The 118,094-nt window shown below is 43.3% G+C and overlaps 4 protein-coding genes across 17 annotated transcripts in view; 2 read left to right on the top strand and 2 right to left on the bottom strand.

The window, feature by feature from the left end:
• Positions 1-8,888: 8,888 nt before the first annotated feature.
• On the bottom strand, positions 8,889-36,817 carry LOC140650582 (phospholipid phosphatase 1-like). Of its 4 annotated transcripts, none has more exons than XM_072859102.1 (4): positions 36,742-36,817; positions 26,734-26,791; positions 12,381-12,557; positions 8,889-9,093 (listed from the first exon to the last, which is right to left on the bottom strand). In XM_072859102.1, the coding sequence occupies exons 1-4, from the start codon at positions 36,783-36,785 to the stop codon at positions 9,064-9,066; spliced, it is 309 nt and encodes a 102-aa protein (XP_072715203.1). In that variant the 5' UTR covers positions 36,786-36,817; the 3' UTR covers positions 8,889-9,063. The 4 variants fall into 4 exon arrangements, with proteins under 4 accessions (XP_072715203.1, XP_072715200.1, XP_072715202.1 ...); XM_072859099.1 differs by lacking the exon at positions 36,742-36,817 and adding an exon at positions 33,524-34,466; XM_072859101.1 differs by lacking the exons at positions 12,381-12,557; positions 36,742-36,817 and adding an exon at positions 33,524-34,466.
• Positions 36,818-38,028: 1,211 nt separating this feature from the next.
• LOC140650768 (exosome RNA helicase MTR4-like) lies at positions 38,029-55,811 on the bottom strand. The gene is made up of 9 exons (XM_072859504.1): positions 55,672-55,811; positions 55,133-55,261; positions 54,688-54,821; positions 42,256-42,329; positions 40,983-41,073; positions 40,517-40,641; positions 39,207-39,302; positions 38,312-38,414; positions 38,029-38,174 (listed from the first exon to the last, which is right to left on the bottom strand). The coding sequence occupies exons 5-9, from the start codon at positions 41,059-41,061 to the stop codon at positions 38,029-38,031; spliced, it is 549 nt and encodes a 182-aa protein (XP_072715605.1). The 5' UTR covers positions 41,062-41,073; positions 42,256-42,329; positions 54,688-54,821; positions 55,133-55,261; positions 55,672-55,811.
• Positions 55,812-55,857: 46 nt separating this feature from the next.
• On the top strand, positions 55,858-98,043 carry LOC140650583 (ATP-dependent RNA helicase DHX29-like). 11 transcript variants are annotated; one of them, XM_072859104.1, is made up of 13 exons: positions 56,223-56,451; positions 60,032-60,105; positions 60,355-60,468; positions 61,000-61,138; positions 62,369-62,526; positions 64,357-64,535; positions 66,246-66,378; positions 67,126-67,278; positions 67,917-68,061; positions 68,276-68,401; positions 88,050-88,107; positions 94,385-94,527; positions 95,730-98,043. In XM_072859104.1, the coding sequence occupies exons 10-13, from the start codon at positions 68,359-68,361 to the stop codon at positions 95,798-95,800; spliced, it is 315 nt and encodes a 104-aa protein (XP_072715205.1). In that variant the 5' UTR covers positions 56,223-56,451; positions 60,032-60,105; positions 60,355-60,468; positions 61,000-61,138; positions 62,369-62,526; positions 64,357-64,535; positions 66,246-66,378; positions 67,126-67,278; positions 67,917-68,061; positions 68,276-68,358; the 3' UTR covers positions 95,801-98,043. The 11 variants fall into 11 exon arrangements, 3 of the variants coding, with proteins under 3 accessions (XP_072715205.1, XP_072715207.1, XP_072715204.1); XM_072859103.1 differs by lacking the exons at positions 56,223-56,451; positions 94,385-94,527; positions 95,730-98,043 and adding exons at positions 57,562-57,698; positions 88,699-93,184 and having other exon boundaries at positions 88,050-88,142; XR_012042075.1 differs by lacking the exons at positions 94,385-94,527; positions 95,730-98,043 and having other exon boundaries at positions 62,369-62,488; positions 88,050-93,184.
• Positions 98,044-117,265: 19,222 nt separating this feature from the next.
• The window catches only part of LOC140650767 (purpurin-like), a 5,472-nt gene continuing 4,643 nt past the window's right edge, over positions 117,266-118,094 (top strand). Inside the window, exon 1 of the mRNA XM_072859503.1 lies at positions 117,266-117,382. Coding sequence (XP_072715604.1) covers positions 117,266-117,382 — 117 coding nt within the window. The remainder of the gene's footprint in view (positions 117,383-118,094) is intronic.

The raw sequence follows: 118,094 nt of genomic DNA, 5'->3' as shown, positions 1-118,094 counted from the left end.
AGGTAATCTTTTTTTATTTCTTTTTCTTTTTCAGACCCCTTCAGCTTTGCAAAGCTATTTCATTCTAAAATTAAATTGAAATTTTAGTGAAAGCATTTGCATTATTTAAAATTTTCAATTTTGAACCCTGTATCAAGACAAACCATTATACTTTTCAGATCAGATACAGTTGTTTAATTTGTCCAGATGGTTTTCCCACAAAGTCCATTTAAAGCTTGAGATACAGTACTGATTCTTCATGGTTTCTTCATGGTTTTGATGCTAATGAATATGTATTTGCTGATTTGATGTTCTCTATTGTTAATATTCCTAGTTATGTGTATGACAATAATTTGTCTGTTTTGGATCATAAGAGGTATTCCACTAGAAAAGAGGCAAGGCAATAGAAAACCTGAAATGTTTATTTGCACTTGTAGCCTCTCTCCAGATTTAACTTAATACAGTATTTTTCCATTTAGACAAACTGACTTTTCCTCTATGTTAATACTTTATCTCATTACCCACATTTTCCTGCTTCCTGATATTCCTTTATCCACTGCTTTATTCTTGTTTACTCAGTTTTGCTTTTCCTTTGTAAAGTTTTGCTATAGAACATTAATAAAAAATATATTTTTTTACTGATTTATCAGTTACTGCACTCTCTTTGATAGGTTGTTCCTGTTTTGGTACATCTTCTCTCAGCTATCAGCAGTGTCTGACTTTACATACCAAAAGACTATTGACAACAGGCAAAGTGTGTTAAAATCTATACAAGTAAGTTCCACTAGGCTGTATAAGCTGTCTGCTCTGATTAGTGAGATATGCTTGAACACAAGACAACTAGTTCTAAAGAAATTTGTCTAAAGCTTGTGTTACATCTTCAGTCTTCTTAAAAGGGACTGGAAACCTTGGATATATGTATGTCAATTGTTTCTCCTTGTAAACAGTCACTTTAAACTGATTTTGAAAACTGCTGAAACATCACATAACAAACTTACACTGCTGCCTTCTTGTCCCTATAATTGTGCCAGCTGATTTGTAAAAGTGTATTTTATTTTACTGTTACTAATCTCACAAAAAAAAATTCTTTTTTGTTTTCTTTTTTCCTTTTAGGAAGTACAGAAGTGATTTCCCAATGGAGTTCCATTACGAGACCCTATTGATGACATGGGCATCAAAGATCAAGGACTGAAAAAAGTCATCCAAAAAGTAGAGGCATTTGAGCATAGGATGTATTCACATTCTCTTCACAATGATCCCAATTTGGAAACCATATACAAACTTTGTGAAAGAAAAACACAGGTAAAAACACAAACCAAAACACTATATCTATATTTAGCTGAAGACAGAGACAGTAATAGTTCCCTTCTAACTTGCTATTCTTTTTATTTGCAAAGCCCAAATAATCCTTTTTAAATACAGTAAAATTACTGAATCTCACTAACAAACTGGCTAAGTCAGTGGTATGCCCTTGATTGATAAAGATGGGAAGTACATCTGAAAAGAAAACTCTGCAGAAAAATTCATCAAGGATTAGAAGGTTACAGAGGTTCCACTAGAGTCCATTTCACTGAATAGGCATGGCACAGTATGGTGCAGATAAAATGCTCACAGATAATTGAAACTGATAATTTTTAATATGCTTGTGCAGAGCTAAGTTGAATTGATGGAGCTTATTAGCTTGGGAAGTGTACCATATAAATCATTGTGCTGCTGCTTCCTGAGCTGACTCCCAGCCTGGAAGCAACACGCTTATTTATTTTGTATAGAGTTGTACCCTGCTAGACTGGAACTAGTGTCCTGGTTTCGGCTGGGATAGAGTTAATTTTCTTCCTAGTAGCTGGTATAGTGCTGTGCTTTGGATTTTAGTATGAGAATAATATTGATAACACACTGATGTTTTGGCTGTTGCTAAGCAGTGTTTACACTGGTCAAGGACTTTTTTTTTCAGCTCCCCAAGCTCTGCCAGGTGCCCAAGAAATGGGAGGGGGCACAGCCAGGATAGTTGATCCAAACTGACCAAAGGGCTATTCCATACCATATGATGTCATGCCCAGTATATAAACTGGGGGAGTTGGCCGGGAGGTAGCGATCGCTGCTTGGGGACTGCCTGGGCGTCGGTCAGTGGGTGGTGAGCGGTTGTATCTTTTCCACCCCCCCCCCTTTTTTCCCTCCTCCTAGGTTTTGTTCCTCTATCTCTCTCGTTGTTTTCCTTCTCATTACAATTTATTATTATTATTACTATTATTTTGTTCCAATTATTAAACTGTTCTTATCTCAATCCACGAGTTTTCTTACTTTTGCTCTTCCGATTCTCTCCCCCATCCCACCAGGGGGGAGTGAGCGAACGGCTGCGTGGTGCTTAGCTGCCGGCTGGGGCTAAACCACGACAGTCCTTTTTGGCGCACCAATGTGGGGCACAAAGGGTTGGAGATAATAACATTAACCAGAGCGTATTAAGGAATTCAGATCTGTTAGTAGTTGTGGGACGTGATATTGATCCATCTGTTCCTAGCATTGGTTTACCTGATCTGCACCATGCTCATTTTTTTGCTGTACGTGTTAAAGATTGGTGTTGGTTTTTGCAGTTTGCTGTGCTCTGCTTTAATTGGTGATGTTTTGCCTGTGAGATTTGTTATGAAAACAGTGACCTTGGGTTTATTTTGGTATCTAAGTGCTGTACTGGAACCGTTATTGTATGTCGGGTATCACCTTATGGAGACAATTCACAATTATACCTCTTCCTCTAAGAGGTTTTTTATGGAGGAAATGCAGAATGGCACATTCGCTACCATCTTCTACAATGTTTCCTCCTTCGTTACAATAACTTTTCAGTATTTTGAACATCCTTGGGTAGTTAAGATACTTCTATTGGTATTGCTTGGGAATACTGTTTTGATCTTGTCCAAGATTAGTAAGCAATTTAAGAATATCATCCAGAGATCTGCCCCAAGGCTGCATAGTTATGAGTGGCAGGGTGTGTGGGATAGCATGGGCAAATGCCTAAGTTATTGGGCACCTCCAGTGTTTTGGAACTTCACCCCTGAACAAGTGCAGAATCCTGAGAAATTAGCAGAATATTTGGAAAAAGTATGCTGTCACCCTGCCAATTGTAGGGAGACACAAATCACTGCAATGTGCTGGGGCCTGGCCCATGCCTACCGAGCCCTGTTCAACACTATTCAGAACCCTCAAGGATCTGGTGACAAAATGACAGGCACTGCGGCTACTCCGGCTCCTCCTGCGACAGGCACTGCGGCTGCTCCAGCCTCCCCTGCAACAGGCACAGCGGCTGCTCTGGTTCCCCCTGCGACAGGCACTGCAGCTGCTCCAGCCCCGCCTGCAACAGGCACTGTGGCTGCTCCAGCCCCTGCTGCAACAGGCACTGCGGCTATTCCAGCCCCACCTGTGACAGGCACTGCAGTCATCCCAGCCGCCCCTGCGACAGATGATGCGGTTCAACCAGGGAACCAACCCGTGTCAGTATCAGTTGCCCCTATACACAAGAAGAAATCTTGGAAGTGAAAGTCAGCTCGTTTAGAAAGGGAAGATGAAAAACCAGGGCCATCACAAGGAGAGGAAGAGGAAGAACTTGTGGATGAGATGGAAACCACCTGATCCCTATCCCTGAGTGAGCTGCGAGATATGCAAAAAATTTCAGCCATTGTCCAGGCGAGCACATTGTCACCTGGCTGCTCCTATGCTGGGATAACAGGGCCAGTAGCCAGGAATTAGAGGGTAAGGAAACCAAACAGCTGGGATCCCTTTCTAGGGAAGGGGGCATTGACAAAGCAATTGGAAAAGGGGCACAACCCCGCATCCTCTGGAGGCAACTCCTGTCAGCTATGAAGGAAAGATATTCCTTCAAGGAAGACGTTGTATATTGCCCCGGGAAATGGACCACCATGGAGAGAGGTATCCAGTACCTGAGGGAATTAGCTGTGCTGGAAGTGATTTATGGTGACCTGGACGATGAGCGGTCACCGAAAGATCCAGATGAGGTCCAACGCACACGACCTATGTGGTGGAAGTTGTTACAGAACGCACCATCGTCGTGTGCCAACTCATTGGCAATACTGACCTGGAAAGACGGAGACGGTCCAACAGTGAATGAAGCTGCTAGTAACCTCCGGGAATATGAAGAAAGTATCTCTTCCTCCCTTGTCTCAGCTGTGGAGAAACTATCCTGGGAGTTCCAACAATTCAAAGAGGATATGTCCTAGTCCCCACCTGTATGGACCAGTGTCTCAGCTATTAGGAGTCGGAGTTCCTCTGCTCAAGAGACAGGATATAGAGGGTACACACCACGGGGCACCCTGTGGTTTTACTTGCATGACCATGGAGAGGACATGAGGAAATGGGATGGAAAACCTACCTCAACCCTAGAGGCACGGGTACGTGAGTTGCAAGGAAAAACAATCACCAAAGGGGGTTCTTCCAGGAAAATTGCTGCTCTGGTTTCCAGTGGGCAGTTCCCCAGACAGAGTAAAAGGGCTGATCTTACTCCTGATTTTAATGAAGGAACTCCTGACTCGTATATACAAGAAATGGGTAATGAATATTGTGACCAGGATTAGGGGGGCCCTGCCTCCAGCCAGGTGGAGGAAAGGGACAATCAGGTTCACTGGACTGTGTGGATTCGATGGCCTGGCACATCAGACCCACAGGAGTATAAAGCTCTTGTAGACACAGGTGCACAGTGTACCCTAATGCCATCAAGCTATACAGGGGCAGAACCCATCTGTATTTGTGGAGTGACAGGGGGATCCCAACAGCTGACTGTATTGGAGGCCGAAGTGAGCCTAACTGGGAATGAGTGGCAAAAGCACCCCATTGTGACTGGCCCAGAGGCTCCGTGCATCCTTGGCCTAGACTACCTCAGGAGAGGGTATTTCAAGGACCCAAAAGGGTACCGGTGGGCTTTTGGTATAGATGCCTTGGAGACAGAGGAAATTAAACATCTGTCTACCTTGCCCGGTCTCTCGGAGGACCCTTCTGTTGTGGGGTTGCTGAGGGTTGAAGAACAACAGGTGCCAATTGCTATGACAACAGTGCACTGGAGGCAATATCGCACCAACCGAGACTCCCTGATTCCCATCTGTAAGCTGATTTGTTGACTGAAGAGCCAAGGAGTGATCAGTAAGACTCGTTCACCTTTTAACAGTCCTATATGGCCAGTGCAAAAGTCTAATGGAGAGTGGAGACTAACAGTAGACTATCGTGGCCTGAATGAAGTCACGCTGCCCCTGAGTGCTGCCGTGCCGGACATGCTGGAACTTCAATACGAACTGGAGTCAAAAGCAGCCAAGTGGTATGCTACAATTGATATTGCTAATGCGTTTTTCTCAATCCCTTTGGCAGCAGAGTGCAGGCCACAGTTTGCTTTCACTTGGAGGGGCATCCAGTACACCTGGAATCGACTGCCCCAGGGGTGGAAACACAGCCCTACCATTTGCCATGGACCGATCCAGGCTGCACTGGAACACGGTGAAGTTCCAGAACATCTGCAATACATTGATGACATTATCGTATGGGGCAATACAGCAGAAGAAGTTTTTGAGAAAGGGAAGAAAATAGTCCAAATCCTGCTGAAAGCCGGTTTTGCCATAAAACAAAGTAAGGTCAAGGGACCTGCACAGGAGATCCAGTTTTTAGGAATAAAATGGCAAGATGGATGTCGTCAGATCCCAATGGATGTGATCAACACAATAACAGCCATGTCTCCACCAACTAGCAAAAAAAACCCACAAGCTTTCTTAGGCGTTGTGGGTTTTTGGAGAAGGCATATTCCAAATTACAGTCTGATCGTAAGCCCTCTCTACCAAGGGACCCAGAAGAAGAACGATTTCAAATGGGGCCCTGAGCAACGACAAGCCTTTGAGCAAATTACATGGGAAATAGTTCATGCAGTAGCCCTTGGGCCAGTCCGGGCAGGGCAAGATGTAAAGAATGTGCTCTACACTGCAGCCAGGGAGAATGGCCCTACCTGGAGCCTCTGGCAGAAAGCACCAGGGGAGACTCGAGGTCGACCCCTAGGGTTTTGGAGTCGGGGATTCAGAGGATCTGAGGCCCGCTATACTCCAACTGAAAAAGAGATATTGGCAGCATATGAAGGGGTTCAAGCTGCTTCAGAAGTGGTTGGTACTGAAGCACAGCTCCTCCTGGCACCCCGACTGCTGGTGCTGGGCTGGATGTTCAAAGGGAGGGTCCCCTGTACACATCATGCAACTGATTCTACGTGGAGTAAGTGGGTTGCACTGATCACACAACGGGCTCAGATAGGAAACCCCAATCGCCCAGGAATCTTGGAAGTCATTACGGACTGGCCAGAAGGCAAAGATTTCAGAATATCGCCAGAGGAGGAGGTGATGTGTGCTGAGGAGGCCCCACTGTACAATAAACTACCAGAAAATGAAAAGCAATATGCCCTGTTCACTGATGGGTCCTGTTGTATTATAGGAAAGCATTGGAGATGGAAGGCTGCTGTATGGAGTCCTATACGACAAGTGGTAGAAACTGCTGAAGGAGAAGGTGAATCGAGCCAATTTGCAGAAGTAAAGGCCATTCAGCTGGCTTTAGACATTGCTGAATGAGAAAAGTGGCCAGTGCTCTATCTCTGTACTGACTCATGGATGGTGGCAAATGCCCTGTGGGGGTGGTTGCAGCAATGGAAGCAGAGCAACTGGCAGCACAGAGGTAAACCCATCTGGGCTGCAGCATTGTGGCAAGATATTGCTGCCCGGGTAGAGAACCTGGTTGCAGAAGTACATCACGTAGATGCTCATGTACCCAAGAGTCAGGCCACTGAGGAACATCAAAACAACTAGCAGGTGGATCAGGCTGCTAAGATTGAAGTGGCTCAGGTGGATCTGGACTGGCAACATAAGGGTGAATTATTCATAGCTTGGTGGACCCATGACACCTCAGGCCATCAAGGAAGAGATGCAACATATAGATGGGCTCGTGATCGAGGGGTGGACTTGACCATGGACACTATTGCACAGGGTAGCCATGAATGTGAAACATGCGCTGTACTTAAACAAGCCAAGCAGTTAAAGCCTCTGCAGTATGGAGGACGATGGCTGAAACATCAATATGGGGAGGCCTGGCAGATCGATTATATCACACTCCCACAAACCCACCAAGGCAAGCGCTCTGTGCTTACAATGGTGGAAGCAACCACCGGATGCCTGGAAACATATCCCGGTGGCCCCATGCCACCGCCCGGAACACTCTCGTGGGCCTTGAAAAGCAAGTCCTATGGTGACATGGCACCCCAGAAAGAATTGAGTCAGACAACAGGACTCATTTTCGAAACAACCTCATAGACACCTGGGCCAAAGAGCATGGCATTGAGTGGGTATATCACATCCCCTATCATGCACCAGCCTCTGGGAAAATTGAGCGATACAATGGACTGTTAAAGACTACACTGAGAGCAATGGGTGGTGGGACATTCAAACATTGGGATACACATTTAGCAAAGGCCACCTGGTTAGTCAACACTAGGGGATCTGCCAATCGAGCTGGCCCTGCCCAATCAAAACTATTATGTACTGTAGAAGGGGATAAGGTCCCTGTACTGCACATAAAGAACATGCTGGGGAAGAGTTTGGGTTACTCCTGCCTCGGGCAAAGGCAAGCCCATTCATGCTTTTGCTCAAGGACCTGGGTGCCCTTGCTGGGTAATGCAAAAGGATGGGGAAGTGTGATGTGTACCTCAAAGGGATTTGATTTTGGGTGAGAATAGCCAATGAACTAAATGGTATGATGTTAATTGCTATATAATATTGTATGTCATCACTTTTATGCTTACTATACACCATATCAAGTGTATTTCAGTAAGGATCACCTAGATTAATGAAGAATGAGCTTTGATGAAACCGAGCAAAGTGCAGTGGTGATGGAACCAGAACTGGCTTCAGCATGCAACAATCCAACACCACACACCACCTCTCCTGCCCTGAAAGACTGTTATGACAGATGGAATCCAAAGTCATGGACTAAATGAACTTAACGAACATCTTAGAGGGATGGCCCATAGACCAAGGGAATGATATCTGTGTGTATATGTCAAAAGACAGGGAAAGTGGTGTTGATTAATTGGAATGTATTGGAAAGGGTAGAACCTGGGCATGACGTAGATGGTATATAGAATGAGAGGTGGATACTGTCCTGGTTTCAGCTGGGACAGAGTTAATTTTCTTCCTAGTAGCTGGTATAGTGCTGTGTTTTGGATTTAGTATGAGAATAATGTTGATAACACACTGATGTTTTGGTTGTTGCTAAGTAATGCTTACACTGGTCAAGGTCTTTTCAGCTGCCCATGCTCTGCCAGGTGCACAAAAAGATGGGAGGGGGCACAGCTGGGACAGCTGACCCAAACTAACCAAAGGGCTATTCCATACCATATGACATCATGCCCAGTATATAAAATGGGGTGAATCAGCCAGGGGGTAGTGGTCGCTGCTCGGGGACTGCCTGGGTGTTGGTTGGCAGGTGGTGAGCAGTTGTATCACTGTTTTGGTTTTTTTTTTTCCCCTCGCTTGGATTTTGTTCCTCCCTCTCTCTTTTTGCTTTCCTTCTCATTCCAAGTTATTATTATTATTATTTCGATTATTAAACTGTTCTTATCTCAACCCACAAGTTTTCTTACTTTTGCTCTACTGATTCTCTCCCCCATCCCACCATGGCGGGAGGGGGAGGGTGAGCGAGCAGCTGTGTCATACTTAATTGCTGACTGGGGCTAAACCACAACAGTTTTCACTAAATTTACAATTTGAATAGCTTTTTGTTTTTAAAGCAAGAGCTTGAACCAACAGAGAGTTGAAGTTTAGATATACTAACTGTGTTAGATGTTACTATACACAGGTAAAGTGAGCATCCGTGAACAGCAGCAGTCCCTTTAAGGCTTTTACTTATATTACATAGTTAGAGTTGTGAATTTTTTTCCTTTTGCAGAGCAAGACACATGAGGTGGGTCATTCTTCATGGTTGATGATTACTGTCAAAATGGTTTCCGTTTGTTGGAGTCTCACATAGGGTTGGTATAGGAATCTTCTTTTGGTTGAAATGTATATCCTCTCACTTTGAAGAATCAGACACATACACAGCCTAAGTGAACAAATTAGCGTTAAGGTCCTGCACTTGTAAATCTTTGAAACAACGGATAAATGCTTTTGCAGAAGGTAAATTCCTTAAACAGATTAGAACATTAGAAAATTGCTAGAAAGTTTCATATCAAATTCTGCCATCTGTTCTTTCAATAGCTTTTTCTCCAGCTATTAACTCCCCCATTGACCACTTAGCCACTGATGGTTTAAACCAAATTCAAGGCTTGCGTGCTAACTGCTCTATATGCCTTATCAGGCACTGCTTCATTACAATAGCCATAGTTTGAACAACTAAATGAAGGAACAAGAAATGCTTGCTGAGGACCCAATTGGTATGTATGGTTAAATTTATTCTGTAATTTATGTAGAACAGGACATGAGAGCTTGTGCTTTAGCTGAGCAAGAAGTTTCAGTGGTTAGTCACTAGTATTCTCTTGAGTGTCACTCTCACTTGCATTTCTTTAAAAGCTGGTTAAACCAAACTTGGACTCCTCACCACGGCAAGGCTCACAGCAGCTCCCTCCCTGATACACGTGTCTCAATCACAGCCCCTAGAGCTGCAAGACCAACTCTACTGTAGAGTATCCTTTCCTGCATTCTTTTAAACATACCACCTCGCTTCTTTCACAGCTACTGACTGTAAGACAGGTCCATTGATCCAATTCTGCAGCTTGCTCTCTCCCCCCCCCCACGCTTCACCAAGTCATACTAGTAGAGGTGCTAGGTACAGTGCTGCATGAAGTACAATAAATGAGAAGCCTTCTCTCATGAGCCTTCCCTTCCTACATCACCTCTTTCCCTCCTACTGCAAATCTGAAAACTGCAGAACACAGTTTAGGGAGACTGAAGAAACCATGTTCCACACTGAGGGCTGATTACCCAGCATGTGGCTTCAGCTACACACTAGGTGAGTTTCAATTTCCAGTTAAATGCTGAATTATTTAATATCTTTATCAATGATTTGGATGAGGGGATCGAGTGCACCCTCAGTAAGTTTGCAGATGACACCAAGTTGTGCGGGAGTGTTGATCTGCTTGAGGGGAGGAAGGCTCTACAGAGGGACCTGGACAGGCTGGATCGATGGGCTGGGGCCAATTGTATGAGGTTCAACAAGGCTAAGTGCCAGGTCCTGCACTTGGGCCACAACAACCCCATGCAATGCTACAGGCTTGGGGAAGAGTGGCTGGAAAGCTGCCCAGCAGAGAAGGACCTGGGCGTGTTGGTTGACAGCCGCCTGAATATGAGTCAGCAGTGTGCTCAGGTGGCCAAGAAAGCCAATGGCATCCTGGCTTGTATCAGAAATAGCGTGGCCAGCAGGACTAGGGAAGTGATCGTGCCCCTGTACTCAGCACTGGTGAGGCCACACCTTGAATACTGTGTTGAGTTTTGGGCCCCTCACTACAAGAGAGACATTGAGGTGCTGGAGCATGTCCAGAGAAGGGCAACGAAGCTGGTGAAGGGTCTAGAGCAGAAGTCTTATGAGGAGCGGCTGAGGGAACTGGGGTTGTTCAGCCTGGAGAAAAGGAGGCTGAGGGGAGACCTTATCGCTCTCTACAACTACCTGAAAGGAGGTTGTAGAGAGGTGGGGGTCGGTCTCTTCTCCCAGGTAACAAGTGATAGGAGGAGAGGAAATGGCCTCAAGTTGCGCCAGGGGAGATTTAGACTGGATATTAGGAAATTTTACTTCACTGAAAGGGTTATCAAGCATTGGAACAGGCTGCCCAGGGAAGTGGTTGAGTCACCATCCCTGGAGGTATTTAAAAGACATTTGGATGAGGTGCTTAGGGACATGGTGGTCCTGGTAGTGTTAGGTTTACGGTTGGACTCGATGATCTTAAAGGTCTTTTCCAACCTATATGATTCTGTGATTCTGTGAATTCTCTCAATTCAGTTTAGTGCTCCATTTCCTATTGCTTTTCCAGCATGCTCTTACCTCACCTTTCTGTTTCTGGAGGTGAACACTTCAGTTCTTTCAGCTAAGGGTTTGTTTTTGTTTTCTTGTTTTGGGGTTGTTTTTTTTCTTGGGGTGTTGGGGGGGGCGTGGGGGGGTGTTTGTTTTTTTATTATTTATTTCCTCAACTTTCAACTCTTTCTTCACTGTAATACCACTTTCTAGTCATTCTTGGATTACCAAGCCTCAGTAAGACATCCTCTTAATCACCAACCCCTTTCACTAAACTTATTTTCCTAATAAAAAGTACCCTTGTCTCTTCTATCCCTGATACTTCTCATTCCCTGCACTCCTTTTCTTAGAAATTGAGATTGTACCAAAACAAGGGGTAGGATTATGTTTTAGTCAACACAGACATTTAATAACAGCTAATGCAGTTTGTATGGTTTCCCAAACCTGCTCCGAGATTTGTTTTTCTAAATTAATTCTAACAACATTCTTAAAAAAAAAAAAAAGCATGCTTTATCTTGAAAAAAAACCAACAAACCATACCCTTCTGACTTTCAGCTGAGAAAGCATTATTTTGGAGGTGATTCTTCCAGGTGAGCCTCAGTTCTTGGTAACCAAATTCTTCAGCATGACCTCAATTAGTTTATGTCTCTGAACCAGAAGTGTCTCTTCCTTGATCTGTCCCTTCCCATGAAGATTTATCCATGGCACACTCTGGTGGCAGCCAGCACAACTGCTTGGCTGCCACTAAGTTAACCAGGCCTGCAGCTTCAAGTTTAGCTGATTTCCTGTTCCTTAGGATAGCCTTTCACTCATCAGTACAGCTAAGCATCCCATGCTGGTTATTGTGAACACCCTTTTAGCACTCAAAATGCACACAAGAAGCGGTAAAGGGCTTTAATTTCCCATCAGACTGAAAAAACTTAACAAGAGGCTGTAGAAGCTGCCAGCAGGAAACTCTTTCATGCTCTGTCCTTATTCTTAGAGGCCTTTTTTTGCCCTGCTTACCTTGTACACAGTTCTCTGCCATTATACTTGGGATTTAGAATTTGGCTAGAAACAAAAGGTATGGTTATATATAGAGGCCCACATGTTTTTGTAGTTGGCCATTTCCATCTCAGTTATTTGAAAAGCTCTCGGGCAGGGACAATTTCATGTTGTCTAACAGCTAAAACAGCCTCTTATCTCATCATTGGCCCAGAGTCTGCCTCACTAGCCATAGTACTATTGCTACACCCAGTTCAAGGAGTTTTGCCCCTCTCCAGCAATTTTCAGAGCATCAGGAAGACAGGTCTGCTTTCCTCTGGACACAGCCTGCAATTCTAAGGTGCTGTTTATAAAAGCAGCATTTAAAAACCAACACACACACCACCTCAGGAATTACTTACAATGAGCACAGCTACCACTGCTCCCTGAATGAGTCCTGTTAAAACATCACTCCAATGATGTTTGTAATCAGAAACACTCAAGAGACCCACATAGATGGATGCAGCAATAAGACCAAATTGTAGAGTAGGACGTACAAGTCTTGCCCAGTCTCCTTTCATTCTGGTCTGAAGGTAAAGCTAAGAGGAAAAGAAAAATTGTTATAAAATGCAGTAAATACAGAAGCAGTTATCAGTTAAAATTGTCTTGGGTCTGTTCAAACAGTTGAGCTGGAACATTTGTGGACATTATTATGTCTCAGCACTGATTTCAAGTGCTATGCTCTCAAGTATGCTAAGGCAGAGTTTGATAGTCAATGTTGATCTTTGTTTTATATAAAACTACACAACACTATCATATTGTTATGATACAGAAAAACTTGCTGTATTTGTGACAATGTGACATATTACTATTTTGAAGATAAAGATACTGGTAATAACAGAGCCATTTAAGGCTTAGAAAGAATCCAATGGAAATCAACGCAGCATTTTACTCCTACATTGACTACAGGTAAATCTGTCTTATACAAAGAATAGCTGGCAACTGTCCAAATGTACAGTCCTCTAAATATAGGGAGCCCCATCTTGCTCTGAGCAGGAAGACTTGAGTATAATAAAGTTGAGTATATATATATACACATCTTGAGTATAATAAATATACATCTTGAGTATAATAAAGTTGACATATAGCATACATAGAGCTGACAAGTTTTTAGCTTTATTCTCAATTCCAGTTACCTTTAGTATTATCAACTTTTAGCATAATATTCCAGCTGTAATTGTCACAGCTAACTTGAGTATAATAATTGATATTATCTAGGATCACATTCTTCAGTTGTCACTGGTGTGTTTCACTGAACTCTATTCCTAGTCCTTTCTAGCTGCATATTAATTACGTTACCACTCTGGTAAGCAAGTGGATGCATGCAATTCCCATCCTTTTTCCTCTCCCCTCAGCTGTATTTATGTTGTGTATATCTATGCTCTTGATGCGTCATCTCAAATTCATTCTATAAAACCATAAAATTTAACTCCATTACTTTCCCATCTAATCTAAGACCTTCCTTTTGTCTCCTCTGTTCTGTCTAGGACAGAGACCTCTTATTTCAGCAATAAGAGGAGCTTCTCCAAGTGCACCCTGTAAACATAATTGAATTTGTTCTGGAACTTGATCCTGTCACCAAAAAAGGCACCATAGTTACCGTATTTACAGAGAAGAACCATACGGTTGGAAATTATTAAACATTTCAAGTATATCTTTTCAGTACCATCTAGGAACTTCAGGTCTAGTACAAAACCTTAATTGACAGTCTTGCAAAATCATAGAAACTAACTAAAACACAGGCTTCAGGCACTAAGACAGCATACTAAACTGTAAATCCCTCCAACTTCAAAAGCCATGGCTCCCTTTTAGAAGCATTAACATTTACAATGTAAATACAGGCATAGAGCATACACTGTGCAAAGGTGCTACTTTCCAAAGTTAAACATTTTGGGAATGTTTGGTTGGTTTCTCCAAGTAACTTGCATCATAATTTTGGCATGCTTTTTCAGCTATAAATGGAGCGTCAAAAAGATTAACCCTATCCATAACTGGTTCTCTGTAATAGCAAGGTCAGGGTGAAATCAGGCTCTGGAGAAGCTACAGCTAAGCCTGAACTGAAAAATAATTTTTTCCCCTTGAGTAGTAGGCACTCTGCATATTTCTGGGGACCTTAGTTTCACCACTAGGGAAAAAGGGAAAAATAGTGTTTAGCCACTTCAAAAATTAGCTGTCACACAGTTCTTTTAACAAAAGGTGTTTTAATGGTCTTATATTAATACTACTTCTGGATTTACGAACAGTAGACCAGAACACTACCTGAGTACCAGATAGAGCGGAGGTGGGTCCAAGGAGCTGGTAGCCTACAAAGAGCTGGCTGATTATTCAATACTGGCTGTTCTTTCCCCTTTCCCTATTCCCACTAAATTCTGCTGAAGACAGCTAAAAATACCTTGCTGTAATAAAGTTTTTTCCATGTAAGCATTTCTGGTAGTTGGCAAAGATGTACAGTCATATTAGAAAGAAAAAGTGTTATGCAACTGCAGATAGGTGGGAAACCAGGTTTACTTCTGAACAGAGAAAGAAGATGAGGCAAACCTCACAAAAAGCAAGCTTGGAAAAATGCCAGCCCCCAACACCAAATGACCAATAAAATAGTCTTTGAATCTCCCTTAAGCAGCATGTATGCAGGACAAATTTCTCATCTTTCTGCCTGACAAAGCAGCAAACAAGAAACTTGGATTTAACATCTACATGAAGATTTAATTTCTGTACTAAAAGAGTAATCTCTAGTCACAGAGAAGATCTGGAGCTGCTTTATCACCTGCAGAACACATGCAGTTGGCTACAGGCTTTATCAATTCTAGGTGCTTCTTGCAGATTTGCACACCATCAACTCCAGTAGCTATACAGGAAATCCCCAAAGCCCTTCTTGCACCTTCTACCAACAGATGGATTTATATTGTTCTAAAACTAGGTCTGAGAAGGGTGAGAAATCACACCACAGATAAGTTGTCAGTGACTGATCACTGCTGTGTTTAACCAGAAGAACAGCTGCTACCTCTGAAATTTTTTCTGATATTGCTTGTTCAATTGAGAGTAATTTCTTATTAACCAGCTGCTGCAATGGCAAATTCCATGTTATTTTTAAACAAGTAACTTGAAACTGACATTGCTTTTAATAGGCTCAGGCAGTCATGCTCCCCTGGAAAGATTCTTCCTACTACCACGACTCACTCTTAGAAAAACAGCAGCAACATAGCTGAGCTGAAACAAGCCAGTAGTACCACACAGGAAAATAAAGCAGCCAAAGAAAGGAAGGAGCTTTTGCCTTATAATTCCATTAAATATAAACCAAGGTTGATACCAGAAATATGCCCAAAGAGTCCTTGTTATATAACATTATATGCACAATATAGAGATGTCCTGGTGTTATGCTGCATTAACACTTATTATTATTTTGACCCTGTTGACTAACAGAGGGCAATGACTTCAGACTGTTTACAGAACCCCTCCCTATACATGCAGCATGCCTCTGTTTTTTGAGCCCGATTTTGCTCCTCTTTGAAGTAATTTACAACACAGGCATTAAAAAGGGAAAGTGAACCAAATCCCTGCCTGTCTCCCCACCCAAGTCTCTTTACTAGAAAGGAATAAACTTTACAACTAAAACTTTTCATCTACAGAAGCAGCAGGAACTTTAGGAAACATCATCTGGTTAATAGCACCATAATACCCCTTACCAGCATTTCACTTGTTGCTGAGAAATATATTTGTGAGCCTATGAACACAGTATGAGCATCCAAAGCTGTTCTGGTAGCAATATGCAGGAGCACATTGACAATCAATGACAGTTATTTGACCATGCTATCTTCCCTGCTATCCTGTTTCTGAGCACCTGTCTGATCTTTCAGTAATATCATTCAGCTATGATCTATTTCTCTTCACTCCTCCATCCTCATGTTTTTTCTTTCTTTTTAAAGTGCAAAAATAGATTTCATAGCAACTTTCTTGTAATAGGATTAAATAATCTACAATTCCCCCCCCCCACCCCCCCAGCTAATGCTTACTCTATAATACCTCAAGTTGCGCCAGGGGAGGTTTAGACTGGATATTAGGAAAAATTTCTTCACCAAAAGGGTTGTCAAGCATTGGAACAGGCTGCCCAGGGAAGTGGTTGAGTCACCATCCCTGGAGGTATTTAAAAGACGTTTGGATGAGGTGCTTATGGACATGGTGTAGTGGTGGTCTTGGTAGTGTTTGGTTAATGGTAGGAATTGATGATCTTAAAGGTCTTTTCCAACCTATATGATTCTGTGATTCTATAATTAAAGTGTTCTCTATACCACACACATCCTGAACACAAATTTCTTCTTAATCTGTGGTCTAGTACTTCATTTCTAAAAATACACACAGGAATGAAGAGAAACTTACAGCTACTTTGTGGCTTCTTGCAAGAAGCCACAAACATGAATGGAAGGGTCTCTGCAACTGGAGAATTATTTGCTACTCTTAACATTTCTAGCATAGCTTTCAAATATTTGCTCTTCCACCAAAGCAGTATTAATATACATATACACACACCTGCCCACCTAATTTTAAAGTACAGGGACTTCTATTTCCTAGACGGACTTCTGGAGTTGTAACCATGCAGCTTCAAGAGAATTTCCTTGAAAAAGAGTGTGTTGGGGGGTTTTCCCCCACCCAGGAAGAGTTTTACTTATACCTATTGATTTTTTTTCTGTCACTGTCAAAAATTGTTTTCTTTAATAGGATTTTATGTTTCCTGATATCAAAAGGCCTTGATAATCCCATTTCCTACAGGTGTCCTATTCTGTCCTAAGGAACAGAAGAACAGTTTCTCTTTGGAAGTGTACCTATTTTCCCCCGAGAAAGAATATTGTTTTCCTAGAGAGAACTCCCCCATGACATGGGGAGATCAGAACACTTCTGAATTTGAGTACAAGAGGTCAGAGTCTGGAGGAGAAAGAAAGGTGCAGAAGGTCAGTTCTCTTATGAAATAAGCCTTTCTTTGAGAGACCATAGTAGTCAATACAAACTTTGGGAGAGAGCAAGTAAATAGGCTTAGCATTTACCTTTAGCCATGTCTAACTTTGGTTTCATGATCTCTACCCTGAGCATTAAGAAAAAGCCCTATGGGATTACTGGTTTGCTCTTTTAACAGGCACAAGATTCTACTGCAGTTATAATTAGTATCTGGATCCATTATTGGCTACAGTTAGAAAAGCTTATACTTTGAAGCAAGTCAGCTGACCCAAAAAGTCCCAAGAGCCGCAAACAGTAGTCAGTGCTGCAGAAATCCACCATAAGGATTTTTCCCAAACCAAGCAGCTCTGAAACAGTAATGCATAAGCCACCTCAAGTGTGTACACATGTATGTGGTTGGCTTTGGGATTTCTGGAGTGGAGGGAGGGGATATGGAGGTAATGTGTTTTGGGTTTGTTTTGTTAATAAGGAAGGGGTGGAAGGAAGAAGGGAAAGTGCAGGAGGCACCAGTGTTTGAAAGTCTTCAGACTTTCAAAAAATAAAAAGAACCAGCCTCAAAGTAATTAATATGGTAAGAGATGGGTCAAAAAAATCTCCAGGAGACCTGGAGATAAGAATAATGGCTGAGAATCCAGGCACATTTGTAGGATAAGAAAGTTCTATTTCTATGGATATCTATGGATAAGAATGGAAGAGCTGAGACAACACATTCACCCTGAATTCTTGCATAATGCTATGAAGCAACAGAAAGCGAATGTTTAGACAGATGGATGATCTGCCATCTCCCTGTTCCATTCCTGCTCAACAACGCAGTAGTACAAAGACACCTCGCCCTGTTCACACTAGGCAACAGGGAAGAAGAGAGGCCCCTTCACAGATCTTCCAAGCTTTCTACTTCTTCTGTGAAGGTTTGCAAAATAGCTCTTCCCTTTCTGCATGTTACAGGAAACTTTAGAGATTCCTTTGTATAAAAGCTAATTTGTATAAAAGCTATTATTCAAATAGCTTTGTATAAAAGCTATTAAATCATATTTCAGCTAGCACAAACCCTGGAATTCACAGAAGTTTAAGAAATCCAGGAAACTGAATAAAAATTGCAATTCTCAGTACAAAACAATGGCCAACAGCCACAAGGTGTGCTGAGAAATAGCATAACTATCACACACGAGCTTGTGTTTATGCAAATATTACATACAAATGCAACAGCTCATTTTATACCTGTAGCACCGTATATATTAATAAACACAGAGCTCTAGGCATCAACCAGCAAGACGCTGCCTGCAAACCAGAAATCAACGTGCAGTCTGTTTGATGTGAAGCTTGATGTTAATATGAATAATGCCTATCTCCCATGTAATTTTAAACACAATAGGCTCACATCCAAACAGAAAACTCTATTAACAGCACCAGAGATGTAGCAGAATTCATAAGTCACTCATGAGTTGGGGTTCTTAAAACCACAATACAGACTTAGAGATTTATTTCACCTTTTTAATGGTATCTCCTCCTTTTCTTAAAAAATTACATATTTATGATCCCTGATATATCTGCAATATTATCTGCTCTTTAGTTTTACTTTGAGTGGGCAGAAAACAAATGAGAAAGAGGCAACATTTCAGAAATCATTTTTCCCCTTCCAGTGAAGGAAAAGGATATAGGTCTGCAGTTACTCTAAGGTGGAGGCTTATCTGGGCTGCTGTTCAAAGGGATAGTCTATCCCTTTTACACTCTCACCATGTACTCCTGCTGACTCCCCTGTGCCAGCTCTGATGTTTGAATAGCCCTATGGTGAGCTGGTACAGGGAACTGATCCGTTGGACAGATGAATTAAGGGGAAAAAATAGCCAGACTAGGGAGAAAAGGCAGAATATGTACTAGCCTGGTCTCCAAGATAGCTGCAGTCAAAACGCAATTGATGTGCGAGAGCTGCCTCCTATGCAATGGGAAAAAAAAATCCTGTCTTTTACTAGGTTAATAGCAAAACTCTCAATTCACTATCAAAATACAATCAATCTATTCTGTACAGACATTTCCTACTGGACAAGCAATAGTTTTCAGGGCTTTTAATCCTCCAGCCTCAACTTGGCTGTACATTGCAGAAATAATTGTTTATTGACATCATTTTACCATAAAGCAGGATAAACAATAATAATATTTTATTCCACTATGAATGCTTACACTTGGCCATTTTCTGATAAGGAAAAAACTAAATGTGTTCCTTCTACTTGAAGGAACACATTTTTCTGTTGTATCTACCAAGTTATAGAAACCTTCACTAGAAGAACATAAGCACTGCAAGGTATTGCTTTCAGCTCAGTCCTACAGGAGCCAATTCACAATAATCTCATCAGTACTGACAGCCATAATTCCCAAGCACACTACAGAGAAGTCATTTTTCTTTTTTTGCTTACTATTAAAACGTCTAAATACCAATATTAAAAGAATACTAAGAGCACATACAAGTAGGAGAAGCACAAGCGTCTCCATATTTCAGCCTCACAGCATGACCAGTTATCCTTTATTTTTTTCCATCTCTGCTTCAAGTAAGATGCTTGGTACTGCCCAAAGCTACAGCCAAACAAAACATTTTCAGTAAGAAATGTCTTTTCATTAGATTTTGAAGACTAGGTAGTCCTCAACTTTCATGTGGGCAGGAACACATTAGGGACTGTTCTGTAGCTCTAGTAAGTAGCACTTGGGAAAGTAAAGAAATATTGCCATGCAAACAGACATACCTAGAATACTGTGTTAAAGGCTCCTAGGCTCTTATTTGGGTACTGTTTCACTCAACCTCCAATTGCAACATAAACAATTAAAGTAAGAGGTTTCAAGAGCAAAGCTTGATTGGCACATTTAGGAGCACGAGTACAAAAAAGCAGACTAAACCCCACTTTCACTTGTGTTTAGCCTATGTCCTCTCTGCAAAAGGAGCAGGCTGTCAGCCCAGGTCACTGAAATACCAGTCACCTTCACATTCTCTTCTGTAATTCCTCATTTCCTTGGGCACACAAAATGTTCTTTCCCAATGAACTTTGGGAGAGCTTGAGAGCAACTCAAGTTACATGGTGCAGAGACTCATCATCCCCTTTCATCCCAAGTCGAAGCAACACAAACACATTGTCATCCCCAGAATAGCAGGGCAGCTTGGCCAGGTTTCTGCAGTCCAGTTCCTCATTCCAGGTTAGGTGCAGGCAAGGAAGTGCCCAGGCCAGCTACAGCCAAGACTGTCTCCATTACAGCAACCTGATCCTCAGAGCTGCACTCATTTCTGCCAGCTGCAACAGTTGCAGTGGGGTCATTCTAGCTACTGAAGACAGAGCACGCGCATTTAACATTAATTTATAATAGCTTTCAGAGAGAATTTAAAAAAAAAAGTCGAAGCAAAAAATTATGATTATCTCCCACTCTTGGGGAAGGGTGCTAGTTTGGTTGCATGGACATTGCTAGAACAGGTGTTCAATTACACTCATCCTCCCATTCTCTAAGCCAAGATAAAATGGTTTTGTTGGTATAGGAGAGATCATGCCAACTGTTTAACTATGAAAGAAAAGGAGAAGCAGGGGGAAGGGACGACAGAGACTTTTTGGGATCCAGCATCTGTTATTAATTCACTGGGTTCCCACACGCTGTTGCTGCTCAAACTCCCTCTAGTTTCCACATGAAGCTGTTATTCAGCTTCCCAGAGATAACAGCTCAGTCTGGACCCAAACTGACCCATCTAGCTCTGCCAAATCAATCTCAAAATACGTTCTCCACCACAACTTCCTGGCTTGACAGTCTGCAAGCAGATTTTTCCATGGTTTCACTCATTCCATATACCGATAAGTTAGTAACTAGAAGAAACCAGAAGTCTAGCCTAGAAGTAGGCTGAAAACCCAGGCCTTAACCTGGTCCAGCTAGACACAACAGCTTTTTGACAAGTACATGGCAACATAACATCCAGTTAAAAATACAGCAGTGATCTCTATGCTATAAGAATTATAAGTGATATACACTACTGCTTATTTAAGTAGGCAGATTAGATAAGCTATTTAACATTTCCTGAAATTACTCAAAACCCATACATTTCCTCTGTATTATCATTCTCTTAGAACTTGTTAGGTAAATGTTTTATGAAACAGAATTAATGCATTCTTCTCCTTACTCTGCAAATGAGCAAACTTCCTTTCTCAATGGCAGGTGCCACAGTCCAAGTCGCAGTAGGCACTGTCCTTACTTCTGTTTTAATGCCAGATAGTCACATACAGCAAGCTACACAAGACCAGTTTGAATAGAGATTTTGCACACGAACACATTGACAATACAAACATGATAACAAAAATGTAGATTCATTATAGTTTTCCTTAAAAGGCTTTAAGCAGGGACTAGCTTAATGAAGCTATCAATTATGGAAGTACGTAAGTTGATATGGTATCAAAGACTCATTCCTTTTATTTAGATAACCTTTAAGCTTGACTGCTACATGCATAGAAGATGAACACTGTTCATGCAAGGAACTTAAAGGTAATATTAAGTAACTGTAAATGCTGGGGAGCAAAAGTTATTTATGTCCTCCCAGAAAGACATGAGCCCAAATTACATACCAAGTATTTCTATTCCTAAAGTTAAGTTCTGCTCTCCAATCCTGTCCCACAAACCAAAAGACAAACTAAGGAGAAATGTTCCAAATTCCCATATATGTGCTTGCTTAGACTATTCCTTTTGAACAGTTCATGTAGCATGATATTCTTACATAATTTACATTTAGGAAGAACTAAAGAAATATGACTTTTCAATTTGGAATTTTAAACTTTTCAGCTTCTATCCTTCCCTTCCTTCTGAACTAAATCACACATTTTCTTCTATATGTTCCTGAAGCAAGGAAATGAGAGACCATCTAGTTAAAAACCCTGCTTCCCAGGTAATGAAGCCCCCAGAATATGAAGACATTGAAGTCACAACATTCCTAAGAGAATTTAAAAAAAAAAAAAAAAACACCACACCAAAACAAAACAAACAAAACAACCCCCCCCAACCAAACAAAAACCAAACAAACCTAAAAAAACAAAACCAAAAAACCCAACCAAACCACAAAAAAACCCACACAAAACACAAACCACCACATCACACCCACGCAGCAGCACCTACAGCTTACAATTTTTGCCAACTATTTCCTTCACATTAAGTATAAAGCCTGAGCTGCTGGGTGTTTCCATGTACCCTGCCCTCACTATGAGATGGGACATGCAGCACAGGAGTATGTTCAAAACTGCAGTTTTTTTCTCCCAATACCAGAGAAGCCATACAGTCAGAACTCTGATACCACAGTTCCCACTGAGACTCATGGAATTTCTCATGTTACTGAAGGTTTAAACAGTGCTTCCTGCAAAGTACTGCGCACCTGTAACCAGCAGAAGTCACCACTGTCGATACATAGCACATTGCATGCCTGTTCCTGTACTTGCTTCCAGTTGGATCCCCTGCTAACCTCTCGCACGAAACCATTCCTTGGTAGGGATCACACAGATGACTGCAGAGATGTTTCTAAAGCCCACTCATGTATTGCCAAAAACAAGCACTTATAAGAGATTTTGTAAAAGAAACTACCTATTAAGTAAGAAAAAAAACATTTTAAACTACAAGACTTCAACTCAGGCTGCAGCATTTTGAGTTCTCTCAATATTGAAGAATCTTTTTTTCCAAAGATTTTTATATCAGTCTAACATAGCTACAAGAAGAGCTTCCTCCTTAAATCAATCCTCATTCAAAGCATAAAGAATCAGTGACACCCCATGTCCTGGTTTCAGCTGAGATAGAGTTAATTTTCTTTATAGTGGCTGGTATGGGGCTATGTTTTGGATTTGTGCTGGAAACAGTGTTGATAATACAGAGATGTTTTAGTTGTTGCTGCACCAGTCAAGGACTTTTCAGCTTCCCATGCTCTGCCAGGTGCACAAGAAGCTGGGAGGGGACACAGCCAGGATAGTTGATCCAAACTGACCAAAGGGCTATTCCATACCACATGACGTCATGCTCAGTATATAAAGCTGGGGAAGAAGAAGGAAGGGGGGGACATTAGGAGTGATGGTGTTTGTCTTCCCAAGTAACCACTACGCATGATGGAGCCCTGCTTTCCTGGAGATGGCTGAACACCTGCCTGCCCATGGGAAGTAGCGAATGAATTCCTTGTTTTGCTTTGCTTGCGTGCGCGGCTTTTGCTTTCCCTATTAAACTGTCTTTATCTCAACCCTCGAGTTTTCTTACTTTTACTCTTCCGATTCTCTCCCCCATCCCACCAGGGGGGAGTGAGCGAGTGGCTGCGTGGTGCTTAGGTGCCAGCTGGGGCTAAACCACGACACCCCACTAAGTAGGAAATCAGACCCTGAAGGATTATTACTCTATAGATATTGCTGTAGCTGTTCACAAGTCAAAGCATCCAAAACATTTGAAAATACTGATGAACCACGTCACGTTCATTTTTAATCCATCATGTGCAAGTGCACAGAACAGAAAATAAAGCTACAGTTTAACTGGTTTGTAATTCAGCAATTCTGCTTTAAGTAACTGAAGCTGCATAAGTATTTCACTACTTTGCCTAGTATTTTGCAAGGTGGCTTGATTTAAACCACATACTTCAAGCATCTCCCATTTCACAGTTGCAGTGTTTGTGCTGTCTGTGGCAAAGATCATTTCCCCTTTGATTCCCCCAAAATGTTCCCTCATTTTTGAAATGCATACCCTGACACAGTACACGTGTTCAGCAAGTAACATTTAAGAGTATGCTTTCTGCAGTATGCACGTGTGGCAGAGTCCTTCAGTCTCTCCAGAAACCAGCATGTCTGGTTATGATTAATACTGCCTATGAGTAATGACACATGTTAACGATTCTGTCCTGCTCATGACTCAGTCTGCAGCTGGAGTAAGTGTGCAAAGAGCAGACTGTCCTGGTTTCGGCTGGGATAGAGTTAATTTTCTTCCTAGTAGCTGGTATAGTGCGGTGCTTTGGATTTTAGTATGAGAATGATATTGAGAACACGCTGATGTTTTGGCTGTCGCTAAGCGGTATTTACATTGGTCAAGGACCTTTTTTTTTTTCTTTCTCCCCAGCTTCCCATGCTCTGCCAGGTGCCCAAGAAATGGGAGGGGGCACAGCCAGGATAGTTGATCCAAACTGACCAAAGGGCTATTCCATACCATATGATGTCATGCCCAGTATATAAACTGGGGGAGTTGGCCGGGGGGTTGCGATCGCTGCTCGGGGACTGGCTGGGCGTCGGTCGGCGGGTGGTGAGCGGTTGTATAATTTTATTTTATTTTATTAATTTTTTTTCCTTTCCCCTTTTTTTCCCCTCCCTTGGGTTTTGTTCCTCTTTCTCTCTCTCATTGTATTCCTTCTCATTATAATTCATTATTATTATTATTTTGTTCCAATTATTAAACTGTTCTTAACCCACGAGTTTTCTTACTTTTGCTCTTCCGATTCTCTCCCCCATCCCACCGGGGGGGGGAGTGAGAGAGCGGCTGTGTGGTGCTTAGTTGCCAGCTGGGGCTAAACCACGACACAGATGAAGCCAGCATCAGAGTTCAGTTAACAAACAGGTCATCAAGTGCCACTGGTTTGGTTTAGAGCCAGTGGCAGTACTCTGCCTTGCCATGTGGGAGGGTTAGAAAGCAGTTTTCCCTAACCTTCCCCTGCAGTAGCTGTCTGCTTGAAGACATCTGGGTTTTTTTGTTTGGTTGGTTTGGTTTTGTTTGGTTGTTTTTTTTTAAAAGACCACATTCAATGCAAAGGTTGGTATGCAGTAATGCTGTGTTAATCAGCAAGGAAAAAACATCCTGCACAGGAGTTAACCTTCTTCACATGTCCTTCTGAAGGCCTTCCAACAGTTTCAGAACAGAAGTACAAGTCTAATCTCCACAAAGCCTCTTATTATTTGTACTGGGCAATAGCTCAGCCAGAATCACAGAATCGTATAGGTTGGAAAAGACCTTTAAGATCATCGAGTCCAACCGTATACCTAACACTACTAAGACCACCCCTACACCATGTCCATAAGCACCTCATCCAAACGTCTTTTAAATACCTCCAGGGATGGTGACTCAACCACTTCCCTGGGCAGCCTGTTCCAATGCTTGATAACCCTTTCAGTGAAGTAAAATTTCCTAATATCCAGTCTAAACCTCCCCGGCACAACTTGAGGCCACTTCCTCTCATCCTATCACTTGTTACCTGGGAGAAGAGACTGACCCCCACCTCTCTACAACCTCCTTTCAGGTTGGAAAGACTCCTTTCAGGTCTCCCCTAAGCCTCCTTTTCTCCAGGCTAAACAACCCCAGTTCCCCCAGCCACTCCTCATAAGACTTATGCTCTAGACCCTTCACCAGCTTCATTGCCCTTCTCTGGACACACTCCAGCACCTCAATATCTCTCTTGTAGTGAGGGGCCCAAAACTCAACACAGTATTCGAGGTGCGGCCTCACCAGTGCTGAGTACAGGGGCACAATCACTTCCCTAGTCCTGCTGGCCACACTATTTTTGATACAAGCCAGGATGCCATTGGCTTTCTTGGCCACTTGGGCACACTGCTGGCTCATATTCAGGCGGCTGTCAACAACACCCCCAGGTCCTTCTCTGCCTGGCAGCTTTCCAGCCACTCTTCCCCAAGCCTGTAGCATTGCATGGGGTTGTTGTGGCCCAAGTGCAGGTCCTGGCACTTAGCCTTGTTGAACCTCATACAATTGGCCCCAGCCCATCGATCCAGCCTGTCCAGGTCCCTCTGTAGAGCCTTCCTACCCTCAAGCAGATCAACACTCCCGCACAACTTGGTGTCATCTGCAAACTTACTGAGGGTGCACTCGATCCCCTCATCCAAATCATTGATAAAGATATTAAACAGGACTGGCCCCAATACTGAGCCCTGGGGAACACCACTTGTGACCGGCTGCCAACTGGAGTAAACTCCATTCACCACCACTCTTTGGGCCCGGCCATCCAGCCAGTTCTTTACCCAGCGAAGAGTACACCCGTCCAAGCCATGAGCAGCCAGTTTCTCCAGGAGAATGCCGTGGGAAACTGTGTCAAAGGCTTTACTGAAGTCTAGACAGACAACATCCACAGCCTTCCCCTCATCCATTAGGTGGGTTCACCTTGTCGTAGACAAGACAAGAAACTGGGGTGCAGGAATAGATGAAGAACACCTCCTCCTCCAACCAAGGTTCTGGCTACTCATTAAAAAGTTTACTGAATAACAAACTAATCTCCAATAAATCACTTACTGTTTAACTCTCTTAACATGATATTTGTTAAAGACATTTGTACCCTTCTAGTTAAAGGAGCTAAGTTAAGCCATGCTGTCTTGGGGGGGGGGGCGGGCGTGAGGTGTCAGGTCTTTTTTAGTTGTTGGGGTTTTTGTGTGTTTGGGTTTTTTTAAGTAAGTTTTTTATGTTTCATTAAGTGAGACATATCTTTTTATTATTATTATTTATGGCTTGCAATACTTTTAATATAACCAAATTTAAGTAGCAGCGTATTTTCCAAACCTACTGTCAACACGTTTGTTTGGGACAAGACACAAGCCAACTACCATATAAATATTTTTAGGCATCTTGAATATAATTCTGCTACTTCTTGTTGCAGTATTTGTGGCCTTATCTTACAAATCCACTTATCTCAGACAAACATCCTACAAAAGAAGTGTCCCTTGCACAAAGCAGCCAAGTAAATGTTTTAATTTTGTACTAGATAACTAACAGACTTTGTTGCTATGTAGATGGAAAGAGCATACTTACTGCTAGGAAGAGCATGCAGTACATGGAGAACGAAGAATGGCCAGAGTAAAACAATAGTCTGGAAGAGAAGAGAGTAGATGTTTCATTGTTTTTCATTTGCAACACTCAGTCTACAGTGATATTAAGTTATCTTACACAAGTGAACTAGTAAAGTGCAAACATCCCCATGCTTTTTCTTCAAGGAAGCTACCTAGGCAAAACAGCAATTGCTCATGTCTGACAACAGCTTTTGACAAACAGCACAGACTTCACTACTCAGCAGCTATCCTATTTCGGCATTAAGTTGATCTCAACATCAGGTAGTAACTGCTAGTCCTTTAACTGAAGCTTGAACAGCAAGTGAACACATCCTCAAAGCCAGAAATAAAGTGTCCTTTAAAGCAGCATATTTGTTTCATCATCTTGATAAATACCAGAACAAAACACTGTAAAATATTATCAATTTTAAAAATTACTTGTCTGAAAGTCACAATATGCATATGAGAATAAATGACACATTAATCACTCAAACTGATGAGTTGCATTTGGTCACCATCAAGAGGCAGTAGTTAAATACTCATATCTAGATGTTTATACCATGTATACATGTTTGTTAAATGTACCAATTCATACAGACCACTACCGTCTATCATTGAAGGGTAGGGGGAAAGGCAGGAAGGCAGTTCATTAGCCAGCCAACCTCAAAAGATGACACCACATCTGATATTTGTAGGAATAGCTTCATACTTGGATATCTGTGGTGGGTTGACCCTGACTGGACACCAGGTGCCCACCAAGCCACTCTATCACTCCCCTCTTCAGCTGGACAGAGGGAGAGAAAAATTATAATGAAAGGATCATGCATCGAGATAAGGACAGAGAGAGATCACTCACCAATTACCATCACGGGCAAAACAGACTGGACGTGGGGAAATTAATTTAATTTATTGCCAATCAAAAGTCAGAGTAGCATAATGAGAAATAAAACCAAATCTTAAAACACCTTCCTCCCACCACTCCCTTCTTCTCAGGCTCAACTTCACTCCCGATTTCTCTACCTCCTCCCCCCAAGCAGCGCAGGGGGATGGGGAAGGGGAGGTTGCGGTCAGTTCATCACACATTGTCTCTGCCGATCCTTCCTCCTCACACTGTTTCCCTGCTCCAGCATGGGGTCCCTCCCATGGGAGACAGCCCTCCACGAACTTCTCCAACATGAGTCCTTCCCATGGGCTGCAGTTCTTCACAAACTGCTCCAGTGTGGGTCCTTTCCATGGGGTGCAGTTCTTTAGGAACAGACTGCTCCAGTGTGGGTCCCCCACAGGGTCACAAGTCCTGCCAGCAAACCTGCTCCAGCATGGGCTCCTCTCTCCACAGGGTCACAGGTCCTCCAGGAGCCTGCTCCAGCACAGGCTTTCCATGGGGTCACAGCCTCCTTCAGGGCACATCTACCTGCTCTGGCGTGGGGTCCTCCACAGGCTGCAGGTGGATATCTCCTCCACTGTGGACCTCCATGGGCTGCAGGGGACAGCCTGCCTCACCATGGTCTTCACCACAGGCTGCAGGGGAATCTCTGCTCTGGTGCCTGGAGCACCTCCTCCCTTCCTTCTTCACTGACCTTGGTGTCTGCATAGTTGCGTCTCTCACATATTCTCACTCCTCTCCTCCGGCTGCCGTTGCGCAACAGTTTTTCCCCCTTCTTAAATATGTTATCCCAGAGGCACTACCACTGCCCCCGATTGGCTCAGCCTTGGCCAGCAGCAGGTCTGTCTTGGAGCCGACTGGCACTGGCTCTATCGGACATGGGGGAAGCTTCTAGCAGCTTCTCACAGAAGCCACCCCTGCCGCCCCCCCCGCTACCAAAATCTTGCCACACAAACACAATACAATATCTCATTTAAAGAGTGGCACCGTTGCCTTCAACTTTTAAAGGCTTCTAGCAGGTCCAGACTGAAGGGACTTGACAATTGACGCTGACAGTCCCGTGGACTCCTAGAACAGGGTGCCTTTGGCAAGGTCCTCCCCTGCGCAGGTGGTTTCTGCAAGGAGTCAAGTAGCAGAGGCTTAAAACAAATCCCACCCACCTCTTTGTCAAGAAGAAACAGCAAAATGGAAAGACATTTCTGATTCAGTCTTAAGTGGAGAGATGAAAAACTGTACTTAAACTATTTTTTTCTATTTTATGCACAGAGTCTTGTAACTGTGCTGTTTCACAGGCTTATCAGCCAGGTCACAGCCAGGCTTCTGGCTACATAACACAGCGCTCCTCGCTTAAGAGAGTTTGGCATACACAAAGCAAGCCAATTTAATAAAAAGTTTCATAGCTCTCTGAAGGGAATGAGATACGGACTCCAGTGCTGGTGTTAAATCGAAGACCCTTTATTGAACTATTACATGGCTTATATACTTTCTAATTGTTTGTACATGCGCTACTGAGAGAACTCTTATTGGTTTATATGTCTTGTTCACGCGTCCTTCATGCGTTCCTTCAGCTAATACAATTGGCTATCTTTTTGCAACTTTGCAGCTCCTTTCTTCACAACAAAAAATCACGCGCTCGCCTATCTCTCTCCAATCCCATCCACTCCTACTCCTGACACACAGCCTCCTTCCCTCAGGCATAACCCAAACTCTCAGTACTTCAATCTTGTTAACCCTTTCACTCCTGCTATGCCTAATTCCTCCTCAATTCCCCCTTTTTGTTTTTCAACAACATTTTTTTTATTTTTTACACCATTTTCTGCAGCATTCCTTGGACACGTGACAATAAACAGGGTAAAAGCAACAAGATACATAAAAATATACCGATAACCAATAACCCAGTTTTTAATAATGATTTAAGCCACCCACTTATCTCAATCCGCAAAGCAGGCGTTAACATTACTGGTGGTAGAATTACATTTATCTGCAGTTAGCACTCCACTTGCTTCTTTTTGTATTAACCCTACCTCGTCTATAGGCAATCCTACAAGACATGCATGGAATGGTTGTTCCGGTTGTTCCCTAGATACACAAAAAGCAGTTTGATTCAGCATTCGCGCTAAAGACACCCATTCTATCAAAAGCAAAGGATCATTATTGGTTGCTCTGTAACTTTTATCACGCAGCATTTCATTGGTTTATAGTTATCTTGTTCCTTCTTTTGCGTTCTTTTGTTCTCTTTTTTCCTCTTGGTCCCTCGCCCACAACCTTAGTTCAGAGACGTGTTTATTAAGTCAAGGTCATCGGCGTACTGATCTTCTATATTTCCCCTCCTTTTTTTTTGTTTCTATGAGCCAGACTGATTGCATCGCTTTACTTATCATTTTTTGCAAGCATTGCAACAATTTCTTTTTTTTTTTTTTTTTTTTTTGGTGTTATCAAGGTAAGGCATCCTAGGGTACAAAGCCCTCCAGATATATGAGAAGGGATACCTTACCATGCTCTATCGCCACAAATCAAAAAAAATTCCTGCCCTATCCTGTTGGCGAGCGTTACCCATATGTTGTTTCGGGGTTGGATGGAGACCCATGGCTCGCTGAGCCCGATGATGATGCTAAGGAGGATTATGCTTCTAACCAAGGTCGAACTCCCCGTGCTGGTACCCATCGGGGCCCTTGACCTGTGGAGACACAAGCGTATCCTCGACCCCAGGTTATTAATTGATACGGTCCCTCCCAGCACCCTGTATTTAGATTTTTCATCATTACCATTGCTTTCTCCCGCAATATTGGTGTTAACCCTGATTCCATTGCCTTATAATGCTTAACTATAGGTGGAATATCTTCATGTTGAAAAGGTAACGATAGATGGTTCATTACATACAGAGCTTTCCCCAACCTGTTTTGCGGCGATTCCTGAGCTTCCCCCTTTTTTTGTTTTTGTAAAAGAGTTTTCAAGGTGCGGTGTGTGCGCTCTATAATAGCTTGTCCTGTGGGGGAATGGGGTATGCCTGTCTTATGGCTGATGCCCCATGTGTGGAAAAACCTGCGCGTCGCGTGACTAACGTATGCAGGGCCATTGTCTGTTTTTATCTCCCTCGGAATACCGAGCGCCGCAAAAGCAGCACGGAAGTGGCCTTGGACATGTCGACTGTTTTCGCCCATCATTGCGGTAGCCTATACCGCATGAGAGTAGGTATCGATGGACACGTGAACATATTTATGTCGACCAAACTCAGGTATGTGGGTCACATCAGTCTGCCAGAGTTGAAGAGAAAAAAAACCTCTAGGGTTTGTCATAAAAGATGGTCCAGATGGTTGTTGTTGACAGTCTGGGCACGTTTGAACTATGAGTTTTGCATCCCCCACAGATATCACGAATTGCTTTGCTAAAACTTTGGCAGATTGGTGGAAAAATTGGTGTGACAACTGAGCTTGGGTAAGTGTGTGTGGTACAGGAGTGTGTAATGCCATATTTGTTAGGTAGTCAGCTCGTGCATTTCCTTCTGTCAAAAACCCTGGTAAGTTTGTGTGGCTTCTAATGTGAATCACAGAATAGGGATGTCTTCTCTGCTCTATTAAAAATAATAATTCCTTAAATTTCAAAAACAGAGCTTCTTTTGGTACGTTTTAACTGCGCTCTTTCAATGCGCTGGACTACTCCTACAGCATACTGCGAGTCTGATACAATATTTAAAGGAGTCAAAGGCCATTTTCTAAAGGCCATAGTAATGGCGTGCAACTCAACTAACTGAGGTGAACCCTCAATTCGTTCTATTTGATGTTGCCATTGACCTTTTTCTTTCCATGTAATTACCGCTTTTCCTGTCTTCCCTGACCCATCAGTAAATACTGTGGTGCCCGTAATGGGTTGCCACTGATATAGTGGCCTATTTTTGATTTTTACATTATTATAAAAGGTAAACATTTTATGAGGGGGGTGATGAGTATCCATTTGCCCATCAAACCCTGCTAAAGCTATTTGAAGTTCCAGGCTATTTTGCAAACACCAATTTAGGTAATTTTTTACAACTGGAAGGACAATAAGTCCAGGTTCTTCCCCAGTCATTTGGACAATTCGTTCTCTGCCTCTTTTGATTAGGGCAGCAAACAGCTCAATGCGAGTAACAAGAGTCTTTGTAGGTTGATACGGCAAAAACACCCATTCTAACACTATAAGGGGGTCTCTTTCCTGGGTCTCCCATTGTCCAATAATTGCTAAAGGTTGTTGTTCTCAATTACAAAGGTATAACTGCACGGGTAGATTTTCAACTCGTCAGTGACATTGCTGCAGGGAGAGTCTTTCATTCACTGTTCTCAGTGCATCTTTCGCCGCTGTGGTCCATTGTCGTGGAGAATTAAGATCAGTGTCCCCTTTTAATAACTCGAACAATGGTGCTAATGTTGCATTGTCTATACCACATTGTGTTCTGATCCAATTTATATTGCCCAATAGTTTTTGTACGTCATTCAATGTTTTGATGTCTGTAGAAATGGCCACATTCTGAGGTTGAATGGTTTGTTGTAATATTTTCCACCCAAGATATTTCCAGGGTGCCTCCATTTGGATCTTTTCGGGCGCAATCTGGAGGCCTCGGTTTTGCAACGCGCTCCTTAGAACAGGTAACGCCTCTTGCACTTGGTTGTTCGTAGGGCTAGCAAGCAAAATATCATCCATATAGTGATAAATATACATTCCTGGAAATCTGAGTCGCACAGGGTGTATGGCTTCGGCCACATATGCCTGACAGATTGTTGGAGAATTTTTCATACCTTGAGGTAGGACAGTCCAATGATACCTATCCATTGGTTCGCCTCGATTTACTTTAGGCACTGAAAATGCAAAACGAGGTGCATCTGCAGGGTGCAAGGGGATTGTAAAAAAGCAGTCTTTCAAGTCTATAACTACTATGTCCCAATTTCGGGGTATCATGGTCGGTGAAGGTAATCCGGGCTGGAGTGACCCCATTTCTTCCATTACTTCGTTTATTTGTCTCAAATCATGCAACAGTCGCCATTTTCCGCTTTTTCTTTTGATAACAAATACCGGAGAATTCCAGGGACTGGTCGTAGGTGTGATGTGCCCCTGTTGGAGTTGCTCTGCGACCAACTCCTGAAGTGCAGCGACCTTTTCTCTGGGGAGCGGCCATTGATCTACCCAAACGGGCGTCTCCTTTTTCCAGGTTAGTTTCATTGACGGTCGCTCATCAATGGCCGCTACCGAAAATTTCCGGGACAATTCAGGGTAAAGCCGCCTTGTGCCATCACGTCCCTCCCCAATAGACTCATGGGTAAATTAGTTACGTACGGGCGTACGGTGAATGTGGATCCTTCTTGAGTTTTAATGCTAAGCAAGTTAATACTTTGAAAGGTATGTGAAGTGCCACCAATGCCAACTAATCCTTCTGTGGGGGTGGCCGGTGGCCAACTGCGCGGCCAATCTTTCAAGGCTAGCACGGTAACATCTGCCCCTGTGTCTATGAGAACCGGCAGCTGAATACAAGCAGGGCTTGTGTGGGGATTATACAGCGTCACGGTAAGCATAGGCCTAGCGGCGGCAATCTGCGTGGCCCAAAAAATTGCAGGAGGACCGGTTGATCCAAACCCTGCCTCACATCGTTCGCAGTTCTCAGCCTGTGGAACTATGGCCTTAAACAGGATGAGCTGGGCAATTCTAGTTTTTCTCGGTATAAACACTGGAGGAGAGGGGTCCAGACCATGGCTTGAATCTGTCCTTTAAAATCCGCATCAATAACTCCTGGCAAAACGAACAGGCCCGTCAAGGTGGTGCTAGATCTGCCCAACAAAAGTGCGCTATACCCTTGCCCTAAGGGCCCCTTTACATTTAGTGGAATCTTTTGAACATGGGGTCCCCAAAGGGTAAAATCCGTTACCATGGCGACATCCAGTCCGGCACTCCCTCTGGTCTTGGCGGAGAGGGTGTCCACGGTGACGATGTCTGCGGCGTTGTTGTCGCTGCAGCCGGTGTCGAACTTCCGGCCATCATTGCCTTTGGTCGGAAGTCCAGCGTGGACCGCCCTTCCGGCCCGAGGGGCGGCGGAACTTGTGTCATCGCGCGTCCCCGCCCCGCGCTCCGCTTCCCTGCCGCGTCGGCAGAGGTTGTCCTTCCGCATTGTATCGTGAACGACACCGGTTGGCCCAGTGCCGTCCCTTTCCGCATCGTGGACATAAGGTAGGAGGATTAGAACCAGCGCCCCGGCCAACAGCTGACCCTCGCTGCGGGCAGTTAGCAGCTAGATGCCCTACGGCATGGCACCGATAACATCGCTTGTCTCCAACAGCACCCCGCCCGATATTGAGGGCAGCAGCAAACGCCCCGGCCAACGCAGCAGTGTGATGTTCAATAGATCCAACTCGATTGCACGCTTCGATCATCTGTACTAACGTAGAGTTAACAGGCAGTGCTTGCAATAACTTTTTGCAGTCTGTATTTGCATTTTCTACTGCTAGTTTCAGCATTAGGGCTTCCTTCGCCTCACGATTCTCAATTTGTTTATCTAGCGCATCCCTCAGTCTATCAATGAATTGCATATACGGCTCTTGGAGCCCCTGTCGTATACTAGTAAACGATTGTTCTGGCTTTCCAACTTCGGGCAACCGCAGCATAGTCTGGAAAGCTAATGCCGCGGACTGTCGGAGAACATTCGGATCCAATCTAGCTTGCAATCGAGGATCCAGCAAAGGGTCGGTGCCCATCAACTGGGGAATTCCCGCCCCGGCAAGGGGATCGCCATCTTGCCGCCCAAGATTACTCAGGGCTGCCACCTCGCAGGATTCTTTCAATTTTTGCTCCCAAAACAATCGCTGGGCTGGCATTAAAATCATTGCGGCCACTTGCCGTGAGTCATACGGGGTTAGCAAATGTCCTGTCATAACATTCTCTAACAATGACTGAGTGAATGGTGCGTTTAAGCCGTACACAGTGACAGTCTTTCTCAATTCCTTAATTAGTTCCCACTGGAAGGGGGTCCACTCATTCGGCCCATTGTCTTGTACGCACACCGGAAACACAAGCCCCGCAGCTTCCCCATCCTTCAGTGCCTCCCTACGGAGTCGCTCCCACCGATCTCGGGGGTTGAAAGCCTGTTCTGCTATTGGCGTGGGTTGTGCTTCTGATGCATGTATCGGACGCGCGGGGGGGGCTTCAACGGGGGGAGGGCGGGAGGGGGTGGCTCCCCCAAGTCTATAAGAACGTCTTTTTCCTGGGGCTTGCTCGCAATCGGTTCACTATCCCCTGCTTGTGCCGCCTGAGCGACTGCATTCTGCACTTTCTTTTCTGCTTGCCACGATCGCAGGGTCTCGGTTACTAAACGCCAGGTGGTCATAACTTCAGTGGCGGTGGTGTCCCCCCTGGACGCTGCCTCCCAAATCTTCTCCCCTGCCTATTCCCACGTTTTCACATCAAACACCGCAGATACTGTAAAGGGAGCCCCTTGCTTTTGCAAAAACTTCAGTAATAACTTTATCTTATAGTGGTCGTACTTCACCCCTCTTTTTATTAGGAGCTGCATTAATAGCTTAAGTATGGCCTCTTCCTCAGCTGATATATTAGCTCCCATGGTCACTGCCCAGCCGCTCACCTGTTTCTTAAGGTGATGTCCCGGGATTAAAGCCGCAGTCCTGCCGCCGGCTTGATTCGTTCAGCTGGGGTTCCCTCCGGACGCTACTTGCAGCGCTGCTTTCTCCGAATCACGTCGGGGTCACCATTTGAAGGGAATGAGACACGGACTCCGGTGCTGGTGGTAGGGGGAGACCCTTTATTTTCCTGACGACACTTCTTTTATACTTATCCCGACTGGCTCACGCGAAGCATGCGCAATGCACGTGCTTATTCTATCCATCTGATTGGCTCTGTAACTTTTATCACGCAGCATTTCATTGGCTTATAGTTATCTTGTTGTTCCTTCTTTTGCATTCTTTTGTTCCTTCTTCTGCTTTCCTTGTTCCCTTTTTTCCTCTTGGTCCCTCGCCCATGATCTTAGTTCAGAGACGTATTTATTAAGTCAAGGTTATCGGCGTGCTGATCTCCTACAGTGAGGCACTGGAACAGGTTGCCCAGAGGGGTAGTGGAGGCCCCATCCCTGGAAACATTCAAGGTCAGGTTGGAGTGGGCTCTGAGCAACCTGATCTAGTTAAAGATGTCCCTGCTCTTGCAGGAGGGTTGGACTAGATGACCTGTAAAGCTCCCTTCCAATCCAAAGCATTCTATGATTCTATGATTCTAACTATCAACACTTGGTTATCACCCCAAACCTAATTCTGAGAATAACCTTTTCAGATATCATTGTCCACAGCGACCAAACCAGATCACTTGGATATAATGCCACTGTTATAAGCTTACTAAAAAACCAGCACATAACACCTTATATATTGGATTCCTATTTTCAGTTCTTCTCAAGTTCACAAACAAAACAGATATGTTGAATCTGAAGCAAGTAGGCATTGCCAAAAATTAAATGGTTGTTTTTTTCAAGGAGAAATTGCCATGCTCACAATAAAGATCACTACATTAAGAAATTATGGACACAAATAAATAATGGAAAGAGGGAGTAAGAAAGAAACTATAGTTTTAGTATTTGTTACAGAAGTACTGAATCCTGTAATATTCTGATCATTTAGAAGCTTGGATTTTTCTACTGTAGAGATACAGTCACTATGCTTAGTCATTATACAGTAAATTAGAATGCAGATGCATCAATTCAACTTTCTGAAAGGCTCAGCAGTCAACACCTAATAAAGTGTGTAGTGAATCCTCATTTGAACTATTTCCAGAGAGTTTTAACTGGGATATATCTCTTTATAAGCCTTCACGTTTACTTAAAAACATAATTGGAAAAAAATAAAACACAGGGTAGGAACTCCATGGTTAATTTTGGCATATGTCATTTGCAGGAATCACAACTGGAAGGAATCCTAGTCACTGAGTCCTATTTCACAATGCCAAGGAGCAATGCAAGAGATATTAAATCCCAAGGAGATCAATGAGAATATCCAGTTCATGATTTCTGTACCCACTACATAAGACCCACGGCCTCAAAAGTTGCAGAAAACAAGAGAGCAGCAGCTACCCCTATTCACAATCTCCACTCACCTGAGGAAGCTTTTTGTCTTCATCTGACAGACAATCAATTGCATTATTGAACACTTCTTCAACCATCTTTTTTTCTTCATCTAAGAAGGCAATTTTTAAGTTATTACAAAATCTAAAAGGCTAATACCCTATGTAAATAAAGTGTTACTGCATTCTAATATTTACAAAAGTTTACAATAAAAATAGTGTGGAAGACTGTGAAGTCTACACAAACAATCCATATCGGATCAGACGATCAAGACTTGAATGTGGGCCTTAAGCAGCCTAACAGTAACCAGAAGTAGATGCTCAGGGAAAAGGAAGAACAAGACAAGCCTGGAAGAATATTCCAAACTTCAGCTATTTCCAAGCTTGGGATTTCTCAGCTTTACATACTTTCTGTCTATTTCATAAACCTCTGCATGTTTCTCTTCTACCTACTAGTCCCTGTCTGCATGGACATAGAGGCTCCTCCTCTTCCCCATTAACTCTTAAGGTTTACACACTTTCTAATTAAACAGTATAAATATCAAGAATATATATTCAAAGGCATGACTGAAGAAAGCATATAAAAATGCATCTCTACACTTTTACAAATCTTTACATTTTCTGACAGAAATGGCTGCATTATTTTGCAACACTGAACCAGAACATGCAAAGATAGGAGCAAGTAAGCCACCAAGAACCCTGAACAGTTCACAAACATGAAATTATATGTTGATTTACAAGTCCCTTTATTTTTGTTACAACTCTTAACGTTTCCAAGAAGCAATGAACTTAAGCTTATTTCCCAAGCTTGGTCTTAATCCAAAAAGAAAAAATCTTCTTTGTTTACTGTTTGGGTTTCTCCTTTGAGGAGACAGGGGAGAAAAGAAGGAAAGAAAAGTGGATTGAATAGTTGAGAAAGAACAGTCTAGTGGTTTGTTATACAGTTGTTTTGACTTTGGGAGAATACTCATTTTTCTAATGGACATAACATGACAATTTTGGGAAATACATTTGTTATGATCACTCTTCTCCCATTCTAGATAGAATTTTCTAGGAACTCTTGTGCTATTATTATTATAGTGAACAGAATTTTGGAGAAAGAAATAAAGTTTAAAATAGAGGAACAGTTCAACATTGTGATGACCAAGTACTCTTTTGTGCACCATTTCCTACTGAAAATAGCCTGATGTACTGGAATAGTAAATGAAAAAGCAATACGTATTTTTCATTTGTTTTTACACAAAAAGTCCCAAAGGAAATAGAAATATCTAACCAGAGTAACATTTCACATCAAACTACAATTGTGAATGAAACCATATTTTACTTATCTGTACCTTTACTGAAATCTAACTTTATCATCTGAAGCGCATAGGCTTTGCAATCTTTTTTACTGAAGCTGAAAATAATCACAGGTTGGAAATTCCTTTCCATGATCATCTTCACAATCTTAAAAACATTTGAAGGACCTGCAGAGAGATTATGTTAATTTCAATGTAATTTTAGCAAAAAAGTATCTTATGGAATAATTGAGACACAATCACAACTTGCATACAACTTTGTTGTATTATGTAAGAAGTTACTGTATAATGGGATTCAAACTCACCTTTTGTTCCTCCTTTCCTGCCTTTCTGGTCCCCTTTTGCCAAGTCTCCTGCATCTCTAAGCACATGCACTGCTGTATTAAAATTATCTTCTCTGAAATCTCCCTAGATATAAACCACAACCTTTATAAGCAATTACTTCTTACATAGCCCACTTAAAAATACTTAGTGCTTTACATAGCCAGTACTATTACCCCATATTTACAGGCAGAAGGACAAAAACAATGCATAAGCTAGCAAGTGAGTTTACTAAGTCGGTGGCACAGCTCAGAATTACATTGTTGTCTCTGAAGTTACTGCTCATTGTTCTATCCACTACACCATCAACTAGACCTGCTGAATAACACAACACCAAAAGTTACTTTTAAGAATGTCTACGTGAAACTACACTGCCCAGTGAAGACCTATCTTCAAGTGCAGTACTACTGTTTATGGCATTAGCTACTGTTGCGCAGGCTGATGATGAGTTTTAAACAAGTTGTTACTTCTGAATCACCTAAAGACACAAAAATATTTTGCTCCCTCAACTGAAGTAAAATTTAAATGCTACTAAGTTTTCTTTTAATTTAAGTAAGAAACTGTACAAGAAACATCAGCTACTTTGCAGATTTACAGAAAGCAGCATGCACTTTAGAAAGCAAGGCAAAGATGAGGGCACTTAAGACAACTCAGCAAAGTATTACTCAACTGACTACATGGCATTAGATAATAAAACCAATCTCTTCTATATGACTCCAAAAATCTAGCAGCAATTTGGAGATCACTGTTACCAATTTGTACTTAATTTTATTTTAACACAAACATCATTTGTATAGCCAATCCAAATTTTGCAAGAGATCAAGCTCATGACTGATGTGCAAGGAAAAAGGTCTTTCAAACAAACTGAATATTCCTTACATTTTCATCAACAACCAGATGGAGTCTATCTCCTGCTGGGAATATATAATGCTGCAGTGGAGTGGGTCGATAGTCTGTGTAAATCACATGGCAAGGCTATAAAGAAAGAACAGCATATGCATAAATATTTTGTTTCAAATTGCATTGTAAAAATACTTGCTTGATGGAAAACCCAATACATTACTATTACTACATCTTTCTAAAAACCAGAAAGTAAGACTCACAGAAACTAAGATAAATTTTTTCTTGAATATGGATTTGTACCAATAATGTTGCTTAAGAAGATGAAAGCTTGCAAATCCTTTAGAATTTTTGTAGCCAATTTTTGTTCTTCTTTCTCATAAACAGAAAAAGTAAGAACAGTAATATTTTCTTCTGTATTATTACACAGACTCAAAATCCTAATACCTTTTAAAACCAAAGGAAGAACTGTTAATTTCTATTTTGTAAAACAGCCTGCAGTATTTCTTATACCACCTAAAAAAGGCACACTGTAGACTTTTAAAAACATTTAAGGTTTTAATGCATAGGAAAAGCTTGTTTAAAAAAAAAATAAACAAAACACTTCCTTTAAAACATTACATATTACGTAAATCTGCTTTAAAAACAAAAAATCACAGTCTAGTGTTCTGCAAAACAAAGTCAAGGTTTTGTGCCAAGCTTGAGTAGACATCTCTTATGCTACACTCCTTTCATCACAAACCACACAAGAATCAATCTTTGGGAAATTTATAAAAATCAAAGCAACCTCTTGTGGATATTAACTTTCCCAATTCTAATTCCCATATTCCTTGCTGCAAAAGCATCTCTTAAAAACCAGAATAAAATAAACATAATGGTTATGGGACAGGATAGATTTGTCGCATTCCTCTTTTCTCATTTTATTTGCATACATATATAGTATTTCCTATGGATTTATGATTTACTTTTGATTCCCACATGGCCTTTTTCCTGAGTTCTTCAAACAAATTCTCCAAATATACACTTGTCTATCGGCCCTCTGAAAATTATACTACGTTCATCATGTTTCATAATTCAAAATGTTTGTTGAAATCAAGGTAGTGTCTAAGTAAGTGTTGAAAATAAACTTTAAAGAAACAGCTTTAATGTTACTATGTAGAACCAACAGCCAGTATAGCTGCAAAAGCTAGGAGTACAACCAAAGACGACAGGAGTGATCTATACCATCATTTATAAGCAATAATAAGATGACTAAAAAGAGGCTCAAAGGTCCAGTTCTCATCAACCAAAGAGACAGCATTATGCCACAAGACCACAAGGATGGAGGCATATCACATCAGAAATATTACCTGTTTGTGAAGATGGCAGATCCATTCAGCAAACTGACTGGGATTTGGAATAGTTGCACAAAGGAACACATAATGAACATTGTCAGGGAGCAAAATAATTGTCTCTTCCCAAACCACACCACGTTCTGAAAATTAAAAAGTCATATGGGAAATTTATGTGATTAAAGCCTATTTTTCAGCTCTGAGACCAAAGAACAGCATGCTTAAAATAAAACAAAAACTTTTAAGTGTCTCCCCTACAGGTATATACAAATGCCAGTGGCTTTTGCCTTGGCAAAGAAAATGCAGACTGCGACACACAATAACTACTTCATACATTCAGTAGAAAACAAATTCTGAATTATTTATGCACAAAGATGACAGATTTTAAGAGAGAGAATAAAGATTTAATTCTGTAAAAGAATTTTTTTTCGTTCTTTAAAAAAAAAGAAAAGATTTGAAAAGAAAAATTGTACATCTAGGATACCTGTATCTCTCATGTAGTGGATTTCATCAAAAATAATCCATGCGACTTTTCGCCTAACCTCAGAACCTCTGTAGAGCATACTTCTCAAAATCTAGAAAAGGAAAAAAAAAATAGAGATCCATCACATGAAGTAACAACAGTCACGTTACAGAGATGCCACTAAGAAACTGACAGAATTTTTGGTTCACATTTATATGGCAATATGAAATCTTATTTTGCACAAAACTCAAAAGCATTTAAAGATTGGCTGTTGAGATGCTTTCCAAGTTGATTCCAATCTAACAAGTCTCATGATATGAGATGAAGTGATTTCCCTGCAAGAACAGTGAAGGAACAAGAAAGAAAAAAATGTTATTTTTCTCCCAACCTCTATTTAGCAGCATACTTGCTACAGGTCTACAAATCTATTTCTACCAAGCCGCCTTCTTCCCTCATCCTAATAGATAACCTGTCTGCGATTAAGAGGAAATCCTTTGTCAGAAGTCAAGTCATCCTGTCTCTCCACTCCAATCTTTCCCTACCACAGTTTTCTCCATAAAACTTTTTACTCCTTTGAGGTAAAGACAGAAAGAAGAAAATTCCAACTCATGGCTGGACAGATTTCTACAACAGAAATACAACAAAACTGTGCCAACAGTGCTTTGTTACCAAAGGTGAAAAGCTGTATATTCCTGGAGTACTAATATCTAGTGCGAACCACTCAACTATCACTCAATGATTTCCCTCTCCCCATTTTGTTTCCCTAGAACAAAATACTGACCCTACAGGATTCAGTAAGTCTGGCTGACTTTCAATACTTCACATCTATCCAAAGAAAACTTACGTGTCTTGAACATTCAGGAAATTAAGTTCTGCCTTTCTCCATGTGAGAATGAAAGTTCCTGACTAATAGTCCAAAAGCATGAATTTACACAGATTTACCTAACTTTTTCAATAATCAAAAGTTAAATCATTAAAGGGAGGCATAATGAACTTTATAACATTTTTTACCCTAATTTGGCTTATTATGATAACTTTAATCTTTTAATATCAGACCTTCTCAGTCAAAAAAGGGTAGAAGAAAACACAGACAGATCAAGAATTAATGTCTGATCTTACCTATGTTGTCATTACCAGACAAGAAGCTGTAGGATTAATGGCGACATCCCCAGTCATCAAACCAACATCCTGAAATTCCTCATACATCTCACCATACTTCTGGTTACTCAAAGCTTTAATTGGACTTGTAAATATCACACATTGTTTCTCCCTCAAAGCCAGGGCAATTGCATACCTGTATTCAAACATTGTACATATTAAAGTTGTCAGGAAGACATTCGCAGCGTTTTACTTTCCTCTAATCTTGTGCTTAAAAAAAAAAAAAAAGAAATTCAGAACACCAGTAGAATGATATGAAGCATTTCCTATCAAGATTATTAAGTTCAGTGAAATCTAAACTCAACTATGTACGCCTCTTTGGAGAATAACAAATCATTGACAACAAGTTAACTGATTTATTATGTACATAAGAGCACATCTAATTTAATCTAAAAATCTAACTGTCACTGTCTCGTGACAAACTATTATTAGATCCCATGTTCTAATATATCTACATGTACATCTCACTTCTCACCTGAGGTCAGCAAAGCCACTCCACTGTCAGACCAAACCCTGACAAAAACGTACACTATCTTTTAAATATTTCTTTCCTGATAAACACCAAGATGCAAATTAAGTCAAACCAATGCTTCTGACATAAAAGCAAAGAAAACACACAAGAACCTCCTTAGCAGTTATAGGCAGGGGCTAGAAAACAAAGGTATTTTTCGAAATTCATGTCAATCTGTATTGCAAAAATTTTCCTTTCAGTCTATACAAAAACATCTCAACAAAACCAGGTTGTTTAAAAATAAAAGGTAAGTCTAAACATGAATCAAGCCTTTCACTACCCACTAAACAAGATTAAATATTTTTTTATATTCAAGAGTAGTCAATTCAATTCTAACACTGATGGTCCAAACTCTATATCAAGCAACGGATGCACAACAGCTACTGATGGTTCAACGAAATGACAGGAAAAACATCACACCATTCTCTTATCAGAGGCTGTCAGAAAATTACTCTGCACATACAGTTTTACCAGCTGATGTATGAGCGAACACTAACACAGACTGGTTATTATCTACACAAAGAATAGCTCCTCTATGAAAGGCATCAAGAATAAATGGATATTCCTAACAAGAAAGCAAGCAAAAAAATTACATATTTTTAACACAAACTGTTACTTACGTCTAATTATTTTTTGACTGATCTAGTGTGCAAATTACAGGCAGAAATGAAATCCTGTAGATATTTGTAACTTAAATTGATCTTAATCCAGTATTTTGCAATGACTTTTGTATTGGGTTTGCGTGGCAAGGTTTTGGTAGCAGGGGGGACTGCAAGGGGTGGTTTCTGTGAGAAGATGCCAGAAGCTTCCCCCATGTCCGATAGAGCCAGTACCAGCCAACTCCAAGACAGACCCACCACTGGCCAAGGCTGAGCCAATCAGCGACGGTGGAAGCACTCTGTGATAACATATTTAAGAAGGGGAAAAAAAACTGCTGCGCAACAACAACCGGGAGAGAGGAGCGAGAATATGTGAGAGAAACAACTCTGCAGACACCAAGGTCAGTGAAGAAGGAGGGGGAGGAGGTGCTCCAGGCACCAGAGCAGAGATTCCCCTGCACCTCATGGGGAAGACCAGGGTGAGGCAGGCTGTCCCCCTGCAGCCCATGGAGGTTAATGATGAAGCAGAGATCCACCTGCAGCCCATGGAGGACCCCACGCCAGAGCAAATGGATGTGCCTGAAGGAGGCTGTGACCCCGTGGAGAGCCTGCACTGGAGCAGGCTCCTGGCAGGACCTCTGAACCCATGGAGAGGAGCCCATGCTGGAGCAGGTTTGCTGGCAGGACTTGTGACCCTGCGGGGGACTCACAGGAGCAGCTTGGTGGGCACCTGGTGTCCAGACAAGGTTAACCCACCACAACTTTGTATTTAAATTAATTTAAATTAAATTTAAATTAATTTTATCTGACACACACACCTAAGATCTTTGCTTATGTCTTCTTGTCATATGGAATGAAAATCTAGCCCTGATGACTGGATTTTCTTTAATGTACTAATTTAGGTAGAGAAACTACAGTGTACGGCTGAAGTCACTGCCTGATGTCATAGAACAGAAGTGAAATCACAACAGCTTATCCACCCCATGCACACCATTTTACTCTACCAAATTTAAAATATAGAAACACCAATCTTACTTAGGGCAAGCCATCTTTTTAAGATATTCTTTTCCAAGCCTTACTGACAAAATATATCACTTTCCCCTCCACCCTCATCTACTGTCTAAAGCATATGCAAAAAGAAAAAACAAATGCAACCTATCACATACTTTGCAGCTTTTCCAGTTCTTGGCTTCAGGCCTGTGAAGTCTTCATCTGCTGGAAGTGCAACCTATAAAATACATTTTAAATAAAAACAGTTGCATTGTTCTCGGTGTCCACTCCAGCGACATGGCAAGCTATGAAGAGCTGGGGCTGGAGATTGTAAAAGTGCGCAAAAACCAATCTGAATTTCTATTATCCTGTTTCTACGACTTCATGTGTTAAGGTCTCCTTCCTTCCTCTCAAAGGTTTTCAACTAATATCTCTACCCTCCTGCCACCAACATTCCTCCTCTCATTTCTCTGATACTTCCTACTGCCTAGCGTGAAATATTTCCGCTTCACCTAACTTGGAACATTAGCTCTTCAGGCCAAGATATAGTCATGGCTTCGGGCTAACAGACGTTAGAAACAAATACTCAACTCACATTGATCACACTCCCTTTCCAAGGACAATGTGTTTATACAGGTAAAGTTCCTGTTCCTGGCCAATATCTAACATTCATTCATGCTAAATAGATAAGCTCTCTTCAGTTACTAAGTGATGGCAAACCTCTACTGGACATTTCTACATAACAAAGACTGTGCAGATGCATGGGCTTTAAAACTTGTATCATCAATTGTATATACAGTCCTTTTATTAAAAAGGTGTCATCCATCATACAAGGTCCTTGAATGTGACCCTAATTAACATGAGCTAGTTCTGGAGGACAGCATAGAAAAGAAAATGAGCATACAAGCACATGGAAGTTAAAATTTACATACATAATTCTCATAGAAACTCTTCCTGTCAATCATCTTCAGATGAAGGATGACCAAAAAAAAAAATCAGCATTAATACTTCTCATTTTTCATATTTTAAATTGTATTTATTTCCATTAAAACAAATTGAAAATGGATAGTTTTCATTTTTTTTGCTTTCACATAAAAGACTTTTTTCCCTTTTTACCAAAATGTAATTTTCAGCAGTAATCAGCCTTACAAGAAAGAATTTCATTCTTGAACCAGAATAGCAAATTATTTTAAAGCAATGCTGAACACTTAGATCATACTATGAACACAGACCTATGTTAACAATCAGTAGGTTCTCCTCCTCAACAATAGTACTCAGAATATTCTCGGTACCTTTCAAATATGGAAATCTATCAACATTGTCATCAAGTCTTACACGATCACTCATTTTCTTGCAAGTATCATTCAAACTACTTCTGGAAGACCCTGGTAATTCCAGGCCTGTCAGTCTCACTTCAGTGCCTGGTAAAATTATGGAGAAGGTTATTCTGGGAGTTATTGAAAAACACGCGAGAGACAACACAGTCATTGGTCACAGCCAGCACGGGTTCACGAGGGGAAAGTCCTGCTTAACCAACTTAATTTCCTTTTATGACAAGGTCACCCATCTAGTTGACCAAGGGAAGCCAGGAGATGTGGTGGTTTTGGATTTTAGCAAAGCTTTTGATACTCTCTCTCACAGTATCCTTCTGGACAAAATGTCCAGCACACAGCTAGACAAGTCCATAATATGATGGGTGAGCAATTGGCTGACGGGTCGGGCTCAAAGAGTTAGAGCAAATGGGGTCACATCAGGCTGGCGGCCACTCACCAGTGGGGTTCCCCAGGGCTCAATTTTAGGGCCAGTGCTCTTCAATGTTTTTATAAATGATCTGGACACAGGAATCAAATGTACATTAAGTAAGTTTGCCGACGATACTAAACTAGGAGGAGCTGTGGACTCCCTCGAGGGTAGAGAGGCCTTACAGAGAGATCTGGATAGACTAGAGAGCTGGGCAATCACCAACCATATGGAATTTAACAAGAGCAAGTGCCGGATTCTCCACCTGGGACGGGGGTAATCCTGGTTATACGTACAAATTGGGGGACGAGAGGCTGGAGAGCAGCCCCCCGGAAAGAGACCTGGGGGTTTGGGTTGATGGCAAGTTGAACATGAGTCAACAGTGTGCCTTGGCAGCCAAAAGGGCCAACCGCGTCCTGGGGTGCATCAAGCACTGCATAGCTAGCCGGTCGAGGGAGGTGATTGTCCCACTCTACACTGCGCTGGTGCGGCCCCACCTCGAGTACTATGTGCAGTTTTGGGTGCCTCAATATAAGAAGGACATCAAACTATTAGAGTGTGTCCAGAGGAGGGCGACCAAGACGGTGAAAGGCCTCGAGGGCAAGACTTATGAGGAGCGGCGGAGGTCACTTGGTTTGTTCAGCTTGGAGAAGAGAAGGCTGAGGGGTGACCTCATTGCAGTCTACAACTTCCTCAAGGGGGGCAGTGGAGGGGGAGGTGCTGATCTCCTCTCTCTCTCTCTCTGGTGACCAGCGATAGGACACGAGGAAATGGAATGAAGCTGCGTCAGGGGAAGTTCAGATTGGACGTTAGGAAAAGGTTCTTCACTGAGAGGGTGGTCGGTCACTGGAACAGGCTCCCCAGGGCAGTGGTCACGGCACCAAGCCTGTCAGAGTTCAAGGAGCATCTGGAGGATGCTCTTAGTCATATGGTTTAGTGTTAGGTAGTCCTGCGAGGAGCAGGGAGTTGGACTCGATGATCCTTATGGGTCCCTTCCAACTTGAGATATTCTATGATTCTATAGTAAGATATCCTATTGATTTTAAAGTGTATTTTGTGCATGCTCAATGCCAGGTGCAGACCTCAAACTCTTTACAAGCCTGTTCCACCTTAAATATAATATGAAATAATATATAATAAGTACAAGAACAATAAACAATATTATAATACTGACAGTAATACATATACTTCTATGAAACAAGCCTATACTTTTCATGTGCACTTTCACTGCACTCACCTCATGTGTACAACCTTCAAGTTTCCACAGGTTGCACCTTTACTTGAGGCATCAAGTCTGCCAGACTAAAAACATGAGTTAGGATTGCCAAAAACATATTTAAAAATCCTGTTTTCTTTATAAACAGGAAAATGTTGAACTTCACCTGTACTTTAACTGCAACATTAAAAAAAGGATGCACAAACTTAAAACGGACTGTTGGCAGAGACTACTACCAGGACTAAGAATACTTGTGTTAAAATTTTGCTACTTTATAAATCTAATTTGGCTACCACTTTGGGATTTGTAACAATTTAAAAACTTGCGCCACAAAACAACACTAGGATCACATTTATAAAAGAATATTCGCATGAAGTTTTCTGATTAAATGGGGACTTTATTTCAATGTACAACGAAGCAAAATTCAAGACCTGTATTCATGCTACTAGTCATGACACCGAATACCAGCAGCCTGAAGCATCCCAAGCAGCTGCCTGAAGATGAGACCCCTCTTTACTTTACCAGTCCCTTATCTCATAGTCACAAGAAGGGGCTAGTGTCTCACTGCACAAAACAGTGGTTTTCTCACACGGTTTTAACATACTTAGTAAGCTACTGTGGGCAAGTATACATTTTACTGAGAACACTAACACAGAAATTTGTGGGAGAGTGGTTGAGTGACAAAGGGCACGATTTGATTGATGTGAGCATTCCAGCCTTTGATATGGCTGAAGAACCAGATGTCACGGTGGAATGTCTTTGAGATAAGGAAGAAAGCAGGAGGAGCACTTGGTAAACAAGATAAGCGGAACCAAGCCTGGGAAATGTCGACGGACCCCCTTCGCGTGAGCAGCGCATGAACAGCAGCTTTGTACCAACCAAGTAACTGTTTTAGGTGCATGGACAAATGTAGTTATCCAATAGTATAGTTGTTATTAGCGCGTGCTTTGCTTGGTTGTCTATATAAACCTGTCGAATAGTCTAATTAAAGGAGAACGACCATACTCATATTGAGACTCATCGTTACTCCGGGTCCGTCTCCCACTCCGGCATCTGGTAGCAGAGGATGGTTTCTCGCCGGTGAGATCTCCGTGACTGCGGTAAGCAGTTAGAGGAGGGGAGTGGGAAACCACGGCTGAGAGAAGCGCTGCTTGGGGCAGAAGCGGGGCAGACGCTGCTGTGAGGTCGCTCCTCACCTCTCAGGTGCAGTGATGGAAATAGAAGCTGCAGCCACGCTGCTCGCTGGAATCCTCTCCAAGAGAGGGATAGAAGCACCAGTGAAGCAATTAATTTGATTAATTAAGCTGGGACAAAGTTGGGGTCACTTTTCTGACACCTGCATGTTGTTTTCCGTCTCGGAATGGCGGGATTTTGGAGGAACAATGTGGCAAAAAACAATAGAGGGAGATGAAAAGGATGAGAAGGAAATAAAAGCGGTTCGTGGGCTCTGGAACGCTGTGTTAGAGACTTTGAAAGCGATGAAGGTGGAGAGAGAAGTAGCTTGCGCCGCTGCCCAAATGTTAGGTCCGGGAGTGTCTAGTGATAAGCCCAGAAGTAAACCGGGACCTATTGCGCGATTTTTTGGGTTGCCTGCCGTGAAGGGCATGTCTGGAGCTGTCTGTAAAAATGTTTCTGAACTGCGGGAAAAAGAAGGTCTCATCTCATTAAATGAAATGGGTAGTGCTACGTCGGGGTCGATGCAAACGCCGGGAAAAACGGAAGTTCCTGCTAGCAGAGCTGATGCGAACTGTGGAGTAAATGCGGAAGTAACTCCGCCAAAGGCTCCTAGAGGGGCGGGGTTGACGGAACTTAATGACTCGGGCGGAGCATCCTGCCGACCCCCCCCTACAGCCCCTTCCAGTGAACCACCCTCCGCGCCTCCGGTACCACCCTCATCCTCGCTCTACCCGCCTCTGCCTCCCTCTACCGAATCCTCTGGAACCACCACGCCGACTAGCGGGGAGGAGCTGCCACAATCCTCAGATGTCACTGCAAAAATATTGCAAACAGTTGTAAAACGTCTTGACGATCTGGAATTACAAGCAAAAAGGAAAGGAGAAGCTGTGCCTCCATGTTTAATGAACCCTCCAGCACTCCCTAGAACTACACGCTGGAGTGCTGTCATCAAAGATGCAATTTTAGAAGGACAATGGAAGCCTGTTGGAGGGGCTGAGGGCCCTGCAACATTAGCGTTCCCGGTCATACAAGAAAACGGGCAAGGAAAATGGGCGCCGCATGATTGGAAAATATTACAACAAGCCCGAACCACTATTTCAACATATGGAGTAAAGTCCGAAGCAACACGACAAATTGTTAGTTGGATTTTTGCTGCCGACCTCATGTGTCCACAGGATTGTCGAAACTTAATGAGACTGTTACTTACCCCAACACAGTATCTACTGTGGATGTCGTCTTGGCAGCAACGAGCCACTAGTGCTGCGGCTCAAAGACAAAGGGACGGGGATCCACTTCGTGGAATCACCGTCGACATGCTCGTAGGGCAAGGACCATACAGTGACCTTCAGGTACAAATTACATTTCCGGCACACATGTTGCAGTTGTCTGCTCAGTTAGCACTAGAAGCATTCCTTGGCTTACCAGGATCAAGCGTCCCCTCATTTAGTAATCTACAACAAGGTGCAACAGAGAAATACAGTAATTTTGTGGATCGACTCTGGGAAGCGCTCATGAATCACCCTGATCTATCAGAAGACAGCAAACAACAAATGTTCAAAATATTGGCTTTTGACAATGCCAATAAGACGACAAAACAAACGCTGGCCAGTTTGCCCAAAGGAGCTGGAGTAGAGGAAATGCTTCTGCGGGTGGAAAGAGCCGAGGCACAACGACATGGAAACACCGTCGCTGCTGCGGTCCATGGAGCAGTTCGAGAAATAATACAACCCCTAGCCGCAGTGGTGCAGAAAAAACAAGGCCCAGCTCCCAAGGGAAAGTCTCATCGACCACCTGGACAACCTTTTCGGGGAAATTGTTTCCGCTGCGGGGAGTCAGGCCATGTTAAAACGAATTGTCGTGTCGCAGTTTGGTGTGAGCGCTGTCAGAAAAGCACTCATGCCACCAAGGCATGCTCGGGAAACTGGAAGCCGAGCGCGGGGAGAGGTCACGCGCAGACACAAATGAACCCCCAAAACGAAACACAGGGTTTTTACAACAGTACCAACCAGCCACCCGAGGAAGTCTGGGAGTCGACGTGGAAACCACAATAGACGTCACCCTTGTTGACTCTAACGTTCAAAGAATTCCCAGCAATGTTATAGGGCCTCTCGTTCATCAAGATAGCAACGTTGGAGGATTGTTACTAGGCCGGTCCTCCGCCGGTATAAGAGGTCTCATTGTGTTGCCCGGAGTGATCGACGCAGATTACACGGGTCGTATTTATATTATGGTCTATACCGTTTGTCCACCTTTGTTTATCCCTGGAGGTAGTAAAATCGCACAGATAGTCGCAGTTTGCAATCCACTAGGCCATTTGCCACAATCAAATGTTCACCGAGGCAATCACGGTTTCGGGTCCACTGGACATGCCGTTTGTTTTACAGCAAAACTGAACCAACGGCCAACGATAAAAATAACCATTACTCAACAGGGCATATCACAAAAAATTGATGCAATGTTAGACACTGGGGCTGATGTTACAATCATCAGCCGTGACATATGGCCTTCAATGTGGCCAGTAGAGTTACCGACATCATGTATCGCAGGAGTAGGTGGACAATCAACACCCTATATTAGTAAACAGCCAATACATTTGCAATTTCCGGAAGGGCAGCATGCCACTCTTAAGGTGTATGTGTTACCTTTACCTGGGACATTAGAAGCACTAATCGGAAGGGATGTTTTGAGTCAAATTGGAGCAGTTTTAACAACAAAGTATTTTCAGTCATGGGCACTGGGGAGCAGTCGCCCAGCCCGCCCAACCCACCATTGACATGGCTTACAAACGAGCCTGTGTGGGTTGACCAGTGGCCCATGACTGAAGAGCGACTGCAAATCGCCAGACAACTGGTTGCTGAACAGCTTGCAGCTGGTCATATTAGACCTTCTGTTAGTCCATGGAACACTCCCATTTTTGTAATCCCAAAAAAGAGTGGAAAGTGGCGACTCTTGCATGATTTGCGTAAAGTCAATAAACAAATGCAATCTATGGGTGCATTGCAGCCTGGGATGCCATCTCCTAGTATGTTACCACGTGGATGGCACGTCTTGATAGTTGATTTAAAAGACTGCTTTTTTACCATTCCACTGCACCCGCAAGACACTCAACGTTTCGCCTTTTCGGTGCCGACAGTGAACAAGGCCGCACCGGCAGAGCGATACGAATGGGTTGTTTTGCCACAAGGGATGAAAAATTCACCCACGTTGTGTCAATTGTATGTAGCATGGGCGCTGCAACCACTTCGAGCCCAGTGGTCAAATACAATAATTTGTCATTATATGGACGATATTCTTTGTTGTCAAGAACAACCATTCTCAGACGGGTCGTTACAGCAGCTTACCTGCATCTTAGCAAAAAAGGGGCTTGTCATTGCACCAGAAAAGGTGCAGCGTACTGCCCCTTGGAAATATCTTGGGTGGTCCATCTCAGACTCAAAAATCCGACCACAAAAGACAGAACTTGCCACTCAACTGCATACATTACATGATGTCCAAACCTTGCTTGGAGACATTCAATGGGTTCGCAACTGTGTTGGTATTTCCAATACTGATATTGCACCCCTGACTGCGCTGTTGCGTGGAACAAATCCTGCAGACAAAGTGACGTTAACAATGGAGCACCACACAGCGCTACAACAAATTATTCAAAATGCACGCGGCTTGGTCATCACGCCGCATCCTGCCACTACCAATATCATTGATCATATGCAATGGAAAAGACTCACCTTATGCAGTCATTTGTCAGTGGCAAAACAAGAAAGGGGAATTCATTTCTCCCCTTCAGTTAGATGCCACTGCCAAATGCAAAGGACAAGGAGATATGTTTAATATTTTGGAATGGGTATTCTTAGGTGTACAACCAAAAATGAGTATCCAAACACGGACTGAAGCAATAGGTGAACTAATACAGAAAGGACGGTCACGAACCATAGAAATCAGTGGCCAAGAGCCAGGAGATATTAGCATACCCGTTAGCGCCGTAGATGTGGAGTGGTGGCTTCGTAATGATGAGGCCATACAGAATGCCTTTTTAGGCTATGGTGGCAAGATACATTCTCAGCAGCCACAAGGGAAATTATGGCAATTGTTAAGGCGGAATCAATGGATACAGAGATCCAAAATAAGTAAGAACCCATTGCCAGGCGGTGTCACTGTCTACACTGATGCCGGCAAGCGTCTGCGGCGTGCAGCCTGTGTCTGGAAGGAAGGTGACAATTGGAAGCGACATATCATGGAGGGACAACTTCAAGATTCCCTCCAGACTTTGGAGCTGACTGCCGTAGTTTGGGCTTTGACTAACTGGATGAATATTCCCTTAAATGTGGTGACTGATTCAATGTATGTGGCTGGAGTAGTGCCGCGTCTAGAAGATGCCCTATTAAGGGAAACAACGAATCCTAGATTGGGGAATTTGTTTGTCAAACTACGATCTGTATTAGGTCAACGAACAGCAGCCTGTTGTATTATCCATATTCGTAGTCATCAATTGGACATTGGTCTTGGCCAAGGTAATCAGCTGGCTGATAGTCTAGTCAGTCCAGTGTGTCATGTACCTCCTATGGATAAATTTCAACAAGCTAGACAAAGTCATGAAAATTTCCATCAAAATGCTAAGGGGTTAAAAAGACAATTTAATTTAACAGAAAATGAGGCAAAAGGTATAATTCAGGCCTGTCCAAAATGTGGAAATCATGGTCCAGGTATAGGGTCTGGAGTGAATCCAAAAGGACTAAAGGCATTAGAATTATGGCAGATGGATGTCACACATGTTCCCGAGTTTGGTCGATTGAAGTATCTGCATGTAACTATAGACACCTTTTCAAAACAGATAGGGCAACTAGCCTGTTGGGCCGAAAAACAAGCAAATATCACTACCGAAATAATAGAGGCTTTATTAGAGGATCAAAATAGCTTGCGCCATGCAATTTTGCAAAATAGAGCAGCAATTGATTTTTTGCTATTAGCTCAAGGTCATGGTTGTGAAGATTTTGAAGGCATGTGTTGTATGAACCTGTCTGATCATGGTGAATCAATTCACAAACAGCTGCAGCGGCTAAAAGAGCATGCCAACAAAATTCAACAGGATCAGGGGTTTCTTGATGAATGGTTAACCAGTTCATTTGGGCCTTTGCCGCAATGGCTAAAAGGCTTGTTAGCTGAAGGGTTGCGACTTTTAATAATCTTAGTTATTGTAGGTTTGTGTTTTTGTATAGCATTTAGCTGTATTAAAAGGACCCTCTTAACCATAGTAAACCATGCCTGGATTGCTCAAAAACAAGAAGGGGGAATTGTGGGAGAGTGGTTGAGTGACAAAGGGCACGATTTGATTGATGTGAGCATTCCAGCCTTTGATATGGCTGAAGAACCAGATGTCACGGTGGAATGTCTTTGAGATAAGGAAGAAAGCAGGAGGAGCACTTGGTAAACAAGATAAGCGGAACCAAGCCTGGGAAATGTCGACGGACCCCCTTCGCGTGAGCAGCGCATGAACAGCAGCTTTGTACCAACCAAGTAACTGTTTTAGGTGCATGGACAAATGTAGTTATCCAATAGTATAGTTGTTATTAGCGCGTGCTTTGCTTGGTTGTCTATATAAACCTGTCGAATAGTCTAATTAAAGGAGAACGACCATACTCATATTGAGACTCATCGTTACTCCGGGTCCGTCTCCCACTCCGGCAGAAATTAACTTAAAATGTTAACTCTGGTTCTGCTTTGCTTCTATACAGGTACTCTTTGTTTACAACGTTTTGAGAAGTCTTCTCATAACTGTTCTCACAGAAAATCTTACCTTGAACTTAAGAAAATTTATCATGCAACACCAAATGACAATCCAGACCAGAATTCTGTCTCACAGAAGTCAATAATATGTCACCCAGAGAAAAGTACAAGAACACAGCGAGCACATAGTTTTTATTTCTGTAATAGAGTTTTCTACATCTTGAGCTAGGAGGTACACATGTACATTTGGCAGCTCTGGATGAATTTTTATTCCATGAACTTACCTAATCATTTTCTGAACCAACATAACCTTCCAAGTTCCCAACAATCTCTTAAGATACACTGAGAAAGCTCCTGTACTGTCCCTTCAATCTGTTTTCAAAATCCCTCATAATACCTGTCATGAAGTTCTGGAAAGAAAAGAAGGAGAGACATGCAGATCCTAAAGCACAGAAATGGCATTCTGGCTTCCTTTCAGCTGCCTTATCTCCCCAGCTGTTGACACGTCCAAGCTTACCCCCCCCTCCATGTCAGATACCTGCCATTTGTGCTCAAATTTAAAAGCATGTCTGTACTCAGATTCAAAATATTTGTTGCAGTTATAATCTTACATACCTCAAAAGCCATGTTTCTGTCTCCTTGGTCAAATTCTTCTTCCTGTATCCCAAGCCAATTATGTCTTTCAGTGACCTGCTACACAGCAAGCCTGCCTCCTGCCATGTGCCTCACTGCTTATCTCTTGCTACATCCTGAAATCAACACGATGGCTTCAATCAATAGCTGCCAATCCATATGCAGCAACAACAAATATATGAACATTTTATACTGCAGTTACCTATCTGTCCACAATATTATTTTAAACCTATCCAGTGCTTGTCACTGACAAAGCTGTACTACCAACACATCCTCACTTAAATAGATAATGGAAAATCAATTTCATATGCAAATTCACCTTTATATAAAAACACTGCAAAGCTATGTACATCGACTATTCAAACTGGCATATAGCTAACTAGTATGTCTTGCTATTATTTCGTTACACATTAAGTTAGGCACTTACTTAACATCTTCTGATACATCTTCCAATTTTGGCTTCTTTCCCAAAATTGCATCTTCTGTACTATCGACTTCAACTTCCATTTTGGACTTCCCTGTCGCAGCTACTGAAGATTTTTCCTCTGATCGTTTTCTGCAACATAAATAGACAACAAATTTAAAGCTTGCCTCTTTTACATATGTATTTTCAGAAAATAAATCAGGTGTCCTATCGGCAACACTAATCACACTGCATTTAGGGCACAACCCGGGGAGCTCCACACATGAAAACCACCGTGGGTTCTCAAATCACTTCCCAGATGAGCTCACCCCCAGGTCCCTGCGCCCCCCAGTCGCCCACTGCCCCCGGGCTGGCTACAGCTTTGGGGCCGGGGGGGGGGAGCAGGAAAGAGACACTACCTTTAGGTTGCACCAACTCCCCGATCTCGAGGGGTTCAGTAGCTCAAACCAGCCGGCAGCAGCCGGGCCCAGCAGTGCGGCCCGAGCCCCAGCCGCCAGAGCACCCCCTGCCCTGCTCCCCCCGGCCCCCCACCGCGCCCTCACCCCGGTCTCCTGGCGCCCTCGGTGACGCCCCCTTTGCTCTTCTTGGCGCCGAGGCGGCGACGGCCGAATCCCCTTCAAACACGCTGAACAGCTCGTCCCCAAACGTGTCCGCCATCCTTCCCACCAGTCCCACAATGCCTTGCGCGGGACAGCTTCCTCCCACCCCCCCCGATCCTTTCTGCCCCTACCGCAGCGCTGCACCCCGAAGAGCAACAGCGCCCCCCGCCGCCCCCGGGCACCGAGAGCCCCACGCACGGCCCGATCCCGATCCCGCCCCGCTAGCACCGGAGCACTGTAAGTCTCCCTTCAACGCACAACAGCCCCAAGGCCGGCCCTTCCCACAACCCCGGCGGTGACCCTTGGCCCAGAATCTGATTTCCGAAAGGCCTGGGAAGCCTGGTGGCGGCGAGGTGCCCGCCCTCACGCGCTGACCAATGGGAGGCGGAGGGCGGTGCCAAGCGGGCGGTGCTGGCCAATGGAGAGCGGCAGGTGGTGCTGAGCGCGGTGCCCGGATGTAGGGGGTGGACTGGTTCCGGTGCGGGCAGGGGGTGTCGTGGGCGGCCGTAATAAGAAATATTGGGCGGGCAGCATTGCTTATACCGTTTCTGTCGCTGTCAGGGCGCGAGCTACTGTGGAGGCTGCTGCCTGCCTCCAAGGATCTTTGTGTCAAGCAAGGTATCGGGTCGTGCGGTGTAAGGTGGCCTCCGGCCTAGCAGCCCTGGAGCGGCTATGCCGTGGGGGGGGAGAGGCGTCAGAGCTCAGATGGCTGCGGGCCACCCGGTGAGTTCGGGCGTCGCGCTCTGGCCTCGCTGTGAGGTGGCTGAGGGGCGGTCCAGCTGGCTGGGAGTGCACGGAGGGCAGCTTCGTCAGGGTGCCCCCGAGGGTGCAGCCTGTCTCTGCCAGGGGGCCCCGGCATTACAGGAAAAGATTTGCTAGAAGGCTTGAAGTTAGTGAGCTTTGAGAGAGGCACCTTAAGTCCCTCTGACACAGAGCTGATCAGGCCTGGCTTTAGCCTATCTCACTTCCTGGAGTGTTCCTGAGCAGATGAGCCTTGTTTGCACTGATGTGTTGAGTTAGTTACAGAAAGTCTCTCATTAGATTATTAACAGTTCTTGTGAAGCAAGTGTTGTTGTAGTGCTTTCCCAGTAATGAGCCTCTTTCATAGATGCACATTCCATATGTGCACAAAACTGACTTAATGTGGATTTGGGCTTTTTTTTTTTTATGTAATCCTGTGGGCATCATGAAAAAGTCCAGAGCAGTTCCAGGGCTGGAGGGCACTGCAGCAGTGTTGGATGAGCAGCAGGGGTGACTTTTCTGGGTGCAGCCTGAAACACAAACTGCATTCTGCAGCACTGAGATGTCTGTTTTCAATAAATCAGCTTTACCAGAAGTAGCTCAGGTACCTTATAACATCAGTAACAGCTTGTGTTGCAGACTATAAGCAAATCATGTAATGGCCGGGCCATTTGACATTCCAACTTGTTAACACAAGGTCTTGCAATCCGTTAACTTAAACTTCTGAAGTCTCTTAATGCACTCTACTTTTCCAAATTGATGTTCTGATAACTGTATTTCTTATGTCATCTACTCCTTCAACACCATGGTACTCAGTCCTCCTTAGAAACTATGCAACTTGTCTCCCAGATTGTCTGCCATAGTGAAAAATAAGTCAGTGTAAGTGAAAAGTAAGTTAGCGTAGTCTAAATACTGTGTAGTTGCACAGCACACCAGTAAGTGCCAGTGATTAGCTCGAGTGCTAACTGCTGTTTGTAGCTTCTGATCAGAGGTGACTGCTTCTTTCTGAAATGCAGTTATCTATATCCAGCCCTGATCTAAAAATGGGCTCTCCTAGAGCCTCTCTGCAGGCAACCCAACCTCGGGTAAGCTGTCCAACCTGCCTGCTGGTATGCTGAGGAGCTGAGAGGTAGCAGTGCCTCCTGGAGTGCAGTGTTGCTCCGTCTGGTGTGGCATGCAGCCTTGCAAGGTGGTGAAAGTTTCTTTTTACCTGTGCAGTACCAGAAATGGTATGTGTGTTCTAAAAAAGGAGTCCAGTATCAAGCTGTGTGTTGCAAGAAGCTAAACTAGTCTAATGACAATAAATAGCTTTGTGAATTAATATTTTTCTAACAGCTGGTAAATGAAAAATATTTAAGAATGACTATAGCAGATCAGATCAAAGGTCCACGTAACCCAGTGCACTCTCCTAGATAGGGGCCAAAAGCAGATATCTAGGTAAGAATAGGTTGGGCATGCAGTGATACTTCCATAGGGTACTCATACATCCTCCACCACTTGTGGCTTAGAGACTTCCTGAGCCAGATACAATGTCTTTTCAATACCTTTCCAAATTGATGGATTTCTTTACTACTGTGGTGGGTTGACCCTGGCTGAATGCCAGGTGCCCACCAAAGCTGCTCTATCGCTCCCCCTCCTCAGCTGGACAGGAGAGAGAAAATATAACAAAAAGCTTGTGGGTCAAGATAAGGACAGGGAGAGATCACTCACCAATTACCACCATGGGCAAAACAGACTCGACTCAGGGAAAATGAATTTAGTTTATTGCCAATCAAATCAGAGTAGGGTAATGAGAAATAAACCCCAAATCTTAAAACACCTTCCCCCCACTACTCCCTTCTTCCTGGGCTCAACTTCACTCCCAATTTCTCTACCTTCTCCCCCTGAGCGGTGCAGGGGAATGGGAGTTGTGGTCAGTTCATCGCACGTTGTCTCTGCTGCTCCTTCCTCCTCACACTCTTCCCCTGTTCCAGCATGGGGTCCCTCTCATGGGAGACGGTCCTCCACAAACTGCTCCAGCATGGGCCCTTTCTACGGGGTGCAGTCCTTCAGGATCAGACTGCTCCAGCGTGGGTCCCCCACAGGGTCACAAGTCCTGCCAGCAAACCTGCTCCAGCATGGGCTCCTCTCCCCATGGGGTCACAGGTCCTGCCAGGAGCCTGCTCCAGTGTGTGCTTCCCACGGGGTCACAGCCTCCTTCAGGCACATCCATTTGCTCTGGCGTGGGGTCCTCCATGGGCTGCAGGTGGATATCTCCTCCACTGTTAACCTCCATGGGCTGCAGGGGGACAGCCTGCCTCACCCTGGTCTTCCCCATGAGCTGCAGGGGAATGTCTGCTCTGGTGCCTGGAGCACCTCCTCCCCCTCCTCCTTCACTGACCTTGGTGTCTGCAGAGTTGTTTCTCTCGCGTATTCTCGCTCCTCTCTTCTGACTGCTATTGCTGTTGCACAGTTTGTTTTGGGTTTTTTTTTCCCCCTTCTTAAATATGTTATCACAGAGGTGCTTCCACCATTGCTGTTTGGCTCAGCCTTGGCCAGTGGCAGGTCCACCTTGGAGCTGGCTGGCACTGGCTCTATCAGACTTAGGGGAAGCTTCTAGCAGCTTCTCACAGAAGCCCCCATGCTACCAAAACCTTGCCACGCAAACCCAATACAACTACAAAGCTATCCTGCCTCCCCTTGGACTTAGGTAAACATCCAGTATCCACACCTTCAGTGGCATAGAGTTCTGTTATGTAGCTATGCACTTGGCAATAAAAAAAAAAAAATCACTCTTGCTTGTTTTGAACCTGCTGTTAGCTTCCCTATTTGGCACTCCTTGTTTCTGGGTTGAGAGTAAGCAAGCAGTAAATCACATTTCCTCTCGTTGTGCCACTTGGGATTTTACATTTTGTCTGCTAAGAGTCATACCCTTCTCTGCTATTCCTTTTTCAAGAGCCTCTCTGTACCATTGATTTTGTGTGCCCAAAGAAGGGCAACGAAGCTGGTGAAGGGTCTAGAGAGCAAGTCTTATGAGGAGCGGCTGAGGGAACTGGGGTTGTTTAGCCTGGAGAAAAGGAGGCTCAGGGGAGACCTTATTGCTCTCTACAACTACCTGAAAGGAGGTTGTAGAGAGGTGGGGGTCGGTCTCTTCTCCCAAGTAAGAAGTGATAGGATGAGAGGAAATGGCCTCAAGTTGTGCCAGGGGAGGTTTAGACTGGATATTAGGAAATTTTACTTCACTGAAAGGGTGGTCAAGCATTGGAACAGGCTGCCCAGGGAAGTGGTTGAGTCGCCATCCCTGGAGGTATTTAAAAGACGTTTGGATGAGGTGCTTATGGACATGGTGTAGTGTTGGTCTTGGTAGTGTTAGGTTTACGGTTGGACTCAGTGATCTTAAAGGTCTTTTCCAACCTGTGCGATTCTGTGATTATTTTTATTGTTATGTATGTGTGTGTGTTTCTGGCAAATTAGTGTAATACTTGCCTGCACTAACCTGTGTTACGTTGGGTCTGCTTTAGCTACTGTAAACAATGTTCTCTGTGTTCTGCTTATGCAGTTGATGGCTATTTGCAATTTGCAGGTCCAAAAATTTACAGTTTTAGTTCAACAACAGATTCCAGTGCTGCTGCAAATCTAGATAAATCTGTTTTTAAGGTGAGTATCTTCTTTAGGTAAAACAACTTTGCTTTTCATAGTACTTTTTTAGCTGAGTAAATATTTTTTCAGCTATAAGTGTTATGTTATGCAGGTAAGCTACATTAATGTCTTAGACATTGACTCTTTCGAGCTTGAGGTGTTTGGGATTTTGAGCGTGCTTTAAGAAATAGGGGTAAACTAACAGGTAAACTAATCATAAAAAAAGTCATAAAAATTTGTAATGTTTTACTAATTTTCTCTATGCAGGTAATGATAAATGGTAACTTGGAGAAAAGGATTATTGATGTAATCAGTGACCATAAAAACCAAAATGATGACAAAGGAGTGATTTCCAGACGACTTACTGCTAAGAAACTACAGGTAGTGTTTAAAGTGTTGTTGTTGTCCTCTGACCATTGTTTATATAGAATAAAGTTTCTTTTTTGTCATTCATGTAATGTATTGTACTACACTTTTGTAGTCACTTGTAGTCACTTGTAGTCTACACTTCTACAAGTCAAAGTCATGCTTTCCAGTAATTACATTAATGATTAGCCAGAAGAGTAATAGGACCTGCTATGACATGGGAATGCTTTATAGTAGTAATTAAATATATTGTTTCATTAAGACCAGTAGTCATCACAGTGTTCTTTTCCTAGATGTGCTGCTGACTGGTTCTGTGATTTTTTTTTTTTTTTTTAACTTATAAAGTCTTGTAGACCTCTTCTTCCTACTCTTAGAGTTTTATGGAAGTCCAACAAGCAAATGCTGACTTACCTAAATGCTAAAGCCTAACTTTATTTCAGGCATGCTGTTTTTATTTTATGTTCTTCTAGTTGGTTCCCAACACACTTAAAAAGATTTTCAGTAATTATTATTGACATTCTGTGACATGGCCTTTTTATTTTGAAGATGCCTTGCCTGAAGGCTTTAGCCAGCAGTTTGAAGAACAGCAACAGAAACAGCAAAATTTTGTTCTCCTGTGTCACAACGTGAACCTCCATCTCGTTTAGTAGATAACAAAAAGAAAGAAAATGGCCCTGAAACTAAGGTAATCTGAGAAATTAATTTCTACTTACTTGGAGGGAAGAGAGGATGAAGTTTTCCAAAACACAGGACTTGTATTGACTTCAACACTGATGTGGAAAACTCTTGAAAATATGATATGCTTAATAGTCACCCACACTGTTTTAACTGCAGTGGAAGGGTCATTAGAAGGTAACATTTTTTTTCATGTGAATTCTAGAAGACTTTGTAGTTCATTCTTGTGGTAAATCATAGCTTAATTTTCTCCGGGAATGGGTTAATTCTGTTTGTTTACAGTTGGCACTCTACGTACATGTGTGGGTTTAAGTTTGTCTTTGTTGTGGTTTAGCCCCAGTCAGCAATTAAGCACCACACAGCTGCTCACTCACCCTCCCCCCTGGTGGGATGGGGGAGAGAATCAGAAGAGAAAAAGTAAGAAAACTTGTGGGTTGAGATAAGAACAGTTTAATAATTGGAATAAAAAAATAATAGTAGTAATAAATTGTAATGAGAAGGAAAACAAGAGAGCGAGAGAGGAACAAAACCCGGACACACACACACACACACACACACAAAACCAGTGATACAACTGCTCACCACCTGCCAACCGATGCCCAGCCAGTCCCTGGGCAGCGATCGCTGCCCCCTGGCCAACTCCCCCCAGTTTCTATACTGAGCATGATGTCATATGGTATGGAATAGCCCTTTGGCCAGTTGGGATCAACTATCTTGGCTGTGCCCCCTCCCAGTTTCTTGTGTACCTGGCAGAGCATGGGAAGCTGAAAAGTCCTTGACTAGTGTGAACATTACTTAGCAACAACTAAACCATCAGTGTGTTATCAATATTATTCTCATACTAAAATCCAAAACATAGCACTATACCACTACTAGAAGAAAATTAACTCTATCCCAGCCGAAACCAGGACAGCCTTGCATACTTGTAGTGTTTTGATTGCTGTGGTTGTTGAATCTTAAACCTAGAAATCCAAAAGATTTCTTGCAAAAGTTGTTTTTGTTTTGGTTTGGTTTTTTTCCTTTACAGCAGTTGTTACTGTTCAGGTGTTAAGATCTATGTAAGTATATCATGAGATGTTTACCCTGGTTGGAGGAATTTGTTCTATGGTTTTTGTGTTATTTATATCATATAACTTAGTTATATATATCTTAAGTAATAGTTCCTAAATACTGACTGAGGAAAGCATTGGTGTTTTCACTTACTGTTATCATTACTTTTAATTTTGGTTGCTCTTCCTAGGAGTTGAATGTGGGGAAAGAGAAAGAAGTTAATATGAAGGAATGGATTTTGCGATATGCTGAGCAACAGTGTGATAAAGAGAAGAATGAGTCTGTGAAAGACAAAGAAAAGTTTGACCTTGTAAGATAATGTTTCATGGAAATCCTTAAAACAAACTGGTACGCATGGCACATCTGTTTGTTAAAAATTGGGGGTTGAGTAGCTGGCCTACTGTGGTGGGTTGACCTTGGCTGGCTGCCAGGTGTCCACTAAGCTGCCCTATCACTCCCCTCCTCAGTGTGGGGGGGATAAGATGGAGATGAACTTGTTGGTCAAGATAAAGGCAGTTTAACAAAGCAAAAGCTGCACATGGAAGCAAAAGAAAACAAAAGGTTTATTCTCTCCATCAGCAGGTGCTGTCCAGCCACTTTCTGGGAAGTAGGGTTTCAGTACATGTAGCAATTGCTCCAGAAAACAAATGCTATAACAAATGCCCCCCTCTCCTCCTCCTTTCTCTTAGCTTTTATTGCTGAGCAGATGTCATATGGTATGGAATATCCCTTTGGTCAGTTTGGGTCCTCTCCCAAGCTCTTGCCCACCCCCAGCCTACTGGCCTTTGGGGGTGAGGGAGGGGAATATTGGAGAGACAGCCTTGATGCTGTGGGAGCACTGCTCAGCAGTAGCCAAAACACTGGTGTGATATCAACACCTTTCTAGCTACCAATACAAAGCACAGCACTATGAGGGCTGCTATGGGGAAAATTAACTCCATCTCAGCCAGACCCAATACAGTCTCCACCCCTTATTCTATACCATTTGCGTCATGCTCAGGTCCCACATAATTTAATGCATATATATATATATATTTTTTCTAGTGTTCCCATTGTATTTTAATTTGCATTCCTGAAATCCCTTCTTACCAACACTTACAACTTATACTACGTACTTAAACCATCCTTATATCCAACATACAGATTTATACATTCTTATTAACTACTCTCCCCTGTCCTGTAATAGATAGATATTATTCTCCTATTCCATGGGCTTCCGCCACTCCCCCAAATGTTCATAAGAACAGGCTATGACTTGGGCCCCATCTGTCAAGATGGGTGCTCAGGACAGGGGAAGCAGCATGTTTAATTGTTGGGCACCAACACCAGCTTGGTTTGGGTCATTGTTGCCCTAATCCAGTTCCTTGTGAAGCTCACTCTTTGTTGGTTCAGGTAGTTCCTGCTACATTACTTCCTACAACATACAACTCATATCACAGATTATTTTTTTCCCCCAAGGTTAAATCTCCTTGAGGCACACACCAGGTCTCCCCATCCTTCTGCATTACCCACCAAGTACACCCAGGTCCTTGAGTGAAGACAATCCCATGAATGGGTTTGCCTTTTCCCAAGGGAGGAGCAATCCACACCACCTTCCCCAGCCACTTCCCTATGTGCATTACCAGGGACCTTATCTCCTCCCACAGTATGTAGGGGTTTTGTTTGAGCAGGACCAGGATGGTTAGCAGATCTTCTGGTGTTAACCAGCCAAGTGGCTGCTGCTAAATTTGTATCCCAGTGCTTCCATGCCCCATTGCCCAACACTGTCAACATAGTCTTTAACAGTCCATGATATCTCTCAATCTTTCTAGAGGCTTGTGGGTGATAGGGGGTGTGGTACACCCAGTCAATGCCATGTCTCTTGGCCCAGGAGTTTATGAGGTTATTTCAGAAATGAGTCCCATTGACTCAATTTTTAATATCTTTTTTAAGGAATTCCCTGTGCGGGTATCAAATTCATATGGAATCAAGAACAGGAGAAGCCACCAGACTACTATACTGTAGAACAGGTGTCCTGCTTTGGAAACTTCAAGATGATAGTGGTCTTTCAAGTATATCTCATGTTATTGTACATGAGGTTATCAGCTCTAACTGTTATGCAGAAACTATAGTTATTCTGGGCCTTGACTTGTAGACTAAGACTAATGCCTTACGATGGATATGTTTTTCTAATTCTAGGTACATGAAAGAAGTGCCCAGTCTGATTTCTTGCTAGTTATTCTGAAGGAGATCTCGCATAAGTGTTCAGACCTGCATCTGAATTCAATGAGTCGCTGTCTACAGTAGCAGAAGTTTTCCAGCTATTTCTCACACTGTCCCATTTTTAAGGATCTCAGGGAGGGAGTTACCCTGTTGAGGTAGGTAAATGTTTCTTTGATTATACAAGATACTTTGTATGCATGTATACAGTGTTTGCCTAGTTAGTGTCTATAGGAAATATAGCTATATAACTTTTTTCTTACCAAAAATATATATCTTAAATGTGTGTTTCAAGGACTTGTAGCCATTTTCCATTTTGAAAATATAAAATAGCTTCAGTGCTTTGAAGTACAGGGCTGTACTATTTTTTGATAGATTTATTATTGATTAAAATCAGTCCATCAGTGACACTTTGATTTTATTTTTTTTTCTCTCTATTCAACCTAGGTAGTAAGGGAAGCAAAGCATTAAAGATTTCCCCTCCACCTCCCCAAGCAACTCTGTCATTACACTCTTATGTATGTTTCTCATGTATGTTATATAGGCTATGGTAAAGGTAATGTTGGGGATCATGTGGAGAGGCCCATTAACAAACTCATAGCAGCTCTAAGTTTAGGCTCTCAAAAATAATAAGAAAGATTAAGATGAAATTTGCAAGATCTATTACAACATTAAAAGGGAAGGGGGTTTCCTGTTCAGCTTTGTATGTAAGCTTTAAAGAACTGTGGTGGGTTGACCCTGGGTGGATGCCAGGTGCCCACCAAGCCGTTCTATCACTCCCCCTCCTTAGCTGGACAGGAGAGAGAAAATATGATGAAAAGCTCGTGGGTCAAGATAAGGACAGGGAGAGATCACTCACCAATTACTACCACGGGCAAAACAGACTGGACTTGGGGAAATGAATTTAGTTTATTGCCAATCAAATCAGAGTAGGGTAATGAGAAATAAACCCCAAATCTTAAAACACCTTCCCCCCACTACTCCCTTCTTCCCAGGCTCAACTTCACTCCCAATTTCTCTACCTCCTCCCCCCTCAAGCAGCGCAGGGGGACAGGGAATGGGGGTTGTGGTCAGTTCATCGCACGTTGTCTCTGCTGCTCCTTCTTCCTCACACTCTTCCCCTGTTCCAGTATGGGGTCCCTCTCATGGGAGACAGTCCTCCACAAACTTCTCCAACATGAGTCCTTCCCACGGGCTGCAGTTCTTCATGAACTGCTCCAGCATGGGCCCTTTCTACGGGGTGCAGTCCTTCAGGAACAGACTGCTCTAGCATGGGTCCCCCACAGGGTCACAAGTCCTGCAAGCAAACCTGCTCCAGCATGGGCTCCTCTCCCCACGGGGTCACAGGTCCTGCCAGGAGCCTGATCCTGCATGGGGTCTCCATGCCTCCTTCAGGCACATCCACCTGCTCTGGCCTGGGGTCCTTCATGGGCTGCAGGGGGACAGCCTGCCTCACCCTGGTCTTCACCACGGGCTGCAGGGGAATCTCTGCTTTGGTGCCTGGAGCACCTCCTCCCCCTCCTCCTTCACTGACCTTGGTGTCTGCAGAGGTATTTGTCTGTCTTATTCTCATTCCTCTCTCCCAGCTGCTGTTGCACAGCAGTTTTTCCCCCTTCTTAAATATGTTATCACAGAGGTGCTTCCACCATTGCTGTTTGGCTCAGCCTTGGCCAGTGGCAGGTCCACCTTGGAGCTGGCTGGCACTGGCTCTATCAGACTTAAGGGAAGCTTCTAGCAGCTTCTCACAGAAGCCACCCCTGTAGTCCCCCCTGCTACCAAAACCTTGCCACGCAAACCCAATACAAGAACAAAAGGTGCTGATTAGTCTGTGATGTGCCTTGTATTTCTTTTGTGAATTTTCACTAAAGATTTTCCATGTTGAAGATGTAATTGAAGCAACTGGCTGTGTTCTGGAGAAAGACTGAATATTATCAGAAGTTCTTGGAGGAGGAAGTAACAATAAATGTTATTAGCAAAGGAGGAGGTGTTACAAAGTATCAGGTAAAATAGGCATTTCCAGTTTTCGTTTGGAAACTTTGATTATTTTTTAAATTTATTTTATCATTTTAATTGCTTTTATTAAATGTGGTTGGATTGTATAATATCAAATAATCTTTTAACAGTTGATGCAAGACAGACACAATGGCACTTCTACAGTGGAAACCAAATATTTACTAAAGCTGCACCCTTATGTTTGTCCTTCCAACTCCTTATAGCTGCTTTGATTTTGCTATATTTGACATTGAGTTCTCTTGTACAAATTCCCAGTTCTAGATCAATAAGCAGCAGCAGGGGAAAAGCATTTAAGTTTTTGTTTTGGTGGTGTTTTTTTATTTTTTTTATCCCAAAGAATTCTCTCACGTAGTGAACCTGAGAACAGAAGAGGCAAGGCTATATCTTTCTTAGCCAAAAAACTCCCAAGATCCTCCGACTTGGCATGCCAAATGAGATGATTTACATGAAATTATTGTGTAGAGCTTTTTGGTTTAACAGGCTGTGGGAAATCCTGCAGTGACAGCTGTACATGCTTTTGGATCAAAACTCTTGAAGGGAAGAGTATGAATGCTATCTGACTTCAGGCAACTTAGGCTGTTCATCTAGACCGTATGTATTTTGGGTAGATACCTGTCTGTTCTGACTTGCTCTCTCAAAGTCTCTACAGGACCATTTAGCTTGGTGTGATTAAACACTGGTGCATATGTTCAAAATATGCTCTTGTGCTGTGCTGATTTTTTTTTTTTTTCCTAGAGTGGTGGCTACCCCATACATCACAAGAGCATCCTTTAGTTGAAGCCTAAGTGCTCTCCTGAGTGCTCCTCCATCTCCTCATGAGTGCATCCTCCTTCCTGTTGAGCCTCCAGTACAGAAGGATATGTGGTGGCAAGCTTCTTTAAGTGCTTTGTAAATTATTTCATTGTTAATCAATAGTGCCACTTAATATAGAAGCCTTATGCTAAGTATGTATCTGTAAGATGTTTATAAAAATTTAAATGTCTGTATGTTCTGCTAACTCTCCCTTCCTCCCCCTTTCCTCCTGCCCCAAAACACTGCAGGAGTTGCCACCTAATTCACCCTTAACTTTCATTGCAACCATTAGTTGAGAAAGGGTAAGGTGAGGGAGAGAAGAAAGGGGAGACTCGTTTCTTATACCCCAAAATTTGAGATTTGAAATAATAGTAGCCACACTATTATCCCATTTTGAACTGATACCAATTGGATGCTGGATATGGACCTGTGAACTGTTTTCATTTGTAAAACAGACTGTATAGTACTGCTTGCATAGGCTTTAATTTTTACTCTTTTTTCTTTTTTTTTTCTTTTAATCTGTGATGTCATTTACCAGTTATAGATACCTATACATAGGTTATGTAGGAGGCTGTGATTAACTCACTCTGATTTTGGTGGGAAGTTAGTTAATTAAATGTCTCTTACCTCAATCTCTGCTTTAACAAACCTAAAGTAAGTGAATGACAAATTGACCTTCTCTTTTTACCTTCTTCTAAAACAATGAGAACATGATTTTTCCTCTTCCTCTTTAGGAGTATGTCCCAATCCAGTCTGGATCTGGTATTGATTTGGCTCCTTACTATGTGCAGTATAGCAGTCATACACAGCAAGCGGTCTTCTATATGAACCCTTAAAAGATCAACCTTGAACTTATTTTGGAGTTGCTCGCATACTTAGGTACAGTCTACTTAAAAAGTTTATATACTTGGGGCTGTCCTTTGGGCTTATTCCCCAGTGCTTTCTCTACTGATAAGGATGCTTGACTTCATTCTTATACGAAATATAGTAAAAAGTATTTACCGCAGGGCTCGGAATGAGTTCCTGTCCTCAAATGAGGCCATTTGCAAATGCATGTTTGTTTTAACTAGGTGTCTGTACTCTAACTTTCCAGATAGAAGTCCCCAGCTCAAGAACATTGAGGGTGCTGTGCTGGTGGTCTTACCAGGCCTTGCTCATATCCAATAGGTATCCTGTATGATCTTATTTCAACTGACAGAAGATTTAACTTGCATGACAGGTAATGCAGATATTTTCTATGAAGTTAATTGATAGTTTAACTTGATGAATATGTTCATCTTGGTTTTTAAGGCCTGCTATTGTTGAAAAGGGAAGCTGAGAGTTATACCTCTGAGCTGTTCTTACTATGAATCTACTTTTGTTTGTATCATTTTTAGATAATAAAAATGACAGGTGCTTAGGAATGGTACAGTAATAACTCTTTTAATTTTTTTTAATTTTACTTTTCAACAAACTTACTTAATCACAAAGTACTTGACTACTTTTCCACTTCTTAGGGTATGGGAGCTGCCATATCTGGGAAATAGCTTTCCATGGCTTACTGTTTACATGAAGTGACTTAATCCCTGAAAAGAAATCCAGAGACAGTAATCTACCAAGAGAAATGGCATAGGGTTGTAGTGACAGATAGTTTTGAAACTTATTTTATGGCTAACTAAAAGTTAGCAATGCAATGGCGTAAAAACCCAACATTTGCAGTCAAATTCTAAAGATTCATAGATGGACTTATATGTCAAGGTCTAGAAGAGAAGGAAAGTACAATCTCTGGCTGTCTCATCTCTGAAGGCCTGTCTTACTCAGGCTGAAAGTTGCATGTGTTTATAGTTCTGTGCAAAGTTTCAGTAATGGTCCTTGTCTCAGAAGCACAATGTAAAGAACTTGGGTTCATTTGTTATTCAGGCGTTTGTTTTCCAGAGCAACCACTACATGTACTGAGGCCCTACTTCCTAGGAAGTGGCTGGACATCGCCTGCTGATGGGAAGTAGAGAATAAAATCTTTTTGTTTTCCTTTGCTTCCATGTGCAGCTTTTGCTTTATTAAACTGCCTTTATCTTGACCCACAAGTTCTTCTCCATCTTATTTTCTCCCCTCCCTGTCCTGCTGAGGAGGGGAGTGATAGTGTGTCTTAGTGGGCACCTGGCAACCAGCCAAGGTCAACCCACCACAGTCCTTTTTGGTGCCCAATGTGGGGCCCGAGACAATGGCAGTTTTGAATTAAATGTGCTGTAGTTATAGTAGTTAAGTGGCAAGCTTCTGTGTGGGAGTTTGCTGGCTGCACTGCTTATCGCTTTATTTTGCTGAGCTTGGGAACATGTTCATACAAACAATGGCTATGTGCTTTACCCTGGCATTGATGGCCTTGCTGTGCTGGAGGAGCTATCTTGTGGAGAGGGTGAGGGAATACATCTCCCTCTTCCTACCCGGGATTGATGTGGGGTGGTTTTATTATGCAGGCTCCCGAGGTCCTTGTTCACCCTTACGTGAGCTGTTTAATACTACTAATTAACACTGTTGGCATATTGTCAGGTTTGTAGAATCTGGTGTCGTCCTGGTGTAAGAGAAGCCACCTTTTGGGTGAGGCGATACTGAAACATGCCCTGAGGCGGCCGGTTCCTGGGTGGCAGGGTGTGTGGAAGGATTTGGGCAGGTGCCTAGGGCGGTTATTGCCTCCCATAGCCTGGGATTTTACACCTGAACAGGCAAGTAACCCTGGTAAACTGATGTGCCACCTGATAGAAGGGTGCCTTGCCTACCCCAATGAAAACCAGCAGCTTCTAGCACTGTACCGGGGCTTGGCCTGTGCCTACTGAGACACAGTTCAGTACTATCAGAGGACTGTAGTTAAGGCAGGGACCCAAACCAGCTCTGAGAATGCCTTGACTGAGACCGTGGTGCAAACTACATCTGAGAACATGATAGTAGAGATAGGGATCCAAACTACATCTGGGGACACCATGGTTGAGATAGGGACCCAAACAACAACTACAGTAACTGCCCCAGTAGTGAAAAAGAAACAGTAGACAAAGAGATCGATGGGTCCATACCATCGATTAGTAAGGGAGGAGGAGGAAGGGTTTGATCAAGAAGCCGGTCCTTCAGCAAAGAAATGGGAGGAAGGAGTGAGAGAAATCAGACAGGAAGCGGAAACTACCTGGTCCATGACCTCGTCAGAACTTCGAGACATGCAGAAAGACTACAGCCGCCAGCGAGGTGAGCAGATTGCTGCCTGGCTGCTCTGATGCTGGCACAGTGAGGCCAACAGTCAGCAATTGGAAGGTAAGGCAGCCCAATAGCTGGGATTCCTTGCTAGAAACCAGGGAATTGACAGAGGAATTGGCAAAGAGGCAGCAATTTGCAGTCTCTGGAGACAGCTCCTTTCAAGTGTGAGGGCAGGGTATCCATTCAAGGAAGATGTTGTGAACTCCCCAGGAAAGTGGACTACCACAGATGAAGGCATCCAGTACCTGAGAGAGAATTAGTGGTGCTGGAAGTAATCTACAGTGACCTAGACAATGATGAGGTCTCCAAAGATCCAGATTACATCCTGTGCACATGGGCCATGTGGAGGAAGGTGATTCAAAGTGCCCCAACATCATATTCTAACAGGTTGGCCACAATGTGTTGCCCGGATATGGATACACCAACTGTGGAGAGAACATGTTCTTGGCTCCAAAACTTTGAAGAAAATCTCTGTCCCTCCTTATCTCTACGGGCCAGTGCCTTGGCTGTCAGGGGTGCCCTAAGAAGTCAGTCCCCTCCTGCCCCAGTCAGAGGGAAAAGGGAGCCCGAGGTGCGTGCCATGTGGTGCGCTCTGGTTCTTCCTGCGTGACCAGAGGGAGGACATGAGGAAGTGGGATGGTGAGCCCACCTTTAAGCTGGAAGCCTGTGTATGTGAACTGAGAGGGAAGACAGCTGTTAAGAAGGGGCCACCCAAGAAGGCTGTCAGCTTAGTTGCTGTAGAGACACAAGAAAGCAATCAGCCATCTCCCAGATATAGAAGAAGGACTGAGATCACCTCCCTTGATCCTGGTGAGGGGACTTCTGGTCTGGCACGGCAAGGGTCAGACAGTGAATACTCTGACCAGGAACAGGAATAGAGGGTCCCTGCCTTCGGCCAGGAGGAGGAAAGGGATGACTGGGTATACTGGACTGTGTGAATTTGATGGCCTGGCACATCAGGCCCACAGGAGTATAAGGCTTTGGTAGACACTGGTGCACAGTGTACGCTGGTGCCATCAGGGTACAGGGTCACAGAACCCATCTGGATCTCTGGAGTGACAGGGGGATGCCAAGAATTGTTTGTATTGGAGGCTGAGGTGAGCTTAACAGGGGACAAGTGGCAAAAGCATCCCCTTGTGACTGGCCCAGAGGCCCCTTGTATCCTTGGCATAGACTACCTCAGGAGAGGGTATTTCAAGGACCCAAAGGGGTACCAATGGGCTTTTGGTGTAGCCACCGTGAGCACAGAGAAGATCAAAGAGTTATCTACCCCTGCCTGACCTCTCAGAAGATCCCTTCGCTGTGGGATTGCTGCGAGTTGAAGAACAGCAGGTGCTGACTGCTACCAGGATGGTGCACCGGTGGCAATATCGCATGAACCAAGACTCCCTGGCTCCCATCCATGAGCTGATTCATCAACTGCAGAGCCAAGGAGTGATCAGCAAGACTCACTCACCCTTTAATAGTCCTATATGGCCAGCACAAAAAGCCTGGAGAGTGGAAGTTAACAGTAGACTATTGTGGCCTGAACAAAGTCACACCATCACCGAGTGCTGCTGTACCAGACATGCTAGAGCTCCAGTGTGAACTGGAGTCAAAGGTAGCCAAGTGGTATGCCGCAACTGATGTTGCCAGTGCATTTTTTTTCAATTCTTTTGGCAGCAGAACGCAGGCTACGGCTTGTTTTCACGTGGAAGGGTGTCCAATACACCTGGAATCAACTGCCCCAGGGGTGAAAGCACAGTCCTACCATTTGTCATGAACTAATCCAAACTGCACTGGAAAAGGGTGATGCCCCTGAACATCTGCAATACATTAATGACTTGTTGTGGTTTAACCCCAGCTGTGGACTAAGCACCACAGAGCTGCTCGCTCACTCCCACCCAGGGGGATCAGGGAGAGAATCAGAAGAGTAAAAGTAAGAAAACTCGTGAGTTGAGATAAAGACAGTTTAATAGGGAAAGCAAAAGCCACGCACACAAGCAAAGCAAAATAAGGAATTCAGTCACTACTTCCCATGGGCAGGCAGGTGTTCAGCCATCTTCAGGAAAGCAGGGCTCCATCATGTGTAACGGTGACTTGAAGACAAATGCCATCACTCCAAAGGTCGCCCCCCCCCTCCTTCTTCCCCCATCTTTATATTGCTGAGCATGACATCATATGGTATGGAATAGCCCTTTGGTCAGTTGGGGTCAGCTGTCCCAGCTGTGTCCCCTCCCAACTTCTTGTGCACCCCCAGCCTACTTGCTGGTGGGGTGGTGTGAGAAGCAGAAAAGACCTTGACTCTGTGTAAGTACTGCTCAGCAGTAACTAAAACATCCCTGTGTTATCAACACTGTTTTCAGCACAAATCCAAAACATAGCCCCATACTAGCTACTATGAAGAAAATTAACTCTATCGTAGCCCCAACCAGCATATTCTCTACCCCTTATTCCATACCATTTACATCATGCTCTGGTCTCACACTATCTAATACATCCTCATTACCTACCCCACCCCTTCCCATCCTTTGATATAATACACAGATATCATTCCCTTAGTCTATGGACTACCCCTGTGAAATGTCTGTAAAATGTCCACTGAGTTCATTTAGTCCATGACTTTAGGCTCCATCTCTTATGGTGGTCACTCAGGACAGGAGGTGGTGTGTTTCTTGGAGTTATTGGGCACCAAAGCCAGCTCAGGTCAGGTCACTGCTGCACTTGCACTACTGCTTGTAAGGCTTCTCCTCCATTGGTTCAGGTGGTTCCTGCTATAGTAATTCCTATAACATGCAACTCAAATCACGGGTTGTAACAATTTAAAGGTATATCCATTACAATTTCCACCCTGATCCCTTTGTGCCAGGTTATAGGGTTTAACATTGCAATGAAGTCCTCCCCTTGCCCCTGCTCCAGCTTGGACTTATCCCCAGACTGCACTCCCTTAGGGGTGTACCTGCTCCAAGTGGAGCCTTATCTATGAGCCACAGTCTCTCCAGGGGTGTACCTGCTGCGGCATAGACTTATCCACAGCCACAGTTGCTTTGAGGTGCACCTGTTCCAGTGTGGCCTTCTCTATGGGCCATAATGGCTTCAGAGATACACCTGCTCCAGCGTGGCCTTACCCACAGCCGCAGTCCCTTCAGGAGTGTACCTGCTCTGTCATGGGCTTATCCATGGCCACACGCTTTGAGGTGCTCCAGCATGACCTCATGCACAGCCACGGATGCTTCAAGGTGCACCTTATCCAGCATGGACTTATCCTTGGGCCACGAGCCCTTCAGAGGTATACCTGCTGCAGCACAGACATAACCACGGCCACAGACGCTTTGAGATGTACCTGCTTTGGCATGGACTTATCCATGGCCACAGATGCTTTGGGGTGTCCTGCTCCTCCATGGACTCATCCAAAGGTCACAGTCCCTTTGACTCGAGTTCACACTGGAGTTCCAGCCTGTCCAGTACAGCAGCACAGAAACAGCAGCGATGCCCTGGCCATCTGCCAGCCCAGGTGCATGGCCGTTGCTGTTAAAATGTTCCCAGGCACAGCAGAGTAAGGTGATAAGCAGTACAGCAAGCAGCAAAAGCAAAAAGCAGCCCCTGATGCACACTAGACTGTAATATACAGTGAGGCAAGCAAGCCCCATGGCAAGCACAGAAGCCTGCCAATTAATAGCTAAACAGCAATAATAGCTATAAATTTTATCTAGTACATTCCAATCAAATCTGTCATTATCTCGAACCCTTCGAGCCCCACGTTGGGCACCAAAAAGGACTGTCGTGGTTTAACCCTAGCCAGCAGCTAAGCACCACACAGCCGCTTGCTCACTCCCCCCTGGTGGGATGGGGGAGAGAATCGGAAGAGTAAAAGTAAGAAAACTCGTGGGTTGAGATAAAGACAGTTTAATAGGGAAAGCAAAAGCTGAGCACAAGCAAAGCAAAGCAAGGAATTCATTCGCTACTTCCCATGGGCAGGCAGGTGTTCAGCCATCTCCAGGAAAGCAGGGCTCCATCACGCGTAATGGTTACTTGGGAGGAAGACAAATGCCATCAATCCAAACGTCCCCCCCTTCCTTCTTCTTCCCCCAGCTTTATATGCTGAGCATGATGTCATATGGTATGGAATAGCCCTTTGGTCAGTTGGGGTCAGCTGTCCCAGCTGTGTCCCCTCCCAACTTCTTGTGCACCCCCAGCCTACTCGCTGGTGGGGTGGTGTGAGAAGCAGAAAAGGCCTTGACTCTGCATAAGCACTGCTCAGAAACAACTAAAACATCTCTGTATTATCAGCACTGTTTCCAGCACAAATCCAAAACATCGCCCCATACTAGCTACTATGAAGAAAATTAACTCTATCCCAGCCACAACCAGCACATGACATCATTGTGTGGGGCAAGAAAGCAGAAGTGTTTGAGAAGGGAAAGATAGAAAAAAAAAAATTTCAGATTCTTCTGAAAGTTGGTTTCGCTATAAAATGAAGCAACGTCAAAGGACCTGCACAGGAGCTCCAGTTCTTGGGGGTAAAATGGCAGGATGAATGTTGTCACATGCTTATGGATCTGATCAATAAAATAGCAACTGTGTCCCCACCAGCTACCAAGAAGGAAACACAAGCTTTCCTAGGCCTTAAGGGATTCTGGAGAATGCATATTCCATGTTATAGTCAGCTTGTGAGCCCTCTCTATCAAGTGATCCAAAATAATAACTATTTTGAGTGGGGCCTTGAGCAACAACAAGCCTTTGAGCAGATCAAACAGGAGATAGCTTGTGTGGTAGCTCTTGGGCCTGTCTGTACAGGACCAGCTGTGCAAAATGTGCTATACACTGCAGCCAGGGAGCATGGTCTCACCTGGAGCCTCTGGCAGAAAACATCAGGAGAAACCCAAGGTCGACCTCTAGGATTTTGGAGCTGGGGGTATTGAGGATCAGAAGCCCACTACGGCCCGACTGAAAAAGAGATGCTAGCAGCATATGAGGGGGTTTGAGCCGCTTCAGAAATTGTTGGTACAGAAGCATATCTCGTCTTGGCACCGCTATTGCCCATGCTACACTGGATGTTCAAAGGAAACATCCCCTCTACACATCGCGCAACCAGCGCTCCATGGAGTAAGTGGGTAGCATTGATCATGCAATGAGCTCGACTGGGGAAACCCAACCGCCCAGGAATCCTGGAAGAGATGATGGACTGGGCAGAAGGCAGAGATTTCAGAGTATCGCCTGAGGAGGTGGCTCATGCCCAAGAGGCGTCACCATATAATGCATTATCAGAAGATGAGAGGCGTTGTGCTTTGTTTACTGATGGATCCTGTCATGTTGTAGGAAACTATCGGAAGTGGAAAGCTGCTGTGTGGAGTCCCACACAACAGGTCGTTGAAGCCACTGAAGGAGAAGTTGAGTCGAGTCAGTTTGCAGAAGTGAAAGCCATCCAACTAGCCCTAGAGATTGCTGAATGAGAAAAGTGGCCAGTACTCTATCTCTATACTGACTCCTGGATGGTGGATAATGCCCTATGGGGGTGGCTACAGCAATGGAAGCAGACCAATTAGCAGTGCAGAGGTAAACCCATCTGGGCTTCTGCATTGTGGCAAGACATTGCTGCCCAGGTGGAAAACATCGCTGTAAATTATGTCACGTAGATGCTCACATGCCCAAGAACAGTGCCGCTGAAGAACATCAAAACAATGAACAGGTTGACTGTGACTTTTTGGACGCAGCCATCCAGCCAATTCCTTATCCATGTAACAGTCTATCCATCGAATCCATATCTCTCCAATTTAGAGACAAGGATTTTGTGGAGGACTGTATGAAAGGCCTTACAGAAGTCCAGGTAGATGACATCCGTAGCTCTTCCCTTGTCCACTGATGCAGTCATTCCATTGTAGAAGGCCACTAGATTAGTCAAGCACGATTTGCCCTTGGTGAAGCCATGTTGGCTGTCTTGAATCACCTCCCTGCCTTCCATATGTTTCAACATGTCTTCCAGGACGATCTGTTCCATGATCTTACTGAGCACAGAGGTGAGGCTCACTGGTTGGTAGTTCCCAGGGTCCTCCTTATTACCCTTTTTAAAAAAGGGAGTGATTTTCTCTTTTCTCTAGTCACTGGGGACTTCGCCTGACTGCCATGAGTTTTCAAATATGATGGAGAGTAGCTTGGCAACTGCATCAGCCAGTTCTCTCAGGACTCCGGATGCATCTTGTCGGGTCTCATGGACTTGTGTGTGTTTAGGTTCCTTGGGTGGTCTCGAACTTGGTCTTCTCCTATGGTAGGAGGGACTTCATTCCCCCAGTCCCTGCCTTTAGGTTCAGGGACTTGAGAGGTGTGGGAAGAGAGATTGGCATTGAAAACTGAGGCAAAAAAGTTGTTGAGTACCTCAGCCTTCTCCATGTCAATTGTCACTAGCTGTCCTGTCTTATTTATCGGGGGGGTACATTTTCTTTAATCTTCCTTTTCTGGCCAACGTACCTGTAGAAGCCCTTCTTATTATTCTTCACATCCCTTGCCAAATTCAACTCCAACTGTGCCTTAGCTATGGATGTAATCAGTAAGATAATAGCCATTTCCCCACCACCTAACAAAAAAGAAACACAAGCTTTCCTAGGTGTTGTGGGTTTCTGGAGAATGCATATTCTGGGTTATAGTCAGCTTGTTAGCCTTCTCTATCGAGTAACCCATAAGAAGAAGTATTTTGAGTGGGGCCCTGAGCCACAGTAGGCTTTTGAGCAGATCAAACAGGAGATAGCTCATGTGGTAGTCCTTGGGCCTGTCCATACAGGACCAGCTGTGCAAAACGTGCTCTACACTGCAGCTGGGGAGCATGGCCTCATCTGGAGCCTCTGGCAGAAAGCACCAGGAGAAAATCGAGGTCGACATCTAGGGTTTTGGAGCTGGGGGTATCGAGCATCCAAGGCACACTACACCCTGATACTAGCAGCCTATGAGGGGGTTAGAGCCCCTTCAGATGTTGTTGGTACAGAAACACACTTCCTCTTGGCTCCACAACTGCCTGTGCTACACTGGATGTTCAAAGGAAGGGTCCCCTCTACATATAGGCAACTGACATTATGTGGAGTAAGTGGGTATCATTGATCATGCAATGGGCTCGACTGGAGAAATCCAACTGCCCAAGAATCCTGGAAGAGATCATGGACTGGGCAGAAGGCAGAGATTTTTGAGCATTACCCAAGGAGGTGACCAGTGGCCAAGAGGCACCACCATATAATGAGTTATCAGAAGATGAAAGGCATTATGCTCTGTTTACTGGTGGATCCTGTCATGTTGTAGGAAACCATCGTAAGTGGAAAGCTGCTTTGTGGAGTCCCACACAACAGGTCGTTGAAGCCACTGAAGGAGAAGTTGAGTCGAGTCAGTTTGCAGAAGTGAAAGCCATCCAACTAGCCCTAGAGATTGCTGAATGAGAAAAGTGGCCAGTGCTCTATCTCTATACTGACTCCTGGATGGTGGATAATGCCCTATGGGGGTGGCTACAGCAACGGAAACAGACCAACTGGCAGCACAGAGGTAAACCCATCTGGGCTGCTGCATTATGACAAGACATTGCTGCCTGAGTAGAAGACATTGATGTAAAGGTACATCATATAGATGCTCACGTGCCCAAGAACTGCGCCACTGAAGAACATCGAAACAGCAAGTAGGTAGACCAGGCTGTCAAAATTGAAGTGGCTCAGGTGAACCTGGACTGGGAGCATAAGAGTGACCTATTCGTAGCTTCATGGGCCCATGAAACATGGGGACATCTAGGGAGACATGCAATATACAGATGGGCTTGTGATCAAGGGGTGGACCTGATCACTGAAGCCATTGCCCAGGTCATTCATTAATGCGAAACGTGCTGCAATCAAGTGAGCCAAGTGGGTAAAGCCTCCTTGGAGTAGAGGGTGGTGGCTGGGATATGAATATGGCGAGGCCTGGCAAATTGACTATATTGGACCATGGCCACGAACCTGCCAAGGAAAGCACTATGTGCTTACAGTGGTGGAAGCAACTACCGGGTAGCTGGAAGCATAGCCTGTAATCCATACCACTGCCTGAAACACCATCCTGGGCCCTGGAAAAACCCAGGACACAGGGAACTACAGGCCAGTCAGCATCACCTCGATCCCTGGGAAGGTGATGGAGCAGCTAATCCTGGAAACCACTTGAAGGCACATTAAGGATGAGAAAATCATCAGGAGTCAGCATGGATTCACCAAAGGGAAGTCATGCTTGACCAACTTGATCACCTTCTATGATTGTCCTGGTTTCAGCTGAGATAGAGTTAATTCTCTTTATAGTGGCTGGTATGGGGCTATGTTTTGGATTTGTGCTGAAAACAGTGTTGATAATACAGAGATGTTTTAGTTGTTGCTGCACTAGTCAAGGACTTTTCAGCTTCCCGTGCTCTGCCAGGTGCAGAAGAAGCTGGGAGGGGGCACAGCCAGGATAGTTGATCCAAACTGACCAAAGGGCTATTCCATACCATATGATGTCATGCTCAGCATATAAAGCTGGGGAAGAAGAAGGAAGGGGGGGACATTCGGAGTGATGGCATTTGTCTTCCTCCCAAGTAACCATTACACGTGATGGAGCCCTGCTTTCCTGGAGATGGCTGAACACCTGCCTGCCCATGGGAAGGAGTGAATGCATTCCTTGCTTTGCTTTCATGCGTGCACGGCTTTTGCTTTCCCTATTAAACTGTCTTTATCTCAACACTCGAGTTTTCTTACTTTTGCTCTTCTGATTCTCTCCCCCATCCCACTGGGTGGGAGTGAGCGAGCGGCTGTGTGGTGCTTAGTTGCTGGCTGGGGTTAAACCACGACACTGGGGAAGACAGTCTGGGTTATTCCTGCCTCGAGCAAAGGCAAACTCATTTGTGGGATTGCTTTTGCTCAAGGACCTGGGTGCACTTGGTGGGTTATGCGAAAGGATGGGGAAGTCTGATGTGTACCTCAAGGGGATTTGATTTTGGGTGAGAATAGCCAATGAACTAAATGGTATGATGTTAACTGCTATATAATACTGTGTGTCATCACTTTTATGGTTACTATACACCATATCAATGGTATTTCAATAAAGATCACCCAGATTAGTGAAGAATGAACTTCAACGAAAGCAAGTAAAGTGCAGCAGTGATGGAACCAGAACTGGCTTCAGCATGCAACAGTCCAACACCACACACCGTCTCTCCTGTCCTGAAGGACTGTTATGACAGATGGAACCCAAAGTCATGAACTAAATGAACTCAACAGACATTTTAGAGAGATGGCCTATAGACTAAGGGAATGATATCTTTGTGTATACATCAAAAGACAGGGAAAGTGGTGGTGATTAATTGGAATGTATTGAAAAGTATGGGACCTGGGCATGACGTAGATGGTATAGAGAATAAGGGGTGGATACTGTCCTGGTTTTGGCTGGGATAGAGTTAATTTTCTTCCTAGTAGCTGGTATAGTGCGGTGCTTTGGATTTAGTATGAGAATAATGTTGATAACACACTGGTGTTTTAGTTGTTGCTAAGTAATGCTTACACTAGTCAAGGACTTTTCAGCTTCCCATGCTCTTCCAGGTGCACAAGAAGCTGGGAGGGAGCATAGCCAGGATAGTTGACCCAAACTGGCCAAAGGGCTATTCCATACCATATGATGTCATGCTCAGTAGATAAACTGGGGGGGTAATTGGCCGGGGAGCAGCGATCTCTGCTCGGTGATGGGCTGAGCATCGGTTAGCGGGTGGTGAGCAATTGCATTGTGCATCACTTGTTTTGTTTATTCTTTTATCATTATTATTATTATTATTTCCTTTTCCTCTGCTGTCCTATTAAACTGTCTTTATCTCAACCCACGGGTTTTACTTTTTTTTTTCCCAATTCTCTCCCCCATCCCACTGGGGGGGGAGGGTGAACGAGTGGCTGTGTGGTACTTAGTTGCCGACTGGGGTTAAACCACGACAAATGCCAAGTCTGTTGCTATAATGGCAGTTTCCATCAGGTAAATTATGTGCTCGTGCTGTCTCCAGTTGAGGTTCTGACATATAGTCAGTGACTGAAAAGCAAACGAAAGAAGCTGCCAAGAAATCTAAGCATTGGTTTGTTATGTGCTGCTGGTCATCTTCCTTTCTCAAATATGTCTTTATTTAATAGCTTCAGTTGCAGTCATAAAGTGTGAGGGTTAAAAGCCCAATTCACTATATGTTGGGGTCTAATCTCTTATAATCTTGGGGGATGGGACTGCTGCAATTTCTCAGAAATCCAAACCAGAGAAAGATCTTGACCCTACACACAGGAATCACAGAAGCTGACAGCTCTATCAATAGTTGCTTGAGTTTTACTGAAAGCAGGTTATTCAGGTTCTTACATTAACTGTGCATTACAAATCTCTTCTGACATCAAAAACTTTCCAGATTCCAAATGGTGTCTCTCTCAAATTGAAGAGCCGTGAAGCTTTGCTAAAGGATTTTGAGATCTGTGCGTAAATGAAAAATTAAAGGCATTAGTACAGTACTTATGAACAAGAAGTGCCCCATTAGTTACTTAAGTTTGTTATACTTTTTTAAAACTGAGACACAGTTGATTCTTTTTTTTTTTGTTTTTCTTCCCAAGTAGCTACATATTTATGTCCAACAAGAGGAACAGGAAAAACAGCAGTCATTGCATACTTTCCCAGCTAAATCCCCCCAAGACCCTGTTGTATGCAAAGCAGCAGTCAACCCTGCACTTACATTTTTTTCAATGAACTCTAAAAAGTGGTAAGTCAGTACAGCCAGCAAGCATTGCAAAAGCATTGTGATCTGAAGCTGCCTTAATTCTTCAATAGAGACTTGACTGATCAGAGCAGCTCCTTCATTAGAGACTTGACTGATCAGAGCAGCTCCTTCATGCTTTTAGGTACTTTGTTTCTGCAGTTATTGCAAAGCAGTGCCAGCCATAGTGCTTCCTGTGTGGGTACCCTCCTGGCAAAAAGCAGACTCCTCATGACCAGGATGCTCCTGACAGCATCCTGAGTCTCCTATTATGCTGAGGTTACCAAGCACCTGCACTGCACTTGGTCCACCCTGTAACTGTCCTATTTTAAACAAACAGCTAGGGCCAGATTGCTTTGAGACAGAGAGCCTCAGAGAGCACTGCAAAATTAAAGCTTCCCCACTAGTCAAAGCATCAGTCCAAAGTACAGCTTTGGGACATTCTAGTGTGCCATCTGGGACAGTACTCTCATTTGAATTGGTTTTTTTTCTGGACTTTACTTCCATTTCTGATATTTACTAAGACAATTTTTCATTATAGAAGTGTCTCACTTCCATGGTTTTGGTAGGTTGCCATATTCATGTTCACTGATTATTTTTTTCACCCCAGATAGGTTATTTTTTTTCCCCTCACTTACAAAAATTCTCCTGGACACAGTGTCACAGCTCTATTCTTTAACTTATGCATCCTCTATATCAAGGAGGTTCTAGAGACTGAATTAGTCCCTCCATTACCCCACTGGGTAGTCCTGCTCTGGAGTAGCATCTGTGTGAATCCACCTCTAGGCTTGGCTTTGCTGCTGCTACTGAACAAACTATAAAGAACATAGCTCAGCATTCCAAGGTAGAATGGAGACCACAGTCAGTCTCATATCAAAATAAAGACTTGCCTTTCTGTTCTGCCATAGTGCAGGACAGTAAGGAGTTACCTGCCTGAGTGCTGCTTTCACACCTTAGAGGTAGCCTAAGGTGTGAGAGTAGGAAGGAGAAGTTCTGTTACTAAAGGGCCTGTACAGTGGAAATTGTTCTTATCAGACATCTGGTTGAGCCTTAGCAATTCCCAAGAGAAGGGGGGGAAAAAAAAGCCCTAGAATGGAGCTCTGAGTACTCCCAGATAATGGCTCCTTGCACTTTTTCCCTATCAGAAGCAGTGGAGCTCAGAGCAGGGGAGAACATAGTCCCTCTTGCAAAAGTTTGAACAACTCTTATGGGACAGAAGCATTCATTTCGGATTGGAGGTACTACATCCACAGACACAGCTGCTATTCAACACTGACCAGTCCACACTTCAGTACACTAGGAGGTATGATACACACTTTGAGACAGTACCAAAATTTCTTTAATTTCATCCATATCATTTCACGTGGTAGAGCACTATACCCTGAGCAATGTCCCTCCAGTTCTCCAGCTTGTTCATCTTATCATATGTATCTGTATTGAGTATGGACCAGCCCAGAAACTGTGTCAAGGACTTGGAGAGGCAAAAAGAATGAAACAGTGAAATAGCCAAAGTGTCTGTTCCTTAAAGACACAGAAATATTATGTTACATGATATACTTTTAGGAAAACATAAGCTCTAGACTGGCCACAATCTAGCAATAAGTGATTGCGTGTATGTTCTGAACCTGTCGGTTCCTAACAACTGTTGATTCTTTGGTACACTAACCCCTCAACTGACAAATCTGCCCAGATCTCAGGAGTATCTGTACTATAGAGGCTCAAGGAACCTCAGTCCATTTCAGCATATGGAAAGCTAGTTTGGTGTCAGTATAACACTGTGCTTGTGTTAAGGCAGACATCAGAACTGTGAGAGCAGGTCTGGGAACCTTGAGATCTGGAAGGGAAAGCAAGATGGTCTGGTCACCTTTCATACGTGTTTAATGACTCTGTGTTTGGTCTTAGCATTTTTGCTGTTCAGTGACCAATGTAAATTGAATTGGTAACTCAGTCCTTTTCTTTGCTAACAAAACTCTTTTTCAAGAGAAGCCAAGAGCTGGATGTCTCTACAGGATTTGAGGCTAGCATAGTAACATTTTGCAACAGCACTGGCTTAAGTTATAGTTGTCGTTGACAGATACAATAGCTGGCCACACTATTTCTCATAGATGTGCATGCCAGTTTTGTGCAATGTGTTGTGTGCCATCTGGTCCACATGACTCAAACTATTACACCTTTAGACAATAGGTCAAAATGGCCATGTTACTACACAGCAGCTGCTTATAGTTAGATGTCAGATCAAAGAATGCTAAAACTAAATGATGCAAACACAGCTAGGTGCAGAAAGGCTTCTTCCTCCAACAGACTGAACATTCCATACACAGCTCCACAGAGTATTTCATAAGTCCTGGGTGCTCCAGGAAAGGGCTAGATGGCCATATGCTAGTTGTGCATGGATGCCCTGAAAGGAGATCATGAAAATATATTGACAATTCTGGTACAATGCTATATCATCTGCTTAGCTTCCAGAAAACTGAAAAAGCCTAAACTTCATATAGTTAATTTCACAGTCCTCAAGCTACTGCTTAATACCTATATAAGCAAAAAAAGATATATAAATATATATACAAAGAAAAAAGAAACCAAGATAGCTGCAGAACATTGGAGGCTGCTTGTACAAGTGGACAACAATGAGCCACAATGACCTTTATCAAACATTTGAACTATTCTCAGCTATAGCAAAGAACTATACCTCCATGAGAGTCTCATTTTGCTCATCAAATGGTTTCCCATCTTTTCTGTTATAAAATGTGACAATGCCCACGATTTCTTTTTTTGTTGGCTATTGGCATGGAAAGAACATTTTTGATAGTCCATCCTGATTCATCCAGAGGACCTTCCTTGAAGCAATAGCAAACAGAAAGAGGTCATATACTTAATATATTTTCTAAATGCATCAGCACTCCCTGTTTACATCAAAGCTATGAACTAAAGGAGCATTATGTGCCTAAATATACTGATTCTAAATTGCATTTCTGTAAACAAAAAAAGAATTCTTGATAGCACTGGGAGCTTTCACAGTACCTGAAAGTTAAACATCTCATCTGCAGCAGCATTCATAATGTTGCAAATCTAGAGAGTCACAAAAACATTGTGTGTTTACAATGTGAGCACTGTGAAATTTAAATACTAAACTCAAAAACTGTTGAAAAGCATTGTTAGCTTGGCTTCCTGTCAGAAACCCTTAATAAAATCTAAGGTAAGTATTCACAAATCTGCTTTCAGCCACATATGTTGGGAGTCCAGTAACAAGTGCCCAGTGTTCTGGGGTAGGATTTCTGAATGAAAAGGGAAAAATCAGGATATAGATTTACTATAATACTAATGATAATCATGGAGATGAAATGTATCTGATGAATTGCACAACCCTCATTTGCATGGCGCATTCTTAGTTATCAAGCAGTCCTGTTATGTTCAAAGGACTTAATTGTGCAAGCAAAAATTATTCACATAAGTAAATGTTTTATATGGAATTAGGCTCCTTCTAGTAACTAAGGCTGGAGGACTCTTACCAAGGATTCAATACAGAATAGCTCATAAAATACTGCAGTCTTTCGAGTATTTCACTTAGAAGAAAAAGATGTAACTAGAAGTGGGGATTGTGTTTTGGGATTTAAACACACAGAAAGATAAAAGAAACAGTCAGGTAAAAAGTGTGACAAATCCTGCCAGTCTTATCCAGGCTGAACTTCTGAACAATGCTTTACAAAAATAATGGCAGGCCTTCCTGATACATGAAGTTGGATATCTAACTTATGTAGATTCAGAATAGTGTGGCCCAGAGTTAGATGAAACTTCTGGTATGGCAGATATTTCAGTCAGTCACTTGACATTCAGCCACATTCTACTTTGGTGTATTGATATTCATATGTTTTGAATGATGGAGTAGCTGGATGAACCAAGAGAATTTCCATTTTGAAAAGCTGCATGAGAAAGGGTGGAAAGTGAGGGTGTTTAGGGAGGTGGAAGGGTACAAAAGAAGGCATCTCAAGAGGTGAAAAGCACATGGTGTGGGTATACATAGAAAGAAGAGCTGTGAGAGACAAAGAAACTTGTTGTATTTGATAATTGTCTAGAAAGTTCAATCAGAGAGAGATTCTGCTTTTCTCCTCTCATCTTTTGGAAGGAGGGGGTGAAGGGAGACCAAAGATGAGAGGAGATCTTCTGGAAACCACAGTTTGGAGAGTTAAGAGAGTATGAGTGACAGTGATTTGTGGAGAAAGTTTCCATTTCCTTATGGATTTCATTAAATCACAGGGAGTCTTTGTTTCAGCTATGCTCTGTATCATTATATACTATGCAGAAACAACAGCAGTAGGCTGGCTACCAATATTTAGTGTATTCATGGGATAACTAATATCTTCCTTTCCATGTAAGATATAATCAATAACTTTGTAAAAGACTATTTCCTACAAATAAAAAGAGTGGTGTTAAAATTAATGGTGGGAGAATCCAGCCAGACAGGAGAGGAAAAAAATAGCTGGTTATTACTTACTCTGCCATCAGGAGTACAAGGTTCCCAAGTAAGGGAGAGCTTCTCCCATCAGGACTGGCCACAAATCAAAACATTCCTGTTGTTAAAATGAAAGTAATATTTTTAGCGTAGAAAAGTGTATTCTGCCTTAAACCGCAAAATACCTGCTGCTCTACCATGCTGTCTTAGGTACTCTATATACAAAGTGCAAAACAATATAGCTAGACCATTTTTTAGGTAGCAGAATTGTGTGCATAATTTAGGAAGTGTCAGGTGCAGTATAAAGCAATATGTGATCATGTACTGCTTATCTATTGGACCTCTGCTTCATTAGAATATAATAGAATAGTTGCAGTTGGAAAGGACCTGCAACGATCATCTAGTTCCAGTTGGAAGGGACCTACAATGATCATCTAGTCCAACTGCCTGACCAAAAGTTAAAGCATGTTAAGGTCATTGTCCAAATGCCTCAAATACTGACAGGCATGGGGCATCGACCCAAATACCAGGGTTAACCCACAACAATTGTTAAAGGTGAAAACAGTGGTATCTAATTAGTGTTGCACAAGTAACTTGACTTCTCTCATTTTGTATTTGCATGTATCTATATTTCACCTAACAGCCTAGATATCATTTATGTGGATGAGTGCTTGAAGATGCTACTGGGAGTTTCACAGATATCTTACTATACTTTTGCTATCCACAGACTTTGGGTTTGCATTCCAGGCTTTAGCCAGAATGCTGTTTAATGGTCAGACACATTTTTCCCCCTCCTTTTGTCTTCCCAGCCTCTGGCTCCATATTCATTCTCTATATCCAGCCCATCCCAGGTTTCCAGTGATAAGTTCTCTCATTTACCCCTTCTTTCTGTATCCCCAGGTTCTTCATTTGTATAAAATGCATGAAAAAATGCTCCCCCCCAGTAATTATGACTCAAAATTGATTTGCACTTTGACTGCCAAAATAAAACATCCCCAGAAATTGCCCCTCAGTGGCTAGCAGCAATGCAGAAAGACATGCTATGTTAGTACAACAAACATGTAAATACTTACCTTCTGCTTGGTCGTATCCAGGAGACCTACTGAGTACCTGTCACAGTTCAGATATGCTCTCACTGTGTAAAAAGCCTTGTGGAACTGCCTCTCTATATCTGTCAGTTCCTCAAAAACCTTATTAGCTTACCACAACAGGACCTGCAGAATAAGAACCAAATGTGAGCATAGCCTCTCCTGGGAAGGAGAAAGGAAGTAATTGTACTATGCCACAGTTCTTGAAAAGTGAAATAGTACTCAATACTGCAGAACTTAAAAACATTGCTTATTCATCCTCTATTACTAGGTAAGGATGTACTACGAAAAGCAGAGTTAGGTCAACACTATATACAATGTAAAAATCACACCTTAGACATATAATGCAAAAATGTAGTATTCCTAAATAGATTGCCTCATTTATATTTTCTACCTTTGGAATGGTATCTGTTCTGCAAGTAAAATACTGCATCCAAAAATAGCTAACATTAGAGTTGCAAAGTTAAGTGGTTAGAAATTTGAAATATCTGAAGTAATACTGTTCTCACAGCTTTAACACAGCTCTCTTGTTTATTTGCATTACCATATGTTTTTTTTTTAACCTATGGGACTCCTGCCCCATTCCATGCCATGAACAGACTTGCTCTGGGGGTGTACCCTTAGAGGAAGCTGTTGCTTACAGGCTGCATGCTTCATTCGTTAAAAAAAAAAAAAAAAAGGAGGTTAATCAATGAACAAGGCAGGTATTTCTAGCAGCAAAAAGAGGGTCTATTGGCCCTAGGAAGTGGGAGTGAGCAAGGGGAACTTCTGTTTCACAGAATCACATTAAATGGTAGGTGAGTCACCTATGGAAGATGTCTCAGTTAGTCTGCAAATATGTATATGTGTGAGCATGCGTGCTTTGCTTTCTGAGTTCAAGAGAAATTTCCACTTGCAGATCTGCAACTGCAGATTAAGTTCCTTGTCCTGGTAGCAGACAAGGGGGAAAAAGCAATGCCTGTGGGAGGCATCAGAGTCAACCAAGCCTAAACTATGCATCAGCACCAAGAGGAAGCAGCAAGTGATAGCAGTGGGAGACTCTGTCCTGAGGGGAACAGAACCTCCCACCTGCTGTCTAGGGACATTTGGTGCTTGATGGGGTCTTAGATCCAGGCTGTCATGGAGAGACTGAGAAGGCTTGCCTGGCCCTTGGATTGTTACCCCCTGCTGCTTATTCATATGGGCACCAATTATTGTGACAGGGGGACCTTGAGCACATCAAGAGTCACTACATGGCCCTAGGGTAAAAGGGATGGGGGCCCAGGTGTTCTCAATCCTGCTGGTGCAGGGGAAAGTCTTGGGGAGAAACATATGGACCCTGCAGGTCAATACCTGATTGCACAGCTGGTGTCATTGATAGAGTGATGATTTTTTTGTTTGTTTCTTTTTACAGACACAGGACCCACTTTGAGGACTGCTAGGGAGAGATGGGATGCACCTGATGATGTAATGTAAGAGCATATTTGCCAACAGGCTGGCCAACCTGGTGAGGAGAGCTTTAAATGTGTAATGATGGGGGAGGGAGCTGGTTACCCAGTTAGAAGAGGAGGTGGTGGACAGGAGTCAAAAGGACAGGATAGAGGGGAAGAGGAACAAGACAGACCACAGGAACCTGATGAACAAGAGACCATATTACTTACAGTATCTCCTGGCTTTTGCAAGTTTGACTTAACAACCTTAACATCCCAGATGACCTTTGAGAATGTTAGAATAGAATAGTTCAGTTGTAAGGGACCTACAACGATCATCTAGTCCAACTGCCTGACCACTTCAGGGCTGACCAAAAGTTACAGCATGTTGTTAAGGGCAATGTCCAAATGCCTCTTAAACACTGACAGGCATGGGGCATCAACCACCTCTCTAGGAAGCCTGTTCCAGTGTTTGACTACCCTCTCGGTAAAGAAATGCTTCCTAATGTCAAGTCTGAACCTCTCCTGGTGCAGATAGGATTTTATGGGGAGATGGCTCAGTTTTAGAAATGGTTACAATACAGCAGCAGTGGCAGCTTCTGCAGTAAGAATGTATGTTTGTTGATCTTTCAGTTGACTAGTATCAAAAGACCTTAGCATAAATGACAGAACCTTGGGTAAGATTACTTGTTTGGTTAAATGTCCTGTGAAGCTGAAGAATTAAGAAGATCAGAAAAGTCTTCCCAATCTCTATCATGTGCATTCCTTGTGCTACCATCTTCCCCAGATATCCTTGGCATGGTTTTAGGGAAAATACAAGGGGAAAAACATATATAAAACTTTTTTAAAGGAGCACTAATGCTGAAATTCAAGTCCTCAGAACTACAGAATGGCAGAAGTGGGGTTGCTCATGCAACATCATTGAAGAAATGAGGAGAGAAGAGAGAAGGCTGCAGGGACAACTCAAAGTTTGCAGATGTCTGCAGAACAATAGGACAGAACCTTAGATGAGGTACATGACTTGTGGGAAACATGGTCACAAGAAAAAGACAAGAGGTAAATTGTTAAACAGAAGAAATGGAGAAGAGCAACTGACTGTGCTCAAAAACAAAGAAAGAGAGAAGAGATGGTGAAGTAATGGGGAAGAAGAAGAGAGCTACTGGGCTCACAAGTGAGGAAGAAACAATGGAGGGGACTCCATTGTTCAGCCAGGGGAAGAACTGAAACCCTGGGGAGGAACAAGGACAGTACAGAGAATACAGTGATTAAAAAAAAGAAGGCATTCTGCTGATCAGCCAGGACAATTAATAGAAGAGAGAGGACCAAAGCCAAAAAGGCCAGTCCACACTGTTGGGATTTCTTGTTGAGAAAAATCCACAGTCCTGTCATCAGAAAAGATCTAGGAAGCAGAAGAGTTTGCTGTATGTTAAGGGGAACAGTAGGAAAGGTGGGACCCAAGGCTGAAAGAATCCTAAAAGGAACAGTTCATAAACTACTCATTGTTATTCAGCTGCGAACAAATGATGCCGAGTGTTTCTTACTGCAACAGCTCAAGGATGACTAAACCAGGCATGGAAAGATGTTCAAAGAAATGGATGTTTAGGTGACTTCATAGAGAAGTTGATAGTGTGACAAGATAATGGAGACTGGAAGGACTTCCACCCATGGAAGATTTACTCCTATCTCAGATCTTACAGCTTCAGAGATGATCAGCTGTTTAAAGTTTGAAGAAAAAACAAAAAAAGGTCCTCTGGGGGAAAAATGCTTAGATTATCTTCTATAGCTTAAATGGGGCAAAAATCTGATTCCCTTCAGGTCATTTTCAAAATGAAAGCAATGTAATGTAAGCCATTCTTCAGCAGAGAAAGCACAGACAGCAAACTGAAATACAGTTGTACAGCAATGCTGTAATGGCTTATCTTCTACTTCTGTAACTCATTAATCAGCTTCACATTCATGATTGCTCTCTCCTTGAAGTGCAGAGGGATGTTATAACTTAAACCTTCTCTCCTCAGTCTGTTTCCACCTTCTGTTACAGATTAAAACTGTGTCTGCTAATACTAAAGCAAGGTGTCTGACTAATGGCCTTCGGCTGCATACACATACAGATTTATAATTTCCTCTGGCTTTGGCAATTTGTGTTTCTGGTTTTAGCTTTTAAATCCATCTTCAGGACTGGTATGTACATCCTGGCTTATCCAGAACTTCTCAAGCTGCTTACCAACAGTATCATTTTTGTAAAGCACCTTGAGATGCATGTCATATAAAAGCTAAATGTCCTGTTGGAAATATACTGGAAGCAGCACTTACTGTTTGCAGTATATGATAGGAGACAGATGCTTTGTTTTTACACCATGGTTTATAACAACTTAGGTTCTGTAGTTTTGGTGCTATGTTTCTTAAGTTCTGTGAACAAAAAAAAAAGGTACTAGAGCCAAAATGATACATAGATAAATCCTCAAGAATATTCAGTATACAATCTATGCTTCACATCTTTAGAAGGCATACTGGGGATAACGCAAGGAATAAACTAGGCATTGATCTGTTACCTCACTGTGAAATGTGGTAAGGGGTACTGTCTGCCTCAAGCAAATGACCACCTTCCTCCAGGCTTCCCCCGCAAAAAAAATGGAATCAGACTATTAAAATATCCTGAGACTGGCTTAAAGCACAAGGATCTGGGTGTTGGGGCCATGAGGGCACTAATAGGCCTTAATGGCCCTGATCAACCTTACCTGGGGCCTCTATCCACCCCCCTCTTCCCATGGGCCCAGGAGCTCCATTTGAGCTCAGCCCTGGGTCTTTAGTTCCTGCCCAAACTATGTTGTGGGAATACCAGTCTGCAGCTTAGCCACAGCTATGCCTGTGCCTGGCCATAGGCCCCATTGATCTAGACCCTGACCCACAGCCTGACTTCCAGGCTTGACCTTGGACCTGCCTCATCACCATGAACTTACCTAATGATCTGGACTCTTGGTTGAATCTGGCTATCATCTCTGGGTCTGGCTTGCTTGCCTCACTCAGGTGCTGTGGAGTTGGGCCCTGGCTGGTGACACCCTTGTCCTGCTGGCCTTGTTATTGCGTTCAGCTCCTCATCCCTTAGGGAGCAGCCAGCCCTCACTGTTCCCTGATACTGGAGACCAGAAAACTTACTTACCTTCATGTTTGCTTTCTCCTTTCTTACCTTGTAGTTGTCACCTTTATCCTCTCTGAAAACACAAGCACGCCAAGTTTCCTTTGCTGAAATGGGTAATCAGTGCACTCCAGAAGATGAGGAAATTAAACATAAATATATCTATTTTTTAAAAACAAAGGTCCCAAGAGCTATGATTAAAATGGCAAAATCTACTAACAGTGGTTACGGACCCAGTTACAATAATATCAAATGCTAGACATGCCAGGAAACCAAACCCAAATATCCACCTCTGCATTTGGTAATCAGACAGTCCTCAGGTTTCCTCAAGCTTGGATGGTCTCTTGGCATAGATGAGTGAGAGTCCATTAGGGAATTTGGCATAACATCGAGAGTACAATACAGCAGCTTGCCGTTGAAGCTTCAACCATCTTCAAGGTGCCAAAATCAGGCAATGATAAAGGAACTGAGTGGCTCCTTTGGCCAGTCAATTCCTATAAGTTAAAATCCTACTTTAGTAAAGCAGCCAGCTCTGCATCCACTCTGTGCTGCCAAGGCAGCGGGATACTAAAGGGTTTGGGACTGATGCCATAATTTACTTTTGCTGCAAAGCCTAATGACAAAACACCACAGTTGAGATTCAAAGCACCAGAACATATGAAGTGAGAAAATTCTTATATTTTCCATTGATGTACATCCAGATAAATGTCCACAGGCATACTGTAGCAAGATAATTAGAATTCATGCTTCAGTGTGCTTAGTGGGAAGAAAAGAGCAATGATCATGCTAATTACAATAACTTATCATGCTAATTACAATAACTTCAATGTAACTTTTGGAAGGGAGCATACAAACATTCAAGTCTCATCTGCCTGCCAGGCAGGAAGCCTAAGAGATAAAAGGCCACTGTATACCCACAGAAGTTGATACTAGTGTGACGGTGTGCTTCCCCTGACCCTGAACTTTATCTCCTGTAACCCTGCTCAGGTGATAACCACCAGTGATGGTCATGATGGCTGCATCTGGCTCAAAGTGAATTCAGGAGACAGATAACACCACAATAGCCAAGGGCTATTGTGCAATGCTCCCACCTAACCACAGCAAAGAAACTAAAATCTGTGGTCGGTATGCAAATATGACTATGAGTCAATCATCTTATCCCCATAAATAGTGAGCAGCCCAAGAGCCCTTTGAGCTCTCCTGCATGGCAGCAGGCTGCACGCCAGGATCTCCCCTTGAGTAGGGATGCCTCTCAAGGTTACTCCTCAAGGTTGAGAGATTCCTTGCTGCAACAGATCCTCGGTAAGTGACTAATAGCATGCTAAACTCTGAAATCTTAGCTAAGTGATATAAAGGATTGATTGCGCGCATATAATCCTTTAGACATAAACCGTTGACCAAGTCTGGGACTAGGACTGGATCTAGCCGCACCTAGACTCCTCTCTGAGAAGGAGTTTAGAAAGCAAGGGGATCCTTTTCCGAACCTCATTGTAACCAGATGTAACCAAAATGATTAGTTGAATAAATACTAATACAGCCCCACTCACAGCTGCTGTGCCAAACATTGCCAACTTAACAGCTACTTTGCAAGCAGCTGCACACCCATGGATGGCAGCGCTAGATGTAAAGGATATGTTCTTTATGGTTCCCTTAAAGGAGGAGGATAAAGAGAAGTTTGTTTTCACTCGGGAGGGAATACAATACTGTCATGGTTTAGCCCCAGCTGGCAACTAAGCACCACGCAGCCGCTCGCTCACTCCCCCCTGGTGGGATGGGGGAGAGAATCAGAAGAGTAAAAGTAAGAAAACTCGTGGGTTGAGATAAGAACAGTTTAATAGGGACAGCAAAAACCGCGCACGCAAGCAAAGCAAAGCAAGGAATTCCTTCACTACTTCCCATGGGCAGGCAGGTGTTCAGCCATCTCCAGGAAAGCAGGGCTCCATCATGCGTAGTGGTTACTTGGGAAGACAAACGCCATCACTCCTAATGTCCCCCCCTTCCTTCTTCTTCCCCAGCTTTATATACTGAGCATGACGTCATGTGGTATGGAATAGCCCTTTGGCCAGTTTGGATCAACTATCCTGGCTGTGTCCCCTCCCAGCTTCTTGTGCACCTGGCAGAGCATGGGAAGCTGAAAAGTCCTTGACTGGTGCAGCAACAACTAAAACATCTCTGTATTATCAGCACTGTTTTCAGCACAAATCCAAAACATAGCCCCATACCAGCCACTATAAAGAAAATTAACTCTATCTCAGCTGAAACCAGGACAAATACACCTTTAACAGACTCCCCCAGGGGTATAAACATTCACCCACGATTGCTCATGCCGCGCTTGCTGAACTTTTACAGACAGTCTCGCTCCCCCAAGAAGTGAAACTGTACTGTTATCCCACAAGCGTGAGGTCGTTTACCCGCTGTGCAAGACGCCAATATACACACAGGGCAGAGGTATTTTATTTCATGTCTGCGCAGAGATGGGTGCTAGGTGGTAGCTCCACAAAGCTAGCACAAAGTCCGGTCATGCAGGTACAGTATTTATGTAAACAGATGTAACCAAAATGATGAGTTTGTTCTTTTGTAACTAAGCAACATAGAGATAGGAGTGGGGTAGACAATAGTTTAATATTGTGTTTGTACATCTATGGCTATGGATATGCTACTATGCCCAAAGACAATTGGACGAGGAGTAGCACGGACATGCTGCCATGTTCCCAGTACAGCCCCAGCCCATCTTGACATCGAGTTGAGGGTAGTTAGAATAATTGGTTTGTGTTAAGGGTGCCAAATCATTGTTAGGGACCATGCACCATGAAGAAGGGAAGCAAGTTACATAAGCAAGGTGATATTGCACATGTCCAGAAGAAGGGGTCAACTAAAGGACACACCTGTACGACCACCAAGGACCACCAGAGACCCCCACAGAAGCCCCTCGGAGCTCAAGGACGCATGCGTAATGACCACGCAAATATGATAATTAGTTCTGGGAAATAGAATGAATATGCATGGTCATTCTGGGAAATGTGATGCATATGTATGTAACTGGACAATATAAGTTTCGGCTGATGTAACCTGCGGTATGCACGCTAGGTGGAACGATCCCCCGTGCATCTGGCGCTGTAATAAAGAATGCCTGCTTCTTAATACTACATTGGTGTTAAGGAGTTTGATTCCCAATTTCGGTGACAGTTTTGGCGACCCAGATGGCACCCTGCTTCTGAATTTCAACAGATCTGAGGGATCGCAGGACCTCCAGCTGGCACCAAGGGATTCTCGTGGAGAACCTCTGATCCCTGGAGCGAAGAATTCTGAGCAAGATCCCCTGGAACGAGGTAATAAGGCATTCTTCTAATGGGTAACAGAGCTCTAGGTAGGACGTAGGTTAGAGTCCCACTATAGGACGTAGGTTAGAGTCCCACTAAAGCCTGCTCGTAAGGTGCAGCGAAAGCTACGCAGGGTTGGGCTAAAGAGGTACCTCGGTTGGTAAGTCTTTGCTAGGCGAAAGCCTGTGGAGCAGGGCCCAAGGGGGAGTCTTCAACGGGGGGTTGAAGTCTCCAAGGTTGGGATTTCCGGCAGGGGGCTGGAATCCCAGAGGGAGCTCCAACAAGGGTTCGGGTCCCTCTGACTAGTGCCTGAGATTGTGCACAATCACAAGCACTAGTCTTTTGGGAGATGGGTACATTTCTGAATTTAAAAAAAAACATCCCGCAAAGAACACCTTTAGGATGTATTTTAAAACATTGGAAAGATCTGGGGGGTGATCCTTTGACTCGGAAACAATTAATTGAATATTGTAATCATTGGTGGCCAATGTATACCTTGGAAGTTGGGGAGAAATGGCCAGAAAATGGGACATCGTGATATAATACCATCTTGCAATTAATGCTGTTTTGCAAAAGGGAAGGTAAATGGGATGAAATAGCTTATGAGGTATTTATTTTTCACTTTGAGAAATCATCTGGAGTGGCAAAAACAGTGTTGGATTATCCCGCAAGATTCTATGGTATTTACTTTGGAAAAAAAACAGGGAAGGAATAAGAGTTTAAGATGATGTTGCTCTGCCTGTAGCATTGGAAAAGGGAATGTCCCAAAGTGAGAGAATTGGATCCTTCGCTACAGGCAATTAAGTTGATGACTTTGAATGATGAGGACTGAAGGAGACCAGGGGAGTCAACCCCAGCTGAATGCCTGGTTACATTAAAGCTGGGGAATGATGAAGTAGAATTTTTAGTCGATACAGGGGCAACATAGTCAGTATTAAATATATGCAAAGGGGGGTTTAGTCATAAAACTATAAGTGTTGTTGGGGGAGCAGGGCGGAAGGAAAATCGGCCATTTTTACAACCTTTGAAATTCAAATTGGGAAAGCAATGGGTAACTCATCAATTTTTGTATATGCCAGAATGTCCATCATCTTTGTTAGGAAGAGATATATTGAGTAAATTGAATGCACAAAATAATTTTTAAAAATGGGGAGACTCACCTGTTAATACCTGAATCAAAAGCTGTGGAAGCGAGAATTTTTATGTTACAGAACACACCAAGACCGAAGGAAGAAATTCCTGCAGAAGTGGAGGATGCAGTAACACCCTTGGTATGGGCTAGTGGAATCCCAGGTCAGTCTAAATTGGCAGAACCAGTAAAGGTTGTTCTAAAATCTGGAACTAAACCGGTAAGACAAAACCAGTATCCTATTAAGTGGGAAGCTAGAAAGGGGCTGGAAGAATTAATAGCAAAATTTTTGAATTATGGATTATTGATAGAGTGTGAATCAGAATATAACACCCCGATATTGCCAGTGAAACAGCAGAATGGCAAGGAATATGGGTTAGTTCAAGATTTAAGAGCCGTAAACCAGATGATTGTTCAAGACATTCACCCAGTAGTAGCTAACCCATATACCTTGCTGACATCCTTAAAAGAAAAACATAAGTGGTTTACTGTACTTGATCTCAAGGATGCTTTCTTCTGCATACCTCTAGACAAAGATAGCCAGGCAATATTTGCCTTTGAATGGGAAAGCCCCACCACTGGATGCAAGACACAACTCACCTGGACAGTGCTACCTCAAGGGTTCAAAAATAGTCCTACAATATTTGGTAATCGGTTGGCAAAGGAATTGGAAGTGTGGAAAAAATAATAATATTGCAGTATGTAGATGACATTTTGATAGCAGCAGAGACTTGAGAGGACTGTTTACAAGTGACCATCAGCTTGTTGAATTTTTTGGGACAAGCAGGATACCGAGTATCAAAAAGCAAGGCCCAGATTGGGAAAGAGACTGTGATATATTTAGGCTTTGAAATTTTGCAAGGACAAAGAAGATTGGGAGCAGGCAGAAAGGAAGCAATTTGTCAAGTTCCAGAACCCAGAATGATACGGGAATTGCAGACGTTTTTGGGTATGGTTGGGTGGTGTTGATTGTGGATCCTCAATTATGCAGCTTTGAAAGGATCCCAGGAGAATCACCTGTTGTGGACACCTGAGTGTCGGACAGCTTTTAAAAATCTGAAGGCGGCTTTGATGTCTGCACCTGTGTTAGGACTCCCAGATTTAGCAAGGCCTTTTGAATGTTTGTACATGAGCGATAACATCTTGCTTTGGGTGTGTTAACTCAAAAATTAGGAACTTGGAAATGGGCCGTTGGGTATTTTTCTAAGCAATTGGATAATGTCAGCAAAGGATGGCCTGGATGTTTGCGAGCTGTGGCAGCAACTGTACTCTTAATCCAAGAAGCAAGGAAATTAACCATGGGGCAGAAAATTATGGTTTATGTCCCACACATGGTCATTTCTGTCTCGGAGCAAAAAGGGGGGCATTGGCTGTCCCCAAGCCGCATGCTCAAATACCAGGTCACTCTCTTGGAACAGGATGATGTGGAACTTAAAACTACAACAGCAGTGAACTCAGCAATGTTTTTGAGCTCGGAAATGGGTGAGTCTTTACACCATGATTGTTTGCACAGTATTGAACAGGTATATTCTAGCAGACAGGACCTGAAGTACGAACCACTGCCTAATCCTGATTTGGAGCTCTTTACGGATGGAAAGAGGACTGTTGTCAGCTCAGGAAGAAATTCTTCAACTCCTCCAGGACATCCAGCAGCCCAAGGAAGTAGTGGTAATGCATTGTAAAGCACATCAATTTGGACAAACCGTGGTAAATGTGGGCAACCGATTGGCTGATAAAACTGCTAGAGAGGCAGTGGAGCAAAGCATCCTTGCCCTGGTACCAGTAAAACAGGTAAAACTTCCAACCCCGAAACCAAATTTTGGTAAATTGGATAGATTATTGGCAGAACAGTTGAGAGCAGTAGAAAATTGAGGATGGATGGTGGGTAACACCCACCCGACAAGTCATAGTTACCCCACAAATAATGATAAAATAGTAGAGGAAAAACAGAGAGAAACACATGGAGGAATTGAAGTGATGATTGTGGATTTACAGAAATCAAGATTGCTGTGTGCACATCCCAAATGTTACAGCTGCTTGGAATGAACAAATAGATGATATGAAGAGGGTGGCACAGCAGACTCAAGGTTTAAGGAGTGAAATGCAAACAAATTGGTTAGGCCAAATTTTGGGACATTTTGGATTTCCTCTTAAAAGATGGATAAGTGAGTTGTTACAGACACTAATCATTTTGATTACAGTTGTTTTGGCAATTTGTTTGGTTTATCAATGTTTAAAGAAAATGTTGACACAGACAATGTCTAGGAATTCTGTAGCAATTTTTAAATCAGTGATGAAGCATCGTACGCCAATGCCGGGAGAGAAGCCACCTGCTTATGTTGAGATATGAAAGATTAAGAGTGGAAGTATTGAAAAGATGATTATTTCAAAACTTCCAAAGGGGGGAAATGTAACCAGATGTAACCAAAATGATTAGTTTGTTCTTTTGTAACTAAGCAACATAGAGATAGGAGCAGGGTAGACAATGCTTTAATGTTGTGTTTGTACATCTATGGCTATGGATATGCTACTATGCCCAAAGACAATTGGACAAGGAGTAGTATGGACATGCTGCTATGTTCCCAGTACAGCCCCAGCCCATCTTGACAACGAGTCGAGGGTAGTTAGAATAATTGGTTTGTGTTAAGGGTGCCAAATCATTGTTAAGGACCATGCACCATGAAGAAGGGAAGCAAGTTACATAAGCAAGGTGGGATTGCGCATGTCCAGAAGCAGGGGTCAACTAAAGGACACACCGGTACGACCACCAAGGACCACCAGAGACCCCCACAGAAGCCCCTCAGAGCTCAAGGACGCATGCGTAATGACCATGCAAATATGATAATTAGTTCTGGGAAATAGAATGAATATGCATGGTCATTCCGGGAAATTTGATGCATATGTATGTAATTGGGCAATATAAGCTTTGGTTGATGTAACCTGCGGTATGCACGCTAGGTGGAACGATACCCCGTGCATCCGGTGCCGTAATAAAGAATGCCTGCTTCTTAATACTACATTGGTGTTAAGGAGTTTGATTCCTGATTTCGGTGACATTTATACAGTCTAGTTATGCATATGCATAAGTAATTACACAAAGCAGTTTTCTATTGGTCTACATTTCTCTTATTTCAACTTAAAGCCACAGTGCTACTTTAATATTCTGCACATGCCCAAAGGCGAGGGGTCTCTGCTTGGGCTGGGGTCTCCAGCTTGAGGGGTGTGACTTTTAGTATTATAATGAGGATAGTTCGCGTGAGGGTGCTTCTTATCACACTTCTACTAGTAGTTTCAGATGGTTCCCAAAACATCTTAATTAGCTTGCGTATTTCTCCAGGATGTGCTTCTCTCCCAAGGACAGTAATTCTTGTTTAGATGTTCCACATTCCAGTCTGAATCCCCCTTATCAGATTTACGTAAGTCCTGGCCTTCCACTAGCTCCTGATAGACTACAGTACCAATATATAGATGATATTCTGATTGGAGGAACTTCCCCTGAAAAGGTTGGGGAAGCAGCAGCAGCAGCATGGAAGCACTAAATAAAGCAGAAACTGAGATTCCACCCGGAAAATGTCAGGGACCAAGTAAAGAAGTAAAATTTTTAGGTACTTGGTGGATAGCAGGCAGTGCAGGGATTCCTCCAGATCCCTTAAGAAAAATTGAAGAGCTGCAAATGCCCCAATCAAGGAAGGAGTTACAACAATTAATGGGAACTTTAGGGTACTGGAGGAAACATGTACCTGGATTTTCTATCATTTCCTGTCCCTTATACTCACTGTTACAGAAAGGCAAACCCTGGGAGTGGAAATCAGAACACAAAGAGGCGGTCAAAACTCTAACTGAAGAGTTAAAAACATATCGGTCACTGGGACCAGTACACCCCCGTGACCCTATTATAGCCGAATGGGGTTTTGCCGAACATGCTACTTACTGTAACCTGTTCCAAACTAGGCCTAATGGGCCAAAAAGACCTTTATTGTTTAGCTCAACCGCATTTAAAGAAACAGAACAACAATACTCTGAATGGGAAAAGGGACTTTTATCTTTAGTCCGAGCAGTTAAACAAGTTGAGAAAATACATCAGGGACAACCTGTGCAAACTAGAGGACCATTTAATTTACTAGAAGCAATCCTAAAGGGGACTGCTCCCCCAGAAGGAGTTGCACAAAACCCCACTGTCCGAAAATGGTATGCCTACCTAACAGGAGTTGCAGAAAATATGCAACTAACTGAAGGACACACTAAGGTTTCCAAATTGCAGATGCCCATAAACACAGACCCTTTAGCATTACAACAACCTTTTAAACCTTCACCCATTCTGGATGCACCACCCCTCACTGAGGGTACACCAACAGAAAACATTTGGTTTACAGATGCTTCAGCAAAAAGGGTAAACGGTAAATGGCAATATAAGGCTGTTGCATTAGATATTACCACCGGCAAACAAGTAGAAGAAGGTGAAGGCAGTGCACAAGTAGGAGAAATAAGAGCAGTTGTTTTGGCAGCACAGAATGGAGCAAAAATCATATATGTAGACTCCTATGCTGTGTGGGCCGGTGCCACACAGTGGCTCTGTCAATGGGAAACCTTGAATTGGGAAGTAAATAGATCCCCAGTTTGGAGAAACAAAGACTGGCAATTATTACTAGATATAGCCAGGAAAACACCTTTCAAGATGGGATGGGTAAAAGCTCATGCTAAAGATAATCAACCAGCCACAAAGTGGAATCAAAAGGTAGATGAGCTAACTAAAATTAGGAAAATCACCTTAAATCCTGAGTGGTATCGATTGGGAGAATGGTTACATCAAAGCCTAGGCCACACAGGCAAAGAAGCACTTTACTTTGCTGCACAGAGTAAAGGCTGGCCTATAAATAGAAAAACTTGTGAAACTATTCTTACAGAATGTCCCCAGTGTAGATATTGAAATTACAAGCAGATCATCCTGCTAAAGCACCACCTTTACATATCAATGAAGGGAAAGCTTTATGGTCTACATGGCAAATTGATTATATCAGACCATTCAAATCCTCTGCAGGATATCGATACATCCTTACAGGAGTGAAAGTAGTCTCCGGCTTGCTTATGGCGACTAAATGTCGGAAAGCCGATGGGTGAAATACAGTGAGAGGGCTATCATTTTGGTTCTCAAATCTACCTACTCCTGATGTTATCCAGAGTGATAATGGCTCACACTTTTCTTGTAAGGAAGTGCAAGATTGGGCAAAACAAGAGGGAATTAGATGGGTATTCCACACCCCATACTACCCTCAATCAAATGGGATGGTAGAAAGAGCTAATGGCTTGTTGAAAAGGAATCTCAAACCACAAGAAGCTCAATGGGATACGAGACTTCCCAAAGTACTCCATCAATTAAATAATCGATATGGGCCTACTGGAAGCCCTGTAAGCCGAGCATTCTTTGTAAAAACTGAGCTTAGAGCATTCTTTGTAAAAGCTGAGCTTAGCGCTCCACCTACTAGGAAAAGAGAATATCCAATGACATTACAGCCAGGACAGCCTGTGATGGTCAATTTACCATCCATCGGTACTGTGCCTATGACTTTAACTAAACCTCGTGGCCCACTTGCCTGGGAAGCTACTGATAGCAGTGGTGCAAAACACAGAATTAGTTCACGATGGATTTTTCCTTCTTCTTAATGGGGTAACCTGTTCGGACTCTCCCCACTGAAACAAATCTCTATTTTCTCTTACAGCACCCCACAGGATGGCAGACGGAAATGCTGTGTTCATGTTACTATTCCAAACCCTAACAATGCTGCTCCTCTTAGCCTGTGGTCAAAGAACCCTAGAATGGCCATGGTCCCAAGCCCGTGTTACATATACTGGAAGTATGGGCCTAAAATCTAATAAAGACTTGGCCCTCTTAACTGTAGTAACGCACAGAACTGAAGTATATTTAGAAAATGAATGGAGCAGGGATCCTAAGGGTTTTGACCGACTCCCCTGACTCCGGGGAGTGACAGGCCAGGAAATAAAAGTAGGATGCTAGATGATCAATGGATCCACCTATGAGAAGGCATCTCAAATTGCTGTGTATGACATTACATCAAACCCAATAATAGCAAAAGATACGAAACTTTGCGCCTTTGAAAGATTGAACTGTTGGTACAATTTTACCTTAGTACAACCTGTTTACGTAGTCTGCCTCTGGGATCGCCATAACATGAGATGACCCACCTTATCCTTTAAATTTAAAATAGACATTACTGAGCCTAATACAACAACATCCGCCCCCATTGTAAAGGATAAGAAAATTCTGTCCCCTCAGATTACTGAAGTTGGACCGTATGTGATCAAAAATACAGGCCATCAACGAGTGTTATTTAATCCATCATGGTCTCTTAAATGAGTAGAACTACTGATGCAAATTAATATCTCTACAATCAAACCAACGTGTTCACTATTCCTAGTCACGTCCTATGCAGGATGGTTAGCATGGTTACATGGGCGAACCCTCACCTCTCCAAGACGAACAAGGAGAGATGTGACCGGTATCATAGGGACAGGATTGGGAGTCTTAAATAGTATAGATGCCGAAGTACTCGTAAACAAACTGAGCACAACAACAAGTGATTTAAGCAAATTAGAACACCCATTGCAGTCTTCTCTATTAGCATTGGGAACTAACCAATGGCTCTTATCTGATATATTACCTCAGTGGAAAAGAATTAATGAAAGGGACCACCAACTGATTGTGGATGCACTTGGTATAGCCCAAACCAATGTTTCTCTAGCTCTTAGTTGTATCCAAGCTCAACTGTGGATGCAATCTATGGTAGCAGCAATTATAAGAGAAGGTGAAGAGGGCACCTTACCCACTGAAATTCAAAAGGTAATTTGGGATAATGCAACTAAATTTGAGAAAGAATTCCAGTCCTGGTGGTACTTAGTCAATTTCACTTATGACCCCATTAGCAATAAGGCCACAGCTTTTGTCTCAACAATACACAATGCTTCGGTATACACCATATACCCAATCATTGCGTTAGGATTAAATCACAATGGAACTATACTCTATCCATTAGAACATAGAGTGTGGGCCCAATGGAACAGAAACAAATGGGAAACTGTTGATGTTAATGCATGCGTTGTACGGGAACAACAAGGATTTATTTGTGAGAGTAACACCCTCAAAGCCCAAGACATCTGTCTTGACACTGAACAAAATGTTTGTCATTTTGAAATACGACCTGATGAAGCCCCTGAAACTGTACTTGTATTTATTGGAAAAGGATGTGCTTGTATGAGAACCCTTTGTGATTTTATATTTGTAGATAACATTACTGTAGATACAAGCAATCGCTCAAATATTTGTGTTTGTAACTTTACTAAAATTGTGGGATGTGACTTCAATTATTCAGCTCCTGTTACATCTTATCAACTGTTACAATCTAATTATACATTGAGTCAAGATTTATTGCCTACCCCCATCGGAATGAATCTTACATTGGTGAAGAAACTACTACAACAAGATGACCTGTGTCAACTGCTAGAACGCTTCCGAAACAATGGACACAAAACTCTGATCACTGTTCATCATAATACAGAAGAGATACACCATGTCTTGGAAAGAGTGAAGAAGGATGGAGAACACCATGGGTGGGAAAGTCTTCTTGGATGGTCACCGACAGCAACGGGAGTTTTTAATTTCATGCTTCACCCAGTTGTGATTTTAGTAACTCCAACTTTAATATGTCTATTGCTTATAATCATATTGTATATAAAGGTTTGGTACATGATAAAACAAATAACCCAACTCCAACCACCCAAAACATACAAACTAATACATAGCAAATAGCAGTACTTCACTGTCTACTTGCCGTGGATCTGTAAGCGCATAAATTATCAATATACTATTTATGGCACAGAGGCAAGAGGTGACTGTACCACCACTCTGTGAGAATAAGATGAACTGACTATAGTCACAGGGTGGAGTGTGATGGTGTGCTTCCCCTGCCCCTGAACTTTATCTCCTGTAACCCTGCTCAGGTGATAACCACCAGTGATGGTCATAATGGCTGCATCTGGTCATGATGGCTGCATCTGGCTCAAAGTGGATTCAGGAGAAAGATAACAACACAATAGCCAAGGGCTATTGTGCAATGCTCCCACCTAACCACAGCAAAGAAACTAAAATCTGTGGTTGGTATGCAAATATGACTATGAGTCAATCATCTTATCCCCATAAATAGTGAGCAGCCCAAGAGCCCTTTGAGCTCTCCTGCATGGCAGCAGGCTGCACGCCAGGATCTCCCCTTGAGTAGGGATGCCTCTCAAGGTTACTCCTCGAGGTTGAGAGATTCCTTGCTGCAACAGATCCTCGGTAAGTGACTAATAGCATGCTAAACTCTGAAACCTTAGCTAAGTGATATAAAGGATTGATTGCACACATATAATCCTTTAGACATAAACCGTTGACCAAGTCTGGGACTAGGACTGGATCTAGCCGCACCTAGACTCCTCTCTGAGAAGGAGTTTAGAAAGCAAGGGGATCCTTTTCCAAACCTCATGACTCAATGGGAGGGTCACCCTGACAGTTTTGTCTGACCCTGTCCTCTATGCAGTAAATAATTAAGTGTGCCTTGCTATTGAATCTTGTTAAACCACTGTTGCATTGAACTTTGTTAACTCCCTATTCTATATCAATAAAATATATTTTTACTTCTCTCTTACGAGTGAAATGCACTCTCACTCCAAGTATGTGACAACTAGCTATAAGCAAAATGGAAATGTCTCCATATAAGCATGTTAAATCCCAGTGACAGGAGTATACTATTGCCCTATGTAATGGGTAGTAATAAATGTCTAGAGCTTTGTCCATTAGGAGAAGAAAACAGTGATCTGAGAATCAGGGTATGTAAAGTATAATTTGTCTATGTACACACATGTTCCAGTCCTGGAATAGAGCTGCTCAACCAACCTGTATTGTTAAGCCAGCTGTTAGAATAAAACTTTGCCGTATTGTGAGTACTGGGTTGTAACACAAATGTCACTTTGTCTAGTTTTCTATTGGAAGTTATTAACTAATTTTTGCCTAGTATGTTTTCTTAGGACCCTGAATTTAAACCATGGAATCATAAGTCTTGGAAGTGACCTGAAGTGATCACCTGATCCATCCCTCTACTCCAGTGCAGGGTCAGCTACATCTACCTCATTCTTAATAGATGTTTGTCTAGACAGTTCTTAAGGATCCCAGAAGATGGAGAATCCAGTGTCCCCAGGCAATCTATTCTAATGCTGCTATATCCCTATTTTTAGAAAATGACCAATGCTAATCTAAGTCTCACTGGCTGCAGTTGAAACCAGTACTTCTTGTCCCATCCACCATGATCATGCTGAACAGATTATTCCCTTTCTCCCTGCAGAAGCAGTTTGCATGTTTGAAGACTGATACCATTATGCTTTTCAATCTTCTGGGGTATTTATTTATTTATTATTAAGCCAGATAAGCCCAAGTCCTTCAATCTCATTGTAGGGCATTTTTTCCAGATGTCTGACTATTCTCTTTGTTCTTATCTCTCCCTATGGTCCACATCTCTATGGGAGTGTGATACTCCCAGCTGGACACAGTAACCCTGAGATCTTACCTATGTCAAGCTCAGCAGAAGATAATCACTTATGAGATGGCTACCTCTTTTATGGTTTTCCAAGCTTTTTTACATACACTGATTTCATTGCGATACCCAATTTAGAGGCCAAACCTCAGCATGCTAATCTCTAATACTTAATATAACCATCGAATTACAGACTAGGCTATGCAGTCAGTCCTCTTTAAGACATAATTTATCCTGGGCTGAGACTCCTGGTTTTTAAGGGAACTTCAGTTCAGTAATGGACTCTAGCCAGGCCCATATACAGAGTAATTCTTTTGCTTCTCATAACACTGTCCCTAATTAGAGCTCTGCATAACAAAATGTAAAGCACAATTTGTCTGCTCAAAATGAAATAACTGCCTGTATGTTAAGGGGAAGAGGTGGTGAGGGGGGGAGAGACTGAAGAACTTTAACACTACCATCTAGAGTATGTCTACTTTATACAAACCAGTAAAACGTGGAAAGCCTTAAATCCGTTTCAAACGATCTGGTGTGTCCTTGGCCAAAGATACAGTTTGGGGCTTTAGAAGCCTGATGGTGGTGGTAATGCAGTACATGAGATATTATTAGAAAATAGACATGGTAAATTAATGCATTCTCTTTAAGGATGCTGAGATAGGGGCTGCTCCTAAACTTTACACTGAAACAAAGCTCCAAATGTACTGTTTAGTTCTTGTGAAACTTCTGAAGTCAGCTTCGTTCTTTTAAATAGTGATAGAACCAACAAAACCCTTTCTGAGTCCCTGGAGGCTGGCAATTTCCTCTCCTCTCCTAAGGAATTGGCTGCAGCATGTTTAAAAACATGCTTCTGAGCTGCCAAATCCATATTTCACAGAAACAAAACCAGCCACTAAGGGAGATTTGGATGAAGTTTAGTGGACAAATATGCTGTGCAATCTGGTCTCCTACTCATGCTGGGCATTGTACATTAACTACCCTCAAATGCAAGATTTACACATCTGAGATTGCAATGGATGCTGAAGCAGTGTGAGGAGCAGCAGCTGCAGCAGCAAGCAGCGGAGAGGGACACACAAGGGATACACGCGGACAGGAAGAGACTTCGGCTGAACAGGGAGCATCCCCCGAGCAGCTGAGCCCAGACACTCTGTCCATCTCCATCCATCTTCATCTCCCAGCAGGCAGATGCACAGCAGTAGGCAGGCATGTGGCAGCATGGTGACCACCTGTCAAAAAGCTATGTCCTCTGCTTCTCCTGAGCTTCTAGCACCCAGTAGGACCAATGCAGCCACACAGGCAGAGCTCCAGTCAGAGCATATGACCACCCAGGTTTCAGGCTGCAGGGAGTTCCTGGGGCTACTCTCGGAGATGGATGGTGGTAGCAAGCATACCTGTGGGAGGTATGCCCAGGTAGATGAACTGCTCTGCTTGGTGGCTGAGCTTCAGGAGGAGGTGAGCAGACTGAGGAGCATCTGGGAGTCTGAGAAGGAGATAGACCAATGGAGCTGTGCTCTGTCGTCTCTGGTACACACAAGCTAACTCAGCATGGCCACTACTGAGGTAGGTCCAGTATCTCTTTTGCACCAGGATGAAGGCAGTGATAGGAAGGATAGGGAAGAGTGGAAGCAAGTTACTGTACAGAGCTGTAAGAGGAACCCCTCCTTGCCCTCTCAGCTACCTTTACAGAATAGGTATGAGGCTCTAGGTATGGTAGACAAAGGACACAATGAGATGGAAGAAGAGGAATCTGTGCAGGTTCTCTCACCAAGGTCAGATCAACCAACCCCTCGCATCAAGAGCTGCATTAAGACCAGTGCCAAGAAGAAACAATGGCAAATTATGGTCATAGGTGACTCCCTCCTGAGGGGAAAGGAAGCATCCATCTGCAGACTGGACCCTCTTTTCATGGAAGTTTACTGCCTCCCTGGGGCCCAGAGCAGGGACGTCACCAGACAACTGAAGAGCTTAGTACAGCCTTTGGATTATTACCCACTCCTGCTCTTTCGTGTGGGTACCAATGATGTTGCAACAAGAAGTCCAAGGTAAATCAAAAGAGATTTCAGGGCCCTGGGAAGAATACTGAAGGATTCAGGAGCACAGGTGGTGTTTTCCTCAACCCTCCCAGTAATGGGGAGAGACATTGGAAGAAACAGGTGAGCCCAAGACATCAACGCCTGGCTCCAAGACTGGTGCCTCTGCCAGAACTTGTGTTTTTATAACCATGGAAGAGTCTTTGAGACACAAGTTATGCTGGGGACTGATGGGATCCACCTGTCCCAACGGGAGAAACACTTCTTTGCTCATAAGCTCTCAGAACTGATTGAGAGAGCTTTAAACTAGAATCGATGGGAGGAGGGGATACCATCAGGAGAGCTGAAGGTAAGCCAAGGGATGGCATGGCACCGCCTGAGGGTGGCAATGCTAATGGGAACATTTACACTGCTCCAGGGAGCACTGAGGGTTTAGGAGCACATCTGAAACCCTTGTACACCAACACATGCAGCATAAGGAACAAACAGGACAAACTGGAAGCATTGGTCCATTCTCAGAGCTATGACGTCTTTGGTATTAGTGAGACTTGGTGGAATGAGTCCCACGATTGGAGTGCTGGGATGGAGGGCTATAGGCTGTTCAGGAGGGATAGGCAGGACAGGCGAGGTGGAGGAGTTTCACTGTATGTAAGGGAGAGGTTTGACTGCACAGGCCTTACAGTTAGCGATGATGTAGTTGAGAGCCTCTGGGTGAGGATTAGGGGTATGGAAAACAAAGGAGATGTTGTAGTGAGTGTCTACTACTGATCGCCCAGCCAGGATGATAGCACCAATGAGTTATTCTATAGGCAATTAGGAGAAATCTCTGGATCAGTAGCCCTTGTCTTTATGGGAGACTTCAACTTCCCAGACATCAACTGGGAATATCATACTGCTGTGACAAGCAAGTCTAGGAAATGCTTGGTTTGTGGAAGATAACTTCTTGTCACAAGTACTCAGTGAGCCAACTAGGAAAGGTGCCCTCCTAGACTTGCTATTTGTGAATAGAGAAGGACTTGTGTGGGATGCGATGGTAGGAGGCTGTCTTGGCCACAGTGATCACGAAATGGTTGAGTTGAAAATTTTTGGTGTAATGAGAAAAAAAGGTCAGCAGAGTTACTACCCTGGATTTCAAGAGAGCAAACTTTAAGCTACTCAGGGAGCTAGTTAGCAGTGTCCCCTGGGAATCTGCCTTTGAGGGCTCAGGGGTCCATGAGAGCTGGTCAGTTTTTAAGAAGCACTTTTAAAAGCACAGGAGCAGGCAATCCCCTTGTGTCGAAAGTCAAGCAAGCGGGGCAGAAGACCAGCTTGGCTGAACAGGGAACTCCTCATGGAGCTCAAGAGGAAAAAGAAATTGCACGATCTCTGGAAGCGAGGTCAGGCTTCGCAGGAAGATTACAGAGCCGTGGTTCACATATGCAGGGAGAAGACACGAAAGGCCAAAGCTCAACTAGAGTTGAAACTGGCCAGGGTTGTGTCAGACACCAAGAAAGGCTTTTTTAAGTACGTTAATAGCAAGAGGAGAAAAACATTGGCCTGATACTTGTTGAAGATGGGTCACCTGACTAATAGGGATGAAGAAAAGGCAGAGGCGTTAAATATTTTTTTTGCCCCAGTCTTTAATAATACTGATAGACCTTGGGCTGCCCGGCCCTCTGAGTCAGAGGACCACGACTGCGGGAGCAGTGCCTTTCCATTTGTGGACACTGAAATTGTAAGGGACCAGCTGTATCAGCTGAATGTTCACAAGTCCATGGGGCCTGATGGGATTCATCCCAGAGTACTGAAGGAGTTGGCGGATGTTACAGCAGGACCCCTCTCAATCATCTACCAAAGGCCTTGGGAGTCTGGGGAGGTGCCCGCTGACTGGAAGCTAGCCAACGTTATTCCAATTTACAAGAAGGGCGTGAGGGAAGACCCAGGAAACTACAGACCTGTTAGTCTAACCTCAGTACCTGGAAAGATTATGGAGAAGATCATACTGGGTGCTACTGAAAGGCATTTAAAGAACAATGCAATCATCAGGCACAGTCAACATGGGTTCACAAAGGGAAAGTCCTGTTTAACTAATTTGATATCCTTCTACGATAAGGTCACATGCTTAGTAGATAAAGGGAAGGTGGTGGATGTAGTTTTTCTGGATTTCAGTAAGGCTTTTGATACTGTCCCTCACAGCATCCTTCTGGAAAAGTTGTCCAACTGTGAGATGAACAGGTACATGGTGCGCTGGGTGAAGAACTGGCTGAAGGGCAGGGATCAAAGGGTTGTAGTGAATGGGACTACACCTGGCTGGCGACCGGTCACCAGCGGTGTTCCTCAGGGCTCAATTCTAGGGCCACTTCTGTTCAATATATTTATCAATGATCTTGATGCAGGAGTTGAATGCACCCTTAGTAAGTTTGCTGATGATACTAAACTGGGAGATGCTGTTGACTCTCTCGAGGGACAAGAGCCCTTGCAGAGGGATCTAAATAGATTGGAGCACTGGGCAATCATCAATGGCATGAAATTTAACAAGAACAAATGCCGGATTCTGCACTTGAGACGCAGTAACACCGGACACACGTATAGATTGGGAGAGGAGTGGCTGGAGAGCAGCCCTGCAGAAAGGCATCTGGGGGTGCTGGTCGACAGCAGGCTCAATATGAGTCAGCAGTGTGCCCTGGCAGCCAAGAGGGCAAACCGCATCTTGGGGTGCATCAAACACAGCATAAGCAGCTGGTCAAAAGAGGCGATTATTCCACTGTATTTAGCATTGGTGCGGCCTCACCTTGAATACTGTGTGCAGTTCTGGGCCCCACAATTTAAGAAGGATGTGAAGGTACTCGAATGTGTCCAGAGGAGGGCAACAAAGCTGGTGAAAGGGCTGGAAGGAATGTCCTATGAGGAGAGGCTGAGGACACTGGGTTTGTCTAGTTTGGAGAAAAGGAGGCTGGGGGGCAACCTCATTGCTCTCTACAGCTTCCTGAGGAGGGGAAGTGGAGAGGGAGGTGCTGATCTCTTCTCCCTGGTATCCAGTGACAGGACGCGTGGGAATGGTTCAAAACTGTGCCAAGAGAGGTTCAGACTTTACATTAGGAAACATTTCTTTACAGAGAGGGTAGTCAAACACTGGAACAGGCTTCCTAGAGAGGTGGTTGATGCCCCATGCTTGTCAGTGTTTAAGAGGCATTTGGACAATGCCCTTACTAACATGCTGTAACTTTTGGTCAGCCCTGGAGTGGTCAGGCAGTTGGACTAGATGATCATTGTAGGTTCCTTCCAACTGAAAGTTTTCTATTCTTTTCTATTCCAAAAGCTGGGATGATTTTTCAGAAGAAGACCAACTTTTAAAGGGATCATAGCTTGTTTGGGGTTGCCACAAGTTACTTTGCATGGTCTCATTCCATTGCTAGCTAATGGATGGATCAGCCACTGGTATCTTCCTTGGCAAACATTAGAATTGTGAGGGGAGCATGTGCTATGTCAAGAATAATAGTGGGCTTTAGAGCCTTTCTTTTTGCCCATGTAGCTTTGAGAAAGTGACCTAGGGGTTAAACTCCATTAGTTGTATATGGTAGTTACAGTATGGAAGAGACCATTCCCATTAAGAATTGTCTCCCCTTTGCTAGCAGAGGTAGCTGTGTCTGTCCACTCCTCTCTGCTTTGAGGTGCTCCGAGTTTTTACTTGATAAGTGCAGAGAAATGTGTGTACTGTCTCTGTTCGAGTTGTGTCATGTTTACAAGAGAGCAGGAGGCTCTGGTCTTCACACCAAGAAAATGACATTCTCTTAGTTTAGAAAGGAAAGGGGCATTTCATTTTATGCCATTTAAAACCGTGAAGTGTTTAAACAGCACCTTCAAATTCATAAAGCAATGATTTAACTTGCTTTTACCTAATGATGTAACACAACCAAGAACCTTACACTTGAATCACACAGGAACAAACTTCTATATTGTATGACTTGCTTGATTTGGGAAAAATCAGCAATTCTGAGCTGAAGTCACATAAACTGAGCACTCCTTAACTGATGTCCTTCAATGACCTTCATGTGTTCTGCCACCATGGGAAAACCTTATTTCTCTTGCTTTGGTGAGGCACTAGAAAAAAATGCCAATGTTTCAGCCATTGGCAGATCTGGGAACGAACCTAGGTCCCCCAATACACAGGCATGCAGATATGATACTGTATTGGGTGTACATGGCAATGTTTTGATAGCAGGAGGGGCTGCAGCGGTGGGCTCTGTGGGACAGAGCCAGTTCCAGCCAGCTCAGCAGCAGCCCCACTGCAGGCCACAGCTCAGCCAGTCAGCAAAGCTGGTGGCACCTCTGTGAAAACATATTTAAGAAAGGGCAAAAATGTTGGACAGAGAGAGGAGGAGGGAACAAAAAGAGTGAGAAACAACAGAGGGAACACCAAGGTTGCAGAAGGAGGGGGAGGAGGTGCCCCATGGTGCCAGAGCAGATATTCACTGCAGCCCGTGGAGGACCCATGCCAGTGCAGATGGATATTTCTGGAAGGAAATGTGGCCTGTGGAGAACCCATATCAGAACAGAGCTTTCCTGATAGGAACTGCAGCCCATGGGAGATCCCATGCCAGAGCAGGGGAATAGTGTGAGAGGGAAGGAGCGGCAGAGAAGAACTGTTATGTACTGACTATCCCCTCCCATTGTCACCAAAATCGGGAATCAAACTCCTTAATACCAATGTAGTATTAAGAAGCAGGCATTCTTTATTACGGCGCCGGATGCACGGGGGATCGTTCCACCTAGCATGCATACCGCAGGTTACATCAACCAAAGCTTATATTGTCCAATTACATACATATGCATCAAATTCCCCGGAAGGATCATGCATATTCATTCTATTTCCCAGAACTAATTATCATATTTGCATGGTCATTACGCATGCGTCCTTGAGCTCCGAGGGGCTTCCGTGGGGGTCTCTGGTGGTCCTTGGTGGTCATACAGGTGTGTCCTTTAGTTGACCCCTTCTTCTGGGCATGTGCAATATCACCTTGCTTATGTAACTTGCTCCCCTTCTTCATGGTGCATGGTCCCTAACAATGATTTGGCACCCTTAACACAAACCAATTATTCTAACTACCCTCAACTCGTTGTCAAGATGGGTTGGGGCTGTACTGGGAACATAGCAGCATGTCCATACTACTCCTTGTCCAGTTGTCTTTGGGCATAGAAGCATATCCATAGCCATAGATGTACAAACACAACATTAAAGTATTGTCTACCCTGCTCCTATCTCTATGTTGCTTAGTTACAAAAGAATGAACTAATCATTTTGGTTACATCTGGTTACAGCATCTCCCCCTGCACTGCTTTGAGGTGGGGGTTAGAGGAGTCAGGAATGAAGAAATGAAGTTGAGCCTGAGAGAGGGGGAAAGAAAGGTGTTGTTTTAATGTTTGTCTTTGTTTCTCACTACCTGAATCTATTTTAATTGGCAATAAATTAAATTTTCCCCAAGTCATATCTGTTTTGCCTGTGACGGTAATTGGCAAGTGATCTCCCTGTCTTTATCTCAACCCATAAGCCTTTTTTTTTAATTTTCTCCCCCTGTCCTGCTGAGGACAGGGAGGGAGCGAGTCACTGGGTGGGCATCTGGCCCTTAGCCAAGGTTAACCCACCACAGATACTCTATAAGGAAGCTCTTCTTTGTTAAGAATAGCTATTATTAGACATAAAGCTAGAGCAGGAAATCCTCTCTACTTAATGAAAAATAACCGGTCCATTTGTCAAAGGCAACTCGAAATGCATCTATATTTAGTTGTTCTCAAGAACCCTAGTAAATAAGCACTCCATTTGATTGCTAGATGAACAGCAGGGAATTTAATGCCTGATGGGAGAGGCTATTTAGAGCTCTCACAATGTTCCATCTGTTGCTGCGCTAGCACAGATTGCTAAATCTAAGCTGGCAGAGCAATTGCAGTAAATCCCAGAGCAGCTTACCCAATGCTTATTCCAAGACCAAAATTCCTTTTCCTATGTCTCATAGGATAGGGCAGAATGTATCACTAAAGCATCTTGTCTGAATATATGTTTTACTGCAGACTGTTAAATCTACTGATTACACCTGTGCTGAGTCCAGTAAATGGAACATATGTTTTGTTTGTTCAGACCACCTTTTTCAGAAAAACAACAATCAGTCTCAGTCTTGATCTGAAGACATGCATCATGATGGGCAGGCCTGGAAAGGTCCCTTGGCCCTTCTCTTCTTTAGCCAGCTCATCCTGCACCTCTTTGTTTTTGGAAGGGTCATTTCATGTTACATCAGTTTTAACTGATTCAGAAATATACTTTGATGTTTTTCTAGAATCCTCTCTTTTTTTCGAAGAAAGACCAACATGAACTACCATAATACTGTGAAACTGAAGGGCTAGTGCATTTTTTTTTCCTTCTTGCTGCAAACAGCAAATCATGCAGTGACAGATGTTGTGGCCACCAACCAAAATCTTGTGCTGTAATTAGCTATTATTAGCATGTATATAATCCTTTTGGGATTAACTGGTCACCTAAGTATGGCTTCAAGTGTCACCTGTGTTTCACGGGGACCTAAACTAAGCTGTTTTGTTGAAAACAGACTAAGTGATAAGTGTTTTGAAGCCTTTCTAATTTGCAGAAAATGCTGCAATTCAGCCTCTCTCAAATCACCATTCAGTTTGTGTTGGAAAGGAACCATTTTGCACTTGGATTCTGTTTCAGGTGAGAATCCTTTGAAAAGTTGACGGGCATCCAGACCTCAAAAAGCACTTTACATTATTTGGCCATTTAAAGAACAATGTAAAATAAATTAAATGGGCCTTTAGTTGATTTTCCTTTCACTCCTAAACAAAGTAAATGCTGTTGGTGAGAAATGTGAGGAAAAGGGATGCTGCCCAGGGAAGCCAGATAGCTGGTATAGTGTGTACATGAGGACAAGTTGTGCCTGAATTAAGAGAGCTTGTTATCTTGACACTCAGCGTGGAAAGCTGTCAGCCTTGTGCAATCCCTTCAGCACCCTGCTGATCTTTGGATCTCATCTCAGAGAATGGCCATTTGGCATCGTTCTAGAAAAACAGGCCAAGGGTTCAAGCAGGACAAGGTAGATCCCCATTGCCCAGGGCATGGAGAACCCAGGAACTGGTCACAGCAGCTAAGTATATTTTATTTCCCTATACTTCCAGGTCTTGGTGTCCCCAGATAAGACCATCCAAAATGCCCAGGGAGAAGGGGCCATTGCTTTGAGAGACCTGCAGGTGGGATAAGGAGTGGAGCTCTCTCTTAAGGGACCTCTGGTATTTCCCAAAAAAATCTTCCTGGACCAGCAGTATAATGCTGGACAGAACTGAAGTGCTCCATCTTCCCCAAAGAAAGTCACTTACTGAGTACACTTGAGCTCTATGGAAATGTAGATCCTGAGGTGTTGCTGTGAGGAAGTAGCCACAAGGTTACTTACTTTTCGATGTGGCTGATTTAAACAAAAACAAAACCAAAAATTTTAAAAATCCCTACATTAAAATTCCAAAGGGCTCCTATTCTAGGCTCTTAGTGTCCCTACAATGAGCAAAACCATCTGTCTCCCCCATGTGTAACTTCTCCCCTGCAGCTCTGATACCCCAGAGAGCTTTGTTCCTGGAACATCCTGTGCAAATAAGTACCGTTCAAGCCAGCTCTCATGACCCATGGGCCAATGCCTTTTGGAGTGAGAGAGGAGCAGCAATTCTGTGCTCAGCAAGCTTCTGCCTTTTTATTTAGGACGTTGTTTGTGAAGGGTTTGCATGTAAAACAACCACCAAAAGACAGTTTTACTCTGAACACTTGGAAGAACAGATTGCACTAAGTCCTTCCCCCAGACATGCACATGCAGAATATCAGTGCCTCTAAAATGTAGGTGGAATCTGCACAGAGGCAGCTCAAATAAGATTTTCCCCTAGCAGCAAACATTGTCTTTCCCATATAATGGGCAATCCTAAACAAATTGTCTGGAAAGCAACACATTACACACATGGGGAGAGGTTGCATGTTTCTGTTCCAGAGTTCCTGGACAAGTGATTGCAGGAAGTCCAACATGTTCGGAAAGCTTCAGACTTACTGTGAATGCCCAGACTGCTGAAGCAGTACCAAAAGGTTCAGGACTCCCTAGGTTTACTCTGTAGGAACTGTAGAGTCATGCCTAATGGATGTGTCCAAGACTTCTGGATGCCTAGCAGCCCAGTTGGAGAAGTAACTGTCAAAGCTGGCAAGTCCTGGACAAATTTCCTGCATGTTTAACTTCTACCCAGGTAAGAATTTCTGGGTAGAAAAAGTCTGGGTACATGGATAGCCTGTGCAGAAGAGAAGTTCTCTGGACAGTCAAAGAAATTAAATAAGGAATGTGGATACAGTTCACTACCAAAAAGTTTTTTCAAGTGTTTTCTGGCTTCCTATTAATTTGTGCTTTATTGTACCTGCATGGAAGTGTTCTAGCAGGAACATCTGGGGAAGGAGAGCTATAGCATTTGTGCAACTGGAAATGTTGATGAGACAACCTGAGAAGAATGTGTATGGAGAAGTTTTGATGCATAGTGGAACTTGGGTCTCCAAGGTTTTGATGTGGACTTGGAGGCAAAATCTTGTTTTTCATTCAGCAGATAATGTGTAACATCTATCAGCTCTTGCAGGAGGATCACCTTAATTTGATGATGCAAGTATTAGAAGCACTCATGCTAGATCTACCCAAGGCAAATGAGCAAATGTGAAAACATGCCTATGCAGATGCATGTGTCTGGTCCATGAGTTTCTGATTAACATGTGTAAGGAGCAGGAAGAATTGAATGAGACAAGAGTGTGGTACAGGCATTTCAGCAGGCTTATTAGCTTTCTGGGCTGCTTTTTCCATTATGCAAAAGCTGTGTTTGTATTAGTATAGCAGTCAGACCCACCAGTATGGGGATTACTGTTGGTTTTTACATAATGGATTATCCAAGATTAAGCGTTTTATTCAGGCACATGAGCAAAAATAACCAATTAGAAACTTTGCAGACCCATTATTTAAAGGCAGATGGAGGGCAATTCACACGAAACTCCTGCTGACTACAGCCCAAAGACTGTAGCAGAGTAGTCTCAGTGACCTCCAGCATCTCTGTCCCAACAGGTAGGTCAATATTCAGTAGAGAAGAATCAAGTTAGCATCTCATAAAACAGAAAACTGAAGCTTGTGGCTGCAGTTGGGAACAGAATAGCTGCTTGGGAGTTTGGAAGTCCAGGGTTGGTAGCTTCAGCTCAGTTTTAAATATTTGTGTTTTAACTTGGCATCAGAACAGATATTCAGGCATAAATATTCTGCAAGAGTGTCTAGGTAGGTGCTCTCTTCTCCCAAAGTGTTGAGACCAAGTATATTGGAATATGGGTGAGCTGGCATAGACTAGGAGATAAATACAACCTTGGCCAGCTTGCGACTGTGTTATAATGACAGATCAAGCCTCCAGAGACTGAATATCATCTGTTAAATTTGTAGAGGAAATGATCTGAGACTATTGTTAAAATGTATTTTGCCGTTAGAGCAGACAGCCAGGAAATGCCTGATTAGGTGATGAAAACTGAACATAAAGAACATAGTTTTGCCAGTTTTAAAGCAAAGTGGATAAGCACCATGAAAAATTTAGAAACTATGTATTTCCAACCAACAAGGTTTTGCCAGAGCTCATCAGAACATTTTTTTGTTGTCAAAACAAAAATTCAATTAATTTCTAATTTTATCAACTCTTATCAACCATATCCAGAGTCTGTCTTAATTTATAATGTAAAAATTATGTGAACTGCACTATTGCTAATGGAAAGCAAAATACTCTGGCGAAGTAATTGCCGTTGGTGGTCAGGGATACAGATCTGGATGGATTCAGGCATAGCATTGATCCAGGTTTCTCAGTGAAATAGTACTGTGCTCAGCATGGAATGAAACTAGTTTTAAAATGGGGGGAATGTATTTGTAGGCACAGCACTAGCTATCCATATGTGCTACAAGAAATAAGACTCTGCATGTTTACTTTTGTCTTGCAGGATGAAATATGCACAGTATGTTTTCCTGGCATTGCTCTTCTCCACTGTTGAATATAGCCTAGCTCAGACCTGTACAGTGGAGTCTTTCTCTGTGAAAGACAATTTTGATCCAAAGAGGGTAATTATGACTACTTCATCTACTAAACACAATATACCAGGAGAAGCTTCACTGTATAAACTGGTTTTCCAGTGTATTAATCTAAACTTTGTCACTAGAATGTTATTTTTTTATATATACTGTCTCTGGAACACTGTTTCTGCAGTTCACTCTTTTTGCTAGTGTTTAACCTGATGGACGTTATGGTAACACTGACCACAGAAATGTTGGGGATGCTAGACTATTATATTTGATGTAATCTTCTATTAGCTCAAGTTCAGATTGGCTCTCAGTTTTGGGGAATCCATGAATGGAACACTTTTTAGATTATCAATAGAGGGAAAGGTCAAACAAGTACCCTGGAGGACTTACATCCACTGCTGTCCATTCTTGGGAGTCAGGTCAACACAAATTTTTAACTAAGCTGTGTATCCTAAACAAAGACTGTCTAAGTTCTAAATAGGGCGTCTTATTTGTCTGCCTCTGAACAGAAAACCAGGGCTAACTTTATTTTGGAATGGTCCAGAATGGTGTGCCAGTACCTGTTTAGACTGGTTGTCTACAGAACATGCCATCGTATCATTTCCAGCCACATCCAGAATTTGTGGGGTTCCAGAACTTTTTTTCCTACAAAATTGGCCTTGCTGAAAACAAACACATTTCTGGGGAGAATGCTTTGAGAACTTCAGTGTTTTGATAAAGCAGTGTTATTCTTAGCCTCATGTATTTGGAA

The sequence above is a fragment of the Ciconia boyciana genome, chromosome 4 (assembly GCF_034638445.1).
Source record: "Ciconia boyciana chromosome 4, ASM3463844v1, whole genome shotgun sequence".
In the NCBI taxonomy this organism is placed as follows: Eukaryota; Metazoa; Chordata; class Aves; order Ciconiiformes; family Ciconiidae; genus Ciconia; species Ciconia boyciana.
Note: the sequence above shows the minus strand (reverse complement) of the source record. Positions and strands in the feature narration are given on the sequence as shown.

Coding starts and splice junctions, on each gene's coding strand:
- LOC140650582 (XM_072859099.1), bottom strand. CDS start 33,763: ATGCGGAAGGACAACCTCTGCCGACGCGGCAGGGAAGCGGAGCGCGGG. Junction 26,792..33,523: donor CCGGACTGGATGTCGCCATG/GTAACGGATTTT, acceptor CTTCTCTTCCAG/ACTATTGTTTTACTCTGGCC. Junction 12,558..26,733: donor ACTGCATGCTCTTCCTAGCA/GTAAGTATGCTC, acceptor TTTTCCTCTTAG/CTTTACCTTCAGACCAGAAT.
- LOC140650768 (XM_072859504.1), bottom strand. CDS start 41,061: ATGCTCTACAGAGGTTCTGAGGTTAGGCGAAAAGTCGCATGGATTATT. Junction 39,303..40,516: donor TCTGCCATCTTCACAAACAG/GTAATATTTCTG, acceptor CTTTCTTTATAG/CCTTGCCATGTGATTTACAC. Junction 38,175..38,311: donor CAGGAAAGGAGGAACAAAAG/GTGAGTTTGAAT, acceptor ATCTCTCTGCAG/GTCCTTCAAATGTTTTTAAG.
- LOC140650583 (XM_072859103.1), top strand. CDS start 57,644: ATGCAGCCTTGCAAGGTGGTGAAAGTTTCTTTTTACCTGTGCAGTACC. Junction 57,699..60,031: donor CCTGTGCAGTACCAGAAATG/GTATGTGTGTTC, acceptor TGCAATTTGCAG/GTCCAAAAATTTACAGTTTT. Junction 60,469..60,999: donor TTACTGCTAAGAAACTACAG/GTAGTGTTTAAA, acceptor TTTATTTTGAAG/ATGCCTTGCCTGAAGGCTTT.